Source organism: Peromyscus eremicus, chromosome 6 (assembly GCF_949786415.1).
Source record: "Peromyscus eremicus chromosome 6, PerEre_H2_v1, whole genome shotgun sequence".
In the NCBI taxonomy this organism is placed as follows: Eukaryota; Metazoa; Chordata; class Mammalia; order Rodentia; family Cricetidae; genus Peromyscus; species Peromyscus eremicus.
The window spans coordinates 18,261,685-18,405,863 of NC_081421.1; the positions used below are offsets into that span (position 1 = coordinate 18,261,685).

General features: G+C 39.6%; 3 protein-coding genes and 2 long non-coding RNA genes across 8 annotated transcripts; 3 read left to right on the forward strand and 2 right to left on the reverse strand.

Moving 5' to 3' along the window:
* Nucleotides 1–4,656: 4,656 nt before the first annotated feature.
* On the reverse strand, nt 4,657–5,121 carry LOC131912372 (large ribosomal subunit protein eL21-like). Its single transcript, XM_059264678.1, has one exon. It carries the CDS (start codon nt 5,119–5,121, stop codon nt 4,657–4,659), a length of 465 nt encoding a protein of 154 aa, XP_059120661.1.
* An 11,696-nt stretch (nt 5,122–16,817) lies between these two features.
* Cp (ceruloplasmin) lies at nt 16,818–49,672 on the forward strand. Its single transcript, XM_059265080.1, has 18 exons — nt 16,818–16,963; nt 23,167–23,414; nt 25,201–25,410; nt 26,135–26,308; nt 28,253–28,507; nt 29,308–29,479; nt 32,938–33,077; nt 34,164–34,316; nt 35,284–35,501; nt 37,524–37,674; nt 39,126–39,338; nt 40,552–40,759; nt 41,961–42,100; nt 43,476–43,604; nt 46,083–46,189; nt 47,620–47,836; nt 48,207–48,346; nt 49,472–49,672. Exons 1-18 carry the CDS (start codon nt 16,818–16,820, stop codon nt 49,670–49,672), a joined length of 3,222 nt encoding a protein of 1,073 aa, XP_059121063.1.
* Nucleotides 49,673–55,721: 6,049 nt separating this feature from the next.
* On the reverse strand, nt 55,722–102,968 carry Hps3 (HPS3 biogenesis of lysosomal organelles complex 2 subunit 1). Of its 4 annotated transcripts, none has more exons than XM_059265267.1 (17): nt 102,728–102,968; nt 96,877–97,368; nt 95,828–95,999; nt 95,643–95,728; nt 91,170–91,359; nt 85,398–85,479; nt 75,882–76,036; nt 74,341–74,449; nt 72,315–72,496; nt 71,121–71,301; nt 70,086–70,319; nt 68,547–68,732; nt 68,117–68,203; nt 66,350–66,457; nt 60,774–60,980; nt 60,075–60,165; nt 55,722–56,046 (listed from the first exon to the last, which is right to left on the reverse strand). In XM_059265267.1, exons 1-17 carry the CDS (start codon nt 102,942–102,944, stop codon nt 55,919–55,921), a joined length of 2,907 nt encoding a protein of 968 aa, XP_059121250.1. In that variant the 5' UTR covers nt 102,945–102,968; the 3' UTR covers nt 55,722–55,918. The 4 variants fall into 4 exon arrangements, 2 of the variants coding, with proteins under 2 accessions (XP_059121250.1, XP_059121249.1); XM_059265266.1 differs by having other exon boundaries at nt 68,015–68,203; XR_009379768.1 differs by having other exon boundaries at nt 55,936–56,046; nt 60,075–60,169; nt 68,015–68,203.
* Nucleotides 89,351–105,280, forward strand: LOC131912962 (uncharacterized). Its single transcript, XR_009379770.1, has 3 exons — nt 89,351–90,437; nt 94,019–94,243; nt 102,485–105,280. It is a non-coding gene; the product is annotated as an uncharacterized LOC131912962 (long non-coding RNA).
* Nucleotides 105,281–113,902: 8,622 nt separating this feature from the next.
* Nucleotides 113,903–122,696, forward strand: LOC131912963 (uncharacterized). Its single transcript, XR_009379771.1, has 3 exons — nt 113,903–114,604; nt 115,230–115,316; nt 122,257–122,696. It is a non-coding gene; the product is annotated as an uncharacterized LOC131912963 (long non-coding RNA).
* The last annotated feature ends 21,483 nt before the right edge of the window (nt 122,697–144,179 follow it).

Here is a 144,179-nt window from a genome sequence, read left to right on the forward strand (position 1 = left end):
ATTTCTTTTCTGAGTCTTTATGTGGTTTGGATATCAGGGCAACTGTGACCTCATAAAATAATTTGGGTAGTGTTACTCCTGTTTTTTACTTTGTAGAATAATTTGAGAGTTGAGAGTTATTGGCATTAACTGTTTTCTGAAAGTATGGTAGAATTATGCCCTAAAACCATCTGGCCCTGGACTACTATTGATTAGGATATTTTAACAATTGCTTTTATTTCACTATGGAATCTAAGTCTATTTAAATTGCATATCTGATCTTAATTTAACTTTCACAAGTGGTATCTATTGAGAAAATTATCCATTTCTTTTTGATTTTCCCATTTGGTGGAGTACAGGTTTTTAAAAAATATATCTTTATGATTCTCTGAATTTCCTCAGTGTCTTTTATATCCCACTTTTAGTTTCCAATTTTGTTAATTTGGAAATTATATCTCCCTTTTAATTTGGATAACAGTTTGTCTTGTTAATTTTCTTAAAGAATCAACTCTTTTTTCATTTTTTTTTGTATTGTTCTCTTTGTTTCTATTTTATTGATTTTATCCCTGAGTTTGATTACTTCTTGCTGTATATGTCCTTTTGGGTGTGATTACTTCTTTTTGTTCTAGAGCTTTCAAGTGTCCTGTTAAATTGCTAGCATGGAGCTTAAGCAGACTCAGCCTCCAAACAATTGACCTGGCTTTGAGCAACAATGGGATATCTAATATGAAGAATGGTTCATTATCTGGATTGGACATCCTTGAAAGACCTCCATTGTCCATGCTATGGCCTACAGCCATGTTGAAGCTCATCATTCATGTGGATGTCTGTGGTCTAGGCCACAGCTAGAGGCCATGCTGATGTCTGAGGCCCATGCTACCACTGAAGGCAAAGTGAACATCTGCAGTTTGTGCTCCTGAAGAAGGTCATGTTAGTGTTCATGGTTTGGGTTGCCACCAGAGGCCATGTTGATGTGCATGGCCTATACTGCCTCCAGAGGCCATGTTGATGCCTGTGGTCTGTGTTGGCACCTAGGGCAATGTTGTGTCCTGTGATCCTGTTGCAGCTGGCAGCTGTGCTGATGTCCATGGCCTGTGTTACCACCCAAGGCCATGTGGAGATCCATGATTTTTGTCACCATATGAAACCATGTAAATGGCCATGAGCAGTGGTCTGTGGTTCTACTGTAGCCAGGAGTGTTCATGGCCTGTGTTACCACTAAAAGCCATACAGATGTCCATCATCTGTGTTCCCACAGAAAGCCATGTTGATATCCATCATCTGTGTTACTACAGAATGCCATGTATATGTCCATGGTCTGTGCTGCCCCCTTGAAGCCATGTTGATATCCATGGGCTGCCGTGCTGCCAGGAACCATATTAGTGCCTGTAGACCATGCCCCAGAGGCATGTTAATATCTGTGGCCTGTGCTGGGCTGAGGGCCAGGATGCTGTTCATGGCCCATGTTGCAGCAGAGGGCTGTTTTGATATCTGTAGTCTGTTCTACTACCAGAGAACATGCTGACATCCATGGCACATGCTGATGCTAGAGACCATGTGGATGTCTGTGGTCTGTGCTGTAGCCAGAAATCATTGGGCAGAAACCACGATCCATGCCCATGGCAAGGAAGCTATTTTTCCAGCGGTATTGATAACTGCAGGCTCACAGTTGAGAGTCATAGAAGGCTCCTGTGATAACCCCTACCCCTACCCAAAAGTTAAAAGCCTAGACTGGAAGCCATCCAAGAAAAATCCTTAAAATTGTGATAAGGATGCTGAAATGGAGCTCTCCACAGCTGATGACTTCTTGCAGGGACGTGGGTGGGAAGGGACTCAGTTTTCTTCAAGGAAGTTGACTATGCTCCAGTGAATACATGAACATTACAAGTTAGACTTGTGTTTTTATTGTTTTGTTTGTTTGTTTTTGGGTTGGGGGAGGAGGTCACAAGGGTGGGATACAGACTAGGGAGGACTGGGAATTGATTGTGATTGGGGTGCATTATGTGAAAATTCCCAAATAACCAATAAAAATATTTTGTTGGAAAATAAAAAAATGCAATGTCCTCTTGGTGTATTTTTCCTTTGATGAGTTTGAAGTGTCTTTCCAGCTATATATTGTTGTATATTAAAATGGTTACACCACCTTACTGTTTAGGTCCATTTGCTTTGAATACCTTTTTCCAACCCTTTACCATGAGGTAATGTCTATTCTTGATGTTGAGTATTTCAACATTATGAAACAGCCAAATCATGAATTCTGTTTTCACATTGATTCTATTAGCCCTTGTCTTTTTCTTGGGGAACTGAGTACGTTTGGTAGTACATTGAGAAATCAATGACCAATGATTGTTAATTCCTGTTATTTTGTTGTTGATGATGGTGGTATGTATATGTTTCCTTTCTTTACATATTGCTGGTGTGAGATTATTTCCTGTGTTTTTATGGGTGTTTTTAGCTTCCTTGGTTTGAAGTTTTCTTTCTGGTATCTTCTGTTGGGCTGGATTTGTAGATAGATACTATTCAAATTTGACTTTATTGTGAATATATTCTCCATATATGATGTATAATAGTTTCACAGGATATAATATTCTGGGCTGGAATCTGTGGTCTCATAGAGTCTGTAGTACATCTGCCCCGGTCCTTCTGGCTTTAAGAGTAGTCAGGTGAGGTTCTAATAAGTTTGTCTTTATATGTTACTTGATATTTTACCCTGCAGCATTTAATATTCTTTCTTTATTCTATATGTTCAGTGTTTTGATTATTATGTGGCAAGGTGACTTTCTTTTTTAGTCAATCTATTTTATGTTCTGTATGTTTCTTGTATCTTTAAAGGAATAATCTCCTTCTTCAGGTTAGGAAATTTTCCTTATATAATTTTGTTCAAAATATTTTCTGGGCCTTTGAGCTGGGATTCTTCTCTTTTGTCTATTCCTATTTTTCTTAGGTCTGGTCTTTTCATAGTGTCCCTGATTTTTTGGATGTTTTGTATCAGGATTTTTCAAATTTAGAATCTTCTTTCACTGATGTGTCTGTTTCTTCTATCATATCTTCAATGCCTGAGATTCTTTCTTTCTTTTCTTGTATTCTGTTGGTGAAGCTTTTCTCTATAGTTCCTGTTTGAATTCCTAAATTTTTCATTTCTAGAATTCCCTCAGTTTGGGTTATTTTTATTGCTTCTATTTTCCATTTTCAGGTCTTAAAAAGTTTTTTTTTAGTGTATACTTTTTTAACTTTAAAAATGATTTTTTATGTGCATTGTTGTTTTGCCTGCATATATGTGTTGTGAGGGTGTCGGATCCCCTGGAGATAGAGTTACAAAAAGGTGTGAGCTGCCATGTGAATGCTGGGAAGTGAACCCAGGTTCTCTGAAAGAACTGCTAGTGTTTTTAATGGCTGAGCCAGCTCTCCAGCCCCCAAGTCTTGAACAGTTTACTTCAAATGTGTGTTTGTTTTTTCTTGGTTTCTTTTAAGGTGTTTATTCATTCCCTATGATTGTTTACTTGTCTTTCGGGATTTTTTTAAGGGGGTAGGGTCTACAGGAACAGAAAGAGAGGAGAATATCTGTAGACAGTGTACCTGCTTTCATAGCAGGAGTAGTCTGTGAGTAAGCAGAGAGCTCAAATGTTTGTCCCTTGGGTGACTTTAGATTTCTTCAAACTGACACTCAGCATTAACCATCACTATGCTCTTCTTAAGCTGTTTAAATGATGAGGATTTAGTCAGTGGGTAGAGTGTCTACCTACCACACCAGAGGCCCTGGGTTTCATCCTCAACACCTTCTAAACCATAGTAGTGGAGCACGTTTAATCCTAGCCTTTGCAGAGGTGGACACTTGGGGATCAGGACTTCAGGCTTATTCTCAGACATAGCCAGATCAAGGCCCACCTGGACATCAGTAAAGTCTTTCAAAACAACTACAGAATCCAAATTTTGTGTTCTGCTAGGCATGTTCTCTGAAGTCCATTTTCCAGAGAGAAACTTAAAAAATGTATAAGACTTAATTTTTTTGAAGCAAAAATAATGTTCTATAAATTAGCAAAGATTTACTTATTGAATCTGTCTTTGTTCTATTCAGCTGAGGGTAAGTAAAAAGATAAGACAATATACATATTTAAGAGGGCAGTGACTCAATTTAAAATAAATAACTCCTTATGCATTCCTTCTTAGGTTACTAGGTTAATCAAAGTTTCTCAATCCTGATCTAATGTTCCAGATTATCTCTAAAAACAAAGACACCAAATCATGTGATTCAGTTCATGTGATAAACTATTCCTCTGTTATTCCAATCCAGCTAAAGTTTGGGAGAAAGAACATTAAGGCTTTGATGCAGTGATGGTGAGCAGGGACTAAAGGAAAGCTAAATAAATCAAGGTTAACATCTAAAAGAAGCCAGTTGTGTTACTCAGTGGTTAAGATCATTAGCTGCTCTTCCAGAAGATGTGAGAGGGAGGTCGACTTCCAGCACCTACATAGAAAGGCTCACAACTATCTATAACTTCATTTCCAAAGGATCCAACATCCTCTTCCGACCTCTATGGATATTGTATGCACATGGTATACAGACATACATGCAGGTAAAACACCCACCCATAAAAAATAAAATTTTTAAATGAATTTTTTTTTTGCCCTTTACAGTCCAGGTCTTTCATTTCTTTTTGTACATTAGGCCATGAATTCCTATGGAATGGGCTCCAGCAGCTCAGGCTCCTTCCCATTAGTCCTCACAAAGTGTGCTTCTCTGGGTGGGGCAGGCTGGCGCTTCAGCTGAACCCAGGTGTCCTCTTTGGCTTCCTTTTGCTTCTGGTCATTTTCCTTCACCCACTTCAGGAAGCTGTCTCGGCTCTTAGAGTGCTTGATGTGCTCAGTCCTCATGTTAATTCTCTTGGCAAGAATCTTGCCCTTAACTTGCTTTTTTACAATGATGCCCACGGCATGCTGGGTGACATTGTAGACTCTTCTGGTTTTGCCATGGTAACACTTACGAGGCATTTCTTTTTGAACAGTGCCCATTCCTTTGATGTCTACAATATCACCTTTCTTGTAGATTCGCATGTAAGTGGCCAAAGGAACAACACCATGTTTCCTAAAAGGCCTGGAGAACATATAGCAGGTGCCCCTCCTCTTTCCCTTTGTGCTCGTCATTTTGGCGAGTTACTGGAAGATGGCTGCCGCGGCCCTTTTTAAATGAATTTTTTTTAAAAAAGAGAAGAAACTAATAGTTAGAAGGATGGAAACCCTTCTCCTTCTGGGCTAGCATAATAAAATAAGGGTGACTGAGAAAAGCCCAGTGCTTTCCCTAACTGACCAACCTACTCCAATTCTCAAAAGTACTTTCCATTTCCTAATAAATTGTCTGTATTTCTATTTCTAACTCATCCAATTCTTTGTCCTGGTACAAAACTCAAGAACTTTAGTTGGTATCCTGGGACATAGGCAATCTTTCTTAAATGTGTTATTGTTCCAGAGGAGTGACCACTGGACTACAAAAATGACCTGGAGAAAGGGTTTGTAAAGAAAATTTACTTCCAAGATGGGGCACTGAATTTGGACAGATGAAGCAGATGGACCAGTACCAAAGTAGAAGTGAGGGTGCCCTAGGAGAGAAAGTATATATGCTGAGGAGCTAGGCTCTGGTTTTGCTTCTGATACTTGTGATGTTTAATATTGATTATCAGTTTGAATGGATCAGTAATCACCTAGTAAACAAGCTTTTAGACATACTGGTTTTTGTTTTGTTTTGTTATTTTTTGTGGAGAGATAGAGGGGTTTCTGAAAACACTGTGGCCAGCAGAGTGCTGATCCAGAGGAGGCAAGAAGGAAGTCTTGTTCAGTACAACTCAGTAGCCAATATTGACTCAAATTATGAAAGTCTGATACAGCGTAGTTTACTTTAGGCATATTTAAGCATAACACAATTTGGAAGAAAGTTTCATGGTGATAACTAACTCAATTCTGTGTGTACAAGGAAGTTAAAGACATGATTACATCAAAATCCTTTAAAGTACAAGTGACAGCTTCCATAAAGATAGTTTCTATGGATTAACTAAGGAAGCAGGTTCAAGGTAAACAATGCTCATGATATGGGTCTAATGTACCTTTACTATTTCTTATAAAAATAGCCATGTGGGAGCAGGTGTCACTGGCTAGATTTGCAGTACCTTGCACAGTTGTGGTATCTCTTTTTCCATATTTTTAGTCACTTTATATATTCAGCATGAACTGCTTCCTCTCACCCCACAGTTCTTTTTCATTAGCATATTCTATTCAAAATTTAAGTGAGTTATTATGAGCATTTGAAATTTTATGCTTCTAGGGTTTCAAATAAGTATAATTTATTTATTTATAAGTCATTTCTTTTTTACCTTAATCTTTTACATAAACATTAATATATAATTTAACATCAATTATAGTCTTTGCCTCAAATGCCTCAGATATTTAATGTGACTACTTGATATTAGTATAGTCTGTCTTTTATAATATTGCTAAAAGTTGAAGCAAACTTTTCCTGAATTCTAGATGTGTTATGCTCATGGTTTACTAATGCACAGGGTCTATTATAGAGATAAATTAAAAGAGCGTGCAAGATTTGATTTGCACAAAGCCTTATTAAGTATGCTATTTTCCTTCCTATCCTTCAGTGAGCAGATTTAACTCCTTTTAAACTTTATTTTCTAGCATAAGAGGTTTCATTGTGTAGAATATTATATAATAAAGTAGGCAGAATAAAATAATAAATTCTCATTATGTCTGACCTAGCTCTACCTCCCATGACCTTCTTCGAATCCTTCTCTGCTGCCCATAGTGATTTGAAGCAAAAAGATAGACACTGGGATTATTAACATGTTCATAACTTTGTATAATGTCCTTAAAACTTGGGACAAATGAGAATACAGTTAAAGTCTGGTTATAGTGTATTTGGACAGCTCAGTTTGGCAAATGCCTCTAATATTCCTAGAATAATATTATGTGCTATAAGGAACTTAAAGGGAAATGGAATATAATATTAACAGGACTAAGTATCTCCCTTAGTTTTTGTAAATGGAAAGTAGCAAAAGTTAGATTTCAACAGTGACCCACTGGCTCTCATTGCAGATTCTATACTCAAGTGCTTTCCACAGACCCCAATTAAGAATGACCTCTGTGTATCACAGAGCTCTCATTGTAGTCACTCATCAGTCTCTTAACCTTGAGGTCTAATTTAACTGCTTTAGTGTGATGTTACCCTGGGCTTTTCTCTCTGCATTTCCTGGATAGAGTGGAACAGTCCTTTGATGTTTCTAACCCAGTTTGGAAGTGAGTCACAGATAATTGCCTAAAGGCACCTTCTCCCAGTGGGGTAAGTATCTCAGTACTTACTGAATGAGCATTTGCTGGTGTCTTGAAAATTGTTGTCAACCTAAGTAACAGGAAAACAGAGATTTTTCAAAGAAGTGAGATTTAATTGGGGAGAGTACAACATTGCAAAAGGAATAAATAGTTATGACAGGAACATATTCAAAGAGGCCAAGGCAAGGGAAGGTTTTCAAAGGAAAAAAATGGGGATTACAAATGATTTTTAACAATATTATTGGGAAAACTATATATCTTCATATAAAAGAATGAAAATTGATCTTTCAGATCACTGAAATTGATCTTTAGAGTTAGACATCCAAGTCTGAAATATTTTAAAGAAACAAGAATAGGGAGTACACTTATGGACATAGTCTCACATAAGAGTTCCTTGATTTCAATTGTCCAGGAAATAAGTCAAACAATAAACAAGTGGGACTTGATGAAATTAAAAATCTTCTGTGTTTCAAAGAAAACTGTTAATCAGCTTGAGAAGAAGGATGGGAGGAAAGGATAAAGAAGAGAGTTGGGGGAGGATAACTTACACTGAGCACTAGTTGTAAAGGTCATATGGAAACTTAAACACACACACACATACACACACACACACACACACACACACACACACACACACACAAACTCACATAAAAATTTAATTGGAATTACCTTACACAAGAAATTATATTCACCCCAGAAGTCAGAAGTTGCCAAATAAAAAGCCCAGTTTCTGGTATGAGATACCTCCTCTCAAGTTGTTATTCAGAGGATTCCTAGACACCTCCAAAATAATAAAGGCTAGCCGGGTGGTGGTGGCGCACGCCTTTAATCCCAGCACTCAGGAGGCAGAGCCAGGCGGATCTCTGTGAGTTCGAGGCCAGTCTGGTCTCCAAAGCGAGTTCCAGGAAAGGCGCAAAGCTACACAGAGAAACCCTGTCTCGAAAAAAAAAAAAAAAAAGCCAAAATAATAAAGGCTACTTTTGCTCTAGGTTACCACCAAAAATTGATAGTGAGACCCTAATCCAAGTAAGATAGTAAGTCTTGGTCATGGGGCATGAAGAAATCAAATCCGTACTCATCAGGAAGTTCCTCTCCTGAAGTTTTCACAGGGAGGTATTATCCAGATTGTTGGGCAAGGGGGAGAAAACACAGTCTTACTCAGCTGTGAATCCCATGAACTTCAATAGTGTATACCATGGAAAGATATGTTTATGGATATTAGTGTACAGTGGCATAAATATTACAGAGGTAACTAGCTACTTTCTGATTGAATTTAATGCCCTCTTCACAGAAGGAACTACTACAATATGATTGTGAAATCAGGGCTTGGGAACTCAAAGAACCCAGGAGTGAACCTATTTCTATTATTCTACTAAATGGACATACTATTCATGTCTGTCTACCTATAGATTAGTGAAGCTTTCAGGCATTATCAGAGAAGTTTCTTTTTGCAGTGGATGGTGGTTAACGAAGAAACTCACAATTGGTCAAAGTGCAGATAATAAGTAACTGTGGTCTGCTCAGCCACAAATGAGACATCTAAACCACTATAACCAAGGCTCAGGGATCATTGCAGAAGAGGAGATGGAAAGGTTTTAAAAGCCAGAGGTCAGGAGGGACCAGAATGAAATGGTGTCTTCTGGATATGACAAGACCACTGCACTCATAAACTTACAACATCTATGGCTGTCTGCACAAGACCAAGTTAGTCAACATTCTATCATGGAGTAGGAAGAATTCATGAACTGCTGAGTATGGTAATTTGAATGTGAATGACCCCCATAGGCTCATAAATTTAAATGCATAGTCCCTAGTTGGTGGGCTGTTTAGGAAGCATTATGAGTTGTAGCTTTGTTGGAGGAGGTGTAGGACTAGGGGTGGATTTTGAGGTTTCAAAAGACCATGCCAGGCCCAGTATCTCTCATTCTCTTTCTCTGCCTGCAAATTATGGGTCAGATGTGAGCTCTCAGCTACTGTTTCAGTACTATACCTGCCTCCCTACCACCATGCTCCCCTCCATGATGGAAATGGACTAGCCCTCTAAATTTATAAGCAAGTCACCAATTAAATTTTTTCTCCAATTAAATTTTTTCTTTTATAAGTTGTCTTGGTTATGGTGTCACTACACAGCAAATAGAACAGTAACTAAGACACTGAGGAACTGTGGATAGTTGATGTCTTCAGAGGAGGAAAAGTAAGTTTTTCTTTAAGGGTATTGCTCCTGTTAGAACAACTACACCTCAGAGGATGGCCCCATGCCCAGAAGTTTAAGGATAGCACAAATTAAAGTTGATGGGTGTCTTAGTTACTCTTTGATTACTGTGATAAGACACCATGGCCATGGCAACTTATAGAAGAAGGGGTTTATTTTGGTCTTATATTTTCAGAGGATTAGAGTTCATGACCACCAAGAAAGTGACAGATTGTCACCATAGCCTCCCAGAAGGTATACAGCCTCCTTGATATATATATTAGCCCAGTGATATATATTTCAGACATATGGAACTATAAGGCAAATTTGTGTCATACTAGACACTAAGTGCATGACAATTTGCCAAAGTAGCCTTAGAAACAATATATTTACCTAATCAGGTGTGTAGGGGTTCAATAAGAGAATTATATGATTCTTGGCACAGAGCTTTACATAGAGTGATCATCCAAGAAATGTGACTGTTACAGTAATTTACATTTGCTTTTTTCTTTCAACTTTGATTAAATTATATGTCTAAAACTCTTTCAAGTAGGATTTAATTTGTGTACTGGGATTTAATACACAACAGGCTTTGCCTAATGAAGGAGATGTCTACATACACATTACTTCTAAGAGGAAGTATATACTGTTTTATAAAATTTCTTCATATTTCATGGTGCCATAACATTTGGGAGGGAAACTTCTCTGGCTAGAGAAAGACCTTCTAAAGCAAGTTAATTCACAAAGGTAGTAAAGAACTTCTTGGTGAATAGATCTTTCACGTACTCCCCAAAACCTGCTTTATTTGATTCTCATGTACCAAGCCACTGTTTTTTCCATCCAAACTCAGCACAGGACTAGATACTAGACATAGGAACAGCACTTCTGCCCTTGCGGGGCATTTACTCACCAACCCCACAGTTCCTCAGAGTTTTCTTGAGTGCAAGCAGCAGGAAATATTAGATAGAAGGATTTAGATTATGGAGATAATCAGATAGAAAATAAAGGTTAGCCTCGAGAAGGCCTGAAACCTATTCCAATGAGCCCTGTCTCTGCCCCAGGGGTGAAGCAAAAAAACTTCCCCCTAGCACAGCCAAGTGCAGACTATCTCAGACACCTGTACTCAGGCCCATGGTCCTAATCATCCTCTCTATTCGGACCTGCTGGGTAAAACCACAAGGAAGCTGAAAACGGGCTCCCACATGCTCTTAAACAAACTGGGCTTTTTTCAAATTAGTCAATCTGAAACTCTTTACCCTGCACTCTCAGTGAAGGCCAGTCCAGTTTTCTATGTTTCTCTTTACCTCTGCTGCTTTCCCCTGATCAGCTTCAGGGTTTTCCTTGCATGTCCCTATGTAGCATGCTGCTCTCTTGCTTCAAGAGGAACTGTGAGCATCAATAAAATTCTTAAAACTTGAGGTGCACTGGTTTATGTCATCATTCAATTGCTTTGTAAAAAGTAAGTCCTGGCACAAAACAATATTTAAGAACTTTGCAGTGTCTATCACCTCATCATAGAGCAGAAGCAAAAAGTCAGATATGTTAAGAGCTACAGTATTTCAACAGTTGCCCTTTGAAGTTTGAGGTAATCAAGTCTAAAGGGTATGTTTCTATTATTATAAAGTAATTCTATTAGTTAGTGGTGCCTCCTGCCTGTAATCCCATCAATTGGAAGACAGAGGAAGAGACAAGCAGAACTCTGTGAGTTTGAGGCCAACCTAGCCTATACAGCAAGTTTCAGGCCAACCAAGGATACATAGTGAGACCTTGCCTCACCTTCCCTAACCCCAAGAAAAAAAGTCTTTAGTTAGACATGGTTTCTCCTGCCTATAATCCCAGCACTTGGGAGGCTGATATAGAAGGCTCAACATGAGTTCAAGTCTAGTGAGTTGCAGATCATCCTGAATTATAGAGTAAGACCTTGTCTCAAAACCAAACAAACAAAGATACAAAAAATAACCCAATAACAAAACAGAAACAGAAACCAAACAAAGATCCAAATTAACCCACCTCAGTCTTTAAGGTTTTGTTCACTGTTGATAAGCCACATGCTTTGTGTCTATATCACTCAAGGCAGTAAGTGCATAAAAATGAAAAATTAATTTAAAACTTTCTACCATTTAAAAATTAAAAGGATCCTTTTGTTTTAAAGTAAGCTGTCAGTTTTGACAGCAACAAGGCTTTCTTGAAGCAGCAAGCCTGGGCTTTCCTTCTCTTGCCTGTGAGTGCTTTGTGTGCCAGAACAGATGAGCTGGGTCATGACCTATGACTGGGCAGCCAAAGGAGCATGAAGCAATCAGTCTTCTGAGAACTCCATCCCTAAGCAGCCATGAAATAATCAATAGTACAGAAAACCTTGGCAGCATTCACATTGTGTGTGGCTAAGTCAGTGTACACATAATGAAAGTCCTGTAGGTGTCCACACCACTGATAAAGTTCCAGAGTTGCACAACTTCCTCTGTAAAAGCAAGCAAGGTGGTGGTCTGACTGCTCTATTTTATACTAAATCTCCTCCTGTCAGGATAAAAGGCAACCCTTAGTGGTGACTTATTTTAGTAATTCCATTAGCATACAGATTAACAGTTCTCATTGGACCCATAAAAAATATGAACAGGAATACTAGAGGTTCAGAGAGATTTCATCCTGGCTGACAGAAATAAACCAAAGTGGGATTAGTAGGAGGGCCTGCCCCCTTGATTTCAGTTATCATCAACTTCAGAATCTTGATGCTAAATGTAGAAGAGACTCCCTCAGTCCATAAATCATGAAGACAATGAAAAAGAAGCTGTGGAAAATGATTGAAACATGTGTTGTATAACTTCACTGACATCACCAAACAGTTAGCTTAGACACATGATGCTTGTTTATAACAGCAAAAGCATACCCTGAGGTTCTAAAGTGAAGACCTTCTGACAGGCACAGTTAAGAGACATGCTGCTTGAAGCTTGGGAGGCATCTCTTGTTTTGCTCTACATTTGCTGAGTTTCTTCTTTTACTCCTGCTCACATTTCTTGTCAACTCAATTTGTATTGTTGTGTTGTACTTTTTGAGTGCAGAGAATCCTCAACTACACAATTATCCAAAGTTTCCTTGTACATATCAACTCTGGGGAGAGATGTGTGGTGTTTCATGCCTCTGCACACATCTGGTTGCTTAGAACTTCTCCCTCTTATGTAAGTAGTCCCCACTTCTTGCCACACAGCAGCCACATGCTTGTCAATGGGAAAAATAACCTGCACACTCAATGATTCCTCTTATACTGTATATAAAGGATTCACTGATACCAGCTGGGGTTAATGTTTAACCATTTAATTCCACCATCACTGTGAAGGGTCCTATAGGTATACCTCTGGAGCCCTTAATTATTTGATCCTGTTTACTTACTGGTTGGTAGAATTTTTGGGAAGAAGTCACTCTAGAGATGGCTGCTCTGGCCATCTTAATCCCACAGTAAATTTAAACATTGAGACAAATAAGATATCTGCAGGATCATGCAGTGGCTTCTTGCCAATTAAAAGCACACCCCTTGGCTGGGTGGTGGTGGTAGTGCATGTCTTTAATCCCAGTACTTAGGAAGCAGAGCCAGGCGAGTCTCTGTGAGTTCAAGGCCAATCTGGCCTACAGAGTAACTTCCAGGACAGGCTCCAAAGCTACACAAAGAAACCCTGTCTCAAAAAAACAAACAAAAAAATAAAATAAAACACACTTCCGCTAGAGAATGAACTGCTAAGAGATGCCCCCATATGGCCCATCTATGGGGAAAAGAGCCTTTGAGAAGAAGTTTCATATAAGGCATAGAGCTTGACCAGTGAATTCTGCACGTGATTTGAGACCTTCTCCTGTCTGCTCTGTGAATGTGAGAGGAGAATTGTTCAAGGAAAGCCTAGAAGGCTTAGGACACCCTAGGTTCTATGACTCAGTTTTCTGTATCAAGTCATTTATCCAAGATTATTACTAGCTAGTGGCAGAGCACTTGCCTGATATGCATAAAGATGCCTAAAGCCCTGTGTTCAACCCCATTAATACACACACACACACACACACACACACACACACACACACACACACGTGCGCGCACACACACACACACATGTAGCTAGAGTTTTCCTGCTTGGCCCACAGTCAGGACAAATCTCTCTCACCTGCCAGTCCCACAGCTGCTCAGACCCAACCATGTAAACACAGAGACTTATATTGGTTACAAACTGTATGGCCATGCCAGGATTTTTGCTAACTGTTCTTACAGTTTAAATTAATCCATTTCTATAAATCTATACCTTGCCACATGGCTCGTGGCTTACCGGCATCTTCACATGCTGTTTGTCATCGTGGTGGCTAGCAGTGTCTCTGACTCAGCCTTCCGCTTCCCAGCTTTATTCTCCTCCTTGTCCCGCCTATACTTCCTGACTGGCCACTGGCCAATCAGTGATTTATTTATTGACCAATCAGCAACACACTTGACATACAGACCATCCCACAGCACTTCCCCTTTTCTTTTTTTTTTCTCCAAAAAGGAAGGTTTTAACCTTAACAAAGTAAAATTACATATAATTTGGGAATTTGGGCATAGCTTCTCTTACTATTTCCTGCTAGAGGTGGGTGCTGTATCTTATGGAGACACAAAGAAAATTTTAGGATTATGGAATAGTCCATGAGGCTGTATTGTCTGAGCCAGTTGCCTTCAAACCATTCTGGATGTTGGTTCATCTGGGCCATGGTGTCATCAGAGACCATTCAGGGGGTCTTGGTTGGTCAAACCTAATGTATCTTAATCTGGAACAAATCCATAGCCTTTGGCTTTCTGTGGGAACAAAAGCAGAGTCTCCTTTCCAAAGCAACACATCCTTACATCCAAATTTTGAAGTCAAGGTACCTTTAAAATATACATATTGGTTTAACTCAATATCTTTTACGGTCAAATGTTTTTCTGCAGTTAAAAATCCCAAAGACAACACAATCCAGATTCTCTGTGTAATATTCATCTTTACATGGCTTATTTTTATATTAATTTTACTGTCTCTTTAAAGAATTTATTTTTTAAAACTATGTATTTGTTTATATAACTGTATATATCACCTTTTTGCCTCTTTCAAGCCTATGTATATTTTACACACATGGTAAACTATTACATCTGAATCTGTCTTATTGTGAATCTATTGCTTTAAACTGCAGCAGCTGTGGCTGCTGGCTCTGCCCACCTCAGCTTCCCAACATGGCAGTGGTACGTTTACCGCCAGCTCTGGGAGCTATCTTGGGTCTATGCTTTTTTCCAAGCAGCATGTAGCCTAGAAACCTCTTTTTTTGTTTTGTACTAGCAAAGGCTAAATCCACCACGCAGCTTAATGTGCCACTTGCAGAGGCCTCATTCCTGCCATACAGCAGGTCGAGCATGCACGCTAGGAACCCACCAGTAGCTCAAACAGGCAGCTGCCGCTCATTTGAGAGAGACAATTAGGAAGCTGTTTTTAGCTCCGTTTTAGAATCTTTTCTCAGGTTTTAGGTGGAAACTCTTGCCAACACGTTGGGCGCCATTTGTAGCTAGGGTTTTCCTACCTGGCCCACAGTCAGGACAAATCTCTCTCACCTGCCAGTCCCACAGCTGCTCAGACCCAACCAGGTAAACACAGAGACTTATATTAGTTACAAACTGTATGCTGTTTGTCATTGTGGTGGCTGGCAGTGTCTCTGACTCAGCCTTCCACTTCCCAGCTTTATTCTCCTCCTTGTCCCACCTATACTTCCTGCCTGGCCACTGGCCAATCAGTGATTTACTTATTGACCAATCAGCAACACACTTGACATACAGACTATCCCACAGCACACACATGCTGTTATTACCAGCTTACAAGGTCACTTAAATTAATCTGGATGATTTCCCTTTGAGGAGGAAATGGAAGCTGAGGGTAAGACTCTTGACAGCATCAGATTTTTAACTTTATCCCAAAATTTTCCCTGGTACTCATTATTTTTTCTCCCTGATTTATTTCTCTCCATAACCCTTCTTACTCACATTGTGTTCTTCATTTTTATGTGTTTATTGTTAGTTCCTCCTTAATGGAATGTAAGCTCGGTGGAGTTTTATCCACTGCTATGTGCATACAATGGAACTCACTCAATATTTACTAAGTGAATGATATGGGAACAGGTAACCTTCCATGTTATTTCAGTCTATTTCAGCAAATAGTCTTTAATGCTAAACAGTATCCAATAAGAAAATAACAATAACAATAACAGCTGTATTAACACAAAACGTTAACTGCTATCATCAGGATTGTCTTTGGCTTTAAAAAGTATTTTATACATTTAGATACATGCCACAAGTAAAGGCCGGGTTTTTATCAAACATCTTTTATCTTGAAGCTCACACATAGTACAAGAAGAGAAATTCTAGGCTAATAACTAAGGTTTTCTTTTTGTTTGTTTGTTTTTTTCAATTGAGTAAAGTCATTCTTTGCCTTTAAAAACAGGCTTATTTGTGGCTGGTTTCTTCTTTTCCTTTCTTTCTCTTTCCTACCTTTTCCCCTTCCTTGCTGCTGCTACTATTGCTTCTACTTTTTCTTCTCTTCTCCCTTTACCCCATTCTCTCTCTCTCTCTCTCTCTCTCTCTCTCTCTCTCTCTCTCTCTCTCTCACACACACACACACACACACACACACACACACACACACACACACACACACATATATGGTATATGGTATGTTATGCTATTAATTTCTACATGGAAATCCAGGACAATTTGCTAAAGTTTCTACATAGAAGTGACCAGATCTCACAGAGTAGATAAAATTTCAAAATGAAATTCTCATTGGCTTCTTTTATGACATGCTAAATATCATGTTTCATATCTTTAGAACTACAAGTAAGGTTTTGTTAGTCTTCTAGAATAGTTAACAGGTGCATGTTTTGATTCATTTTATCTTGACTTGTTAAGAACTGGCTTTGGGCAGGATGCTGTAGTGCCTGGAATTGCTAGAAGAACAAAGGGAGCATTAAGAGATGTTCTCTGCCTTCCTGGAATTCACACAATGAATGGAAGAAAGCTCAGAGTTAAGAACACTCAGTGAGTCCAACACTAACTGATGACATTCCATTTGTATTTAGAGAAGCCTGGCAACTGAGAACTGTTTTTTTTTTTTTTCCCTTCCTGGTTTACCAGAGGCAAACTGAGTTGGAAAATGTTATTTGCTTTAATGAAATTATTTACTCTTGTGCAACATTAAGTTGTGTCAATCAAGCAAGTAAAGAAAGAAAGCCTTATTTATAAAATTGCTTGCTTCCGTTTTCACTGTATTGCATCTCAGTGTCCAAGACAGGCAAAAAAATGAACCTTTTGCTGCTTGGTACTTTTCTGTTCTTGTATACTCCTGTAGCCTGGACAAGAGATAGGCATTATTATATTGGAATTATTGAAGCAGTTTGGAACTATGCCTCTGACAATGGAGAAAAGAAACTTATTTCAGTTGACACGTAAGTCACTACTTCTTTGTTGTTTATGGGCCAAATTTGTAAGTTATCAACTTAAAAAATGAAGCCAACAAGAAAAGTATTTCTTACTTTGTTAAACATAGAAAATGCAAAATGTTAACTTGAAAACCAATACTTTTACTGGTTTCCTTTATATTCCCAAAATTTGTTCCTATGCAGTTGTCGTGCTCCTTTCCTGTTACTCCAAGGGAGCTGTGCTGTTTTTTCACTCCTGCCTGTGGTTAGTCATTCCTTTTTCTATATTCCAAATGTGCTCTCCCTCCAGATGCAGAAGTTCTTTACTTTAAAAAAATCACTATAGAGAATGTCCCTAATGGTGAAAGTACAGTATTTTTAATCCTTCAAAATATCAAACATAAAAATGAATACAACTTAAAGAAATATGATGCTGCTTAATTCTTATTCGGTGATTCAGGACAGTGATTGAGTGATACTAATCTCTCTCACAGTTTCTCACAGTCCTTATCTATAACATGAGATAGCTAGCACACCTCACAAGGCTATTTTTAAAGTGCCTGCAAAGCACTTAGCACAGCTCCACACATAACATGTGCAAGAAATGTTATCTTCTTATTGTGAGGTCTTGATAAAATGCCATGTAACTTAAAAGTCTTTATGTTTCAGTTACTTTATATCAAGCACTATTCTCTATACAGAAGAATAGTAGAGTCTCTTTGAAGTTTGACACCATCACTTTTAATATTATCTAAACATTTACTACCAAATAAAAACTTGGGATTCAAACTTTTTTTTTTTTTTGCCATTAGAATGGCAAGAGAGCTCAAATACGCCAAATGAGCAGCAGCAACTAAGATTAGCATTTAATTTTATGTATGGTTGAATTTTTCATGGTAAGAAAAAAATGCATGCTAATGATGATATCAAATTGTTATTTTATTAACCTAGTAATGTTTAGTAAGAAAAAGTTCCAAGTCGATAACTGGCTAAAAAGACAATAAATAGAACTTGCGTCTTTTTAAACCTGGTTTTGAGATAGTATTCTCTTTTCAAGAGTCGGACATATTTTTCCAGTTTCACTAGAAGCCTAGTTTTGTGTGGTTCATTGTTTTCCTGACTAAGTGCAATGTAAATTATCTAGTGTTTATTTCCAAGGAAAGGGGTCAGACACACAAAAGAACTGGACTGCGAGTATACCTCAGTGGTAGAGTACTTACCTAGCAAAGCCATGGGTTCATTTATCAGCAACACACACACACACACACACACACACACACACACACACACACACACACAAATTAATTAATTAAAACAAAGAAAAATACCGTTCTACTCAATAGTCCACTAACCCGTTTCCCTGTTTGTAATCATTCAGCTTTCTATTTATCATTGTTCTACAAAGAGAAACCTTGTCTCAAAAAACAAGAACAAAATAAGCAAACAAACAAAAAACACACATTTACATTTTAACAAGTTTACCTGACCATTCTGTCAATCATGGATTGAGCTACCTCACACCTAAGCAGTTCACTGTTTACCAAAGTCTTTTATGTTTTCGGAAGCAACGTTAAGAGAATACATTTGATTAATTAAAGTGGAAAATTTCTAGTAGATATTACTTAGCAGTTTCTGATTGGTTAGGTCCATGATTTACTGTTAGGTATGTTTAACTTGCACACCACAGGCCACATACACCTTTACAGAACAGCTATGAAAGTGGTCCAACACATTTGTAGATGGCAATGTCATATTGTAATGTCAAGAGCTTGGATACTCCTTTTACATTAAATTATTTTTTGATTGGCTTATATAGGCACCCAAGTTGCTAGGCCTGCCTTAACTGAATGGCTTCCCAATTAATTATGTTAACACTCCCTCAAAAAATAATTTAAAAATATTAAAAGACTATATGGTGAGTATTAGGTCCCAAAAAAATCACAAAAACCTGGGGCAAATTGCTAACTCTGCCGCCTATTAGCATACCAAAGCACACAGCTGGCCTACAGCTCTCTCAGTACCACGGTTTCTCTCTTTTCTTCTCATCTCTGCCTCCTACCCTAAACTTCTCCAGCCTAGAGACTTCCCTTCCCTTCCCCTAACTTCTATTTCATATAAAAGCCTGCCCTTTTAGCTATGTCTGTTGGTTCTCTTGGCTCACTCTTGGACTCTGCCTTCTTAGCTCTCTTCCTCTGTCGCCTTCCCTCTCCCATGGCCAGGTTCAGTCTGGACTCTTTCAGATGCCTCTGGTTGTACTCTCTCTCATATCTGCACTAAAACTCTTCTCACCACTACCTAGGAGTATTCATGTCATCAAGTTCATTCAGTGAGTTTGAGTCTAACCTGAGGTATGTGAGACTCTGCCTCAAATTTTTCTTTTTAAATTTTCCAAAGAGGTAAAGCATTTGGCTAACATTATTGGGTAAATCCACTTATAATGTCCCACTCTCTGAAGCTGCTAAATAAAAATAACAAACAGTGGTTTGTAAGGGACAACACCTCATACAGGACAGCCTCTCTGGACACACTTAACCTTAACATTTCATGCTTTCCACACTTTGCTATAACCATTACCATTTCTCCTGACTAAGAAGGTTGATTAGCATTGTATTCCTGCTATACTTGCAAAACTTAGCTATTTTTGATTTATAATTCACTGAGACTTGTGCTATATACCCCTGGTGTGTATGGGGGGGGGTGAGCTGCCTGTAACTAGACCATTTTTCTGTGATTTCTGTATGTTAAAGGTAATATTTCTGAAATGTCCTGCAAAAGGTTTTCTGTCCTAGTCTCTAGAATCTGTGGGTAGGATGAGACATCATCTACAAAAACAGTGTTTTAGTCATCAACATAGCTAGCCTGGGTGGGGTTGGAGAAGACTAGTTGATGTGAGGTTGGGGGAACAAAGAGTCCTCCCATGGCTGGAGAGAACATTGGAAGCTGCAGAGATTAAGGGAAATTCTGTGTAGTGTTGCTGATTGGAAGTTAGAAAGATTACTTGATAAACATATGGGCAGCCTTAAAGACCTGAGAGAGGGCTCCAGCCATCAGCCACAAGCAAACAGTAATTTGAATCCTACAGACTAAAGACACTGAATTGTGCCTACAATCTGACTGATTCAGGAAGTGGATTTTTCCACAAGTCTTCAGGGGAAGTGCATCCATTTGATTACAGTGCTGTGGTGCCCAGGACAGGAAACACAGTCATGAGGTGTCAGGCTTATGACTCATCCAACTGTGAGTTATAAGCTGGTATTACTTCATGCTGCTATGTGGAACAGTATTATTAACTAATTAGAGTAGCATTTATGACAAATTATCTACCATTAAAAACTCAGTTCTGATTCTGAATTTACTAGAAATAATAGGAATAGGCTTTTACTTTTCTTTAAAAATAAAAATGGGGCCTAAAATAGGAATTGTGATTGCTGGGAAGAACACCCATTTTCTGTACTGAGTAGAAAGAATTACAGTTGCCAACAGGAAGGACTGAAAATAAATGTGGATAATTTGTTTGGTTCAAAGACCAAGTATAATAGATTCTTGTGGCTGAATATGTGACTGGAAAAGTTCCGAGAAGCTTCCAGTAGATGACTGACCCTTTGTCCCCAAGCCATGAGTGGCCCCCGATGTTCCTTTGCAGGACAGTGTCATAAGCAAACAGACCTCCCAAAGTTAGATATTTCTCAATTTGGTAAGGGAAATTTGTCACAATGACCAGGTCAAATGGAAGAACCAGTTTGAGATGTGTGTGTGTGTGTGTGTGTGTGTGTGTGTGTGTGTGTGTGTGTGTGTAAAATACATTCATATATACATATATATGTAAAATCCTTTAGTATATTTTAGCTTCAGATCAACTTTTATTTTAAAGGTCATTTTCATGAATACTTCATCCCCTCAAAAACTTTGTTTAGAAAAAATAAGTCACAAAACTAAGACAGAGTACACCTTATTTTAAAAAATAATAAAACACCAGAACAGTAGAAACATTTTGACAAATGGACATCTATTACAGTATATGTGATGGCATGGATTCCTGGGTGCTGTAGAGTCACCTTACAGAAATCAGATGCACACAGTGTCACAGTGTTTCAATAAAGCCTTAGTGACTAGAGGGCTGCCGTAAAACCTGATTCTCCATAAGATGTCTATCAAAGGGCATGGTAGATTAGGATCTCTGCTAAATATTATCAGGCAAGACTCCTAGAAATAGTGTCAAACCCCGAAGACAATTTTATTCTGGGGTTTAGACAAATATGTTTGAGAACTAGAGTTCTTTTGGCTTGATAGGAAAGCCAGACAGCTGGCTCTGACTGACCTTGTTCCTGTTCCCTGTGGGGCCCTCTTAACACAGTCAACTGTATGCCTTTGACCTCAGGGGTTTTCAGTGCTGCACAGCCTAGCTGCTGTTTGAGCACATATTTATTAAGATTCCTCCTGTCTACACTAATTCTGTGGGTTTATGGCAGAGTTCACCCCAGTGCTCTGATCTTTATTCATGGATTTCTTGAACTCTCCAAGCCATCTCCATTTTCTTCTGCTTTGCTTTGACACAAAGGGAAGCACATAACAATTATAAGGTAACACAGGCAGGACACCCCATGGCAAGTATTTTCAGTAGGATTTTGCTGTTCCACAATTAGTGTGTTTTTAGCTGCTTTATTTTTCTTACTTCCAGTGTGACCATCACACCAGAACGGGTTTGAAGGAGCAAGAAATACCATCTCCATCATTTTCAGTGTACAATTCTGCTTCCTTTGAGTCCTGGTGTTTATACAATCAGTTGTCAGTATATGGTTGTCTCTGAGACTGTCACCCTAGAAGTCCTTAGTCAATCCAGAGAAATGTGGCTCTTTTACTACCTATTTCTTGCTCCTTCTGCCCAAATCTAGCCCCAGGATCACTGCCAAGTGGTGGTGCTCTCTAACCACAAGTACCCAGGTTTCATCTATACAGCTACCAAATGCAGAGATCTGGCACCACCATGGTATCAGCTAAAAACAGAATTTTCCATATTTCTGTCTCATAATATCAAGGAACCCCACTGCCTCTGCACTTTACCTTCAACACATCACCTTCAACTTTACAGAGCCCAAAGTGGCTGCCTGCACCAGAATATATTAGCCTGCTGGTTAAAAACTGAAGGTGCCTGTGCTGCACTCCCCTCTTCCCCCAGTCAAAATCATCAAACTGAAGCCAGGAATTTATTTGCACATCACCTAGTGCATTAGTAGATAATTATGCAGGTTAACATTTAGAAAACATGAGGTTAGAGCCCTAGACTTTTGAAAATCACATCTTCAACTTCTGTAGCAACTCCAGAGCTCCTAACTAACCCCATTTTTTGACTTGAAACATGAAAAGAAAAATGTCTCTGAGCCTTGCTGAGGAGCTCTCAGCCCAGGAAACATGACAAAGTTTACTTTCCAGTCAGGTTAATCTGTTCTGTGGTGGTTACGTGGAACACAATAAGGTATTGAAAACTGATGGGCTATAAGAGACAACACCTGTACACAGTACAAATGCAAGGCCTTGGATATGGAGGACCTGACCAAAACCAGGATTTAGCCTTCTAAATGAAAATGATAAACTTTGGCTGTGGGGAAAGTTCAATGGGTAATGTACTTGCTGTACTAGCCTTCTGATCCCCAGCATCAGGAAAAGCAGGGCAGAGCTGGGTAAAACGAATCACATCACTGAAGACAGACATCCTCTGGAAGTGGGCATGGGGAAGCTCACTGGCCAACTGAAATGGGGAGCTCCACTTCAGGGAGAGAATTTGTCCCAGAAACTAAAGTGGAAAGTGATAAAGGAAGGTCCTACTATGGCCTCCACATCCACAGGTGAGTGTGCACTCACACACATACACCTGTGCACATGCACGGGGGCGTGTGCGTGCATGTACGTGTACACACACACACACACACACACACACACACACAAATGAATAATCTAAAAGATAGAATTAATTTAGTTCCATTCATTTTTATTTTGTTTCATTTTTGGCACCATGGTGTTGGGAGATCCTCACAGGTGGTTCTCTACCATGTGTCTGATACAAAACACCTCATATATTAAAATAACAGCCAATTGACAGCTCTCCCCTTCATCTTTGAAGCTGTTTATACAACAGGCAAATACTGAATGTTGATGTGATCATTGATTCTTCTAAATTCTAATGATATTTCCATAAGTGATGGCTTCTGATGAAAGTGTCTTTTTCTTTGCAGGAAACAGTCTAATCTCTATCTTCAAAATGGCCCAGATCGTATTGGAAGAACATACAAGAAGGCCCTTTATGTTCAGTATACAGATGGCACCTTTAGGATGACTATAGACAAACCAGTGTGGCTAGGGTTTTTAGGCCCTATCATCAAAGCAGAAGTGGGAGATAAAGTTTATGTTCACTTAAAGAACTTTGCCTCTAGGCCCTATACTTTTCATTCACATGGGGTAACTTACTACAAGGAGCATGAGGGTAAGTTCAGTGTGTATTGTGATTGCAATTTCATCTTCAGTAGGAAAACCTTTTAACTTCTAAATTGATGCCTTTAGATAGAACCTGTAACCACACCCTTTAACACCTATCTATTTTATAATGGAATTTGAACTCATCACAATAAGTGCTTTGTTTCTTCAAATTATGTGACTTCCTGTAGTGGGAATGCCATATATCCCTAAATGGACTAGGTGCTGATAGTGAGAGCCACAGCTGGACCATGAGTACTTAATTCCTTATCTAATAGAGGAAGAATATGAGAAGTGGATAATGTGCCTGACAGCTTAGAAGAGGCATGAAGCCAGAGGGAAGAGAAGGATTCAGGGTGGAGGCTGTCTTACCTTTGGAATTCTTCCAGTGATGATATTGTAGCTGCTACCACCCTCCATCCTGGCTTCTCATAAACTCCAGCCCAGCTAAGGTGGCCTGAATAATCTCATACACCAGCCACACGGCTTGAGGACTTGTGTTCAGTCCCTGGAACTCACATGGTGAAAGGAGAACAATGATTCCCCCAAGTTGTCAACTTACCTCCACACATGCACCACAACATGTACCTGCATACACACATACAAACACATACACATGGTAAATGAATAAATGTAAAATAAATTTAAAAGAGCTAATTTTTTAGAAAGTGAATTTTTTATGTTGTGTGTCTTTACTGAAGAGACATGGACTTTTGAGTATCTACCACAGATAAGGCACTAAAGAAATAATGCTACATAAGCCTTGAATGATGAACCAGTGAGTTGAATTGGGTTTACTTGCAGGAGCATGGCAACACACAGGCAGTGATACTAAAGAAGAGTATCATGCATGTCCTAGAGGAAGGCAGGGCTGCCATGGAGCACTTCTTCCTGAGGCACCTCATAAGCCTTCACTCTCTGGACCCAATTTTGTGAGAGTCTCCTGTGGGTAATCACAGCTGCTGTGATTGCAAAACTATAATGGCCATGTCATGATCAGAGGACAGAGTTCCACATTACACCATCTCGTTTCTCTTTTTCTTAGCCAAGTTCTACTAATAATATAACAATTGGCTATCATGCTTTTTCTTTTTTTTTACAGCACCATGGTATAATATGGTTAATATTAATTTTCAAGAGACAACAGTAGGCTTGTGATTTTGTTAAAAGGAAAAGTTCTTATTTTTTAAAGATACATGCTCAGATATTTATAAATTAAATATGCCTAGAATTTTCTTTAAAATAATTTCATATGGCTGAAGACAAAGTTGAGTGGGGTTATGTAAAAAACAAAAATAGCTTTCAGTTTACTATTGTTAAAGCTGCATTAATAGGTACACTGGAAATCCACTAACACTCAGAGGAAGATAGAAGTTCATTTCAACTTCTGCATGTTTGAAAATTTTTTAAATTAAACGTAAATATTTTTTAGTTCTGTAATTACTACACATACACACACAAATCAGAAATTATATAAGAAGTTTTAAATTATTTGAGAGGGTGGTTATTTTGCTTATTCTTTAAACCATGACCCCCAGGTGAAAGCTTTCCCTTACATTAAAATAGTTATAATCATCCTGAAATATCTATACTCAATCAATTACCAAATTAATAATAATCATTTCTGTGAGGCTTATGGACTCCCAAATATTAGCTTTGTGTTTGTTTTTCTGTGTGTTCAAATAGGACATTAGTGAATGTCCAAAGGGCACATGTTGAGTTGATGAGAACTGATTATTCCTTCAACTATATTCATATGTACTCACTTTCTAACTCTATTACATGCTGTTTTCCAGGGGCTATCTATCCTGACAACACCACTGATTTTCAAAAAGCAGATGATAAAGTGTTTCCTGGAGAGCAATATTTGTATGTGCTGCATACCAGTGAGCAAAGTCCTGTTGATGGAGACAGCAATTGTGTGACTAGGATTTACCATTCCCATGTTGATGCACCTAAAGATATTGCATCAGGACTCATAGGACCTTTGATACTCTGTAAAAAAGGTATATTTTCTCATTGCTCACAATATGGGAGACAGGTACAAGGCAGTTTGTTTTTTTTTTTTTTCAATTAGTTTTTTAAACTATAAGTTATTCTGTGATTCAGTTGAATAGATAAATGGTAAGAGTAAAAACAAGGAAGTAAAGTACAGGAAAGGCCTCAATGACATGAAAAAAATGGAACAAACCTTTAGAGGAAAATGCCAGTGAAGCTAAGATGCTTGAAATCAGTCCTCTGTGGGATAGGTTTGCTGGGTGTAACTTCCAACAATGGTATTATACGGAGATGCATGACTTTACTATGTGTGACTACCTCAGTGGCATTCCCTAGCAATGGCTATAGTTACCTGTATTATGTTAGTAGTTAGTACATTTATTCCTCACCTTATGAAGACAGCATAACTCAAAAGATTGAAATGTAATGTTTATTGGACCAATAGTTACCTGCAAAGTCTTTTTGTGGTGGCTTGTGGCCCATATGTGTGTACTAGATGATATGGACACACTTGAATTATAACTTTTCAGTTACCAAAAAAACATTTAATGGTTTTGTCAGTAGATATATGGATACATACATATGCAGTGCACAGGACATGAACAAAGTGGAGTAGCTGGTCCAGATCTGTGGTTTACTAAGAAGATGAACACTAAATCTAAAAAATATTCTAATCACCTAAAATGACATAATAAAAATTCAGATCTACTAAATCATAAATTTCTACTTCAGATTCTTTAGATAAGGAAAAAGAAAAAAATATTGACCGAGAATTTGTAGTAATGTTCTCTGTGGTGGATGAAAATCTCAGCTGGTATCTAGAAGATAACATCAACACCTTCTGCTCTGAACCAAAGAAAGTTGACAAAGACAATGAAGATTTTCAGGAGAGCAACAGGATGTACTGTAAGATTAAAAAAAGATATATCATTTTTGTTTTAATAATTATGCTAAGATTATTCTCTCACATGAGTAATCCTAACCTGAGGTTGTAATAACAAAAGCATTGGACACATAATTTGATATTTGTCTGTCCTAGTTAGAGTTACTATTGCTGTGATAAAACACCATGACCAAAGGCAAAAGTTTGAGAAGACAGAGTTTATTTTGCTTACACTTTCACATAATAGTCCACCACTGAAGAAAGTCAAGGCAGGAACTCAAACAGGACAGGAACCCAGAGGCAGGAGCTGATGCAGAGGCCATGGAGGGTGCTGCTTACTGACTTGCTCCTCATGGCTTCCTCAGCCAGCTTTCTTACAGTACTTGGGACCACCAGCTCAGAGGTAGTACCAACCACAATGGGCTGGGCCCTCCCACATTAATTGCAAACTAAGAAAATGACCGACAGGATTGCCTACGGCCCTAGCTTATGGAGGCAATATCTTAATTGAGGATCCCTCATCTCAGATGACTCTAGCTTGTGCTAAGTTGACACAAAACTAGTCAGCACACTGTTTAAATACTAGGGAAGGTAAAAGGCAGAAACACCAAACATGTTCCTTAATTTACAAGAATCATCAGTTGAAATTTAATGCACACATGTTATACATACATCTTTATTTATCCTCCAAGTTCATTTTAGAAGTTATTTGAAGGAGCCAATTAGGACTATTGAAGTACATGTTTAAAATTAGATTTACACTATAAATCACCCACCTATGTTTAATAAAATAATTCAGACAACTAATTCTAAAAATTATCCCTTTTATATACTACATTGTCCTCATCAGGTCCCCCATTCGGTATTAATTAAATATTTTAGTTTACTTTGTGTCTCCTAGAAATGCCAAAATGCCTTCCTGAGAACCCAAGCTTTCCCTTAATTCCCAGGGACAAAAATAATGAAATTAAGTTATCTATCCCTCAGAATTTACATGGTAAATTAAGTACCTTAACATTAATTAGACCAAAAAGTATAGATTTATTTTTCATTTAGCTTCTTTAAAATGATCTTCACTTAAAAACTGAGAAAATAATAACTACAATTCTAAATTAGAAAATGAAATTATTTCCAGAATTCTATCTGAAAGGTTTTGTTTTGTTTTCATCTAAACATGAGTATCTCCTTCCTATACATTTCACCTTCTCTCTGTTATCCTGCTAACAAAAACAGACATTTGAAAAATATCCTCAGATTTCTAGTCTGGACGAACAGAGTTTGGTAACACTGTCACATCTGTTATATTAATGGTCCTTTACATTAATGTTTCTACACATGAATTTCCTAGGACTGCACAATTTGAACAATGACCCTCAGTTTCTTCCAAGGTTACTGGGCCTGACTGCTTTTGAACTTTCAGATCTTCCTGGCTTTGGTCCCTGCTGCCCTTTCCTGAATTTTTTTTTTCTTCAAATCTCTTTGAAGTGTGTCTTTCAATCTCAGAAACATTTCTACTTGATATTATTATTACAAAAGAAATTCATGTAAGTCCAAAAAGTCCTAAGCAAAAAGAATAAATTTAAATCATATGCCTTTTGCCTACAAGCACAGTTAATAATTGATTATTAAATAACCTTCAATATTTTATCTTTAGCTGAGTACTCTCTCTATATGTATATGGATACATTTATATTTATACACACACAATCAATGTAAATAGTTTATAAACATCAGAGACCAAATAAGTTTTACTTCTAATATTACATTCATCTTCAGTATTGTATAGCAATGAGCCTTAGCCTGAATGGAAGAGTATGTGATTGATTAGCAATGTCTGGCATAAATAAGGGGTTGGGCAACTGCAAGTGTGGCATATATTTTCTATACCAAATTGATTCCGTTTCTGTAGAGGTAATTATCACTATTCCAAGCACCAATGTCTATAAAGCAAAAACTCTGTCTTGCAGCTTTGAATGGATACACATTTGGAAGCCTTCCAGGACTCTCCATGTGTGCAGAAGACAGAGTGAAATGGTACCTTTTTGGTATGGGTAATGAAATTGATGTGCATGCAGCTTTCTTTCATGGTCAAGCACTGACCAGCAAGAACTACCGTACTGATACAATCAACCTGTTCCCTGCCTCCCTATTTGATGCTTTTATGGTGGCCCAGAATCCTGGAGTCTGGATGCTCAGTTGCCAGAACCTAAACCACTTGAAAGGTAAGCATCTTCACCTTTAGTCATCTGTCAGTTGTAAAAAGAGCTGTGTATTAGTTACTCTAGTAGGAGATGTTTGAAGAGAAGCAGAACCAAACAGCCAAATAAGTAATCTAAATATTGAATTATTAGTTTAGTTCTATCTCCATATCCATGAAAACTAATAGAGCTAGCCTTTTGCTTTGAGGAGGTTGGCTGTTTTAAAATAATAGTCTTTAGGGGAATTACTGATCAGGAGGTAAGTTTTCCAAAGTCTAATTTCCTTGGGAGATAAACTTCACAAATAGGTTTTAAGAACTAAAACTTTCTTATATCTTGTGTCACAGAGACAAAAATGACATTTGCAAGTTAAGACAAAGAACAGATACATCACAGATCAATAAAAAAGTTGGTTATACTTGACACAAGTAAAAAAACAAGCTACTTTCCAGCATAATGTATAAATCTGTTTTTACAGTCTTCTATTTTTACATTGAGAAACTACAAGTGATACTGTATTTTCATGGCAGAAGTCATTGCTATATTTTAGAAATTAGTATTTTTTCAGATCTCACTGGATTCTCAAGAGTAATCCCACAAAGCCTGGTATCTTACTTTGAAAACTCATATGCTCAATGTCTCTTTCTGTCATGAATACTTTAAAAGATACATGTCTGTTTAAAAACTTGAATTCTTCATCAGTAGTCAGTTCACAGCTGTTTACCATGTTTTATTGTATTATCTCTGTCATTGGATTCAATTTCCATCTGTCATCTCATCAGCAATTGTCACTACTCATCAGACACTTTTCTGTGATGTTTCAGCCGGTTTGCAGGCCTTTTTCCAAGTTCGAAACTGTAACAAGCTTTCACCAGAGGCTGATACCCAGGAGAGACATGTGAGACACTATTACATTGCTGCTGAAGAGATCATCTGGGATTACGCTCCTTCTGGGACAGATGTCTTCACTGGAGACAATTTAACAGCCCTGGAAAGGTAGCTGCCCATTTCCTTTGTGAGTAATGATATTAAGTGTCCATGCAGGGCTTACCGGCCATATATATATTTTTTTCTTCAGGGAAATGGCCATCCATGTCCTTTGCCCAGTTTTGACTTGGGGAATTTGTTTCTGTTGGTATTTTTTTTTTAGGAGTGCTTTATATAGCCTGAATATTAGTCCTTCATCAGATACTCAACAGAGCTTTTCTTCTATTATGTAGTCTTTCACCTTCTGAATGTGTCTCTGATGCACACAGGTTACTCTTTGTATGTGTGTGGCTGACTTTCGTAAGCTGATGCATTCTTCCTTTCTTGGCCTTCCTTTCCTGTCTGCAACTTTTCACAAAGCAGAGAAGGTGATATCTTAAAAGTCACAGGCACCATGGCAATGACTCAGTGGGGAACAGAGCTTGCTGCCAAGCCTGATAAACTGAGTTCCATCCTGAGGACTCACAAGGATGGAAAGAGACAACTGACTCTTGAAAGTTGTTCTTTGACCTTTACACTTTACATACACACCACGGCATTCATGGACACACACACACACACACACACACACACACACGTGTGTGTGTGTGTGTGTGTGTGTGTGTGTGTGTGTATGTGTGCGTGTTAATTTTTTAATGTCTACAAGATTATTCCACTAATCCACATCTACACATGTGACAACATTGTTTCACAGAATGTCTGTCTGTGACTTATCTTTTAAAAAATCCCCTTTTAGAAAGTTTAAGAAATTTATTCTGTGTTAATTTTGGAGAGTTGGGCCTGGCTGTGCCCAGGTCTGTGACTCCTAAAGCACAGACTTAAGTCCCAGGCTATACTAACATTCACATGACAACTCCTAAAACTGCATCTCCAACCTACAAGAGACTTACAAATTTCAGATTTGTATTTTTGTTTTCTTAACAACACCTCCACTTGGATGAGGCATGTCCAACCTGAATTCACTGTCTCCTGTGCAAAACACTTTCCTCTTCACTCAATGAACAGCTTCACCATCTGACCCCATAATGTGCTGAAGTCCAGAACCTGAGAACTGTCCTATCTCCCTTTCCTTCACTAATGCCTCCTACTCTCCTCATCAGGTACAGTTCTCTGAAAGCTGCTTTCTTCTCTTCATCTTCTTTGCCAATACTACTAAACTCCTCACTATCTTTCACTGAAATTATAAAAGCTGTTTCTATCTGGCCTTCCTCCTATAGTATTTTATTTCCTAACTTTTTCTCTAAGCAGCTATTGGAGGGATCCTCCTAAAACACTCATCCTGAAGTCTTAAATCCTTCATTATTGCCATGGAATGGAGTACCCAAACCTTAGCCAAGTCCTGTTGCCCAATTCTGTCTCTCCAGGCCTTATTCCTTATTCTTCTGCCTAAATTCTCTGCCTCTGCTGTGATTTCTGGGCACAATTCTTCAACTGTGGACTGCTATCCCATATGGGACTGTATAAATGAGTGTGAGAATCACAAACATTTCATCAACAGTAGAAGGTTTTGAATGCACAACAACCAAAAATTAATTTAAAACCTAGTATATCATGAATACGAGGTGTTCTGGGCAGTGTTTTCCTGTATTCTACCACATGATTTCTCTGCAGCCTTGGGCCTGAATGCACAACATGCACACTTTGCATTCTGCATGCTACTATGCCACACACAGTCATCTTACCTGCCCGAAACACCTCAGCTCAGATTCAAGGATACATCCAGTATGTTATAAATTACAGTGCTGTTATTGTATGTACAGAATTCTCTATTATACAAACATCATGGTTTACTTACAGCAAACAAAAGCTAACTGTTTTCCTGTCACCCAGCAAGCAAGGACAAACTGGCATATCTTTGGACTGTATTTGTTACAATGTTTGATTTTAAAAATTGTTGTTTGAGCTAGGTGGTGGTGGCACAGCATTTATTCCCAGCACTCGGGAGGCAGAGGCAGGTAGACCTCTGTGAGTTTGAGTTCAAGGACAGTCTGGTCTACAAAGGGTGTTCCCGAGAAACCTCGTCTCAAAAAACAAACAAAACAAAACAAGTTGCTATTTGAGTTGCTAACTTGACTTTCATACACACACACACACACACACACACACACACACACACACACAATTGTTAAATGAGTTCTTGCTTGGGATTAAAGCAGAATGTCCAACAATTCCTGAAATGACCTTAAACATATTTGTACCATGTTGTACTATATACTTTCCATACTAACAATTATAAAACCAAAATATTAATCTGCTCTGAAAAATGTTGGCCAGGCGGTGGTGGCGCACGCCTTTAATCCCAGCACTCGGGAGGCAGAGCCAGGTGGATCTCTTTGAGTTCAAGGCCAGCCTGGGCTACAGAGTGAGTTCCAGGAAAGGCGCAAAGCTACACAGAGAAACCCTGTCTCGAAAAAAAAAATGTTGAAGATGCTATGTTCAGCCAATACTTCACTCTTTTTGTAAGGATAAACAAGCACATGCATGTCACAAGTATGCAAATTTTCTTTCATTTTAAATAAATGGCAAAATTATATACATCAAAAATTGTCTTAAAATAAATTTACGGTTTCTTATTTGCAATATTTGATTTGTAAACCTATTTTATATATCTCTGTACCCAGGGTCTTGTAAAAATGTCTCAGGCAAAAGGTAGCTTAGAGTGGGAAGGCTTAAGGAGCCTTGCTGTGGAGCATGGCATACTCATGACATACTTGCTTGCTCCTTTGTACCTCCCACAGGTTGTTGCTTGTTTGCAGTCTTCTGGACCATTCTCCCCACTATCCACACATCACATTTAGAACATCATTTCTAACAGCTTCTGTCGAGAGACCAAAGCTGCTTTTCTTAGGAGAAATGTACCACAACATACTTCTTGGACTGTATGCAATCAGCTTGTGTAATTGGAGCTTGGTCTCCTCTGATAGATGTGTGATCCATGTGGATGAGGAGTTCTGCTTGCCTGTTACTGTCAAACCAACATAGTACAAGGGTCTTGGCAAAACTTTGGTGCTAACCCATTTGTCAAAAAAAGAAGAGATAAATAGGGCAGCTTTGTAAAAATCATATCACTTTCTGAAACTGAATTTCTTTGTAAATGAGAGAAAACTAGCAACCCCACTGCGTTATCATGTGACTTCTAGCAAGTAAAGGCAAGCACTAAGCTGATGCTCATACCCAACAAAGGACAGCTTCTGTACAATGGGGTAGAAAGATTCTACTATAGAACAGGGGTGACATAGCTATATTGAAATTTGTTTTCACTTCACTTTAAAATGCAACTTCCTCCTTGATTTTCTATTCCTTCATCAAACCTCAAGAGTGGCCTAGGTCTGTGTGCCTCTTCAGCAAAAATCATGGGTGTAATGCAGCACTAAGCACTAGACAGACTCCCTCAGTTAGGATCCTATGTAAATAGCCACCTTGTTCTACCTCCAAACCAGAATTAACCCCTTTTTTCTTTCTGGCAGTGATTCAAGGCTATTTTTTGAACAAGGTGCTATGAGAATTGGTGGCTCTTATAAAAAAATGGTTTATCGTGAGTACACAGATGACTCCTTCACAAACCAAAAACAGAGAGGCCCTGATGAGGAACATCTTGGAATCCTTGGTGAGTCCAAGCAGAGTACTCATGGTTGGAACGTTTCCTTCTTGATTCTCCCAACCTCAGGAAGAAAAGTGTCAAGACCTGCAGCATGAATTCTAGTTAGAAGCCAGGCACACAGAAGATCGGGTACCACTTGACACATAGCAGCTGGCTACTTTCCCAAAAACAAATTATCAGCCATAAATCTTCACTATATCATGAAGAGATAAAGGAAAGTGTGTGACAGTTTAAATAACTGACTTAGCCAAAAGTGTACTTTCTCAGAAACCAAATGTGGGCTTACTGATGACCCAGGCTCCATCTGTCCTAGAGGCTGCTCCCAGTGAGCTCTGAGTGCTCTCATAAATGGTAAACACAGTCTAGACTCATGAGACAGTCTTCCTCTTTATCTATATAAGCTGGGTGACTTTTGAAAGTGACTTAATTTTCTGGGCCTGCTCTTTTCTATAGAGTGGAGATGAAAATGGTTATAACTACATCAAACTTTAGTAAGGGTTAGATAAGATATTAGACATAAATAAACACTTAGAAGTAGGGATAAGATGCCCTCAATAAATGTCATTACGGATATTACATAAAACATTTGTATACTATATAGCTATATCTTTACTCTATAATTGGCAACAATACTAATTTTAGAGTTTTACATTCTAAAAAACTCATACCCAAAACAATGCATCTTAAATTTACCTTAACTGGGGATGAAAGTCACACAGCCCAGACTAGGTTAAAAATGTATAGATGCTCCAGATGTTTTTTTTTTTTTTTTTTTTTTTTTTTTGTAGATGTGTAGACACTCTGGGTTAGTTTTTTGTGATGCACAAAATTTACTGACTTGAAGAAATATAATAAACAAGTTAATTTCCCTCAAGTTGTAGTAAAAAGAATTCTTGCATTTCTCCAAATTTGCCACATTGTAGCAATAATGGACTTTTTAAATACCAAGCTTTCCAACTTGCTACACATATGTAGCTTGATCCTGGGATGCTTGTCAGGGGACACAGCTAAAGCCAGTAACTGTTTTGCACATTCTGTATGTCACACAAAAACAACAACAAAAAAGGTAACAAATGCTCTTTTTTTTCCTAGGTCCTGTCATTTGGGCAGAAGTAGGAGACATCATTAAAGTCACCTTTCATAACAAAGGACCATATCCTCTCAGCATTCAGCCAACGGGGGTGAGATTCACTGTTGAAAATGAGGGAACATACTATGCCCCACCTGCCCACTCCCTGAAGGGAGGTGAGTAAAAAATTCAGTCCTGAGAAAGCTGAATGTCAATAGAATCTTGCTTTGCCTGAATTGGATAACTACTGACAATTCAATAAGAATTTAGTTGGGCTGTATCAATTATACATTTCTGAAATACTATTGGATGGATCTCTTTTTCAAGTTCCTAAAATGTTTAGCTTAGAGGCTCATTTTTTCGATATTTGAAAAGTACAGGAAACTATAACCAAAAATATTAGTAATCTATAATTCCATAGACAAACACACATATGTGATTACATAATCCTCCTGCTTTTATCTGTGTATATATAACATACTTTAAATATGGTTGAGTTCATAGTATAATAAATATACTGGCATTATAGTTTTGTGATGTTTACACTCTTAACATTATAAACACTTATTAATATGATTTTAGTGATATAAAATATTCAATAATGTGGATATATTCTAATACTTTGTTGAGGCTTACCAATGAAATCTCCTGATTTCGCCACTAATTACAATGTGACTATAGGCAGCTTATTGAAATTTTCTGGCTTCAGTTTCAAGTGAAAATCTAGATAATTTGCAAGGTATCACAGGCTAAGTTCGTTTCAATTCTGCAATTGCCTTCTGATCAGTTTGGTCAACAGAAAATGGACTGATTACCTCCTACTGCCAGGCAGTGTTCTAGCTGGTAGGAGAGAGGAGACAATATTTGCCTTCAACATTAGTCCTTCTTTGGGGAAAATGCACATATTTGTTCTTTGAGCACAAAAAGGGGTATCAACCCTAAATAGAGGTTTGGGGCAGGGTTGGGGGCTTCCTGAGTTTATCACACCAGTCTGTCAACCCTGACAGGGCAGCACAAGGGGAATTCTATTCTAATTGGGATCAAGTAACTTAGAAGTATATTACTAAACTTAACCTACTCTGTGGCTCAATAATCACATTAGAAAACACAAATGTAACCTCTCTGCTGTGACCTTTCTTGTAGGTGTGCCTCATCCTCAAGCAGCTTCCCATGTGGCACCCAAAGAAACCTTTACATATGAATGGACTGTTCCCAAAGAAATGGGACCCACTTACGCAGATCCTGTGTGCTTATCTAGGATGTATTATTCTGGTGTAGATCCCACCAAAGATATATTCACTGGGCTTATTGGGCCAATGAAAATATGCAAGAAAGGCAGCTTACTTGCAAATGGAAGACAGGTAAGCCCAGGCAGGGGAGAGTGAAAATGACTCCCAATCTGTTTTGAATTATCACTGTAAAGAGAATTCTTGTCTTTAAGGCACTGAAGATTTTACATATGTCTTATTTTAAATTTTCCTCAGATTTATAAAATTTATATTATGGTTGGCCATAGTGGTACATACTTGTAAAAAACACTAGGCCAAGATGAGGCAGGAGTATCAAAAGTATGAAACTATCCTGGGTTTTGCAGTAAGATCATGCACTAAAAATGTATTATGCATTTTTTTCTGGTAGAAATAATTCAAGTTGATCTGAAATTGTATTATAAATGTACCTACCTCTGACAATAAGGGACCCTGCCATGTGATCCTACAAACCTGTAATCCCAGCCTTTGGGAAGTAGAGGCAGGAAAATAAAGAGCTTAAGACTATCCTCAGATACTTAGAGTATGAGGCAATTCTGAGCTACATGAGACCCTGTTTCCAATAAACAAACAAAATTATAAAGATAGGGTCTCCTAAGCTTGGCATGGAGACACATACCTGAAGTCCCAGTATTTGAGAGAGAAAAGGACCACATTTAGCCAGGTATCATGGCACATGCCTTTAATCCTAGAACTTGGGAAGCAGAGGCAGGTGGATCTCTGTGAGTTCCAGGCCAGCTTGGTCTACAGAATGACTTCCAGGATAGTCAAGGCTACACAAAAATCCTGTCTCAATAAAACAAACAAGCAAATAAACAAGGACCACATGTGAGGGTAGTCTAGGCTACTGTACTATGAACTTTCCCATGGAAATGGGAGCAAGTATTTGTTCATCCCAGATAGGCCATTGATGGACCAAAGAAAAGATCCTACCCAAGTCTAGCTCCGGGAATCAGTACCTTTACTGGTGTTACTTATAGAAGCATGAGTAGCATAAATGTAGTTACATCACCAAGAAACTCACCCTAGACAACCTTCATCACTGATGAAATTTTCTGTAGGATCTAACCTTCAAGTTTGCATCTTAGTTGGCCTTTTTTATTTTAATAAACATATTGTCCACTTGAATGAATCATGAAAGAAAGACAAACAGGACTTCAGTATTCTCTTCCTTGGTGGCTCATTTGCTTTGATTCCATGGACTGATTGTCTTCTGAATGATTAGACCATTCCCAAAACAAATAATATTTCCACTTCCTTATTTGTTTTTGTTTTAATCTACCTGAAGATTGTGTGGATCCTTCTTCCAGCTCATTGCCATGCCATTTCCTCACTAAAGATGATGTGTGTGGGTTATAGCTCTTACTGGTTTCAGGAACATGGAAGGCTTCTTTCCCAATTTCAGCACACAGATATCCCCATATTAGTTTTTATCATTGCAACAAAATACCCAAGATAAATAAATTAAGGGGGGAGATCTATTTTGGCTCTTGATTTTAGAGGGTTCGGTCAGTCAGCTAGTTCCATTCCATTTTGGGCTGTAGAGAAACAGACATGCATATGGTTGAGGAAACCTGTTTTTTCTCAGGATACTCAATATCATGAGACAAGGGAAGGGGGGGAGGGAGAAGGGAAGGGGTGGGGAAGGGAGGGAGGAAAGATATTCTACCATATTCAATGGCACAATCCAAGTGACATTGTCCTTTCAACTGGGCCCAACCTAAAGTCTTCATTACCACCCAATAATGCCATCAGCTGGGAATTAATCCTTTAGGCACATAGCTTTGGGCACATTTCCAATCTAAATCACATCTCTATCTGAATAAATTGTTTTAATGGTTTCAATTTGTATGGACAATGTGGGCATGAAGGAAGAAGGAAATTTGAAATTTTAGATGTAAGAGGCTCAGGTTACCTTACTAAACCCTAAGTTCTCAACAGATACCAGTGAAAACTTTGGTGGCCAAATGGAATACATCATGAACCAAATTTTAAAGGGAAGCAGAAACTTCTGTTGACATTCCTTAAAATGGTTTGTGCACAGATTATTATTTGTATAGAAATCTTTTGCTTTTCTCATTTTTATCTTCACCTCATTGTTATTTTGATTTGCAGAAGGATGTAGACAAGGAGTTCTACTTGTTTCCCACAGTGTTTGATGAGAATGAGAGTTTACTCTTGGATGATAATATCAGGATGTTCACAGCTGCACCTGATCATGTGGATAAGAAAGATGAAGACTTCCAGGAGTCTAATAAGATGCACTGTGAGTACTGCACCTTTTCCACCTGCCCAGGCTACTTCAAATAAACCCAAAGTAAGCAGTTATTTTTTGATTACTTTTCAACAAACAACTTAATAGTGTTCTGAAGGCAAAATCTTAGGTTATAAACAACAAAAAAAAACCCACCTCAAAATAACCAAATGTACCAGACATACCAATGTGATGAAGGTGCCTTTTAAAAAAATATTTATTTAGAGGGGAAGGAGGCAGGGAAAATGAACACATGCCATGGTGCCTGTGAAGGTCACAGGACAACATGTATATCAGTTTTCTCTTCCCAGAATTTGGGTTTTGGTGGGATTCCCAGCAAGTGCCTTTATCAGCTGAGCCATCTTGCTGGCCCCTGAATGTGTCTTTGTGGTCTCTTGATCAGCAGCCTTGGCTTTGCCCAAGAGCTTGTTAGAACTACAAATTCCCTGACCCACTTTTGAGTTACACTGCAACAAGTCCTGGGAATCTGTTTTTCACAAATCCTTTAATGGATTCTGATGGCATGATCAATTTGAGAATAATGGGTTAAATGTTGTTCTCATTTGTAGCACAGTAGTGACAGACTCCTTTATTTTTTCAATTATTCAAAAATATGAATTCTTCCATTATGATTTAAAAATATGAACTCTGCTATCATGATTTCATACTTGATTGCTCATCAGAATCAACTGACAAAATTTAAAACTCAAGGAGCATCAGTTTTTTTATGTTTTAGCTAATTATATATATGTGTTTAGTTTTGAGACATGGTGGGCTAATTGTTCCAAAGACCCACACCATTCAGAGAGAACAGTAAATATTTAGTGTAGTTGGTAGAAGTAAAAATTGTAAAGTTGCAGTACAAATTAATAGTTTTTGTTATTTGGGTTTTGTTTTGGTTTTTTGTTTGTTTGTTTGTTTTAAGCTAGAATGATACTACTCACACTACCCACAATCCTTGTAATATTACTTTAAATTCTAGATTTAACATTTTGGACATGTCAAGAATATCATCTTTTGGAAATAGTAGTGAGAAAAATTTTCCTACACAAGATTGTCCCCATTTTCCAAGACGAGTCAGGAAATTTTTCATGTAAAACAACAAATACATTCCCAGTGTGTGACACCCAGGCTAAGCTGTTATTATTCACAGAAATAGTTGCTGACAAATATGACCTTTGAAAAAAGTGAGAAAAATCGCCTGGGATCTCATTCCAGCTGAAAACACTGAACTCCCCAATGTGGCAGGGACACAGAACTCCATACTCTGCAAACTCTGACCTGCTCCTTGTGGCCAGAGGATGCTCTGGAGACAGTAAAGACATTTCCAACACATAAACAATGGGCAGGCTTGAAATGTGTCTTTACATTAGGAAGTTACATTAGGAATAAATTTTCATTTCATTTAATAGGATATGTTATATTCAACCCTTTTTCTTCTCCCCCTTCTCCAACTTTTGCAGCTATGAATGGATTCATGTATGGCAATCAGCCTGGGCTCAACATGTGTCTAGGAGATTCCATTGTATGGTATTTGTTCAGTGCTGGAAATGAAGCTGATGTACATGGGATATACTTTTCAGGAAACACTTATCTGTCTAAAGGAGAAAGACGAGACACTGCAAACCTCTTCCCTCATACAAGTCTGACCCTTCTCATGCAGCCTGACACAGAAGGTACACTTCTCTTGTTGGTCAATGTCTTAGTTAGGGTTATGATTGCTGTGATGGACTATCATGACCAAAGCAAAGGAAGGGTTTAATTGGTTTACACTTCTGTATCACTGTTCATTATTGAAGGAAGTTGGCACAGGAACTCAAACAGGACAGGAGCTGATGCAGAGGGCATGGAGGAGTGCTGCTTACTAGTTTGCTCCTCATGGCTTGCTCAGCCTGCTTTCTAATAGAACCTAATATCACCAGCCCAGGGGTGACACCACCCACAATGAGCTGGGACCACCCCCATCACTCACTAATTAAGAAAATACCCTATAGCTGGATCTTATGGAGGCAGTTCCTCAATTGAGGTTCCCTCCTTTCAGATGACTCTAGCTTGTGTCAAACTGACACAAAATTAGCCATAATAATAAATTTATGTATATGGTTTTGGTTGAAAATCCTATTGAAAACATATCGAGTGATGAACTCTTTCAATGCCTCCAAGATAGACCTTCTCTTAAGAGGGTGTCTGGGTTACTAATGTTGAAGCACATATCAGGTGGATCTCCTTCCTATTTATGGGTGGAATAAGAGCATATAAGTAAGAAGTCTGTGGTGTGTGTGTGTGTGTGTGTGTGTGTGTGTGTGTGTGTGTGTGTGTGTTTCCTTGTTTCAAACAGCAGAATCTATGAGATGGTTACTTTTCTATCCTTTTAAAGATAACTGATAAAAAACAGGCTAGAATAAATGACTCCTGCATGTGCTCTACATGTAAGCTTTCATCATGTCGCTACAGCTTTCATCATGTCGCTACATTTGTTGTGGAGTTGGCTTACTTACAGACTACTTGCAACTGGGTATTCTATATAAAAACTGTAGCCATGTATGCTTATATGTGGGCCTGGTTCTCAATGGGTAAATCAAATTAAAACAAATAGGAAATAAATTTAATCATATCATGAAAAACTTCTTTCTGGCCTCACTTGATTCACTGTGTGATACTCAAGATCAGGTAACTGTAAGCTCATGAATAAAACCAAAGCAAGAGAAAAAGGTGATGGATATTCTCTTTTGAGACACAATGAAGTAAGAGCATAAAGTATGCACACATCTGCTAAGTTACAGGCAGGGGGAATAGCAGATGCCCTGAGATATATACACCCCTGATAGTTCTTAGAATAGTAAAGAGACTTCTGTTAAAATTGACAAGTTTTCTATTTTGCTACTCCAGGGACTTTTGATGTAGAGTGTCTTACAACAGATCACTACACAGGTGGCATGAAGCAAAAATATACTGTGAACCAATGCAAGCAGCAATCTGAAGAGTCCACTGTCTACCTGGGAGAAAGGACCTACTATGTCGCAGCAGTGGAGGTGGAATGGGACTATTCACCAAGCAGGGACTGGGAAAAGGAACTGCATCATTTGCAAGAACAAAAGTAACTTTCCAGTCTCAGATTCCCAAAGTGTTCAACTGTAATTTTAGGTCTCTCTTTCATTAAAGAGTTATGTTAACCCTTAGAAAAAGCAACAACTGCATTAAGCAATAGCAATGACCACTTCCTGGGAATTTGTGCTCATTCATTTCTATTTCTCTCAGCATCTTTACAGGAGACCTTCCCTTGACCAGTTCTGAGTCTGTGGCATCATTGCTCTTCTGATCAAACTCAATCAAATTGAGAGCAGTCACAGTGCTGCTTACTTACTACTCCTGATTTTATTTCCAGTATAATAATCAGTCGGTCCACATTCCTAATTATGCTGTATACTTCTTAAATGCTTAGCAGTTCTTTTTTTCTAAGAACTTAAAGGAAAATATGTTCAAAGCCATTATGACACACTGTGAAAATTTAAAAAAAAATCAGTAAGAGTATATCAAAGTAAAGAATGGCCACGAGAACATCAAAAGCATGCCTCAGCATCATGGGGCATCACCTGATACTTCTAGGTGTTCATTTTTTAAAAATTTTCCCAGGCACATCTGCTCTATCATGTCATTTCAACATGTGACCTCATGTGCACAAGATCTGAGGGACTAGGGTGAGCTGTGGGACAGGTAGGCCCAAGATGCCCAGGAAAACTAAACAATCTGGCTGGCAGTGGCTAGCTGGACAGTTTGGTTTCAGTCATGAGTGTAGTCTGACATAGAAAGGACTAAAAGGCTGCTTTTGTGATTTGGATAAGGTAGTTAAAAGGAATCATTAGTAAACCAAAACTTTAGAAAAAGAAAATGACTAGAAAAAAAATATGCTACTTCAGTTCCTATTGACTAGAAATACTGCATTAATTCCTAAATAATTGAATCTGGATTTCATAACATGTTAGAGTGAAAAAAATGTGATGCGATAGATGATTTGATCAATGCCTCTCTTTAGGGGCACAGGAACTAAGGCTTCTTCAGACAACATGGATTGAGAGGTCAGCTTAGCTGGACAAGAGTCAGGGCCAGGACTGAAGCAGCTCACTAGACAGTTCTCTTTATATGACACCTCAATATGTTTAAAGTCTATTTTTTCCTACCGGAATGGAAAATAATTTTAAATGAGCATAACTATTCACAAGAATTTTTACTCAAAAATTAAAACAATTTCTTTTCTTTCACGAAAACAAATAGTAACCTGCATCAATTTTCTTTTCTAGTATTTCAAATGCATTTTTGGATAAGGAAGAATTTTACATAGGCTCAAAGTACAAGAAAGTTGTGTATCGGCAATTTACTGACAGCATGTTCAGAGAACAGGTGAAGAGAAAAGCTGAAGATGAGCACTTGGGCATCCTAGGTAAGGTGAACAGCCCCATCCTGCCAGCCTTCGGTTAGCAACAAGAGCTGCCTGTGGCAACATGCATCCACGTATATAGATTGCAATTTTCTAGCTCATGTATCAAAGTTATTTTTTTAAATCATTCAATAAAAAAGAAGTTTGTGCTTGCTGAAGAATACAGATAATATCACTTATTTCTGTCAGGAATAATTTATTATTCCATATACTGATTAAATTACTTATAATGAGCCAGGGTGTGGTGGCGTAAGCCTTTAATTCCAGTAGTCTGGAGGCTGAGGTAGGCAGGCTGAGTTTGAGGCCAACCTAGTCTACAGAGTGAGTTCCAGGACAGCCAATGCTACATAGAGAAACTCTGTCTCAAAAATATTTTTTTAACTTGATGCCTATAGCTTTGGTGAAGTTCTTAGAAATTACTTTCTAATGAAAACCTTAACCAAATTCTCCTTGTTATCACACACTCCCTCCAAAAAGAAGTACAACTCTTTACTTGAAAAATTAAGATATAATTAATCACAAAATAAAGATATATATGGGGGTTGAAAAAATGTGTTTCCTTACAAGTTTTCAGGAACCACACTCAGGTTGAACGTGTAACCTGCAACCCTTGAGATGCTGAACTCCTGAGCCTTTCAGTACTTCCACAGGATCAGAATTTCCCTAGTGAGATACTCTAAAGCAGTTGGTTCTCAACCGTCCTAATGCTGTGACCCTTTCATAAAGTCCCTCATGTTGTGGTGATCCCCAACCATAAAATTATTTCATTGCTACTTCATAACTGTAATCTTGCTACTCTTATGAATCATAATGTAAATATCTGTGTTTTCTGATAGTCTTGTGTGACCCCCATAAAAGGGTCATTTAACCCCTAAAGAGGTTCTGACTCATAGGTTGAGAACTGCTGCTCTAGAGCTAATGACATTGTTGAGAATAACAGAAACACATGTGACAAGAAACAGCTGCAGCTGGCTGAAAGGCAGAAGCTAGAGGGCCAGCTTCGTCATTGCCAGCACAACCCTTTGCCTAGAAGTCCAAACACTGAACCCAAAGAGTAAGCTGTGCACAGTAGCTCCTGGCCTGCCACCAGCTCTCCCTGTTAGATCTCTGACCCTCAGAGGGTTTTCAGGCTATAGTGTCTTCTGGAACTCTGATTAAGAGATACACTATGGTCTCCATATTTAGAGAAGTTCTGTCTAGTGTTGTTATGCACATCCTCAGGAACCAGAAATAAATCACTATAACAGCTCAAAGACATGTGAGAAAAAGAAGACTCCATCCTTCACACTGAAAAGTTACCTGAATTTTGCCTTTATCACTAACACAGAAATTTCAAAACACAAGACAATAAATTGATTTTCTTTTTCACTTTTACCAGGTCCACAAATTCATGCAGATATTGGAGACAAAGTTAAAATTGTCTTTAAAAACATGGCAACCAGGCCATATTCAATACATGCCCATGGGGTGAAAACAGAGAGTTCTACGGTTGTTCCAACACTGCCAGGTATTGTGAGCAAAGGGATGCTTCATACAGATTTTGTAGCCACTCCACAAATGCCAGCTGCTGTAAAGAATAGTCTTTCTAAACGACTCTGTTGTAAGGAACTGCAAAGGTGGGACAGAGGATGCAGGGGTGATGGAGTATAAGCATGTTTGCACTGAAACAGTTTACAGAAGGGCTGTAAAAACAAACATGGAAGTACCAGACACTTACAAAGGTAGAAGAGTGAATTAGAAAAATTCTTCCTCCACTCAACTAGAACATATTTGAAGTGGCATCTGCTACACTGTGGGGTAGAATGTTCATGTGCCAGCCTGTCAAACAATGTCTGCGGTTTGGAATTTAAAGCCTGGGTATTTGCTTTAGTATCTGGCATGTCCCAAGAGCTTAACAGATGTTCAATTAAGATAAAAATTGAGAGAAATTATGTACACTCAAATAGAAATTAAAATTTTACAGGAAAAAGGATTTGTTTTAAAAACTTAGCAGTTTCCAAACATACCAAACAAAAAAAAGATAGTGTTCTGTAGAATTACTTTTATAAATTTAAGAGAAAATAGAGCAAAAACTTCTCTCTTGATCTTCTAAGAGAGAAAAACATAGATAATACTGAGTCATAAACAAGGCTATGAAAAAGACTCATCAGAGAGTAAATGGTTTATTTTAGGTAGGAGAGTCAGTAGGGCTGGACATTGGTGAAGACAAATGATAAGGGAGGTGCAGCTCAGGCTAATTGTGGGATAAGATTCTAGGGCTTCATGTGGGAACATGCTTTGTGTCTCTTATAAATGGTAAGGAGTCCAGACAGAGTGAAGAGGGAACAGAATGTTAACAGATGGGAAGCAGGGAGAGAAGGAACTGGATGGAGTAAGGGCCTGGCAGGCTATGATTAGGACTCAAGGTTTTAAACTGAACACTCACCTGAGGGTCTGAGCTGAATGGGATTTATCTGATTGTCAATCAGAGGCTCTTCTGGATGACATATGAGTAAGGGAGAAAAACGGCAACATTAAAGAGCAGTTAGGGAAATTCTGCACTAAACAGGTGAAACAAAATTACCAGAATTAGAATTAACAAGATTTAACATGGGACTAAGCAGAGGAAGAAATTCTCATACTACAATTCTACTTTAACATGCTACCAAAAGGGCCTGCTGAAAATTGAGCACTGGAGTCTTATGGAAGGAGTCAAGGGTGACTCTAAAGCTTTGGGAATCAATCCCTGGTGACAGAGCAGGCTGGAAGAACAGCTTATGGAAATAAGAGTGGTTGGCAGAAGTGAGACAATGAGGTGCTGCATTTACATTTTATATTCTTGGTGAAAATGTCTGCTTAGTTAAGGTATGAGGACATTGGGACTAAAAGTGATGACTTGAGAAAAGGGGGGAAAGCCCACACTTCCCTTAAGACCAGACCTCAATTCTTGCTTGATTCCCCAGTAAAGGATTCCAGACTCCAGAGTATTAATTTGATAGCACTATCTTTGCAGGAAATGGCAAGGTGAATCTAAACAAATTGGACAGAGGGTTGTCAGGATCAGTAAGTCAAGGTCTGTGGATAGATATACAGGAAGTGCTGAGGCAAATGGAAAAGGTTAGATTGGAGAAGAGCCAGGAGCTCATGGGAAGAGAGTACATGACAAAGAGGATATAGTAACCATCTTCAAAGCATCAAGGACGAGTATGTCTTGCATGTGACAGAAGCGTAACAAAGAAGCACATGGTGTGACAGAATCAGATAACAACAGAAGAAGTTGACAGATGAGAGAAATCAGGGATCTTTAAGATCAAGTGCTCTCATGGCTCCTTGCAGGAATCATCAGCTCACTGAGGAGGATAGTGAGAAGGAAGTAGGAAAGAAAGGGAAAGTGAAGCTGATTCTACAGGGCAACATCAGTACAGAAACACCATGAGCAAAGTGCTGAGGTATCTGTAAAAAAAAAAAAAAAATACTAATAAAACCTACTTTAGAGTAAGAAAAGATGGATCCACTCAGTTTCTTCAAAATATGGCATTAGAATGACAATTCTCTGGCTTTGTTATGGCAAGTGAATGAGAGCTGCTTAATTCATAGTAAATATATGATGACATAAAAATACCTTAGTGTGTCTTAGAACTTAAACTCCAGGGTCATCAGTGTGGTTCAGTGTGTAAAGATGCTTAGCCTGATAACTCAAGCTCCATCTCCATAACCCACTGTCACAAACTATCCCAACTTTCATGTTATGGTGTATGTGCTCCCTTGCATGCACATACATGCCCACACATACACATACACTCACTATAAAATCAAAAAACTAAATTCATGGAAGAATTTTGAGTACTATTATTTTTTAACATGTTAATATTTTTACTTTTTGATCACTAGTTATCAAGGATTAACATATTATATGTGTATACAAAATGTATATGCACATGAAACACATAATGTGTGTCAGATATAAGCCAAATATAACCAGACATGTAGCCCTTGCTTAATTTAGGTGAAATTCGCATTTATATATGGCAAATCCCAGAGAGATCTGGCGCTGGAGCAGAGGATGCCCCTTGTATACCATGGGCTTACTACTCAACTGTGGATCGAGTTAAGGTAAATTTTAACCATTTGTTCTGTAAGAATTCTCCAGATAGAGAGACAATTGAAAGAACATAGAGTTTTCCTGTCCTCCAACCTATGTCAAAATACCAGGAAAATAAGTTGCTCTGTAATCTATTTCATTATACATTTTCAGTTTATTTGCTTTTAAACATATAGTTATAATTATCTTATTCCTGCTGATTACTGATAATACTTAATAAAAATTGCAAGCCAGTGTATTTTATTTTTCTTTTGATATGAAAACATATTAAATGCGAAAACTAAGATGTGTGGCTTCAGAGTTCTTAGTTGTCTGAGCAATCCCAACAGGCAATCAGAACAGTAGGTATTGTCTGATAAAATATCACAAAGCCAAAAATCCCCCAACAGCCTCTCAAGTGAGATGGTAAATCATTCTGCAGAACAAAATCTTCACCAGAATCCCTTCTGAGTTCCCAATATGTCAATGCAGCTGCATGTTGGGCTGCTCTACCAGAAATTCCCAGACTTAAAACCTAGCACCTTCTAAAAGGGACACTTCTAAAGAGGTCTTCTTCCTCCTTCATTTCCTGTTATAAAAACAAACAAACAAACAACAACAACAACAACAACAAAACCCAGCAGCGTAAGTGCTGCTCTATCCATTCACTCAAGCAGGCACTTTGAACCACTCTTCTTACACAGATTATGTGCCCCTACAATTACTCAGCCCACTCCTCTCCGTTTTCACACTTCAGTATTTGTAATTTGTCTCAACTGCTGCCTCCCAGGCCCCAGACTTCTCCCTCTAAGTCTTCTTTCAATCAACCAATATAACTGGACTAAGATGTAGATTTGCTGTTGTTCTCTGTCCAATGTTTCAGAGGTTACTTATGACACTGCCTGAATTTCACTAATATGATATAAGACAAAATCTGCCATCACTAGCACCTGGCCACACCAAACTTCTCAGATGTTTAAGAGTTGTTAATTGTGGTCTTTCACATGGGTATTCATTAGCATTCTGTTTCTTCATGACAATGGACAATTTCCTTAGCTTCTACTCATTTCTTTTATTCCTATATGAGCTCCTACAGCAAAAGGTTTTGTTTCATTCAGTCATGGATTTATAGTGACTGGCATAATGCTTGGCTCATCCTGATAAGTCCACAAGCTTATACAATTAACAACCAATACTGTTCACTCAGGCAGCTCATGAGTTAAGCCATTTTTTTTTAATCTCTCTAAGTTCCACATCAGCCACATAACCTACTTACTATTTGTCATTGCTTCCACTTAACCATGTCAAATATGAGGATACTACAGTGGTGGCTTCCCTTTGGCTTAGGTATCCCATTAAAACCAGTCCCTCCAAAACTGCTGGGATTGTGAGTGATAAGGTCCCAGCTCTCGAAATCCTGACCAACACTTCCAAGATAACTGTACTTTCTGCTTGTTTTCAGGATCTCTATAGTGGACTAATAGGCCCACTGGTTGTTTGTCGGAAATCTTACATGAAAGTATTCAATCCTATAAAGAAAATGGAGTTTTTCCTTTTGTTTCTAATATTTGATGAGAATGAATCTTGGTACTTAGATGACAACATCAAAATATACTCTGATCATCCTGAGAAAGTAAACAAAGATGACGAGGAATTCATAGAAAGCAATAAAATGCATGGTATGAGAAACTATTCTAAACCACTTTCTTTTTTTATCCCTGTCTTCTAAGAAAATCATGTTGTAGGGCTGTTTTATTTAAAAAATATTGTAATGTAAAACTCTGCTCAAAACCAAAATAGGACTATGTTTAAAATCTTTACTAATTCCTCTCCCAATTCTAAACCCTCATTCCCTTTTAAATAAGTTCACAATTAAGATTAAGGCTCTTCATATAAAGTAACTTGAGAAATAGCAGTGATATTGGTGAACTTGAAAGATCTATTTTCCCCATCTATAGTGAAGTAAGCTCTGTTATATGGACCTAGTAATAATTCCTATGAAGCCATTATAAGTTTAAACTATTCTGAAATGTATCAAATTTTCCTCAGCTATTAATGGAAAAATGTTTGGAAACCTACAAGGCCTCACAATGCACGTAGGAGATGAAGTCAATTGGTATGTGATGGGAATGGGCAATGAAATAGACTTGCACACCGTACACTTTCATGGCCACAGCTTCCAATACAAGGTAAGAGCCACACACAGCAGTCATTCTTGCTCTGCTTAAACCTTTTAATTAAGCCAAGAATACATTTCATCAGAGATACCTATGAAAAAGAAACTCAAACAACATGGCAGTCTCACCACTACACCAGCCTCCTCACATCTTGAGCTCATCCTTACACTTGCAGGTTTTTTCTGTCTTTCTTAGTTCTGCTCACACAATTCTAAGGCATCTGAATGGAATGGCTGACAGTCAGAGCTGGCAAGAGTGTTCACATAAGGGTGGGCCAGGCAGCAGAGATCAGAACAAGACTTCACTGTAACCCTGATCATTCCAAGTTCACTCTTAAACTGTGTGAGGTGAATTAACACTTAGGTGTCAAGCAACTAATATCCCTAGAACTACTACCCTTTATCTAGTGAAAACAATGGTCCTCTTGAAGATGCATTTTTTCCATTTTTAAACTAATGTAGAAAATGCACAGGCGGCCGGCGGTGGTGGTGCACACCTTTAATCACAGAACTTGGGAAGCAGAGGCAGGTGGATCTCTGTGAGTTCAAGGCCAGCGTGGTCTACAAAGCAAGTTCCAGGACAGCCAGGACTGTTACACAGAGAACTCCTGTCTCAACAAACCAAAAAAAAAAAAAAAAAAAAAAAAAAAAGACACATTGCAGAATGTCCATTGTATAATCTGTACTGTTTTCTGCACATATATCATTAATGAGCTTTCAGTATTATTTTCATAGAAATATGCCAGTGATGGGAGTCAAGAATACTTGAATTGTCAATATTATTTAAATTCTCTATCAGCATCCTTTTCTGACAGTTTCACAAGCAAGAGAGATTATAATTGATCCAAGCACCAGTGAAACCACAGCTTGGTTGTTTTGTGTAGCTCAAGTCTCCGAAAAAGAGGCAAGCCAGAATCGCGGTATAGACATAGTCGTCCTGACTAATAAATGCCTCCTTCACATCTTCCTTGATGGCCCAGAGTGCTGAGGCTTTAGACGAGGATTACAGGTTTCACTAAATAAAATATAGAGGGATTCATTTCTTAAAAAAAAAAAAAAATGTTTCTGCTTTTTCATTGGAGCTGGCCAGTGAAAGGCTACTGAATAAACTCTAATATTTGTCATTTTTCTAATAAAGCACAGGGGAATTTACAGTTCCGATGTCTTTGACCTTTTCCCTGGAACATACCAAACCCTAGAAATGTTTCCCCAAACACCTGGAACCTGGTTACTCCACTGCCACGTGACTGACCATGTTCATGCTGGAATGGAAACTACCTACACTGTCTTACCAAATCAAGGTGAATATACAGGTAGTACCTCTAGGTATATATTATGAGTGCAACTAAGATTCCTGTCTTGTCTAAGTATATCTTCCAGTATGAAGTACTTGTGAACTGGCAGCCCTGGTATCTTCCTTCTCTACCTCCAAATAGAATGTTTTAGTGCTAGGCCAGTGGGATATCACTTACTTGGTGACAGCTAGGATGGAATTGATTGTCTAAGTGTACAAATGGACACTAACTTTGCAGTGTAATCACATCAAAAACTAGTGTAAGGGAACAATCACATTAGGGTTTTTTTTTTGTTTGTTTTAACAAGAAACAACCATGACTTATAAATGAACATTTAGGATTTAATTTCTTTCTTAAGAGAAAGTATTAGCATTTTTTCTCTGTAGTACCTCCCACATAAGAGAAGCATGAACCAGCCTAGTTGTTTTAACAAGAAACAACCATGACTTATAAATGAACATTTAGGATTTAATTTCTTTCTTAAGAGAAAGTATTAGCATTTTTTCTCTGTAGTACCTCCCACATAAGAGAAGCATGAACCAGCCTAGTATAATTTCATTCGCCACCCAGAACAGTTCTTTATGTGCTGCCAGAGAAGGACAGTTTCTAAAGGAACTGGGAAAAACTAAAATTTATATTCCTTATTCAACTCTTACATGTATAAGTACACACAGACACCTAGATATACACACACATTTGCACATACACAGAGCACAGGAAAATAATCTTTTTGTGACTACATACCAACAACAAAATGTACAAAAAGTAAAATTCCAGCACTGTAGTTGAGAACTGTAGGAATAGAAATAGCAAATGTAACTGAAGGAAGTTACATACAGAATATGCTTCTTCCTTAAAAATAATAGAAAGGAATAGGCATGTGAGTGCATGTTTGTATGAGTGTGCATGTGCATGCATATATGCATTTGTATGAGTGTCCATGCATGAGTATGCATGGTGTGTGTGTGTGTGTGTGTGTGTGTGTGTGTGTGTGTGTGTGTTGTGGTCCTAGCAACAGAGCCCATGGTTTTGCAAATGTTAGGAAAGCATTTTACTACTGAGCTATGTTCCTAGTCCAAGTCAATGTATTACAAATCTAAAAGTCACTCAAGATTACATCTTATTGTAAATAAACTTTTCATTTTTGCTCTAACACCATCTTTTTTGACAAAAAAAAAACCCAAAACTTTCACTAAAGTAAAAAATGTAGTTACTGGTAATGCACAACCACAACAGTATCAAAGTTACAGTTATGAAATAGCAATGAAATAATTTTAAGGTTGGGAGGTCATCACAACATGAGGAACTGTGTAAAAAGTGTTGCAGCATTTGGAAAGTTGAAAACCACTGCTCTAAATAAACAAGTTTGCAGGGCTAGTGAGATGGATCAGCAGTTAGCAGCACTGGCTACTCCTCCAGAAGACCAGAGTTCAATTCCCAGCACCCACATGCCCATAACCCTCTGTAACTCCAGTTGTGCAACTGTAACTACAGTTCTAAGGAATCTAGTTCCCTTTAGCCTCTGTGGGTACAAGGCACACAAGTCATATACAGATGTACATGTCATGCAGGCAAAATACCCATACGAAAAAAGAAAGAAAGAAAGAAAGAAAGAAAGAAAGAAAGAAAGAAAGAAAGAAAGAAAGAAAGAAAGGAAGGAAGGAAGGAAGGAAGGAAGGAAGGAAGAAAGAAAGAAAGAAAGAAAAATAGATAGATAGATAGATAGATAGATAGATAGATAGATAGATAGATAGATAGAAGGGGGAAGGGATGAAGGGAGGGAGGGAGGGAGGGAGGGAGGGAGGGAGGGAAGGAGGGAGGGAAACGTTTACTTACATATAAACCATGCAAAAAGTAATGGAGAGGAAGGAACACTGGGGGACTTGAAAACTTATGTAAACAAATGTTTGGCACAGAGGATGCTGCCACAGGCTGGTCCTATACATAGAAACACTAGAGACTTCTGTGTCTAAAAAACCTGGGAGAAGAGGGAGTGGTAACTGCTATTAAAGAAGAGAGTGTTTTTAAAATAGCAGAGGAAATTAGAGAACAAATACCAATATGAAAGAAGAACCAATACAAAAGAAGTACATGGAAAATATTTTAGAGAAATTTGACTTTTACAAAAAGAAAAGATATTATATAGGACTGGAAGAAAGAGTGACAGAAAAAAGTCTGAATTAAACACAGAACAATAGGGAGCCATGCTTATCAGTTTATATTATCTATAAATAAGTTTGATAAAGCTTTGGGGAAATCTACATCAATTCTACATCTCAGAAAATGACTGCCTTTCATTATACAGACAAGAGCATATAGAAATAAAAACAAATCTTCTGATATCACGTATCAGGTGACAGTTGTCTCTTCAAGAAAAAAGTTAATTAAAAATGGTGACTTTCTTACCACTGTCATTTCCATGTTCGTTTTTCCCTATTAGAAGAAACACATAAAGACCTCCTTTGACATATGTAAAAAGTGCTTTTGTTGAACTATGACTACTCTGTCAGATAATATTTAGGATACAGACTATAGTGGGAAAGCTGGCTTAACTTTAAATTCCTCAAAGTTGGATTATACATACCTGCAATTCTAGCTAAATAGGCAAATCTATTATAATACTCTGATGAATATCTAAAAACTTTCACTTGATAAAGTAGAATTTTTGAAACTTTCTTTGATCATAATCCAAAACATAGTTTTAAAAAAGGCTGCAAAAGAATTACCACAGACCTTCCTTCCATATTTAAAAAGTTACAGCTGCCTTCTTGTTCTCTCCTCATCTCCCCATCTTGCGCTTGAACATGTCTATGTGTGCATATATATTTTTATTTCCTAATTATATTCTTATGTATAACCTAATACCATCATCAATGTCAAGAATGGTTTAAAAAATGATAAAAAAAAAAACTATAGCTCTTTTTCAGCTTTCAACGACTAGCCCCTAATATTCTTTACGCAAAAAGAAAATCCCAGCTCATACAAAGATCCTGAGGGACAACTTCTCACTTTTTTCTTTGACATCGCTGAATTCTTTTTGTTTTAAAGTTAATTCTATGTGCAAGGATGTTTTGCCTGCATGTATATCTGTGGACCTGGTGCCCACAGAGTACCGAAAAGGGCATCAGATCCCCTGGAACTGGAGTTACAGATGGTTGTGAGTCAACATGAAGGTGCTGGGAATCAAACCCAGGTCCAGTCCCCCCAGCGACATTCTGTAATACAGAGCAGTTGTCACCTTGTAGACTCTGCCATGTAAGTTCAGTCTGTTGTTTCCTCATCTGACTCAGGCTACATACACACTGGCATCCCTTCTAGTACCTACATCCTAATGGGCCTATCATTGCTGAACTTTGAGCTTTGGGTGAACGTGGTATCTGCCAAGATTTTCCATGGTAAATTTACTACTTTTCTCCATTATGATTGATTAGGATCTTTTGCAACGAAGAAATCAAATTTTCCTTAATTAAAGCAGTACTAGAATGAGATATTTTTAAACATATGAAAAATAAGTGAATTAAGAATTAATTGAAGTTAACTAGTATTTTAAAAATAGAAAAATGTAAAACATCCATGTACAGACTTTTTAACCATAGAAAACACACTATTTTAAGTAACCATCTTAAAATTTCTTTTTCTATAGAGACTAAGTCTGGCTGAAAGAAATAGATCGGTGATAAAATGGAAAAAAGAGAGCAATGATTCATAACAATGTATGTGTCACTGAATAGAACACTTACGCTGGATTGGTTATCAACAGTTTAAAAAATCGAAGCCACACAACTGTTCATTTGTGTGGGAACCGGTATTACTTCAGATGGACAGATCAACAGATTATATCATGACATGTATTTGTTCATTGGGTAACAGAATTGCTTCACATAGTCCACTTATACCTGCATTGTTAGGACTTTGTAAAAAAGTACCAAATAAACAAAAACATATGACCAGATACTGTCCTTGAGAGTCCTCACAGGATCACTACAAAGTTCACTGAACTGTCTCCAACTCTTGCCTTCCCATCAATCGTTCTAACAAGCCATAGGGTATAGTGGTGGGGCTAAGAGCAAGAAAAGAAAGGAAACATGAAGACAGCAAGCTGTGTTTTATAGAAACCTGAAAAGATAGTCAAAAGATGCTATCTGGAACTAGAGAAAGGTAGAGTCCAAGAGTATTAAATTTAAAAAATTAAAATTCAGTTGGTGACCCCTCAGCCATTGGTTCATATTTCATGTGTTTCCGTTTGTTTGGCTATTTGTCTCTGTGCTTTATCCGACCTTGGTCTCAACAATTCTCGCTCATATAAACCCTCCTCATTCTCGCTAATTGGACTCCCAGAGATCCACCTGGGGCCTAGTCATAGATCTCTGCATCCAGATCTCTCAGTAGTTGGATGAGGTTTCTAGCACGACAATTAGGGTGTTTGGCCATCCCATCACCAGAGTAGGTCAGTTCGGACTGTCTCTCGACCATTGCCAGCAGTCTGTTGTGGGGGTATCTTTGTGGATTTCTGTGGGCCTCTCTAGCACTTTGTTTCTTCCTATTCTCATGTGGTCTTCATTTACCATGGTCTCCTATTCCTTGTTCTCCCTCTCTGTTGTTGATCCAGCTGGATCAGGCCCTTTGAGTGGGTGAGACAGTTGATTGGCCTGATCTGTTTGGGAGGCATCCAGGCAGTGGCACCGGGTCCTGTGCTCATTGCATGAGTCGGCTGTTTGAAACCTGGGGCCTATGCAGGGTCCCTTGGCTCGGCCTGGGAGGAAGGGACTGGACCTACCTGGACTGAGTCCACCAGGTTGATCTCAGTCTGTGGGGAAGGCTTTGCCCTGGAGGAGATTGGAATGGGGGGCGGGAGGGGGGAGAACAAGGGAATCTGTGGCTGATATGTAGAACTGAATTGTATTGCAAAATAAAAATTAAAAAAAAAAATTAAAATTCAGATAATAAAATAAATAAGAAATTGCCAGTAAGAGGACTAAGTCAGGGTTCCAAAGAAATGATTGAGTAGACGTTTTGCAAAGCCTTACTAGGTTTATGCGCTCTAGCAATGAGCTGGACTTGAACACTAGGTTATTAAAAGGGCTCAATGGCTAAGAGTACTTGCTGCTCTTGTAGCAGACCCAGGTTCAGGTCCCAGCACCCACAATGAATGGCTCCAGTTCTAGAGGACACAATGCCATCTTCTGGCCTCTTCGGGTACCTAGATGCACACAGTACACATATACATACTCAGACATACACATTTATACATAAAAAAAAATAATAACATTTTGAAACAAACCAAATAAGTCTAATGCCAGCACTCAGGAGGCAGAGGCAGGTGGATCTCTGTGAGTTAGAGGTCAGCCTGGTCTACACAGCTAGTTCCAGAATAGCCAAGGCTGTTATACAGTAAAACCTTGTCTCAAAAAACCAATCAACCAACCAACCAACCAACAAGGAAGTTATTAAAAAGACAGATATGAACATCATGATAGTTTTTTTTTAATTTTCTCATATACTGTGTTTGAAAGAATAAGAGTATATACATATAAAGAATAGAAACAAGACTTTGGCTGAAAATATGTGAACTCAACAAGTCATGTTAACAGCCAGATGAGTACATTCATCTAATTCTGAGAGAAGTACACCATGAGTTTCAAAAGTAGCTCAAAAGCTAAGTATTCAGTCTTTCACTGGAGACAAACATTACATCTTTCTCATACTTACATGAAAAAACAAAATAGTAACCCAAATAGAAAAATCTGTAACAATGAAGATATTGTTTGACCAGCAACAGGGGCATTTGTGCATACTTGCAATGTAGTTTCTTCCAATGACTCTGGGGTGGATAGGATTGTCATGCCCCCAGAACTGAATCCATGATATTTCTCACAACAGAAGTCTGTGTCCAGTTTTGAAAATACCTGCATGACATTTCACACCTGTAAGGCTTGGGAGGTTTGCATAGATTGAGGTCAGAACAAGATTCATAATGAGTTCCAGGCCCACATAGGACAGAGAGTAAAAAAAATAAAAAATAAAAAATAAAAAATAAAAAACCAATAAATAAAAGGAAATACATGTGAAGAGATCTTACATCTTGAAGGTTTTTGTTTTTTGTTTTTTTTTACATTCTGGATAATAAATGGGTCCAGGTTATAGATTAAGCGAACAGCCATCATTACATGGTAAGGTAAACAAGCACCATAAAGCAGCTGCAATACACATTAACACAGAACCCTTTGGGCTCATTTTATCTGGGACTTAACATTTAAAGTGCAGTTGCTTATGCATTGCAAAGGATAAGTTCAAGTCAGTGATTTCTTCCTGCTGCAGAAAAGGAGGTAGGGCAGGAAAAATGCTGCAGCACCATCTTCTGGGAGAACATTTAAGAAATCCTTCAGGTCCAATCCCATAGCAGTAACTGACAAGGCTTCTGTTAGTGGAAAAGAAGAATGCATGAGTTACAGCTACAAATATATTTTTTACAAATTTGCTCTTAATGATTCAAAGTTCCTTCAAGTAACAAAGTGCTAGAATTATAAATAAAACTCTTTAATCCACATAACATAAGTTCATACTTTTTAATTTATCCCTTCTAGAGCCCTTCAAATTTTATTTTGTAGTTAGCCCCTGGAATGAGTTACTAATTCACTGGTGGACTGCTACATTGCCTTTTAATCAACTCCTACCATTTTCTAATGAAAAATATAATCACGTGGCTGCTGCTTTAATGTTAGGAATGCTGCTACTGTACAAAGATTGTTTGCTAGGACATGAATACCATTATCTACTAGAAAACATTTTTCTAAATAGGTTCCTCTCTATAATGAGATTTTTCATGTTGTTAATAAGCATAAGTCTTGTCATGACCACATACCTTTTCTTCTAAATAGTAAAGTACTCTAGTAAACATTTTCAATATTAAGGAATTTAATGGGGTTGGGGATACACTCAGCTATAGAGCCCTTGCCTAGTGTATACAATTTCCTAGATTCACCTCAGTACCAATAAAAGAGCATGTGCAGGCAGGGAGAGGGGGTTGCCAAACATTTTTAAAAAGATAATTATGCAAATTTTGTTTCTATTCTTAGTTGGTGCTGCCCTACCCTACTAAAAAAGACTTCAGAGTGCTGAGTAGATAGCTCAGTTGGTGTAGTGCTTGTCACACAAGCCTGAGGACTTAAATTCAACTCCCAGTACCCAGGTAAAAGAAAACCAGGCATTGTTGCATGCCTACAATCCTAGACCTGGGAAGTCAAAGATAGGTAGATCCTTGCAGCTCACTGGCCAGCCAGCTCAGCCTGATTGGTTAGGCTCAGGTTCCAGTGAGAAACCCTGTCTCAAAAAAAAGCTGATGGCTCTTGAGGAACGATGACCAAAACTGACCTCTGACATGTACACATAGATGCACACATTCCCTCACTCCACAAAAATGAATAAATAACAACAACGTCTTCAAGACCTTGTTCTCCTAAGAATAGTGTTCCTGGGAAAACATTGTTTTTTCCATTTTTACCCATACTTCAGCATCATCTCCTGTGTGCTCCTTACCCATCTGCAGGGCTACTGTACAACCCACTCACTCATCTGTCAATCTAAACCATCCTTCACACAATGGGGATGGGCCTGCCCCATCACTAAAAAGTTAAAGAACTCTGCAGCAGTGACACAGGGGAAGGACTTTTACCTTTCCAATCAGATACATCTGAGAATGGATGGATACTCTTCAACCTACATGCTGTATGAGTTTAAGAATGGTACTTGGGGCTTGAACTATGATTCAGTGGCTAAGAGCAACTGCTGTTCTTCCAGAGGACCTTAGTTTGGGTTGCCAGCACCCATGTCAGGTGTCACAACATCCTGTAACCCCAATTCCAGATTTGACACCTCTGGTATTTGAGGTCACCATGTGCACACATACATACACACACACACATACACACACACACATACACACACACACATACACACACACACACACACCCCTTCTGAGGTCACCTGCACTCATGTGCACACACCCACATGCAGACACACACATCCACACCTTCTGAAGTCACCTACATTCATGTGCATACATACACATGCAGACACACACAAAACTACATATGATTTAAAATAATAAAAATAAATCTTACAAAAAGTTACTGAGCCTTGCAAGTGGGTTTCCTCATCTACAATATCCTGGGTACCAATTGCTAGCTTTAGTTCTCTGAGAATTACAATAGGATACTTCTCTAACATATACGATGATCTCAATAAATAGCAACCACTAACTAGTTTGCAAATCTCATATGAAACACATATATTATTAATGTTTTCCTATCAAACACACTTACTTACCTAAATGTGGAGCCTATAAGTAGTAGCCTATAAGTAGTAGCTCCCAATTGTCTGTAACTCCAGGTCCAGGGGATCTGATACACTTTTATTGGTCTCTGAGGGCAGCAGACATACACATGATGCCCATACATACACTCAGACAAAACACTCATATACCTAAGTAAAGAACTTTTACTTGGGGTGAGTACTGAGCAGTTACAAAGTCAGTAAAATTATCACCACTGTTCAATTCTCTTCTCCCACTAGAAGGCCTTAATATAAATGATAACTCTAAGAAATAAAGTCAATATCTTAAATCTGTACAGTATTTTAAAAGCTCCTCCTAACATCTCATTTGGTTTCCTTCCTGAATCCCTTAATATTTTTATTTATTTAATCTAGGCCTCATTCCAAAGAGAATAGGTATGATTTGTAGTTCAGTTGGAGAAACTGAAGACAAGAAAAGATTAAAATAGGGGACAGAAGGGTGCAGTGAGATGTCTCAGCAGGTGAAGGTATGTGCCACACAAACTTGATGACCTGGGTTCAATCCCCAGAACCAAAAAAAGTAGAAAGAGAGAACCAACTGCAAAGTTGTTTTCTGGCAACCACATGTTCATCATAACACATGCATATATGTATGACCACCCACAATGAATTAAATAAATAAATGAATGAATAAATAAAATGTAAAAATGTGTGCTGTTAATAGTTAACTCCACTGTTAAGATTTTAAATGACTTTTAAAACTTTATTTTTATAATATATTACAATATTAGATTTTTTTAAAAAACGAAAGTAGTGAGCTGGAGAAATGGCTTAGTGGTTAAAAGTGCTGTCTGATCTTACAGAGGACCTGGGTTTGGCTCTCAGTACCCACATGGTAGCTCCCAATTGTCTGTAACTCCAGGTCCAGGGGATCTGATACACTTTTATTGGTCTCTGAGGGCAGCAGACATACACATGATGCCCATACATACACTCAGACAAAACACTCATATACCTAAAAGTACATAAATAAAAATAATAGTTCATTACTTCAAAATCAGTAACAAATTCTTCCTTAAATAAGCCACCTATTCACCTTCATTTCAATAGCTCTGCATTAATGAACTGGTTCTCACTAGAATAATTCTGTCCTTGGTGATACCTGGAAACATCTGGAGACACTTGTATTTGTTATAACTAGGGTGGTGGTGCTACAAGTAGAAGCCAAAGATACTGACTAACACCCTTAATAGGATGGGGAGAAAGCCTTCCCAACACAGATAGTTTTCCAAAGCAAAGTGACAGGTTGGAGTAGAAAGATAAGAAATCTTCAGGTTCCTAAATGTGTCATGTAGTTCCCTGTCCACCATCTTCAACCTGATCTTCTTATAAGTTTACTCAGAGTCAGCTAAGAACTTCTCATTAATCTGACATACTAAAAGAACTGGATTGTAGTGGCAGACCCAGAACTCAGTTCCAATTCCTAAGATCTACTCCTGAGTTCTTCTCAGTGTGCTGTAGCTGCCAAGAGAAAGACCTCAAATAAATGAGACTCCATAAAAAAACAGCCACAGGCCTTCCCTACAGGAGCTCAATGCTGATAAGGAGTGTACCACAAAAATGAATAAAACTCTATGCCAGCCCTTCAGCTACTGTGGTCTAAAACTGAAAATCACCAGAGCACTCCGTATTCTAACAGTTTATGAGTTACAAAAACACTAATAATTCCAAAACTGCAGAAAACTGGAATTTACATGTTCAAGATGTAAGTCCTTGAAGAACTTATTGTTCTTCAATACTTACAATTATGTTTGCTAATGTCAATTTCCTACATGAAGTAATTTAAAAAGCTAGAGTGCTTTAAACTTTCATAATTTTTTAAATATTAGAATTATGACGGTTTCCATGGCAATAATCTGCTAAGAGTCTGGAAATACTAACTTCTAAGAACATCAGCTCTGTGAATACAGATGCTGGATGAGAACCAAGTATGAGGGGGCAGGCAACATGACAGCTGAAAACACTCCAGATGACTCCTATAATTTCTGCACCTCACTTGACATCATGGAGACAAACACCACCAGAGAAATCAAGAACTTGTCCAACTTAAAACTGAGAGTGAAATTAACAATCATCCAAAAAAGAGAATTTTACCTTTTAACGATGACAGATAAAGTTGATGTTTCTCTCCACCACACTTGACTTTCTGACAAAGTTCAGGCAGCAGTTTTTTCCACCACAGAATCTATCTTAGGAAAAACGGATACATTGTAGTTTGATGCATCTTATCCTCAGATTTCTAATGAGAGTAAGAAGGCCGTGCAGAAGAGAGCAAACAGAAAAATGTGTGCTTTGGCTAAGGCATCCATCACCTCTGTTGCAAAAAAAACATTTTATCAGCAGCTAGGCTTCTGCTGAAACTCAAACAGAAGGGAAGGCCTGTAACTAGAGGTTCTTGTACACATTTATTTTCAAGGAGAAACAGAGATATGTTCTTTTATCTTGGTTGGCAAGAAGAAAAGAAAAAAGAAATGCTAAAGCTAACTCTTGTAATTTCTAAATCAAAGACCAAATACAGGGAAGGTATTTCCTCCACCACACATATATTACTCAGACTTTCAAGTAATCACAGATCTCATCTGAAAACAAGAGCCCTTTAAAAATGAGATATATGATCCCCATGCATTTTAATAGCATCTAAAAGTACTCAAAATGTCTAACATTAAACATACATGTTCTTTGGTCACACAGCCCTGCAAAGCATAAATAGTCCCCATTCTGCCAATAAGCCAACAAAATTACCAAATCTTATCACCAGTGATCAAGACTAGAAGCACAATCTGAAATGCATACCCAGTGTTCTTCTTTCAGTTCCTGATTAGCATATGCAATGACTGCCTCCGGACATCTCTCTAGCAATGTGTCTATGCACTGTTCATACTCTTGTAATCGTGTACGACACAGAACATGAGCACTGAGGCCAGCAACAGTGTCTTCTGAGAGTGGCTCCAGAAATGGAATAATGGAAGCTACGTCAAATGAAGGGCCACATATGAGAGACTATGAACAGAAAAGTGAAATGTTATGGAATGGAGCATCCCAAATTAAAACACAATGTATAGCATAATTTTTCAAAATGATAAAATCCCACTTTGCCAAAAACGGAAAGAAAATGCAACTTTAGAGAACATGAATTTGGCCCTGAAATACTTGTACTGAAGTACTAAATAATCTTAAATTCAGCTCTCATTTAAAGAAATCTGTTTAATACAAAGCAATCGTCTTTAATTAGGACTCTAACCTGAGGATACGTCCAACATGTTGTCAGAGATTTATGCCCCATAATGTTTAACATGAGTATTCATAACACTGAAAGACCATGGGTGGTTGCAAGTCCAACAAGAAGTATAGTCAAGTTTTCTCTGGTCCTGCCTGGCCCCCGGTCCTGCAGCCACATATAAAATAATCACTTAGAGGCTTAATATTATTTACAAACCGTATGGCCTATGACAGGCCTCTTGCTAGCTAGCTCTTATATCTTAAATTAACCCATTTCTATTAATCTATGTTTTGCCACGTGTTCCATGGCTTTACCACTCTGCTGGCATGTTGTTCATTGGGCAGCAGGCTGGCATCCCTCCACACTCCACATTTCTCTTTCCTGTCTTTCTCCTTGGATTTCCTGCCAGCCTCTAAGCTGCCTTGCCATAGGCCAAAGAAGCTTATTTATTAATCAATGGGAACAACATATATTCACAGTGTACAGAAAGACATCCCCCAACAAAGAAGGAACAAGATCAATAAACTATGACACATATTTCACGGAACATGATAGAATTGCCAAAATTATATTTCCAGAAGACAGTTAAGGAGAAAAATAATTATGACCAAACTGAGCCAAAATGTCTTAAGGTAAAATTGTACACAGAGCATGACCAATGTTGTAAAATCCACACAGTGTACAAAACTTTATAGGAAGATCTCTGGAAGAGTACTGCAGTTTGAAGCAGAGATTAGCTCACAAATGAGGGGATGGGACAAAGCCCTGTTTGTTTTGTTTTCTTTTAACACTTCCTTGTCTTTTCTAAAATTTCAATGACGAGCATGTAAAATGTATGGGGGTAGAGAGGTGGGGATGTAACTGTCCTTTTTAGCATTAACTGTCACCTGTCACTGTACCACACACAAGACAAGTCTCAATGGATTAACTGCTTTTACTAGTTTGGTCTGTAGCATGCCTATGAGGTAATGTCTTTATTGTTAATTGATGGGGAAGGTTCTAGTTCACTGTGAGCAACACTATTCCCTAGGCAATTGATCCTGGGCTGTATAAGAAAGCCAGCTAAACACTGACAGTGTAGGATAAATTAGTGAGCAAAATCCATCGTGGTTTCTGCTATGCTTCCTTGGCTGTGAGTATCCTGGTTGGAGGTAATGCTGCATAGAACAGCAGGCGATCCTGCCTTCAGGCTCCTGCTGAGCTCCTGCATAGTGATACACTATGACCTGGAAGTATAAACCAAATAAACCCTCTCCTCTCCTAAGTTGCTTTTGGCCATGATGTTTGTCACAGCAACAGGATCAAACTAGAACAGTAACCACAAAGAAAATTGAATATATTTTTTAAAAGTGATTGCAGGATGGGGAGAAGGCTCTACAGGTAAGCAGATATGCCACCAAAGCTTGATGAACTGAGTTTATTCCCTGGGAACCAGATGATAGAAGGAGAGAAGTGAGTACCCCAAGTTTTCTTCTGAGTTACACATATACTGTGGCAGTGATCTCACTGCTCCCCCAAATAAATAGTAATTTTTCCTTTTAAAGTGACTGTTTAGAACCTAGTCATTTGTATATACCACCTGCCACATACTGAATGACAGGCATAGGCATTACTTTAATATTCATAAATTTACTAGTATTTCCTTTTAAGCAACTTTACTAGTTTTTACTTTTAAACTCTATAGCATTTTTTATTCTACCATCAAAAATTTCCCTTTTCCTATTAAGAGATATACTTATGGCTTAATTTCTTTCACTGTATCTTCTTTTGCTACAGCATATTCTCAGAGTTACAGGATGACCTGGAACATCCACTATACACTCTTAATCAGTATGATTATTTTATTCCACATATCTACCATGGACTGGCCAGGAAAATAAGGTTGGTATCTTTTCTTACCAAGCTAAATAATTTATCTGAATAATTTCCTGGCAGTAAGATAGCAAAGATGAAACAAAGTGAGACTTTCCCACACACACTATCTTCCAACACAGAAGGAGGCACAGATTACTTCTCTACTGACCCCTGACTAAATAGTATAATGAGTGTGGCAGGAAAAGGCAAAAGCATGGATACCAAACCAGAGATGAAATGAAACTAGTCAAAACAGCAAAAAATGGATTATTTGTAAAATTTTGCTTCATTTTAGCTATATTGCTAAGAATTTAAAAGTCAGTATAATAAGACACACAAAACAACACTTATCCAGATATCGCATCATACCCTATAAAACCAGCACTGAGAGATGAAGTCTTGAGGAGCCCAGAATTTGGTGGCAATGTGGGCCACACAGTGAATTCCAGGTCAGCCAGGCTATAGAATGAGATACTGTCTCAAATAAATAGATAAATACTCAACAAAACTTCTATCACTGGACTGAAAATGGCCCAAAGATTACTGTTAGTCTGTAAAAGACTGTTGAGGATGGTTTCTTAGACATCTCCATTTTTTTTTAAGTACTAGAAATCAATTCTTTCCACCCTTAGCACATACTATTTATTCCTTTCTCCTACCAAGATCCCTCTGCCTCAGCTCTGATTTGACAAATTTCTGATTCTCTATTTTTACAGGCAAGGACACAGAGAGCACAGTGTTCTCTCAAATAATAGCCTTCTAACCTATAGATTTTATACTAACTTTTACACAAATATGCCCCTATAGTAACTGAGGACAACAGATCAACATACCAACCCACCAAGGGACGGGGAGCGAGCCACAATTTTGGAAACACTCTTAGGTGACTCTGAACCTCCTACTTCTAAATGAGAGAAAAAAAAAAAAAAAAAAAAAAAAAAAAAAAAAAAAAAAACCCCTTTGTGAGCTCCAATGGTCCTTTTTCTTAGTTACTGAGATTAACTGATCTATGGATAATCTAGAAAGAAGATCTAGGAGAAAGATTTAGAAATGTTTAGTCAGTTTATTTTCCATTTTTAACAACAAAAATTTCCAAAAAGGGGTAAAAGGAATGTGCAGAAACTGAAGGGCATCATGAGAAGACCAAATCTATGAAGCACAGGTATAGATAAGAGAGAAGAATCCTATGTTAATGGCACAGAACAGATTTTCAACAGAATTATAAAAAATTCCCCAAACCAAGGAAAGACACAACCATACAGATATAAGAAGCACAAAGAACACAAACTAGGACCAGAAAAAAAATTCCCCATGGAACATCAAATTAAAACACTAAATATACAGAACAAAGAGGACACTGAAAGCTGTAAGAGAAAAAAGCACATGTCACATATAAAGGCAAAAATAATTGCTGATGGGGACTTTGAAAGCCAGAAGAGCCTGGTGCAATGTTCTCCAAATACCATAGTTGCCAAACCAGACTACTTTACCCCACAAAACTATCTGCCATAATGAAGGAGAAAGAAAAACCTTTTGTGATATAAATAGGTGAAGAAATTATTACCCACCAAGCCTGACCCACAAGGAATACTGGAAGCAATACTTTGGACTGAAGAGAGAATAGGCAAATACAAGAAGCCACATAAAGAAAACAAACGAAGCCATTACTACAGAAACACCAAATAGGACAAAAAACACAAATGAAACAAAAACACAACAAAATGACAGCACTCACCAAATCCTTTTCAATACTAACTTTAAGTACTGGCTTCAATTTGTCAATCAAAAGATAGAGGTTAATTGAATGGATTAAGTAACAAAAACTATCTTTTGTTGCTTACAGGGATTTTAAATGATCACTGAATTATACTGTTTGATTGTGATTACGAATGTGTTTTGAAGCTTTATCAGTAGAAATTTCATAGCATATTACAATTACAATTTTAATTATATCACTATTCTGTGTGCTCTGGGAGGACAAGACCCAGTGCTATCTACCACATTTACAACTCATTGTCAGAGAATAGCTATAAAATGAACAAATAAGCACCCAACCCAGGAGTTTCAGTGTCACACAGATACTAGAGATAAGAGGCAGTGAAAGACTCTTCTTTGGTGATGTATTGTTGTGTGGTTAACTACTAAATAACTGAGGCTGGACTTGAATTCATGATCCTTCTGCTTCAACCTCCTAAGTGCTAGGATTACAGGCATGTACCACCATGCCCAACTCTGGGGATTTTAATATAAGAATGTAGGCCACACAGTCTGAAGTCTGAGTCTAACAATCTAGCCTCTTGGCTTTCCTTCCCTAGCCCATCCCCAACTCACCAGCAGGCTCTATAATCGATAATAACCACATTTACACCAATTCCCAAAGTTTATATCAGAAATTTCACACCCAAAAGCTTAAAGGGATCAAGCAGAACAAAAATGCATAAAGGCCATTGGGTTTAAGAAAACACACAATGAGGCCCTCAGTATCTAGATGGGAAGCCATGGAGATGAGGGTGGTGCAGACTGGACAGGCTGTGCACTGCTCAGACAGGAGCTACTTGCATCTGTCAGGACAGGCCTCAGGAGTAGTGAAGGGCACAGGTGGTCAATATTCCTGCATTTTTCAAGAGTATCTGTAAACTCAGAATTCCTAATATGAAATATTGATTTTTATATGTGGCCAGCTACAGCAAGTAAATTGAATAAAAGAAAGGCAAAAATTGTATTCCGTCTTTGGACCAAGAAAACAATATTAAAAGATATGCACATTTAGCCCAGCCTGACCTACCACAGCACATGCAGAAATAGTTATAGAATGAATTCCTATACTATAAATTGTGTCCCACAATTCTTTTGAAATATTCTCTTCTGAGGTCAGATAAACTGGCTACTTTGACACAGTTTTCATAAGACAGATGGTAGTGGTGGCTCGGGTAAGAAGTCTAAATTGTGTTAAGCCATTATTAAACAAAATTCATGCTTACAAAACATCTCTGTATATTTGTACACTTTTATTTCTCACAGCTGTTTTCAAGCACACCCTAAACATGAGGACAGTTGCACAGCTTACCCATTTACCTGCAATGAGACCAGCTTCTCAGCTCAGATGCCCCATCCAGCAGCAGCTCCAAACAGAAGCCAGGATTCCAAAGCTCCTGAATGTGATCAACTATAGATTTTTGCCACCAAAAGCTATATTCTAAATTAGCAAGCCATGTGATATCGCATCATATTTAAATTGTATATTATATTGTAATATATTACATATTTAAAGAATAAAGAAGACATTTTTATTTACCTGTAGTTTCAAAAGGTCTTCTGTGTAATTTTTATCAGCTAAGGAATCGGATGATATTAAGACATGAACCCATGGATAGACGAAGCCATAATGACTGCAGGCATTTATCTGAAACATTACAGAAATGCATCACAAGTCAAACATAACAGCAAAACAAACAAATAATTTCTTCACACATTCATTAATCCTCTGCTACATCTCAGACTCAGTTACAAACTCTCCTAGGAAAAGGAAGATTTTTAGAATGTATTTCCCTGGAAAAGGCTGCAGTCTCGTTGCTTCCATACCAAAAATCTGCAATAAATATTTTCTAATATTTTGAAATTTAAAAATATTCTACAGAAGTGCTTTCTAGAAAAAAAGAATAACACTGTTCTTAAGATAATTATATTCAATAAAAGTTAAAGGTAAGAGTGGAAATAATTTTTATTTATATCATTTTGGGGGTGGTAAAACATCCCTGTAAGTTCTCAAGATGATCCCCAGATATCCTTTATCCAAGAAATTACAGTGGTGACCTTTTCAGTCACTGCACAGTAGCCACAGCAGTCATGACAGCTGGGCTGAAAAAGGGAAGCAGAGCAAGATAGGAAGCAAGGACTGCTACGGCTGCCTTCAACACACTGAAACCAAGTGTGCTCTGACAGGAAATGGAAGCACAGTGCTACTGCTCCTGGTCTCAGGCCTTCCAAAATTCCTCAGAGGCCCCTTCTTACTCAGTCCTCCACTGACGAGTACAGAGGTGGCAGTGTTCTGAGAAAAGCCCTTCACATGCTGTGACACTGCAAGGGGAACAGGAGTATTCTTTATTTTCAGGGTATAGAATCTGAGACAGGTAGGGTCTCATGTGTAGCCCTGGCTGGCCTGGAAATCCCTTTGTACACCAGGCTGGCCAGAAACTCAGAGATTCACCTGCATCTGCCTCCCAAATGGTAGGACTAAAGGCATGAACCATGACACCTGGCTTCTAGGTAGTAGTCTTTAAATTTTTATTTATTTACGTGTGTGTATGTTTGTGTGTGCCATGAAGCACATGTAGTGTTCAGAAAACAACTTTCAAGAGTCAGTTATCTCCTTCCACTGTGAATCTCAGGGATGGAACTTAGGTCCTAAGACTTGGCAGAAACAGCCTTTACCTGATAAGCCATCTTAGCAGCCCCAGGTGGTATTCTTTAGAATGGGAAAATATATAAGATATGGGTAACTTCAGGTACGTTCTATGCATTCAACATTAAGGTAGGGGCTGGAAAGAGAGTATGTAATGTGTTTACCTCACAAGAATAAAAACCTGAATTTGATTTCCAGAACCTAGAAAAATGTCAGGTATGGCTGTACATATTTGTAAACTCAATGTTGAGGAGGCAGAACAGAAGATACCTGGGGCTCTCTGGCTAGCTAGTACAACCTAACTGATATCCTGCAGGCCAATTAGAGACCCTGCTGCAAAAGAAATGGACTGAGTTCCTGAGAATAACACCCGCGAGTGACCTTTAGGATCTGCACACAGAGTATCTACATCTGTGCATATGCATAGCTTGCTTGCTCTCTCTCTCTCTCTCTCTCTGTCTCTCTCTGTCTCTCTCTCTCTCAAAAATAAAACAAAACTAAGAACAGATTATTGCAGCATGTAATGTATGCATTTAAGGTACTATTTCATTATCTTACCAAATCCTCTGCTGTTCTCAATGGTATGGTATCAGGACACTGCCTCTTAGATAACCTCCAGATATACTGAGATATAAGCTTGAAGAAGAGTTCCTGAAGTACCTTGTTTGGGAGACAAGCTACCAGCTGAGCTTCCCAGAAGTCTACCAAAAGCTGAGGAATTGTGTCTTCATCTTTTCCACACAGCACCTTGAAAACAGGGTACCCCACATAAATGCTGAGCCAGATGTGACAACAGAGCTATCGCTCCACCATGTGGTCATGTAGTTTATGTGGTCATGTGGTCATGGCTTGACAGCCATGGCAAGAGCAAAGTTACATATTTTTTTTAAAAATAAGGAACAGATTCTAGGTTGTGTGCATGAAGTTTCTGCAGAAATATTCTTTTTAATCTGTATATTTACATTATACACTGATTATACAGAAGTCTGTCTTTTCAATAATGAATGAAAATTCACTTCAGTTCTATTTCCTCCTCTCCTTTGTTTTCTATCAGGTTGATCAGAAAAATTATATTTTCAACTGGACAAACCTTAAAGAAAGAATCTGCTTCTTCAATTCCAATTTTACCATTTTTCTGTAAGCCCAGGACTGAAGCCACAAGCAATCCAGGCTGAGTTTCCTTCAAGTGAATTGCAAGTTCAGTAGGAGCAATCTTGCCTTTCCACTGTTGAATTAACAGCCGAGGTTCCAGAATGAAGCCATATACCAGCTTCATCTTCAGATTAAAAAAGAAATGTTAGAATGCAGTGTATATTACAAATCAACTTTACTCATCTCATACATACATCCTAATACATTCATGATTTAGGGGAAGTTATTAACATTTTATTTCTATTTTTTAGCCACAAAAACTAACTCTTATCCCAAGAAGGATACCATTAGCTGTATTATATAAATTACTAATAGATAACTAAACTTAGAGATGTTCCATTTTTGTAAAGAGTTTTAGATTCGGAATATATGTCCTAAGTCTTCTCAAAATTATGGAAAAAAAACTCTGATTTTCAGAACTCTGCTCTTTTAAGCAGATGCCCTAATGCTGACTTCTTCTCATAGCAAATTGTCTCCTGTTATAATCTTTCTTGTTTTAGAAAACATGTTTATACTGTGAGCAAATATTTGACCAAGCAGGCAACAATAAGAAGGCCCAGGCTCTAAAGTCACCTTGCCTGTTCAAGCTGACCAACTGTGCGATCATAGACAAGTTATTTTGGCTCTGTGTCTTAGGGGTCTCATGTGTGTAATAGTTATGACAACACTGACCTCAGCACTAAACAAGAATGAAATGAAATAATACATGAAAGCGATTTAGAATAGGCCTGGGACATAAGCACACAAATAATCCCCTTACCCCCACCTTAAATGATTAGCATCTTTGGCCTCTGTTTCCTCCTTTGGTGTACCATTTAAATATCCACTACTCCATGGTGTCACTTGTGGTTTTTCCTGAGTGGACAGCATTTTTTCACCTATTAGACTCATATGGTTTACAGTTAATATCCTTCTTTCTATACTTGAAAAAACTCATTACCCTATTATGCTTCCAGGGAACACACTGTCTCTTATACCTACTCTAATCGCCAACTCTGGGCACAGCTTTTATATTCTTCTGTATCAAATATAATATTCTGAATATATGTGGTACTAAGATGATGAAAGATCTTTGAATAGCCACTTCTGGTATTTATCAATCTTATTTTTTTGTTCCACTTGCCAGATCTAAAGTCCCACTTAGATTAGTTCCCATCTAATACTGTCTGTTACTGTTACTAGGAAACCATGAGCTAGGCCAGGAGGTGGTGGCACACACCTTTAATCCCAGCACTCGGGAGGCAGAGGCATGTAACTCTCTGAGTTCAAGCCCAACCTGGTATACAGCTCATGTTCCAAGACAGCCAGGGCAGTTACACAGAGAAACCTTATCTCAGAAAAAAAAAAAAAAAAAAAAAAAAAAAAAAGGAAAAAAAAGTAGAGGCCATGAGGTACAAAGCCAGAAGAAAGCCAAATGCCTCGGGACAACCTCCAATCCTCTTTCAGACTGTGCTCAACACCAGGCATGGTACTATACCTCTGAATAGCTCTTCATTTCATTTTTGCACATGTCAAGATCTCCCATTTTCAAGGCCATTGCTGCCTTGGTCAAGGTCACTAAGACTGGTGAAAATTCACAAGTATCCAGATTCTTTAAATAATGCAAGGCAGTTAAAGGACTGATATTCTTCATAGAAGGACTACAGAGGACATGAGGCAGTTGCTTCGGCTCAGCCACATGAAATATCTGAGCCACTTTTGCTGCTAATTCCTTTGATAAATATGAACAAAGTACAAGAGGTTAGCCAATAGGAAGAATATAATCAGAACAAAAGGAATGTATGCATGTAAAGCCAGTATATAAACAATATAATGTTATGATTGAGAAACAGTGTTCATAAGAATATTTGGGAGACTAGAAATGAGATGGCATGATCTGTCTACAGAGGTGCAATAAGAAAAAGAAATCAGTGAAAAATATATGCCAATTTGTGACCAACATTTCTAATTTTAATCATGTAGGAGAAAATATTATTATACTTAAAAGTCTACAATTTAAAAACTACAACTTAGTTCAAATTATATACAATAATATAACTCAAGAGAAAATTTACTTCCCATAAAATCTCCAAGTATTGCAATTTCCAACTGTGCTTAAAACACAAAATACAAAAATAAACTTTAATAATGTCTTAACAGGTCACTGGCTCATTTGACGTTTGGACACTTGAAAAGTAAGTCAAATGGAGTTGTGAAAAAAATCATACTGCAAAGGAAGGCAGGAACCTGATTCTGTCCTTCACTTCAAGAATAGATGTCACTATGATTGGGCAGGTCCCTCAACCACAACAGATAATATCTCCATGATGAATATTGAGAAAATATGAGGAGACCCCTAAACTATTTCCCAGCTATAATCCTAAAATCATTAAAGGAGAAAAGAGCACACTGATTTCTTTTTAGTGTAAAAAAAAGAAGAAAATATTTGGAACTTAAGTTCTAAATACTATTTACTAAAAAATTATTAAAATGAAAAGTTAAAAACAGAAACTGTATAGGAAATTATATTCACTTCACTTAATTCTTCATCCAGGTTTTCATAAAGCGAATGATTAATATAAAATATTAATCCTCTCTCATATTTCTGTGATTCACTCTCTCCTGTCCAGTCCACACGGGCCAAAACTTCAGCCAGAGACAAACCAGACATCTTATAGTATGGTAAGGCGAGGTGGGATTGCTCAGTGTCAAGCCTAAAGAGAGAGAAATTTTAAAGGGCTTCAAATGTTCATTTCTAAACCAGCTACTTAAAATAGTTAATAATAAAACAGATAATGCTTTCAAAGAAATAAGCCTCACAGTGCTTTTCTCCTGCCACTAGTAATCATATAGTTTTATATGATTTTATAATTTCACTCCAATTTACAGTTTCTTTTTTCCTGAACACAATAAAGGTGGAATAGCAATCATTCATTAAGTGAATTTAAGTTTTTCATTTTTGGTTTTTTAAGACAGGGTTTCTCTGTGTATCCCCGGCTGTCCTGTAACTCACTCGGTAGACCAGGTTGGCCTCAAACTCAGAGATTCACCTGCCTCTGCCTCCTGAGTCCTGGGATTAAAGGTGTGCACCATGACCACACAGCATGAATTTTAATATTTAATATGCCTCTAAAATAATGGCATTTATGGTTCAGCATAGTCTATTTATAATCATTTACACCAGCTAAGTAAGCCTGTAAAACAACTGTCTACAAAAACTTTTATAAACTTGGTTCTCAGAAATAAAAATCTCTATTGACCTTAGTATTTCTTTGTGACATCAAGAAAGCACTGATTACTAATATTAAGATCTCAGACTGTTCCAGTGACACCCCTCCCTCAAGCTAACAGACAAGAAACAAGTATCAAAGCTATCTCAGGTCTTTTTTCCTGGTCATATGCCCCTCAAATCCTGAAAACAAAAATAAAGTAAAAAAATAAATAAAAAGTAAATAAATAAATAAAACCACCCTCCCATATTCAAAAGTTTAGTAGTGGATTTACTATTTCTCTAACAAACTATGACACTTTCAAGACACTGGGTAGGTCATATTCATTTTGTATCTCTAAGCCTACCACAGTACCTGACCCATAGCATACATTCAACAAATGCTTATAAAATAAATGAAAAAAGTGAACCAACTCCAAGAGATTAAAAAAAAAAAAAAAAAAAAAAATGGTAAGTACATGTAAAATTCTGTAACAAAGCTTAAGAGGTCTCACCAACCTGCTGTAACAGTCTCCGAGGTGCCCACAGCTTTCTTTAAATGCTTCTAAGAGCTCTGCTTTCTCTGCAGGCTCCAACTGACTGCCCTCCATCAGGGCAGCTCTCACTAGCAGATGAGCCTCACTGAGCAAGTGGATACAGCTCTGGGTTTTCACAGTCTTGTAGGTGTTACTGTAGTCTACCTGAAACAAAAAGACAAACAGCTAGTGTTGCTGAAGAAAGATCACCAGTTCCCTACCCCGTCTCCACTCTGAAGAACTTCATTACATTTTGTTAATAAAATTAATATATAAGAGCTGGGCGGTGGTGGCGCACTCCTTTAATCCCAGCACTCGGGAGGCAGAGCCAGGCGGATCTCTGTGAGTTCGAGGCCAGCCTGGGCTACCAAGTGAGTTCCAGGAAAGGCGCAAAGCTACACAGAGAAACCCTGTCTCGAAAAACCAAAAAAAAAAAAAAAAAAAAAATTAATATATAAGTATATAGAACACTAAAAGTAAGTAAATAAGTGGTTGCATATTGTCTTAGTTTGCTTTTTATTGCTGTGATAAAACACCACCATCAAAGGCAACTTGGGGAAGAAAGGGTTTATTTGGCTTACAGGTCACAGTTCACTAATAAAAGCCAAGGAAGGAACCTGGAGGAAGGAACCAGGAGGCAGGAACAGAAACAGGGACCAGAAAAGATCACTGCTTAGGCTTGCTCAGCCTGCATTCTTCTCCTTCTCCTCCTCCTGATTAAAGTAAGCTAAGGAGACACAATAATTAAGCATATTGCCCAATCCTAGAATGGATTGGTGGGAAAGCCATCAAGCCATGGCTGACTCCACTGACTAAACTGGGTGGAATATGAACTACGGGCTAGATATTGTGTCAAGATTAAATTTATTGAAGCATATGGATTACCGTGGTTATATAGGTGTATCTTGTTATTTAAAGTTAAAAGCTGTGATGTATGCAGTTACTTTTCAATGGACCAAGGAAAATAACCGTGTTGGGAAAGCACAGGAGTACATAAGGGCAAACTGGGAGGAATACAGGCTACAATCTGTGTGTCAGCTGTAAGGTTTTCTTTGTATATTTCTCATTCCTTCAATTTATCAAAGCTTGGCATCATTTAAAAGAAAAGTGTTTTAAGTGCCAGAGATGAGTAAGGAGCTGTGAATCTTGAAACAGGACAGGAATTCCACTCTAGGCCCCTCACCAGGCTGCTACTGGAGCTACTGTACCTGGACAACCTATTATACTTGGAAGAAAGAGTGTGACAGAAAATAATTACCTGAGATTTTTGTTTTTTCACCCCCATTTCCTGGTTCTCTTTGTTAGGTGCTTTAGTTTGGCTTCTGTTGCTATGATGAAACACTAATCAAAAACAACTTGGGAGGAGGAAAGGGTTTATTTGGCATAAAGCTTATAATCTATATTGAGGGAAGCCAAGGCGTGGAAACAGGAATTGGAGCAGAAGCCATGGGGAAACACTGTTTCTGGGCTTGCTCCCATGGCTTGCTCAACCTGTTTACTTGTATCACCCTGGACCACCTGGCTAGAAAGTGGCATTAACAGTGAGATTGGCCCTCTTAACTCAATGATTAATTAAGACAGAGCTATAAGGAAATCTGATGAAGGAATCAATTAAGATTTCCTCTTCCCAGATTATGTATAGGTTTGTGATATGTTGACAAAAAACACCCAGCACACTAGGACTCAAAGTCAATGGATTAAAACAGTTCAGTAGTCCTCTCTGGAGGGTGAGTATAAGTGGCCTCTCAATTGCCAGAAGCTGTGAAAACAAGGTGAAGAAATATACATGCTTGACTGTCGTGATGGAGCCTGGAAGCTGTTTGGATACAGCAAACTGATATGTATAATTGATTTAATCCATTTTGTTTTTCTCTTTTGAGGTTTCCTTAGTGAAATACAAGGGACAGAGGCTGGGTAATAACAAGAGCAACATCCGTCTAGAACCACTCTTTCACATTCAATTTCACTCTAAATTTCTATAAAGAAGAATCAGATGTCTGAAAAAGTACCATTTCTTTGTATAGCTGAACTGGTGCAATGGTATTCACAACATACAGATTCCATCCGGCCTCGGCTGTGGGAGGGATTCTGCTCCTAACACTGGCATCTTTTCTAGAACTGAAAGGGATCAGAATTACAAGACATGTTATTAATAAATTATCATTCTCACCTGTAAATATTGAGTACTGTAAAAATAATACAAGTATTACATCACTTTCATTTAATTTTTCCTTGGTAATTAGCTATACACATTGTCAGTTTCCAAAGTTCACATCACTTCACAAGTATATAGCATTTACTATTCTGTCATATACTGGTAAGTCAACTTGCCTCCAATTCTCTAAGACTAAGGTCCCCAAATAGGCATGTAGACCTATTAGTTTTGAAAATCCTCATGTCCAGGCCCTCTTCATTGTGGCTTCCTTGAGTCCAGCATGCCATGGACCACAAAATCTTAACAGAAACAACATGTAAAATGTTCACATCACTGGAAAAATGTTGAAGATACATAAGCCTGTGAGTTGGCTTAAAGAGTTATCTCTTTTACTGTGATGTATTTTCTTTAATATAAAATGGATCATTCTTTAATATAAAAATATAATAAGCTCTTTTATAACATAGAAATGACCTTTGGATAAAAAGTGTAGTACTGGCCGGGCGGTGGTGGTGCACGCCTTTAATCCCAGCACTCGGGAGGCAGAGCCAGGCGGATCTCTGTGAGTTCGAGGCCAGACTGGGCTACCAAGTGAGTTCCAGGAGAGGCGCAAAGCTACACAGAGAAACCCTGTCTCGAAAAACCAAAAAAAAAAAAAAAAGTGTAGTACTGAGGGCTGGAGAGATGGCTCAAAGGTTAAGAACACTGGTTGTTCTTCCAGAGGTCCTGAGTTCAATTCCCAGGAACCACATGGTAGCTCACAGCCATCTGTAATGATATCTGATGCCCTCTCCTGACCTGCAGGCATACATGTAGGCAGAACACTGTATACATAATAAAATAAATCTAAAAAAAAAAAAAAAGTGTAGTACTGAAATGCCAAAGAGGAGAAACAGGAAAAAAGTTTTGTGGCCAGGATTAACATTATGGGTTCTGTCTATGCCCATAATCCCACAGAGAAGGCACATCTTTTATATTCTTATCCACAGTACAGGCGATAGCTACTGAAACTATTTTATAATTCATTTCTTGTAAAAGTTCCATGGTCAGCCGGGCGGTAGTGGCGCACGCCTTTAATCCCAGCACTCGGGAGGCAGAGCCAGGTGGATCTCTGTGAGTTCGAGGCCAGCCTGGACTACCAAGTGAGTTCCCGGAAAGGCACAAAGCTACACAGAGAAACCCTGTCTCGAAAAACCAAAAAAAAAAAGTTCCATGGTCAATTACAAACAATATTATAGAGATCATTACACTTTCCTTATTTTCTCTGGAAAAGCCACCTATCTGATCATTCTGAGTTTTAATTAAAAAAAATAAAAGTAAGACACATATACAATATACCAGTTACACTTCATTCCAGAAACTGGCAGAAATGTGTGGGGCTCAGGGAATACTTACAGAAGCCTCTTGGGTGACTCTTTTTTCTCTGGAATGGATTCAGGGTCTGCCTTGGTCAGAAGTATGATGTGGTTTTTAAAATGACAGATGGCTTTCAAGCCTATGAAAAGCTGTATTCTTAGAGCACACACATCCATAGTGACAGGTGGGCAAGCCTAATAAAGAAAAAAAATTACAAATTTAACCAAGGAATGAAGGTATGTGAATCTCATCTTCAAAGATCAGGGCTGGGGATGTAGCTCAGCTAGCAGAGTACATGAAGCCCTGGGTTCAATCACCAGCATGGCACAGTACCAGGGATAGTAGCTCACACCTCACTCAAGAGGTAGATACAGGATGATCAGAAATTCAAGGTTAAAGTCAGGTACAAAGTGACTTAGAGGCCAACCTGAGATACATGAAACCCTGTGTTTAAAAACAAACCCACAAAGTCAGTCTGTTCATTTGATAAAAATTCTCCACCCAGTTCTTGTTCTTTACAATACTAATCTATACATGTCACCCACCACCTACTTTATAGATCCTTTTTGAACTGCTAACTATAAATACAGAGAGAGGGTCTGAGAGCTGGGGGAACTATTGCAGAATAGTCTTTGAAGACCTTGTCCTTTCTGTACTTTCTTTTCCACCAAAGCCAATTCTCTCTCAGCTTCACCTGATAATTCTCTTGGACTATTTAAGTCCTTGTCACCCTCTAAGAATTTGACCAAATTACTCAGTTCATCTTTTTACTCCAACAGTGGTCTGTAGATAGGAAATGTCTCTGAATAATCTTTGAAAGTCATTAAGAGTCTGTAATCGATCTCTCCTAATTTGTATGTAAAGATTGTCTTTCTATATTAGCATAATCGTCTTCTCCAAGAATTCGATCTTGTAACATTTCTATACCTCTAACGCTACATTGTTGTTCTATAGTCTTAGCCTCCTCTTTCCATCATGTCTTCCATTGTAACCAGGTTCCAGTCTCTAAATCAGCTGTATCCATTTTTCCAGTCTTGAGGGCTATTACAAGTTGATCATGATTTTAACATCTGCTTTACAAATGGAGAATGCATAACATATGAGACTATAGTTTCCTTGAAAATTCTCAAATCTAACTTTTGCACAGCAGTGTAATCAGCTCATACACAGCCTTGAGCATTTGGCAGTTCCTGTATGGTTACTGGATAGATTAAGGTTGGCTGTTTGAAAGCCTTAGGCTGTTTCTCTGTAACCATATAATGCAATGCTGAGATAGGTTCACCTTTAAATTCTTCTGTCTGGGTCTGAATATGTCTATGATCTATTTTAAGAAGGTTTTCTAAAACTTTTATCTTGGCACTCAAATAACCAACCTTTCTAATGATAAAAAAAAATGATCAAACAAATAATATTCATAATTGACATTATACAAAAACCATCAACATTAATTATCCTTCCATTTCATTGCTCTATTTCCACAACACCTAATATGTTATCAGACAGAGAACAAATTCCCTCCATCAGAAAAACGTTTCCTACATTTTCAATGTGGGAGAAAAAATTCTCTTTTAACTAATTTCTCCTTTTAAGATATCTTAATTGACTCACCAAGTCTGCCGACCACATAGAACAGGAGAAGCCTGAGGGAGTTTCAAGGCAGGTACCTAGTGTGGTAGCAGTCTGAGATGGGGATTCATAGAGAGCCCATAAGCCACTAAGAGAGAAGAAGCCAAAGAGACTCCGGCCCACGTGGGGTGGAGCCTCCGTCCACTTGCAGCTCGGGCCTGAGCCCTAGGCAAGAGGCTTTTTTGTGAATTTGTGCCACAAACGTTGGTTCACCAGATGTAACACGAACTGCTAAGCAGTCTTATTAATTAAAAAAACCTGGAACCAGATATTGGGGTGAAAGCTGAAAGGAATATAACAAGCCATTCACAAGTTCTTACAGCTAGGAAATCCTCAGCCCATGAAAGCTACTTCCTGTATACTCACGCCTTATATACTTTTCTATACCCTGCCATCTTACATCCTCTGTCCACCTACCTACATCACTTCCTCTTTCTGCCCAGCTCTATCACCTCTCTCCCAGTTCAGCCACAAAATCTGTTTGCTTTTCCCTTCCCAGGGAGATCCTTATGTCCCCCCTTGAGCCCTCTTTGCTTCATAGCCTCTCTGGGTCTGTGTCTGTAGCTTGATTATATTTTACTTTATAGCTAATATCTACTTGTGAGTACATACCATATTTGTCTTTCTAGGTCTTTTCAGTTTCATGAAGTCTCATTTATTTATTGTTTATGTTGGTGCCTGCACTATTGGTATTCTGTTCATGAAATTGTCTCCCATGGCAATGTGTTCAAGGCTATTCCCCACTTTCTCTTCTATTAGGGTCAGTGTATCTGGATTTATTTTGAGGTCTTTGATCCACTTGGACTTGAGTTTGTGCAAGGTGATAGATATGGATCTATTTGCATTCTTCTACATACCAGCATCCAGCTAGATCAGTATCATTTGATGAAGATGCTTTTTTTTTTCCCATTGTATGTTTCTGGCAGCAGCCCAGGCTGGCCTCCAACATGGATCAGTCCTCCTGTGTCAGTCTTCCAAGTGCTGGGTTCACAGGTGTGAACTACCACTCCTGGTTCTATAGTTTTGCTTTTAACAGACATATTTGTAACAATTGTAAAGAACTATTAAAACGGTATTGTGCAATTTGTTCAGTTGAAGGTAGTGCATGAAAGTGATTTCTTTTACTATCATCAGAATACAATACTTTATTTTCCAAGGCTTGGATAATTTTCTACACTTTAAAGCTTCTCAATATGCGAGATCAATAATTTCATTTTTGCTTTTAGTGAGAATATCCTTAATATCAGAAAATCGTTGAATACAACTGAATGTAGGCAAGTTTTTGATGATCATCTGACCTTGAATTTCTTTTCTCTGTAATGTAGTTATCATCTGCATAACAGTATGTGCTATTTCACTTCTAAGGTATAAGCTAATTGAATGAATATTCATAACAATTATGCTTGCTGCAAGTAGCCCCCAAATTATTCTGCCCTGGTTTTCACAGGTTCCTTTATGTCTACCTTGAGTGTCTTTTTTTTTGGTGGTTGTGGTGGTGCTGTTGCTTAGTGATGGTTATATTAGTTAGTAACTAGCTGTTTTGTCCTGCCTAGTGAGCCTGAGGTATGGGTACCACAGTACTATCAACAGGTATTGGAGAGTGACTGTGTCCAATAGAGTGGGTTCATTTTTTAACTGCTTGACTGTAGTGCTGTAGTTTTCTGTTGCTGTCTTGGCTTACTTTTTGCTTTCAGCTGCTGGGAAAACTAAGATTTGTAGATTTTTCTGTACTTTTTTGTGATGTGCACAGCATCAGTGGAGGTATGAGAGGGAAGGCAGTAGTTCACACCTTCTGGCTCCCTTTCCCCACTGCCTCACTCATTCGGAAACCCTAGATGCTACTGAGTAAGCATGCAATCAATTCACCCACTTGCTAACTGTGGTGATACTTTTTGTTCTAATGAATAAAGCTGCGTGAAAATTAGAAGGAGGAGCTAGCCACTAGTTAACCATAGAGGCCTGGAGGTCTGTACAGACAGACAGGAAGTGATAGAGCTGGGTGGAGAGAGGAAGTGATAAGGCAGGGCAGAGGGAGGAGCTCACTCTCTTTTGGTGGAGGATTTTCTAGGGGTAAGAACTAGTGGCTTGCTGCTCTGCCTCTCTTATCTTTCAGCTTTTACCCCAATATCTGGCTATGGGGTTTTTTTTTATTTATAAGACTGTTTAGCAATTTGTGTTACATCTGGTGGTGACCCAATGTTTGTGGCATGAATTCACTAAAAAGCTGCTTGCCTGTAGTCTTGCAGGCCTCTGGCTCAGGCCCAAGCTGCATGTGGCTGGAGTCTCCACTCACGTGGGCTGGAGTCTCCTTGGCTTCTTTTCTCCTGGTGAGTTTTAGGCTCTCTCTGGATCCCCACCTTGGGCTGCTACCACACTAGGTAGCTGCCTTGAAACTTGCTCGGGCCACTACTGCTCTACACAGAAACAATCAGCCTCACATCTGAAGGCTCGTTGTCGGCAAATTTGGTGAATCAATTACCAGGAATAGACCCAGCAGAAATTGTAGTACCTGTAACTACACTGTAACAAAATGATGAAATTGACAAATTATGGGCAGAAAGTGAACTTTGGCAAAGAGCTTGCAGTAATTTTTTGGGAGAGATTAACAACAAATATCCCAAAAAGATAGAAATAAATATAAAGAGAGCTAACTGGATCCTGTCTCACATTGCATGGGAAACACCAATATCTGGAGCCTCTACATTTTATACAGACACAAACAAACAAGGAAAGGCAGGTTACAAATCAGAAAATTTAAGTAAAGTGGTTCAAAGTCCTTATAATTCTGTCCAAAAATCAGAATTATAAGCCACTCTGATGGTATTAATGAATTTTTGGGAACCTCTCAACATAGATACTGACTCTCAGTATGCTGAAAGATTGGCCTTACATATTGAGACTGCAGAATTTATCCCTGATGAGTCAGAATTAACTTTGTTATTTATTCAGTTACAAGAAATAATCAGGAATAGGAATCATCCCTTATATATAACTCACATCTGATCCCATACGGGTCTACCAGGACCTCTAGCACAAGACAATGATGAGATCGATAAACTATTGATAGGAAATGTGCTGGAGGTCTCAGAATTTCATTAAAAATGTCATGTCAATAGTAAGGGTTTTAAAATGGATTTTTCTGTAACCTTGCAACAAGCCAAGGAAATTACAAGGAAATGTCCTACTTGTTCTTTTACAATCAAACTCCACTACCAGCAGGATGCAACCCAAAGGGTACTCAGAGAAATGAAATCTGGCAGATGGATGTGTTTCACTTTGTAGAATTTGGAAAATTGAAATATGTACACCCCACTATTGATAACTATTCAGGATTTCAATGGGCAACTGCTCTAAGTTCCAAAAAGGTTGATTCTATAATCACACATTTACTAGAAGTTATGGCCATCATGGGTATACCTGCAAAAATCAAAACTGATAATGTTCCAACATATGTCTCTGCTTATTTTTTGTAATAAGTTTTTTGCTTATTACAATATAAAACATATTACAGGTATACCACACAATCCTATGGACCAAGCAGTCATAGAAAGATCAACTGAACTCTAAAGGATATGCTAAATAAACAGAAAGGGTTAGCAAAAGCCCCCAGAAATAGATTACATAATGTTCTATTAACTCTGAATTTTCTCAATGCTAATGAGAAAGGAACAACAGCTGCAGAGAGACATTGGATGAGGTCTGCTTTTGTTTCTACAGGAGAAGAAAAGCTATGGATACCATCAAAATTGATAAAGGTTTGATTTGAACAAGAGAGGCCTCTTAATTAGAGGAGGTGATAGTTCATCAACCATCATTAAATTTAAACTAACTTATAGCACTAACAAATGCTTTCCATTTAATCAGATACAACTTGCCAAAAGTGAAACTCCCCAAAGTCAGTGTTGGGGAAGGGTTTTTGTTTTTGTCTTTCAGGAGAACGAAGGCTAAAGAATCTGAAGAACACGGGACAAATGAGACATCTGAAGGAAAAGGACAAATCATCCAGGAAAAAAAAATGTCCCAAGAAAAAGAGTTAATTGTCCTATTGGTATATCACATATCTAACTGGATAAAATTTCATAAGTCTTCCTAAAGGTTTGTTTCAGCTTTTCTCTACAGACACAGAATGCAAATGGTCTTTATGTAGTCCCAGTTCAATTAAAAAATTAAAGCTGGATTTGGAGTTGGACTGTGGCTTGCTCCTTCTCTAAATCCAACCACACTTATTTAAAAAATCCAAAATCTCTGTATCCTGTCCAAAGAGCCATCTTATTTGGGACAGAAGAAAAACCAAAATTAAGGGACTATTCTATTGCGACTAATCTCACAATTTTTGGTTCTATTTTGACTCTTTAAAACTTTTAAACTTTTGTCATGATAATAATGGTCACATAGAGTAATAACTAATCCTAGAAAAAAGGCTTTATCTAGCTTCCTATACATGGTTTGAGTTTCTATCAGTTTTCTGAAGGGAACCACAATTGCATCTAACTGTGACTTTGAAGTCACCAAAAAGATAATGGGGCCCCACAAGAGTGATTCCATCAGGATGATGATAATACCACTAAGCTGACAAACACCACCCAATGATTGGTTTTGGACTACAAACTGGTCAGGACAAATTTAAGATGGCTAGCTGAGATGATCCAGCCTCACAGACTACTCGAGCAAGGACTTGAGACAAGCCCTGCATTTTCTCATTATTCAGAGACTGGACAAATGATACAGCTAACTCTCTCAGAACTTGACAATTAGCCCAAAATTTTTTTTCTTTTCAGAATCCCCTAAAGATATTGTCGCCCCTAGACAGCAGGAAGTAATTTTAGGAAAATGATGCCCACATTCCCAAAAGGTGGGGTGGTGGTTTTTGGTCTTTCAATGGGTTATGGATAACTGTCATTGTTTAGGATGGTTGGTTACATGTTGTTAATTGATAATAGTCAGGAGAAAAATGCTAAACAAGGAGATTAGATTCAGGGTTCTTATTTGAGAAAAAAAAAGTGATATAGAAATAAGAGGATAAAGGAGTAGATTATTGAATCTACTCTGAAAAGAAAAGGGAAGATATAGATATAAGATTAAAAAGGTAGTTTATTGAATCCACTTTAAAAAAGCAACTATTAGTTTTATATATTTTACATTGGATTGGATTTCTGTATAATGTATACAAAATATGTATATTGATACAAATTTGAGATTGATTTTGTTGGAAAATACTATACATATATTTCTAATCTTATTCAAGGTGTTGTACCTATACAGTTCATTTAACAATGTAATGTAATTTGCTAGTCCTTGAAAGATATTACCAGCTATTTAGGATAATAAAAAAATGCAGGTTAGTAGTTAGTCATTACAATTGAACCTGTAGTCATATTAGATATATTTTCAATCAAATAGAGATATATTTTAGATAGACAGGTCATCTTCAAACACTTCAGAGATCTGCACAATATGGCATTTAAGATGTTTTAATAACGTAAGATTTTTTTTTTCTTTTTTTTATACAATGAGACGTGTCTGCTCCTGGCAGCACCAATCTACTTCCGAGAAGATGATGGGCATTGAAGAAACTCCTTTGGAGATTACTTTCATTGTGGCAAAAGTTAGCCACTGGCCAAAAAACTGCCATTGCCTGGACTGCAGGCAAAATGGACAAGCAGAACACAAAAGAAATTACTGCTGATCCTTGCCAAAACAAGGTATGAAGGCTCTTTAGAAAATCCTGCTTCACAGATGATTCTGTCATATATACTAGGGTCTATAGGCTGAAAATGGATGCCCCAATGTTGCAGAGAAACCTCAGGTGACTGTCCAGGCAGCCAGCTGTTTCTGTCATTCTTCACATTTTTTGGAAGTCACTTGTTTGGACTTGGTGTTTAACTAGGTAACATTATTTCCTTCTCGGATCTTGGAGAGAGTTAAAGATTAGATAGTTATGGTTTTTCTTATTAACAAATTCGAAGAGAAACTCACTAAAGAGTGTAAAGTGTGTAAGTTTGAAAGACACCAAAAGACAGTTTTCGGTTGGTAATACAAGTTAGGATAGAAAGTGAATAGATACATGTTGTACTCACCAAAATAGCATAGATAATGGAATATTTTCACTGAATTTGTCAAATTCAGGCAAATGGACTACACTTTGTTGATGTATTTATTTCCTGTATATATTGTATATAGTTATTGTATTTATTGTATATAGTTTTTCTTACATTAGTTATAATTTTTTTTATTTTAGACAAAAATGGGGAAAATGGGTGGTATTTTATTTGTGCTCTACCAAATAAAGCTTGTCTGGGGATCAGAAGACAAAGCCAGCCACTATATTAAACACAGAGGTCAGGCAGTGATAGCACATGCCTTTAATCTTAGCATTCAAGAGGCAGAGATTCAGCCAGATCTCTATGAGTTCAAGCCCACACTGGGAACAGAGCCAGGCATGGTGGCACAGACCTTTAATCCTAGCACTAATTAACCATAGAGGTCTGGGGGTGTGTACAGATAGGAAGTGATAGAGCTGGGTGGAAAGAGGAAGTAATGTAGCTGGGCAGAAAGAAGAAGTAAGATGGCAGAACACACCTTTAATCCCAGCACTCAGGAGGCAAAACCAGGTGGGTCTCTGTGAGTGTGAGGCCAGCCTGGTCTACAGAGCGAGTTCCAGGACAGGCTACAAAGCTACACAGAGAAACCCTGTCTCAAAACAAACAAACAAACAAACAAAAAAATACAACAACAACGAAAAAGATGGCAGGGCACAGAAAGGTATATAAGGCGTAGGCATACATGAAGTAGCTCTCTTGGGCTGAATATTTCCTAGCAATAAGAACTTGTGGCTGGCTTGTTCTATTTCTCTGATCTCTCAGCTTTTACCCTAATATCTGGCTCTGGGTTTTTATTAATAAGACCATTTTAGCAATTGGTGTTAAAAAAAAGAGAGGAGATGAAGGGGAGGGGCTGGGAGAAGTAGATGGAGGGGAAACTGTGGTTGAGATATAATATATGAGATAATAAAAGACTAAAAACAAAAGACAAAAAATATGTTATAGTTACAAACTTGCCTCTAAAGCAGTGGTTCTCAACCTTCCTAATGCTGCCATCCTTTAATACAATTCATCATGTTATGGTGACCCCTCAACCACAAAATTATTTTTGTTGCTACTTCATAACTGTAATTTTTCTACTGTTATGAATCATAATGTAAATATTTTTGGAGATAGAAGTTTGTCAAAGGGGTTGCGACTCATAGGTTGAGAAACTACTCTAAAGGTACACTGTATCTATCACTCAGAACATTTTAAAACACTTTGAAACAATCTTAAAAACTGTCAAATCACACATCTGAAATGCTTACTAACTAGTGTCTACCCAGAACTTCTACTTTAATAAATGTATTAATTAGGGCTACTATTGCTAAAATGAAACATCATGATCAAAAGCAAGATGGGGAGAAAAGAGTTTATTTGGCTTACACTTCCACATTTTTCATCACTGAAGGAAGCCCGGACAGGAACTCAAGCGGGGCAGGAACCTGCAGGCAGGAGTTGATGCAGAGACCATGGAGGAGTGCTGCTTACTGGATTGCTCCTACGGCTTCATTAGTAGCCTGCTTTCTTAGAGAACCCAGGACCACCAGCACAGGGATACCCTCCACCACCATGATGGGCTGGGTCTTCCTATACCAATCACTAACTAAGAAAATACTCTACAGGCTTGCCTATACCCTGATTTTATGGAGACATTCTCAATTGTGTTTCCTTCCTCTCAGATGACTCTAGTCTGTGTCAAGTTGACATAAAATTAGCAGGCACAATGAATAAGGCCTTTTTGGGCCTATAGTCTTTTCCAAGCTTAGGTCTAAGAACAAGTTTGCAAGCATTCATGCCCTCTCTTGAGCTCAGTGTCTTACTGTCATCAGAAGCCAGCTCTAACCTTCAACGTAGTATCCATGCACAGGTCCTCTTCATGAGCCACTGCTGCACTGCACCGCACCGTGAAACACTGCAGGCTTTGGCTAAGGAAGAAGAGAGATTCCACTAAGCAAAGAGGGGGTCAAGAACCAATGTACCCACCATGGCGGAAAGGGCTTCACCAGCAAACAGCAATAGCAGAGGGCAGAAAACAATGCTAGTATCTGTTACACGATAGTTAGTCTGGTTCTTAGAAAGGATAGTGTTGTGGAATCCCTGAAGCATGTTTGTAGACTACCTCATTCCCATGGAATCGAAATCTCAAGCACTGACTGTGATGTATACCCACATTTAAGAGTCAGGCTATCCAGGCTGGAACCAACATCCTCACTTAACCAATAGCAAAATGCCCCTAACAGTAGCTCACAGTATGAATGGTTGACTACTAGAACCCAGAATTAGAATCTGCTTCCTGATGCTGCCTACTGTTCAGTTGGAAGCTCTGCCTCAACCTCCCTCCTCCCTCTCCAAACCCTGCCCCTCTCCTCCCCTGGAACTGCTCAAGAGCATACCTACAGGTTATTTAATCTTCCTTCCCCTAGACGTGCCTCATGATTTCTCCTTCCCCTCCACTGCCTCACTTCTAGAGGGCTTGAGAGTGCTTAGCTCATTAAATGTGGACTTTTAATTCGGCTTGATCTGGCTTATTGCATCAGTAGAGAAACCCACTATAGGGGATTCAAATACCTATTACCTATCATACCATCTCAGAATAAAATTCAGCCTTGATTATGAAGTATGACCAACTCAGACTACACAAACATATGAATGGTAAAATGAAAATGAGACAAGACTCTTCAGAATGCCTTGTCTACCATCTTGCTTGAAAACTGGAAAAGTTCATATTGGCTGGCACCTTTCTAGAGAGTAAAACCAACTAGACACAAGGCTCCTGACTCTTCTATCTCCTACAACCCAAGGGTCATTGGGCAGGGTAAAGGACAGATTGAGAGCACACAGACACCTGGCTGTTATCTGCTGTTATCTAAGTCAATAGCAATATTGATTAAAAAGCTATTTACTGAGAAATTACTACCAAATTCACCTTATAAAGGATTTACAAGAATGACATTGGAAACAAACTAGAAACTTGGAGAAGTAAACATGAGCTCTTAAAAATAAGGAAAAAAGGCTAGGTGTGGTGGATGATGCATACCTTTTGGCACTCAGGAGACAGAGACAGATCTCTGTGAGTTTGAGGCCAGCCTGGTCTACATGGTGAGTTCTGGGATAGCCAGAGCTACATGATAAGAAAAACCCTGTCTAAAAAAAAAAAAAAAAAAAAAAAATACCTAAACCAAACCAAACAGTAGCCAGCATTAAACTGGAAGTGGTGGCACCTTTTCAGCCATGCTCTGTACCTCATATGGCAAGGCATGCAGCCAGGCCTCTGCCCAGTTCTCAATGCTACCATTTTCATCTCACACCACTGTTAAGTGTTATTCTCACAGTTACAGGAAATAATCTCTGATGCTACCACATAAACTAGGATACCAGCACTAGCATTTACTAATGTACACCAGAGAAAGCAACCTTGTGATGTGAAGAGAGCCTGACGGAATGAGGCACAAACCAACATCTGCATGGGTCTAGAATGGCAGTGGACAACTCTGACACAAAGGTCAATGATTGTTAGGTTCTGGAGACAAAAGGCAAGGGTCTCTGACTTGTTTCCACCTACCATAATCCTGTTTATTTGCTACTATTAGGTTACTGAGCAGAAGTACAAAAGGAATAAAAGATAAATATTCAAAATGTCTACCTTAGTTATTTTCTATTTCTGTGAGAAAACACCATGACCAAGGCAATTGATAAAAGAGTTTAGTTGGGCACACACCTTTAATCCCAGTACTTGGGGGTCAGAGGCAGGCGAATCTCTGTGAGTTCCAGGCCAGCCTGATCTATAAAGCAAGTTCCAGTACAGCCATGGCTGCACAAAGAGACCCTGTCTTGAAAAACTAAAATTTTAATTAATTAATTAATTAATTAATGCATTTATTTTGGCTTATGATTTCAGAGCACTGGAGTCCATGATGACAAAGAGAAGGAACACCTGGGAGCTCTTAATTCACAACCATAAGGCATAGAGTTAGTACTGGGAATCACCTGTATCTTTTGAAACCTCAAAGCTCACATGAGCATCACTGTCCATCCTTTGGAATAGTGGCCCAGAGAAAATAAAAGGGGGAAGTGAGAAAGCCAGCTGAACACCAGCAGTTCTCTTTCTGATTCCCATCAGCTATGATGCAAAAGGCTCTTCTCTGCTACATACTCCTCACCAAATTCACTGACATCTATAAAACCAAGAGCCTAATCAATTCTTCAAGATATTTCTGTCGAGCATTCTGTCACAATGACATGAGAAGTAACATAGGGTACAAATTTAGTAGGTAAACTAATTTCTATTGTACTGTCCATTTACATAATCAGGTGGAGAAAAAATGAAAAGTCTTTTTGCACTTGGGGACAGAGATGGGTATTTCTATTCCTCCCTTCTCTCTTTCTTCAATTCCTTGGTTTCTGAGATACTACAGTATATCCTTAAAGAGCTTTTTCTTGGGACTGTAGAGATATCTCAGTGGTTAAAAGCACTTGCTGTTCTTGTGGAGGACTGGGGTTTGGTTCCCAGCACCTACACAGTGGCTCAAAACCATCCCTAATTTCAGTTCCAGGGGATCTGACATCTTCTTCTGGTTTCTGTAAGCAGCTGGCACACACATGTTGTACATACATTCATACGGTACACATACATACATGCCAGCAAAACACTCAAAATAAAATTTAAAATAAATCTTTGTCTTCCTTTTTTTGCTTTTAAAACATAATCTTCATTAGAGCAGAGGATCCCCAGTGACTTTTCTCTTCTATAAACTCTTGACTACTTTGAGAATCAGCTTTTGCTTCCTGGCCATACACACCTGAACTTTCTTCTCTATTCTTATCTAAAGTCCCACTTAGGATGCTCTCTTGATAGTCTATAAGCACCTCAGACTCAATGGTCTAAACCAGACTGCCCTTGTGCTCTACATTACAGTAGGCAGCACTATTTCATAAAATCAGGCTTAAGCCAGGCACAGTGGCACAAACTGGTAATTCTAACACTCAAAAGCCTGAAGCAAGAAGACTGTTAGAACTTTCAAGTAGTCTGGTCTACCTAGTGAGTACCAAGCCAATCAGGACTACATAGCAAAATGCCACATTAACAAATTAATAAACAAATAAAATCAGGCTCAAAGCCCTAGTGGGTTTTTTAAAAACTCTCTCTCTCTCTCTCAATTAGCTTATCAGATACAAAGGAACTCTTGACAGAGCTGCTCCTAGCCATCCTTAATTCTCTCCCTGCCACTCACCTATATACAATCCCTTAATACCCTATGAACCACTCCCACAGCCTATTTATAGATGATGAATTCTTTGTGCATAATGGCTGCTATCAGTGTTCAAGAAGAAAAAGCCTTCCTCAGCTTGACTTTCAAAACCTGACACTAGCTCTATAGCATGATTCCCACATGTTTATTTTTAGCTTCTTCATATTCAAAGACTATTCACTACACACAAATTTGAAACACTCCTGTCACCACTCTAGAGAACCTGGGAGAATAGAGCCAAAAAATGAAGTGGACTAAAGTCTCATGCAATCGCCAACTTTATTTACATCATCAGACAATCTATATTCTGAGGGTTAAACAAGGTCATATTAGTTCAGGCTATAAACATTTTGAATAAGAATAGCAAGATAATGGGTAATCTGAAGTAAACACATTCCTATTTACTATACCTGTGAAAGCACATTCCAAGAACAAACCCATATTTAGAAGGAACTGAGGTCACAAGACTCTTGTCTTGTGTTCTTGGAGTTTTCTCACAAGCATTCAGAATTCTACTCACATGGCTCCATTCTTAGACTGTGTTCTGACAATCCCACTGATGGCATTTTTCCTTATACCATGGAGAAGTCTGTTTAAAAATGTACATCAGAATCCCAAGGTGGTTTCTGTACTGTTTAAAAATATACTCTTAACACCCTCTGGAAATTCTGATATATTCACCAAATTAAAACAAAAATCAAGGTTGTGGGCAGTTAACTATTGGACATTTCTGAAAACCTGGATTACAGCCTTTATCATCTTCCTTCTATCAGTTTTAAGCCTCTGAGCCACATGAGTGGCTAGGCCCTCCCCCAAAGACCTCCAACTGCCAGATTCCACCCACAGGACATTCTAACTGCCCTAACTGCTGGAACCAGGCCCGCACCCTACAGAGTAGGGCCCATGGTCCTACATCAGTCAGGGTCTGAGTTGATGTCCACGGCTCCTGTTACCACTGAGGGCTGATTAAGATGCCTGGGGTCTGACCAGTCATCCAAGTTACTGGCATCCGAGGGCCATGATGCTGTCAGGGCCAAAATGATCTGGGTATTGAAATCAGGAGCTATGCAGGGCCAGCCCCATCCTTTGCTGGCCCTGGGAGAGCTGGCCTGCTCCCCACTGGATACTGAAGCAGGAGAGCTGCCCCTCCCTCTCTCTGCACTCAGGAGAGATGGCCCTACCCCTCATCATGGGCATGGGAGATCTGGCCCATTCGGCATGGGCCTAGAAGAGCTGGCTCCACACCTTGCCTGAGGGGAAGAGGCCCAGAGGCCGAGGCTGATCAGCTCAGCTACCAATCAGACCCACACCCTGGGCCTTGGGTTGGCCCACCCTAACCTCTACCCCATCTATGACCTGCTAGAGCACATGAAGGGATTGGTCCTGCAGAATGACAGACCCAGGACTCCATCATGACTTGGGTCAATAGCAGGATATCTGGGAGGAGTTCCGTGAGGGTCCAGAGATGACGTGTGTGCCAGAGGCCTTGAACCAGATCAATGACTCTTTGCAAGGAACATTTACGGGTGTGGCTGACTGGACAAAAGGTATAATGTGTGACACACTGCAGCTCCCAATGTCACTAGGTCAAATGAAGAGGTGTTGGAGAGAAGGGAAAAAAATGGAAGAGCAAGGTGCGTTTTTTGTTTTTTGTGTTTTTTTTAAATTAATTTTGGGAGGAATTCCTTTTGGGGGAGGGATGCTGCAGTGGTAAGGAACAGATATGGAGGGATGGGGAGGTAAGCAGGATTGGGGTGCATGATGTGAAATTCCCAAAGAATCTATAAAGAATTATGCTATTTAAAAAAAAAAGAAAGAAAAAAAGATGAGAGAGAGAGAGAGAGAGAGAGAGAGAGAGAGAGAGAGAGAGAGAGAGAGAGAGAGAGAGAGATATCAATTTATATTCTAGTATGTAAGGCCAGGACTACCCTGAAAATAACTGCTACCCACTAGTCACATGATGATAAATCTCCACCTCCCTATGAATGCTTCTCCAGATTTATTAATTGAGGAACAGAATCAGATCATTTCTGGCTGTTCTGAGTTCTAAACCATTATGAAATGACTCAGTTCACAATGAGAGGAGATAGTGGCCATGAGATGAGGCATAGAAAGGGAATCTAAAGAGATACTCAACTGTCCCCCACTCTTCATAATTCTCTGAAAGGCTTCATTGAGAACTTTAGATTTTACAAGGCCACCCATCCAACCTAAGGGAGCACCACGATGGCAAAGCCAGAGCCTAAACCTTTAACATTAACAAGACCACTATAACTGGCTTAAAATTCTTAAAGATTTCAGCAGCAGCTTGAAAATGTACTGAAAACAAGTGAGCCAGAGAACAAGAAGCAACAATGGACCCATACCTTGTGATGACATGCAAAAACTGTGGTGTGAGCACTGCTTGCTGAGACTTCTCAGGATACCAATAGACTGACATTAACTCAACAGATTTCACAACCATGTACAGATAGCCCACGTGAGGTAATGAGAAGAAACAGAAGAGACCCAGCAGCTCTTTTTCTTGAGACAAATCTTTTCCATCAGGAGGAAAACCTGCATTGGAAAAATGCAAGAGAGACATGCCATGAAGCCAGAAAATAAAAGGAGAGAATCAATATCATGATTTTCCTATGCAGACTAGACAGACTAAACTGTATCAGACTAGGCTGTATCAGAGACAACAGAGATGATAAGGGGAAATAGATAGTAAGAAATGTAAAAGGGAGGAGATAATTAGGAAAACACCATCTTACAACAATGTAAGTCACAACACTCATCGATGGCTATTAATATTGCATTGTCCACCAGGAACCACAGCCTTTCTAAAAGACAACAGAACTACTTGCACAACAAATAATAATATCCTGATCAAGCCTGAGTCTACATCAACACAGCCAATAAAAACATAATTATTCCATATCTGGAACTTAAATTTTCTAGTATTTCCAAAAAGTAGAACAGGAAACAGTTTTTAGTAATATTGTCCAGTAATCTATCATGTCTAAAACATTGCTATTTCAACAAGCAATAAACAAAAAACAAGTGTTTTATATTTTAGTATTAAACATTCAAAACCTAGTCTGTGGTTTATATTTACAGTATATATCAGTTTCTATTAGCTACATTTGAAATGTTTGAGGGCAACTTATAGCTAATAATGTACTAAAAAGTACAGACTGAGACATAATGACTAACTCACACAAGAATACAGTGGGTACAACAGAAACCTGATGAATGACTCAGTCAATTGTGAGGACTCAATCAGCAAAACTCAGATTATAGGAAGCTTTACAGTAAATGTCCAATTTCTTGCTACAGAAATTGCAAAAAGAAAAAGAGAAGGCTGATCCCATATAAGACACAGAAATCAACCAAGATGTATAAATCTAACTTGTTTATGTACCTCATTCAAACAAATGAATTGTAGGGGGAAAAAAATCTTTAGAGGATCAAGAAAATGGGAACCCTGAAAATATATCTGATGACATCTTGGAATTTTTACATGAGAAGTACTTTGAATTCATTTAAAATAAAACATCCTGATTCTGTTTAGAGAAATATTGACAGAGAAAAGGTATAGATGTTAAAACAGTCATCAAAATAACTAGGAATGGATCAGGATATTGTCATGTGTAAGCTGTTGATGGGGATATGGGGGGTTGTTTTACTATTTTCTCACTATCTAAATAAGTTTCAAATTTTCATAACCAGAGGTTTTTTTTTTAAAGTTTTCTTCCTCCTTCTATGATACTCATTGATACTGAAAGTCCAATTCTGCACTTTCCACAACTAGCCCAAAATCATTTCCATTTCTTCTTTCTGGTACACATCTGAGCTCTAGCTAAACAGACCTGATCTCTAAGCACATGACAATGTTACAGCTTACATATGTTGGTTCCTCTTATAAAATACCTAACCAAATTCTTCAGCTTCTAAAACAACCACTCAACCTTTGACACAGCTCAAATATAGACCACACATCTATAGTCATTTGTCTATTCAATAAATATTCCCTATGGCCTGCTGCAGTATTGCTGTTCAAGGTTCTAGGGAGATAGCAATACACAAAACAAGGTGACTTCTTTCACAGAGCCTTTGCATTCTGGTGATGGGAATTGGGACAGGGAACAAACAAGTAAATTCTAAAGTGAAGAGAGATTATTGAATGGAAAGAGCCAGGGGCCTGTGTGACAGCTCAGCAGTTAACTGATGCTCTAGCAGAGGGCCTGAGTTCAGCTCCCAGCAACGAAGTTGGATGGCTTATAACCACCTGTAACATCTTCGTTGGCCTCTGTCAGAACCACATTCACATGCATAAATCCACATTCAGATACACACATACCCACATAATTAAAAATAAAAGTATGTCAAACTGAGAGAACCAGGGAAGACCCCTGTGATAAGGTAAGATTTGAGCTGTGCAATAAACGATATGAATAAACCACTCACGAGGGATCTGAAGAAAGCACATTCTAGGTCTACGTAGAAAAAGTAATAGCTTTTACAGAAAAGACTACTTGGCATATCTGAGGGAGGCAGAAAGGCTACTGTGGATGGAAAAAAGTAAGCAAGTCAAGCTGAGACAAAATGAACCCAGAGTTAGGTCACATTGGCCATGAAACGATTGAGACTTTTTATTTCAACTGTTATGGGAAGTTCATTGAATGAAAAGAGCTGCCCCTCTGACTGGCTAATTGGCCCTGTCTGGTCTCCAGTCTTGTATCACATCCCCCTTTCCTTTATTCCACTCAGTTCTTTCGGTTCCTCAAATACAGATTCTCTGCTCAGCTTTAGGGCTTCCTCTACTTAGAACACTCTCTTCTCCTCCCTTTGCTGAACCCATCTAAATCCCAGAGTCATCCATTCTCAGGAAGCAGCCTTCCTAGACCCCAGAGAAAGTCAGGGTCTTTTGCTACCAGGGTTTTTTTCCTATAGAGCACTATTTCAGTGTCTAATTTTGCCTATGACCTGCTTCAGAGGGTTGGGAGGTTCAGGTCCCAAAGAGGATGAGTAGAGTTAGCAGAGAAAGGGAGGAGGGAGACATGATCTGAGGGTAAATCGGGATGGCTGCCAGAAGCGTCTATTAGAAAAGGAATACATACACTTTTTGTACTTAATAGTTTAGTCACAAGCAAGATGGAAAGCAGACTCAATGATTCAGTGACAGAAAATTCAGTGAGTATCTAAATGTCTATTGTTCTCATATGTTCAGTAACTCTACCAGGAAGCTTCTTACATCAAGGAAAGGCTACAAGTTCCTCCTGCCAGAGATAAGGAGAATGACTGCTATTAGCAAGCAGGAACTTGCCTCAAGGCCTAGAGGGAATGGAGACCCTTATCCAAATGCCTGACCTTGGGAAAAGGACTTCCTCTGGGGACCAGACACTCCAGTACAATTTAAGAGCAATTCTCATTCCTCAAGGAGATAACCACTGAGGTATTCCCTAATTGTGTCCCTTTGTGTCTTAGTCTTACTACATGGGCCTGTTACCCCCATAGCTCCAAAAAAGGAAGGTCCTGATATCTTACTCTTTTCCCATTATACCTTATAAACTGAACTCTTGCCCTTAATGACCTCAGGCTCTGAATTTGGATTGTAGGTGTTTCATGCTTGGGATCAGGTGTATCTAGTAAATGTTCTTGGTGTAATTAGGAGGGCATAATGGAATTCCTGGTTCCTCGATGACAGGGATTTTTCCCAAAGAATTATTTTGTTTAAAGGGCCTGCCATTTTATGCATTTTCATCCTTCAAAGTCCATGCAAAATTTCCCAAAAAAAAAAGGGAACTCTCATAACACATAGTGAGAATCATTAAAAATGAAAGTAAAAAGGTGCTGGAGAATTATGGTCTGCAATGTCGAAATGCTGGAAGTTTGTCAAGCAGCAATGGTTGCCATGCTGTCCACATCACAATTTTGTCAGTATTTAATGAGTATCTGTTTTTACCATCAGATAATTAAGTTCATAGGTGCAAGCATGTTGCCTACTTTTGTTCTATACTCAGCACAATGATCAACAACAGTAGCTACTGAATGTTTACTTAAAAAAAAAAAATAACGTTATAAAGACATTGGATTACAGCAACATTTATATCTTCCCAGAAACCATCTGAAGATGCTGAACAGGCCACGAGTGAGTGCAGAGCCTACCGGTCTCCATCTTGGTGCTCATTAGATTTCTGGTGCCAGATGAGAGTGCCAGAGTCCAAAACAGTCCAATAAGTCAGAATCAGAATCACTAGCATTTTTTTAATAGAGGGTCTCATGTAGCCCATACTGGCCTAGAACTCATTAGTTAGGCGATGACCTTGAACTTCTGACCCTACCTGCCTCTATCTCCCAAGTGATGAGATTACATGTGCACATCACCACATCCTGTTTATTCAGTGCTAGGAATCAAACTCAGACTTTATTCATGTTAGAAAAGTACCTGACCAACTGAGCTAAATCTCCCTTAACAGTATTTTTAAGTATCCAGGTGAATGTAATGTGCAGCACTGTTGAAAAGTAGTACTCAAATGAATTTCCACTCAGACCAAGTTTTCCCACCTCGCTTACAAGTCCATCCTAAAAAACTTTGTCACTTACTCAGCTCCAACAGTGCTCACAAATTTCTTTTACTGGGCCTACAGACTACTTCAAAAACAATAACAACAAAAGATTTGAGTTTTTTCTGGTCACATTCTCCTAGTGGCTTCACTTCTCCTAGCCAATATGACTTTCCTTTCCTCAGAAGACTGAGTAGGAGAACCAAATCTAATGTCTGTCTACATACAGGTCTTCCCTCCAGTCCAGGGCCTTGTCACCTCTCTGCAAGGCAGCTCAGTCATACTTACCTGTTTGGTGAATAGGTAGCAGCTGAAGGGAATGTAACTTGATGTTATCAGACAAGACATAGAATGAAATATCAGGAGCAAAACGTCTGTGGGTTTAAGAAGAGAAAGAGGACATATCTAATTTCCATACACTTTAAGCAGGTACATAAATATTAAATCCTGGTGAATAAAAGGTGCTCTCATACCTATATAGCAGGTGCTGAACACTTAAATATTTTACTTTTTCATCGGCTAATCCTGTGGACTCCAGTTTAACAGATATTCCCGACTGTTCACACTTCTCACCAAGAAGCTCCATGGGTTTTAGGCAGATAACAAAATCCTCTGATTCAAGCCGTGAAGTGTCATTACTGACATCTTAAAACATAACATTTTAGAGTTTAGCAACTATAAGTACTACCATCTGCCTGAATGAACATTAGGCATGGCTTGTAACTTACGTTTCTGTTGTGATAAAACATCATAACCAAAAGCAACTTGGTCAGAAAAGGGTTTTATTTCAGTTTACAACTCTCAGATCTCACTCCATCACTGCAGGAGTCAGGGCAGGAACTCTGGGTAGCAGCTGATTCAGAGACCATGGAGGAATGCTGTTTACTGGCTTGTTCCCCATAGCTTGCTCAGCCTGCTTTCTTATACACCCCAGGACCGCCTGCTCAGGGGTGGCACCACCCACAATGGGCTGGGCCCTCTCACATCAATAATTAAGAAAATGCCCCCCCCCCACAGGACTGCCTACAGGTCAGCCTTATGGAGACATTATTTCCATTAAAGTTCACTCTTTAAAAACTCTAGCCTGCAGCAAGTTGGGGAACAAAAAAAGGCAACCAGGACAATGTTATCCAATGTCATTAAACATCAAATTTAATGACAATAAAAATTAGAAAGTCATGTAGGCCAGGCATAGGGACTCACAACTATAATGCCTACACTCAGGAGCCTGTGACAGGAAGACGACAAGTTTGAGGCAAGCCTCAGCCAAGTGAGTTCCAGGTCAGCCAGGGACATATTGAAACCCTATCTCAACAAAAGAACACCAACTGTTTTCTCTTTAGAAACCCCTCATCTAATAGCAGTTGCTCCATTACTCACATACTGACAAATATATGTAGAAACAGAATAGGCTATGGATAGTTATAAACCCAAACCAATGTGATAGGAACATCTAAACCTATAAGAATAGTGGCAAACCATAGATACTAGGGTTCTTTAGAAAGTCAAATTCATCATTTACCTTCCATCTGTTTCAACTGGTTGTTGGTTTTTTGTGGGTGGTGTTTAACTCCCTCTCCCTTTGAAGGATCTGACTCCAGTTTTAGGATTAAGACTTCTAAATCAGACATGACAGCGACATACCCAACACAAAAAGAAATTTCAACAGGAGTGATATTATCTATGTGTATAATTAATGAACGTTCAAAGTCCAACACTGAGAATTCTTCATTAATGATCCAGTACTTCAAAGTAAATAGGACTAACTGATTTGTGCAGCCAACAAGTAGATCTCCTTTCACAGGACAACATGAAATGCATAAAGGAGTCTCAGACAATGGCATTTCAATTATAGACATCTGGTCTTTAAAGCTTTCACAGAAGGGTGCCTCCACATTGTGCCCAACCATTCGAATGCACACACGGGAATTTTCAGTCCTCTTACTTCTCCAGTTCATGTAAGCACGCAAGAATATAGTTTTGTTTTTCTCTTCAATTGCTACCAGATAGTCTCCTAGAAAAGGAAGCAAGATTGCATTTAGAATTTGGAATTAGAAATTCAACCACTTACTGTGCTGCCTGAAAATGACTCAAATGCATAACTGACTCAAAGGAACAAAGCTGCCATCTATGTGACAGAGGTGTGTGTTAAGTCACATCAGTCACAGAAGTTCTGAAATACAGTCTCTTCCCATTTCAGTGTCTTACAACAACTCCTTTACTATTCATATAACAAAAAAACTTTTCATTTTCCTCTGTTAACTCTTATCACAGTTGAAAGGTCTACTAACTAAGCGGCAGCAACATTAGCGTAACTTACAAAATTCAGTTAAGAACTAAGGGAGTCTGAGTTTAACAGAATTTATATTTGACATTTCCTTCTCTTGCTACATAAGTCACAACTCTGAAAAGTAAGATAAAACTAGAGATACCAATTAAAATATAAATTCAAGTTAATATTCTTTTAACTAGTGATTATATTGGATTGTTTTAACTATAAAAGTAACATTTGTTGTAGAAACCAAAACGGTTAAGCACAAAAGGAAAGCATAATGACCTCCTCCTTCAGTCTCATCCTTAAGGACTAATGTTCACACAGTCTGGTGTTGACCTTCCAAACACTTTCTCTCATATAAACCTGCGTCACAGAAAGGCTTTTTGTCTTCTTTTTATATCACACTAACTCTATTTAACAATCTGTAACTTTTAAATTCATGTCTAACTTAATAATCACATTTTGTTGTAATAATACCTGTTTTATGAATTAAAAACCTCAAGTATACAGGTTAGCAACTTTCTTGGGGGGAAGAAAATCCAAGTAACTACACAGCATAAACATGCAATAGAAGCCACTCGCAATTATTTGAACAATGAATAAATCTTTTCCTCCAAGCTGATACATGGCTATCCACCATCCACCATCCCAACAGAGCATACAGATATGTTAATATCTATAAAATATCCTATATACACATGTGCCATAGCTATTTAATAATTCTCCTATTAATGTAGGGAGTTAACCTACTATACTTTATTCTGTAACAAATAAACCTATACCTATATAATTTGTTTTATGTTGGAAATTTATGTTGGGCTATAGATCAAGAGTATTTTAAACTTTATTAGAAACTGGAAAGTTACCACCATAATTAGATAACAGAAATTCAGACTGCCAGCAAAACTATTTATACATGCCTGTTTCCTACCATCTCAGAGGTCATGCATGCTATATATCCTTGTCTCACCTTGAACTCATGACATAGCCCAGGATGTCCTCAAACTTGCCAAGATCCTCCTGCCTTGGCCTCTTGAGTGCTTATAATTATTCCATCACGTCCAGCTACTTTATGATAATCTTAAAATAAGAACTGTACTATGGGTTTTGAGTATATCACTGTGAGTTTAATTTGCATTTCCCTGAGGATTAGTGATGTGGAGCCTCTTTTCGTGTGCTTTTGGACATTTGCATGTCTTCTTCAGAGAAATATCTATCCAAGTCCTTTGCTATGTATGTACTGCCGAAGATCAAACCCAGTACCTCACATGTGCACTTGGTTGTACACCCCAGTTCCAGTTCCACTTATTCATTAAAATAAAATTAATTAATGTGTTTTTCTATCACCAAATCAATTTATTATATATTTTAGACACCATTCCTTTATCAAATATATGATTTATAAATATTTTTTCAAATCCTTTGAATAGCCCCTTCCATCTATTGGTAGAATATATACACAAAAATCTTTAATTTTGGTGATGTCCGATTCATCTACTATTCTTTTGTTGCCATATTCTTTTGGTATCATATTTAAGTTGACATTTTAAAATAAGAATATCTCTTTAGTTACAATAAAAGCTTTTAATTCATATATATATATATATATATATATATATATATATATATAATGTCCACACATGAAATGATGTGTCTGCAAGTTAAAGGTAATATCCACATTGTATTGCATGATTTCAGATTGATGACTTGTTCTGTAAATGCTGTAATAGCACTTGCTAAGCATGCCTACTTAGCAAGCCTCATGAGCCCACTTTTAAAGTTCTTTGTAAATCCTTATAAGAGCCCTTCAGAAAAATATCTTCCTTCCAATTTTATAGTTCAGCACTCTGAGGCTCAGAGTGTTATTAACAGCAACTTGCCTAAGGCAACAGTCAACAAATGATGGATCTAACTAGTCCAAAGGCTTATGCTCATTCTGCAAACTGTTGGAAAGGAAATAAAATTCTATAGAGTTCCGTATAACCTTTTAAGAGAGCACCTAACTTTAAAAAGAAAGTATGTGCCTGATGCATCATTAAATATAGGCGTGGAGGTGGGGGCAGATGGGATGGGTGGACAACGGTCAATGGTTCAATATACTTGTGCTAAAGTGCTAAAGAATGACTTGTGCTGGTTTAGTACATACAAGGAGAGCTGTGTGGTCTTCACTTTCCTGCCCCGCCACCCTCACAAACACATGTCCAGCAACAGGGCCTTCAACACTGCACTGGCCACTGGGTCTCTCTCTGTCTGTTGGTTATCCCTCCTTTTCACATCACATATGCAGCCTAAATTCAATTTCCATTATCCCTGATGACGTTAAAAGCTCAAAACTTACATTGTATATTGTTACCTACTTTCTCCCTAATGTTCTTATAATAGTTCAACATTTCAACTTGATTAAACTAAGAAAGACCTTAGAGCACACCTCTGATTGTTTCTTGTGAGAACATTTCCAAAAATGACTAGATCATGAGCTCTGACCTAATCAATGCATCAGTCCACTGGTAAATTTAAATTCTGGAAACTTTAGTGTGCTGGGGGTAGAACTATAGAAGGGAGTCTGGCTAGAAGAAGGAGACATCTGGGAGGAATATCACTGTTGGAGAGGGGACATCTGAGAACTCTATCTTGCCCTAGTCCCTTCCTGTTACTGCTTACTTTACCTTCTGGTCACCATGACATAAGCCCTCCATAACATGGTGAACTGAGTCCTCTCAAACTATAAACAACATAAATCTATATTCTTTCAAGTTGTTTATGTCAGAAATTTGGACACAGGGAGCCCAAGGCTGACTTATATACTGTCCACATTTTACAAAAGGAGAACAGCATTTGACTGGTTAGTAAGTGTATGTGAGGGTTTTAACACCTTATGTACACTGGCAAGGCAGGCAGGCGCTGAAGGAAAACTGCCAACATGACATGACCACTCAGTAATAGTATGGTTAAGAGGAAGGTTTTATTGAGTAAGAGAGAAAGAACAGCCAGAAGATCTGGCAGAGTCCAGAGCAGAAAGAGAAAGAAGCACACTCAACATGCACAGCTGACTGGACATGGCCAGGGCTATCTGCAAGAGAGAAAACAGCAGTGGGTAGAAAACAGAGACCAGCAAGAGCAGAGAACAGCCAGGTTATAAGTGGATTAAGTAGCTGCGGCAAGGGAAGCCCACAAGCTGGAAGGAGTTTAGGGTAGAGAAGAAGGTAAGGACCTAAAATACTAGCATGAACTTTGAAATATGTAACAGGTAAGGAGGCTAGCCTGGACCTTGGTATGCTGATAGGTACCACAGGTTAACTGGAGAACCACAGATCCCTTTTGCTGGAGGTAAGGAAAATGACTCACTTGGAACCAGCTTCACAAGTTCCTGAGGAATGCTGGCTTTTATCTAACTGCCAGAAACCTCCCCTTCCTCCCCCAAAGTACTGGATGAGCTAATTTCTGGATATATGGACTGCCTTTTGGAGTTTGAGAATTAGTGTTTCCGTTAGATCTGACAGTAAGTAAAAGAAAATGCTTTCTGCTTGGTAGAAGACCTAGAAAACATTTATAGTAAATATAAATACACGAATTATCCTGTTTTTTTTTACAAGGGGAGATTTGCTACAGAGGAGGATACTGGGTACTGAGAACACAAATCCCCAGGTCCACATACTGAGAATATGAAAAAGAGGCCAAAGGGAAAGTCAAAGACAGGTTTTCTGGACATAGGCAAAACCAGGAGTCAGTGTATTAATGTTTGGTCACGCATGAATTAAAAGAAGTTACAATCAGAGGTTAAAGTTCAACTGTGGACTGAAAGCTACCTTTGAGCTATATGGTTCATGATGCTTGACTCCTCAAGTTTTTTAAGGCAGCCAGTTTGATTATAAAAGCATGTTTGAGCCGGGCAGTGGTGGCGCATGCCTTTAATCCCAGCACTCGGGAGGCAGAGCCAGGCGGATCTCCGTGAGTTCGAGGCCAGCCTGGGCTACAGAGTGAGTTCCAGGAAAGGCGCAAAGCTACACAGAGAAACCCTGTCTCGAAAAACCAAAAATAAATAAATAAATAAATAAATAAAAGCATGTTTGTTCTTCAAGGTTTCATTAACGAGGTTATCACAGTTTAGTGTTTGCCTCCTGCAATCCTTGTAGCTCAAGTCATTAGTATCCAACCCAGACAAGCATTTAATACACTGCAAAGTCAGCCTCACTCCAAGGAAACTTAACAGTGTTTCCGAACGTGTGGCCCAGGAATGGGGGCTTTTTTTTTTTAATGCTTTCTAAGTGATTCTTAGACACAAGTAGTAGCCATGCAAGGATCCCAGGAATCAACACCAATGACAGCAAGAAAACCGCCTTCTATGATGCCTGCTGCTGCCTCAAATTTTGGAATAAATGTCCCTTAGGAACATTTTATACAGCCTGTGTCTTTGTCTTACACACACACACACGCACAGACACAATGTAGTTAAGAATTTTTAAAAATCAGACCAGAATGTAAGAATTTTAAACCACACAGAAGTAATAGTGACTTATAGGGCTGGCTATGATTTGGAATACCTTTTGAGGTCTGTGAACTTCAGGCTATCATTCTCTCTCCCTCTTTCTTTTGTGCGAGGTTTGAGATTTCTTCTTACATTTTTGTTTGTTTGTTTGTTTGTTTGTTTGTTTTATGGGTCTGGCATAAGTGGAACCCAGCCACAAGCCTTTAATTCAAGACATGGAGGGGTAAGTCAGTGTTCCCTTCCCACTGAAGGCCCATGCCTGTGTCGGGTGTTTGTTTTGCTTTGCTTAGAGACAAGATTACCTGTAGCCTAGGCTACTCCGGAACTCACTAAATAACAGAGGTTGACCTTAAATTTCTGATCCTCCAGCCTCCACCTCCGAGGTGCTGGATTACTACTTGAACAACGTCGGTGCGGAAGATCAGACCGAAAGCTTCCGGCAAACTAGTCAAGCACTCCAACAAGACGCTCCACAAGATCTGTGGTTGCTATGACAACTGCACAAAGCGCCTTCAGCGCTTAATTGCCGGAACCGACAGATTGTCAGCAGCATGTATGTAGAAGCACCCGCCCCTTCCCCACCCAGAAACCCGCCCCAAAGCCTCTCCTCACCGGCTTCACTGTAGGCCATGCGCAGCACTCTGCCTAACGTGGAGAAGGCACAACGTGGCTGGCACAGACCTGTTCCCTGGACGGCGAAAGCCTCCACCTTGCAGCCCGAAGCCACAAACAACGCGTCCCGCCCGCCGCAGCAGAACTGCTCTGGCTCCCGCTGGCAGGGGACCACCTGCTGCGACCCGAACGGGTGCAGGTTGTACAGCTGCACCATCCCGACAACTGGACTGTAGAGCGGCTTCCGCAAACTAGCAAGCTGCTCCGGATCACGTGAGCGCTGTGCCCCCGCCCTGCGCTCGGCTTCTTAAAGAGGCCTTGCGGGTGGAGTGACTGGCTCTGCACTAGGTGGGTGCGGGGACCTCGGATCTTTTCCTTGGGACTTCACTTTACTGCTTCTGGACAGAAGGGTAATTCTCGACCCTTGAATGTGTTTGACTCGATCATGTGCTGGTTTATGCCTGGATTGACTTCAGGGCGTCTGTCTTGTCTTCCCGTAGCCTTTGAGCTTCTGAAGGATGGAGCTGCAAACCTGATATATATACCGCTCAACTTGGATTAAACATGCCAGAGTTGTTTTGAAATAGAAATACTGTGGATTGTACAATGGATTTTTTTTTTTGAAAAGGCATATCCTTGAAGATGCTTAGCAAAAAGATAATGTATTGCATGAAAGAATCTGTGAACATTTTGTAGGCATTTGGCAAAGATAATAGAAAGAAAGGAGGGAAATCCCCCTGATGATCAGTGCAGTGTTCCTAAATATACCCTTTATAAGAGAAACTTGCCGTCTGAATTCTACTTTTGGAAATTTAATACAACAGATATTATAATATTTTTAACAATTCTAGGAAATGTGTATGCATGCATGCACGTATGTATTGACTGAGGAATGCTCTTTGACACCGGGACAAAACTGAAAAGAGCAAACTTCAATTCCCATGTCGATCACCATCATAAGTCCTTTGTTCCAAGAATTTATAAAATGGGAGCAGTTGGACTGAAGTTAAACCTGCTTCCATTTCCCATACCTTCCAAATGAAGATGAATTATGTGATAGCCTTCCTCACCCACTGCTAGGAACACTTTGGGAGACAACAGGTTTATCAAATTCAATAAGCAGAGAAAAGCATAGAAATCTGGCCCGCAGAAGTGGTAGAGGGAATCAAGCAGACTGCAACGCATGTTCTAGATTCGACACCCATGAATACTTCTTTTCCCTTTCACAAGTATCTGTCCTTTTAATTAATTTTCCTCTTCAAGACTGGTCTGGATATTATTTTAATGCAATTTGACTTACATGAGATTCATTCTGTCGTAGAATTGCACCATCTTCTCTAGAAAGCCTCTTCTCCTTGGTATAGGCCCTGAAACTGGCTCACCCAAGGGCCTTTAGGAGGAGATGTTTTATCTTTAATAACCACTTTGTTCACTGCTATCAACATCAGCTTAAGAGAGAAAATATTTGTTTTAGGTCAGTGTTTGGGAGATAGGGTCCAACATGGAGTAAACTGGTTCCATCCGGGCTGATCAGAAAGCAGAGAAAGGAGAATGGCTTTCTCCTTATTTTTTTTTCCCTCAGTCAAGGACCTCACAACACTGAATGGCACTACCCACATTCAAGTTGTGTCTTCCTTCTCCCACTAAACCCTCCTGGAAATACTACCACAGACACATTCAGAAGTAGGTCACCAGGTGATTCTAAGTCCAGTAAAATTGATAAAAGTAATTATTGCATGAAGATAAGGTGAAGTGTGTGTGTGTCTAGATTCCATGTTTGTGAGGATCTGTGAATAGAAGCCACTCACTTGTCTCCTGTTACAAAAGCGGGGACCAGGGTGGCTTGCCATCATTTCCTAGTGGGAGAGGCCATTTGTTCTTCAGTGCTACCATGACAAATACAGCACACTGGTTGGTTTCAGCAACAGACTTCTTAAATTTTTTCTCAGTTCTGGAGTTTAGAAGTCTGAGATCAAGATGTCAGAGACCTGGTGTCTTCTGAGGCCTCTTTACTTGACTTGTAGATGGCCATCTTCTCACTGTCTTCACAGTCTTGCCTCTATAAACTTCATTCTTGGTGTCTCTTCCTCCTCTTATAAAGATGTCATCTCTGCTAAGGCCTTCACGTAAGACCTCTATTAAACTCAATAACCCCATAAAGTGTTGTCTGCAACATTGAGGTACTAGGGTTTAGGACTTCAATGGGAATTTTCAATAGAATTTAGCCTATAACAGAGATTTCTAAGAGTGACATTCTAGTTGAAGAAACCTCACTTTGGGACTTCTTAACACTGCATTTGCTGGAGAAGCTTAGGTGAATTATACAGTTATAAATAGTATCCCAGGCTGATACTGGTGTTAGCCCTTCTGGAGATTACTACAACGCTGGAGCTCCAAAATCAGGGACATATTTCCTCAGCCACCTATGGAGGGCAGGCTCTGTGGACAAGTTGTTCAGGGAAGGCAGGTTCTGTTGAGAGAGCAGGCTCTATGGGGAGAGCAGGCTCTGTAGGGGAGCAGGCTTTGTAGGGCAGGCAGGCTCTGTGGGAAGAGCAGGCTTTGTAGGGCAGGCAGGCTCTGTGGGAAGAGCAGGCTCTGGATCTTGGATCTCCTGTTTCCATTCCTCTCTGTGAGCTAAACTCCAGGATAGCTAAGCTGCATAATGTGTTGAGAAAGTATAGCACAAAATGACATTTATTTATAATTTTTTTTTAATTACTACCTATCCTCAAAGAAGTTTCTGGAAAGTAGCAAAGGCAGGTGTGGTGGTACATACACCATCTATATAACCCCAGCATTCAGGAAGCTGAGTCGAGTGGATCACCAACCCAAGGCTAACCTGGGATACTGGGCAAGACCCTAAAAACAAAAACGAAATACTAAGTTGATGGCATAAGCATCTTCCTAAAGAATTTCTCAAAGTGATAGACAGTTTCCACAACTCTGATCAATACCATCAGGGATATGAGAAGGGCCCAAGGTGCCTGGGAAAATTCAAGTCCCCACACTGAGGTTTTCAGTCTCCTATATTCATGGATATGGAAATTGATGGTGTGTAACTACTGCTTCAAAAGGCTCCTCTCTTTTCCTTTCTATGCTCTCTTCTCCCACTTTCTTGGTTTTTCTCTGCTAATTGGCACAGGAAGGGCACTCTTCTAGTTTTATTGTCCTGATGGATTTAGATGCTATCTGGTCCCAAAATAAAAACAAACAGAAAATTTGGACAAATAGCTAACTGTGGTACTTATTAGTATACCAAAGCACATGCTGGCCTCCAGGCTCCCTTAGCATTGTGAATACCTGTTACAGAGTTCTTGCTGGCATCCTAGCTCTTTTCACCCCATATCACACACTAAACTTCTCCAGCTCATGGTCTTCCCTTCCTCCAGCTTCTGATTCCAATATAACCCTGACATTTCTGCTAAGCACTTTTTGTGCTCTGTCTCTCTCTCTGTCTCTCTGCCTCCCTCCCCCTCCCTCCCTCTCCCTCTCCCTCCCTCTCCCTCTCCCTCTCCCCCTCTCCCTCTCCCTCTCCCTCTCCCCCTCCCTCCCTCCCTCCCTCTCTCTCTCTCTCTCTCTCTCTCTCTCTCTCTCTCTCTCTCTCTCTCTCTCTCATCTTCCTCCTCTCCACCCCCTTGGCCAAGTCTATTCTGCTGGTTGTGTTCAGTGTATGACTTTCTCTCCCTTCTCTTGACTTTTATCTACAATATAAACTTTTCTTTCAAACATACATTGGAGCAATTGCATCTTCACTTTATGCATCTGGCACTGAAATCTGGGATGGTGCATAAATGGTCCTCTTTCTAAGGGACCCAGCGTCTGATCTGACTCTTCTATGGTGTGTATGGAGCATTTGTTTCTACTGGCTTCTGCCACCCTTTATATTTGAGTACAAATTCTAGCGTACATGCCATCAGCCACTTCTCCCCTCCACCTACTATGTTTCACCACTGATTCTGGACATCTGAGTCTCTCTGGCTTCTGGAGTCTGCTAAACCCTCCTGGGTGCCTGTTACAGGAAAAGGCTGTCTCTCCCTACACTTGTTTTCTCCTCTTCTGCTGGGTCAGTGTCACCCCAGAGCTTTCTGCTTTGTCTATTACTATAAAAGCCACACCAGTATGCTAGGATGCTCCTCTCACCGTACTGGCCTCCATAATATGGAAAGGGACACCTCTCCTCTGTGATTGTGGGACATTGCTCTCTGATGGGTCTCTCAGTCTACTTGGGGATGCCCTGGATTGAAAAATCTTTTCACCAGGACCTTATCCTTCTCTCTCCTACTCTTTCCATCCTTTTCTCCTCCCCACATGTTTTCAACTCCTTCCTAAAGCTTCTTTGCCTCCCCATAGGAGCTACTCACTCTGTCTCTTCTTTACACTCTCTGCTTATCATTGTATCTTCTTTTTAGACTGAGGTCTTCAAAATATTTTGGATTAGGATGGGTTTTTGTATGATGATAAATTCCTAAGATTATAAAGATATACTCAGATTAACAGAAACTGACTTAGACATGTGTGCCTAACCACTTACATCTCAGCACACTGTGTTCAACACCAGTCTTCTAGAAAATTTTGATAAGAAACAATATATATTTGGTGAATTCCTAAGGTCTACTCAGCTTTACAGAAACTGACTTCACGATATATGTCTAGCTTCTTTGTCTTTGCTAACTTTGTTAAGCTTTAGATATTCAATAAACTGAGTCATATAAGAAACTGTGATGTTCTATAAAGACACATTATAAAAGTATCAGAAAGGTAAAGTTGCAAGTCTCTCAGTAGACTGTATTTATGGTTTGAAGTTTTATTTTGGTGTTAAAGGATCTTTAATTGAAATCATTTTTTTAATTGAAAATAAATTCTCCTCTCATAAAATACATCTCATACAAAACATCTCAGTTTCACCTTCCTCACTCCTCCCATCTCCCCCTCCTTACTTCCGCTTTACCCCTATCTACTCCCCTCCATCTCCCTTCAGAAAAGAGCAGGTCTCTGAAAGAAAACAACCAAACACAGCAAAACAAAATGCAATAAGACAAGGCAAAGGCCCTTATACCAAGGCTGGACAAGGCAACCCAACAGGAGGAAAAGAGTCCCAGGAGCAGGCAAAAGAGTCCAAAGACACACCTGCTTCCACTGTTAGGAGTCCCACAAAAACACCAAGTTAACAGCTGCAACATATACACAGAGGACCTTGAGCCGACCCCTGGTAGGGCCCTTGCTTGCCCCTTTAGTCTCTGTGAGCCCATATGCACCCTACTTAGTTGATTCAGCTGGCCGTGTTCTCCTGGTGTCCTCTATCCTCTCTGACTCCTACCATCTGTTCACTCCCTCTTGCATGTGATTCTCTGAGCTCCAAGAGGAGGGACCTGATGGTAACCTCTAACTTAGACTCTCTCTTTGCTTAATGTCTATGGGTTTCTGTGTTTGCTCCCATCTGCTGCCAGAGGAAGCTTCTCTGATGACTAGACAAGGAACTGATCTGGGAGTATAGCAGAATATCATTAGGAATAATTTCATTGATATATATGTATAGGGGTGTGTCTGTGTGTGTGTGTGTGTGTGTGTGTGTGTGTGTGTGTGTATTTAGACCAGTCATATTTGGTTCTACTCTAGGTCTCTGTGCTATCTAGTCTCCAGTTCATCCAAGCAATGTCGGATATGGACTGCCTCTCATGGAGTAGGCTTCAAGTTAAAATAGGTATTGGTTGGCCACTCCCATAAGTTCTGCACTAACATTGCCCCAGCATATCATGCAGTTTGTAGGAGTCAGAGGGGTGTGGGTCTGGCAGAGATCATGTCTTGGCAACTTACTTGGCAGCTGAAGGAGGGAAGTTGCTTCACCGAGTAAGCAGTTTGAAATAAGCAGTTTTAACAGAAGCTAAGTTAGCTAGGACATCCTGACCTTTGGTTCCTAAGATAGAGTTAGATAGATTTCCATTGGATTATCCATCCAGTAAATCAGATTCTAGTTAAACCTGGAATGACCTCAGCAAGAATGCAAGATGGAGGAAACTGTGCACTGCTTTGTCCCTAGCACAATCTAAGGAAATGATTTAAAGTGTGTAAAAAAAATGAAAAATGTTTCAAATTTCCTTTCACTATTGAAATTGCTATTGTTATATTAAGACTTCAAAAGTCAGTTTCAATATTAATCAGTGAAGTTCTGATAAGCTAGTATCCTAGTTCTGGTAAAGCACTGACTACTATTATCATGGTCACAAGCTCAAAATTTTAAATTCCTTCCAAGTATGGGCTTAAAAATGCTTCTCGCACCGAGAGGTGGTGGCGCACGCCTTTAATCCCAGCACTCGGGAGGCAGAGGCAGGCGGATCTCTGTGAGTTCGAGGCCAGCCTGGGCTACCAAGTGAGTTCCAGGAAAGGCGCAAAGCTACACAGAGAAACCCTGTCTCAAAAAACAAAAACAAAACAAAACAAAAAAAAAATGCTTCTCGCTGTGCTGAAAAATCTCTGTCCATTCTACATATCCATCCCTATGAACAGAGGGAAGAGGGTTCATGCTCTTAACCCCAAACCATAGCTTTTGCTCTGACTCAAATGCATGAGTTTACTGCAGTTGTTTACAAGCACTTAACTGCTTTTTTAACAACGAGGATTTCTGTATAGAGTACAAACAGTAGTAATATTAATATATATTAAACCTTTATCTCTTTTTGTAAACTTAAAAAACTCAGGTACACTTTAGGGAGTCCTGACTTGAATCCACCTGTCATAGGTCAAATGGCCTCCAGAGCAATACTGCTGTCAATCAACAGCTTAAGCTTCCATGACTGAAGGTGAGCTCTCTCTCCCATTTCCCTTGATTGTGGGACTTCTCTTCTCCCCCTAACCACTAGGACCACAGGCATGGAAGTTTCAAGTATACACCCAAGATAAAGATTTTCTTAGCCAGGTATGGTGATGCATGCCTTTAATCCCAGCACTTGGGAGGCAGAGGCCAGCCTGGTCTACAAACCAAGTTCCAGGAAAGCTAGGGCTACACAGAGAAATCCTGTCTCAAAAAGCAAAAGAAAATAGATCTTCCCCTAAGCTCCTTAACTTTACCTTCCATCTTTAGTCTAAATCTTTAGTAACAGACTTCCAATCAGTTGTAGGCTGCAAGCTGCTCTAAAACTGTCCACAACATGCCAGCCCCAGGTGGTCCTTTGGAATAAGGGAGCTAAACAGATTGCCAACCTTTGGCTGGCATTCTAGCCTTTCTGGGCCCTGACAATGTCCTGTTTTTCAGCTATGAAAGAGTTAAAGAAGAGATTACACCACCATTATCATCACACAAAGGCTGGAATATCAGGTCCAAAGAAAACATGGAAAAATGGCTAGCTGTGGTGTCTGTCAGTATTCCAAAGCTCATGCTGGCCTCCAGAATCTCTCAACATTGCAAACACCTGTTACAAAGTGCATGCTGGCATCCTGGCTCTTTTCATCCCATCTTCTACCCTAAGTTTCTCCAGTATGAGACCATGCAAGCTGCCCTTCCCCCAGCTTCTCATTCCAATATAATCCTGCTCTTTTTGCTTTCTCTGTCTTTTCTCTTAGTCTTCTCTCTTCAGCTCTTGTTCACTCCTCATCTTGGCCAAGTTCACTGTTCTCTCTCCATGATATAGACTCTTGCAGATGCCTCTGACTGTATCTATTCTTCCTCATATTTACAACAAAAACCCTTCCCTAAACAATGCCTTATAGAGTCATGTCCTTACTTTGTACAGAGACGAACACATTTGCCTTTACTTACTGCTTTTATCTTGACCCCTCAGCAGCATTTTATCATTCTTTGCTGTGGGATAGTCTGTATGTCAAATGCGTTGCTCTGATTGGTCAATAAATAAAACACTGATTGGCCAGTAGCCAGGCAGGAAGTATAGGCAGGACTAACAGAGAGGAGAATTGAGAGAACAGGAAGGCAGAGGGAGACACTGCCAGCCGTGCCATGACAAGCAGCATGTGAAGATGCCGGTAAGCCACGAGCCACGTGGCAAGTTATAGATTTATAGAAATGGGTTAATTTAAGATGTAAGAACTAGATAGCTAGAAGCCTGAGCCATTAGGCCAAACAGTTTAAATAATATAAGCATCTGTGTGTTTATTTTATAAGTGAGCTGTCGGACTGCCAAGGCTTGGTGGACCCGAAATGAAAACTCTCCAGCTGCAAGTCTTATTTGGTTTTGCTTTTATATTTTGAAATAGTGTCTCTTTGTTAGTGCTAACAGGGAGCTAAAGCCCAGAACTGCTTCTAGCAGCCTGAGAAAATCTACTGACTAAGTCCCCAAGTCCTGTACTCAGATAGTACAAGATCCTTAACTTTACTGCCGGAAAAAAAAATGGTAAGTTTATTTGTTTAGACAAAGGAAAAAGAGAAGGATATTACACACTGAAGGCATGGATGTGCACTATTTATGAAATTTTGTGCATTTCTAAGTTACATTACTCAAAGAATATAATTTATCATGATGTTTAAGGATAGAGAAAAGCTTAGAATTGAAGCAAAATTTTAAAATTAAATAAAAATAGGAGCTGGCTTACTTCCCTTGAAGAATTTCATTGTGTGAGTGAGATTTAAAAGTACTTTCATGAGTTACATAATTTATATTTAGGTAAAAATAAATGAGTGCTAACACATTTAAACTCAAATGCACAAATGTTCTGGCTGTAAGTAAGCACAGTATATTGCTTGTAATATTTTTGTTTGAGGTGTCTTTAGGAAGGCAAGTACTCCCTTTGTGGATAATTTTTATTTTATCAGCTATGTTAAAGTTTTGGACAGTGTATTACTTACTATTGCTGTGATTAAAACAAACATCAAAGGAAAGAAAGAAAGAGATAGGAAGAAAGAAAGAAAGAAAGAAAGAAAGAAAGAAAGAAAGAAAGAAAAAAAGAAAAAGAAAGAAAGAGAATTAGGGATAAAGGGTTTACTTTAGCTTGCAGTTCAAGATGAAGAGTATTTCATCATGTTAGAGAAGGCATGGCAACAGGAGCAGGAAACTAGTGATCGCATTTCATCCACACACAGGGAGCAAAGAGAGAGAGAAAAAAAAAACAGGAAGTGGGGTAAACTGGGACTCTTTGAGTGGAAGCTCTACCTGAACCCCTGGCACCCAGGCATACCTATACCCAGAGTCTGGAATGTTCTCATGGAAGATCCACCTCAACTCACCTCCCCCATCTCTTTCCCTAAACCCGTCCCTTCCAGTCCCGCCAAACACAGCTCCTCCCCCAGAGAGGCTCAAGGCCACTCCCACAAGGTATATAAGCTGCATCCCAGAAAACAGACACGTGATTTTCCGGTCTCTCATCCCCATCTCCTCTCTGGGGGGCTGGAGAATCACCTGGGAACACTTTACCCATTAAACTGGGGCCTTTCTAATTCAGTGTGATTTGGTTTGATTGTATTGATGCATCGGTGGAGAGGCTTTTTGGGGTGCAAAAAAACTTATTAAGGGCCACATGTTAGACTATATGTACCTAAATGGGAGTATTTTATAATGAAACCATAACAGACTCCTACTCAGGTTCTAGAGTTAGAGGGTTTCTTCTCAATCCTATCTTATCACATGATAGCCCAAGCTACCCTAGAAATTACTACATTCCTCCTGCCTCACTTTACTGGGTGATCAGATTACAGGGGCCAGCCACTACACCTGGCTTCCCATTCTCTTCTTAAACCACTGTTTTTCCTCAGTTCCAGATATTCTGTTCTCACATTTTCCTCCTCACAGCCTCTTCTGCTGGATTCTACCTTTATATTTTTCTGGCTCTAAAGTTAAATTCCCCCTGGACATTCTATCTATGCTCACTCTTTCAATATAATCAACCAACTCTATGGCTTTACCAAGTAGCTGCATGTTATCCCTACCTGCCTCAATGCACATCTCCCATCTATTAGTTTACCGCTTGAAATTTCACCTTGAATATATAACTGCCAGTTTAACTTTTCCACCACCTATCATTTTTAGACATTAGAAATTGAAAAGTAGCTACTATGTGCTGGGTAAAATATGGTATAGACGAAGTCTTCATATGGCCAGGCATGGAGAAGAGTCTGTATAAAAGAGAATAGATTCCTTTCCAAAGAGAAGAAGAGGAAACTTACTAGGAATTCATGAAGACAGTAACAGAACAGTTGAAAAGTAAAAACAAAGAAAACTGGTGATACACTGAAAAGAAATCCAGATGAACGTAATTCCAGATGGAAGGGTCTTCACTGAGTGGAGGGCATGTGCAGAACCCCATCCATAAATGGAACCAGGAATCCCTAGTAAAAAGAGAGACAAATATTCTCAATTTTGGGAAAAGGCCACAGCCCATGCATACCTCAAATAAAGTTGCAAGTTTTTGGTGAAATAATAAGATAGGCCAGCAATGGAAAGGAATCTTACTCTGTTTTTCTATGTGACTGGGAGAGCAGTGGCCTAGAACCATCTTGAGAGAGAAACGATTGTTGAAAACTGGGCTACTCTAAAAGTGTGAGGACAAAAAACAACTACAAATCAGGGAGCCTGCTAGTGAGCTACTGTGAAAAATGACAGGCCTTGATGCTGATGAACTAAAAAGAGTAGGCTACAGGAGCTCAGAACAAGTAGTGATGTACATAACACACTACTGGTGGCAAGAAACAGATCTTACCAGCTCAGAGTAATACTGGTGTTTGATAGCCCTGAGTCTGGGGTCAACAGATGGACCAACCTCTAGAACCATCCATGTCTTGTTTAGTTACAGAGCACCAAAATTGCAATGCTCCAGCAGTCTCCTTGATAGCCACAGCTACATCACTCCAGTAGTTTGATTAATACTTAGGAGATCTTGAAAGTCATAAGATAGGTCCTCTATGTGAACAGTTATTTGTGCTATGGGTGCTTCTCACACTCCTAATGTGTTCATGAAACATTCTCTACTAGAGCATTAGCCACCTCAGAAGTATAATCTTGGTTGTCTCAAGAAGACAACAGAAAGTCCCCATCTCACAGACAGCAAGGCTAAGTGTGAGAAGCTACTACATACAGCAAAAACTGCTCTGGCATACATCCAATCCATTTTCAGCACCAGCATAAATTACAGAAAACACAAGTACCCACAGACTCAACCGACCTTCACTCTACCCCATGTACAACCAAAAGTCTCCAAATTTCAAGGACCAAAAGAGAAGCTACTTCATCTTCCTTGCTTTATCTTTCTCCTTTTTAGCCATCCTTTTCCTTCTGGCAGCATTACTACTTTATCCCAATTAATTTTTGTTTAATTCTCCTTAATGCAATTATCCAATTTTGCTCATTATCAAGCATGATTTTTTCTCATTTTTTTCAATTTAGCCCTATTTCTCCATTTTGTTCTATTATATATTTCAACATATTTTGATATTATCTTCTTGGTTTTGCCTTTAAAATCTTTCTCATTGTTGGAAAAGCTTTTCTTTTTCTTATCTCTTGCTCTTTTTCTCTCTGTGGCATCATCTTCACAACTCTTCTTTTTCTTTTTATTCTTATCCATGCTTCTCCTCCATGTTGCCCTTTTATCTCACTATTTACTGTTTCCACACTTAATCTAAGTCATTTTTAACTTCATAGTACTTTATACACTAGTCTTGAGGTTTTTCTACTTTAAGATCATTAGTGATATATTAGTTGTATTTGTCAACTTTAAGTGTTTCTTATGTGGTTTGATTGTGTTACTGTTATAGCAGTTTTTTCTCCTCTCTGAGAGGGATTGTGCATTAGGTTCTCAAGAGTAAGCCATTTCAATGAGAAGATTAACCAGAAAAAAAATCAGAAGAGATGTTCACACCAACAGATGCACAAGTCTCAACAGAAAGAAACTCAACATGATTCTTTAATAATCCTTCAACTACTGAGTCCAAAGATACAGGTAAAATTTTAAATTTCAAAAGTTTACTAATAAAAATAATCAGTGACCTCCAAAAGGATACAAATTAGCAGATCAATTCAACCTAGGTCTACATAGTGAGGTCCAAGCCAGCAAAAATTACAGAGTTAAACTATGTCCTGAAAAACAAATAACAACAAACAATAAGGTCTACAAAACAAAACAAAAAATAAACAACAACCAAAACAAACCACTAGATAATAAAGCCAGAAATGTGGCTCAGATCTCTGAGCATTTGGGAAGTGGAGGCCAGTTTAAGAGTTCAAGGCCAGCCTCATCCATATAGTAATTCAAGGCCAGGCTGGCTATCTGACTGCTGCATAAGTAGGTGAGAGGGAGAAGGAGAGAAAACACAGGAGAGAAGGAGGTGGTGGAGAAAAGGGAACAAATGAATGAATAAAAATAGATGATTGAGAACCATTCTCTTCACCAAAAAGATGGTCAATTTAAAAATATCCTGTCATATAAAATCTTTCAAACAAGTCTTTTCATAATAGTTACTTGGAAAAAAAAAGACATTTCCCCATAAACTTGTAGTTCAGAAGCCTAAGCATGTATCAGAATCCCCCAAGGACTTGCTAAAGTTTTCCTATACCTTTATCTAGAGGTTTTGATTCAGTAATCTTAGAAAGAGTTACAGAGACTGCAACTGTTCCTTGAGACAGAGCCTGCCAGCACCTGACTGGATTAAGAGGTGAGTCTTTATCCTCATATCCAAACACCCCAGCCCCTAGGCTTTGGGCCCAGGGGCACAAACCTGCACCCCTAAACCTCAACCCATTGCAGTTCCAGTTCCAGGCCAATTGGCAGGCAGACCTCCTGCACACATGTCTGCTGTGGGATGGTCTGTATGTCAAAACTGTTGCTCTGATTGGTCAATAAATAAAACACTGATTAGCCAGTGGCCAGGCAGGAAGTATAGGCGGGACTAACAGAGAGGAGAATTGAGAGAACAGGAAGGTGGGAGGAGACACTGCCAGCCGCCGCCATGACAAGCAGCATGTGAAGACGCCGGTAAGCCACGAGCTATGTGGCAAGGTATAGATTTATAAAAATGGATTAATTTAAGATGTAAGAACTAGATAGCTAGAAGCCTGGCACGGCCATACAGTTTGTAAGCAATATAAGTCTCTATGTTTACTTGGTTGCGTCTGAGCGGCTGTGGGACTGGCAAGTGGCAGAGATTTGTCCTGACTGTGAGCCAGGCCAGAAAACTCTAGCTACACAGGTCAGACTACTCCCATGCCCCATCAGACCCTGTAACCCAAGCCCCACCCCTCCCAAATCCCACCCACCCTCCAAGACTGCAACTGTTCCCTGAGACAGGGCCTGCCAGCACCCAAATGGACTAAGAGGCCAGTTGACAGGCAGACATCCTGCAGACAGGTCAGACTACCACCACCTACCACATGGTAAGACTGCAGCTACTCCCTGAGACAGAGCCCACTAGTACCAGGTGGACTAAGAGCTGATCCTGAGACAAAAAGTCCATCAGCATCGACTAGATCAAGAGCTGCCACTGGATCAAGAGTATCAATTAGACCAAGAGAGGCTCCCCTGACACAGACACCACTTTCACCAAGTGGAGAAAGAGATGGGTAGACACCAGTGCAAAAATGCAATCAACAATATGAAAACCAATATGGCTCCATCAGAACCTACATCAGCAAGACCTGAACATCACAACACAGAAGAACAGAAGATATCTACCATAAAAATGACTTTAAGAAGATATTAGAGATCTTAAAAGAGGAAATGAAAAATATCCTTAAAGAAATCAAGGAAAAGTCAAACAAAAAAATGGGAAGAAACCAGTAAATCCCTTGAAAAACAAGAGAAAGCAATTAAACAAATGAGGGAAACAGTTTAAGATTTCAAAACTGAAATGGAGTCAATAAAGAAGACACAAATTGAGGTAATGCTGGAAGTGGAAAATCTGAGTAAATGAACAGGAACTACAGATGCAAGTATAACCAACAGAATGCAAGAGATGGAAGAGCAGATCTCTGGCATTGAAGATATAGTAGAAGAAATAGATTCATCAGTCAAAGAAAACACTAAAACCAACAAAGTCATGACCCAAAATGTCCAGGAAATTTGGGACACCATGAAAAGACCAAACCTAAGAATAAAAGGGATCGAAGAAGGAAAAGAATACCAACTCAAAGGCACAGAAAATATATTCAACAAAATCATAGAAGAAAAATTTCCCAACCTAAAGAAGGAAATGCCTACAAAAATACAAGAAGGTAACAGAACACCAAATAGACAGGATCAAAAAAAAAGTCCCCTCGCCACATAATAATCAAACCACTAAACATACAGAATAAAGAAAAAATATTAAGAGCTTAAAAGGAAAAGGCCAAGTAACATGTAAAGGCAGACCCATAAGAATAACACTTGACTTCTCAATGGAGACTCTAAAAGCCAGAAGGTCCTGGACAGATGTTATGCAGATACTAAGAGACCATGGATGGCAAACCAGACTATTATACCCAGCAAAACTCTCAATCAACATAGACAGAGTAAACAAAATATTCCATAATAAAAACAGATTTAAACAATATCTCTCCACAAATCCAGCCCTACAGAAAGCACTTGAAGGAAAAATCCAACATAAAGAAGTTAGATACACCCATGAGAACACAGGCAATAGATAGTCCCATACCAACAAATACCAAAGAAGGGAAACATACAACATTACCACCAAAAAATAACAGGAACTAACAATAAATGGCCATTAATATCTATCAATATCAATGGACTCAATTCACCTATAAAAAGACACCGGCTAACAGAATGGATACAAAACAAAATCCAACCATTTGTCACATACAAGAAACACAACTTCAAAGACAGACACCATCTCAGAATAAAAGGCTGGGAAAAGACATTCCAATGAAATGGATTTAAGAAGCAAGCTGGTGTAGCTATCCTAATATCTAATAAAATAGACTTCAAACTAAAATCAATTGAAAGAGATCAGGAAGGACACTATATATTTATCACAGGGAAAATCCAACAAGATGAAGTCTCAATTCTGAATATTTATGCCCAAATACAAGGGCACCGACATTTGTAAAAGAAACATTACTAAAGCCTAAATTGCACATCAAACCCCATACACTAGAAGTGGGAGACTTCAACACCCCACTCTCACCAATGGACAGGTCTGCCAGACAAAAACTTAACAGAGAAATAAGGGAACTAACAGACATTATGACTCAAATAGACTTAATAGATATTTACAGAATATTCCACCCTAACACAAAAGAATATACCTTCTTTTCAGCTCCCCATGGAACCTTCTCCAAAATTAGCCACATGCTTGGTCACAAAGCAAGTCTAAACAGATACAAAAAAATTGAAATAACCTACTGTGTCTTATCAGACCACCATGACATAAAGTTAGACTTCAACAACAACAAAAATTACAGAAAGCATACAATCTCATGGAAACTGAATAATGTCCAATTGAATCACCAATGGGTCAAGAAAAAAATAAAGAAAGAAATTAAAGATTTCTTAGAATTCAATGAAAATGAATGTACAACATTCCCAAACTTTTGGGCCACCATGAAAGCAGTGCTAAGAAGAAAATTCATAGCTCTAAATGCCACATAAAGAAGTTGGAGAAAGCCGGGCGGTGGTGGCGCACGCCTTTAATCCCAGCACTCGGGAGGCAGAGCCAGGCGGATCTCTGTGAGTTCGAGGCCAGCCTGGGCTACCAAGTGAGTTCCAGGAAAGGCGCAAAGCTACACAGAGAAACCTTGTCTCGAAAAACCAAAAAAAAAAAAAAAAAAAAAGAAGTTGGAGAAATCTCACACTAGTGACTGAACAGCACAACTGAAAGCTCTAGAATAAGAAGAAGCAAACTCACCCAGGAGAAACAGATGCCAGGAAATAATCAAATTGAGGGCTGAAATAAATAAAATAGAAACAAAGAGAACAATACAAAGAATCAATGAAACAAAGAGTTGATTCTTTGAGAAAATCAACAAGATAGATAAGCCCTTATCCAAATTAACCAAAAAGTAGAGAGAGAACATCCAAATTAACAAAATCAGAAACGAAAAGGGGGACATAACAACAGACAACGAGGCAATCCAGAGAATCATCAGGTCATACTTCAAAAACCTCTGCTCCACAAAATTGGAAAATCTAAAAGAAATGGACGATTTTCTGGATAGGTACCCCATACCAAAGTTAAATCAAGACTAGATAAACTATTTAAATAAACCAATAACCCCTAAGGAAATAGAAACTATCATTAAAAGTCTCCCAACCAAAAATGCCCAGGACCAGATGGTTTCAGCTCAGAATTCTACCAGATTTTCAAAGAAGAGCTAATACCAATACTCTTCAAATTGTTCCACACCATAGAAACAGAAGAAACATGACCAAATTCTATTTATGAGGCTACAGTTACCCTGATACCCAAACCACACAAAGATGCAACAAAGAAAGAGAACTGCAGACCCATCTCCCTCATGAACATTGATGCAAAAATACGCAATAAAATACTGGCTAACCAAATCCAGGAACACATCAAAACAATTATCCACCTGGCTTCATCCCAGGGATGCAAGGATGGTTCAACATACGAAAATCTGTCAATGTAATACACCATATAAAAAAACTGAAAGAAAAAAACCACATGATCATTTCATTAGATGCTGAAAAAGCCTTTGACAAAACCCAACACCCCTTCATGAAAAAGGTCTTGGAGAGATCAGGAATACAAGGGACATATCTAAACATAACAAAGGCAATTTACAGCAAGCCCACAGCCAACATCAAAGTAAATGGAGAGAAACTCAAAGTGATTCCACTAAAATCAGGAACAAGACAAGGCTGTCCACTCTCCCCATACTTATTCAATATAGTACTTGAAGTTCTAGCTAGAGCAATAAGACAACAAAAGGAGATCAAGGGGATACAAATTGGAAAGGAAGAAGTCAAACTTTCATTATTTGCAGACAATATGATAGTATATATAAATGACCCCAAAAATTCTACCAGGGAACTCCTACAGCTGATAAACTCCTTCAGCAAAGTGGCAGGATACAAAATTAACTCAAAAAAATCAGTAGCCCTCCTATATACAAATGAAAAGGGGCTGAGAAAGAAATCAGAGAAACATTATTCTTTACAATAGCAAAAAATAATATAAAATACCTTGGGGTAACTCTAGCTAAGCAAGTGAAAGACCTGTATGATAAGAACTTTAAGCCTCTGAAGAAAGAAATTGAAGAAGATGTGGGGCATACATGAGCTGCAAAGAGGGTGCCGAAAGAAATTTAGATAAATAGAGCTTAAGCTTTAAGCTGTTTGTGCAGACAGTGGATATAAATGGTACCAGAGGAAGTTAGTTAAAGCTGCTTGTACAGAGAATAGATACAAAGGATGGCTAAAAGGAAGTTAGCTTGGGTTGTTTGTATGGAGATTAAAGACAAATAGTGAGAAAGGAAGTTGGCTCAAGTTATTTATGCTAAAAACAGGAGATGATGTCAAGACATAAACAACTTGTAAATAGGGTGATCTTTAAAATGATTGGTTGGTTCCTTCACCCCCTCCTAGGGTTCTGAGGTTTTCTGGTATAAAAGAGGCTTACTGCCCATCAATAAACAAGTTCTTGCTTGACTTGACTCCCCGCTGCGTCTGATTGTCTGTGGGTAAGAGGGAGGCCGGCGAATGGGCAAGTGGTGCGCACTTGCCTTTCCTTGGTTCCAGGCCACCTCTTCACAGGTGACCTAAGTTCCCAGTGGGGCAGGTCCCCACAAGAAGATATCAGAAAATGGAAAGATCTCCCATGCTCATGGATAGGTAGAATCAACATAGTAAAAATGGCAATCTTACCAAAAGCAATCTACAGATTCAGTGCAATCCCCATCAAAATCCCAACACAATTCTTCACAGACTTGGAAAGAATAATACTTAACTTTATATGGAAAAACAAAAAAACCTAGGATAGCTAAAAGAATTCTGTATAATAAAGCAAGCTCTGGAGGCATCACGATCCCTGACCTCAAGCTCTACTATAGAGCTATAGTAATAAAAACAGCTTGGTACTGGCATAAAAACTGACATATGTACCAATGGAATTGAACTGAAAACCCTGACATTAATCAGCACACCTATGAACATAAGATTTTTGACAAAGAAGCCAAAAGTGTACCATGGAAAAAAGAAAGCATCTTCAACAAATGGTGCCAGCATAACTGGATGTCAACATGCAGAAGACTGCAAATAGATCCATATCTGTCCCCATGCATAAAACTTAAGTCCAAGTGGATCAAAGACCTCAACATAAGTCCACTTACACTGAACTTGATAGCAGAGAAAGTAGGAAGTAGTCTGGAACGAATTGGCACAGGAGACCACTTCCTGAATATAACACCAGTAGCACAGACACTGAGAGCGATAATTAATAAATGGGACCTCCTGAAACTGAGAAGCTTTTGTAGAGCAAAGGACATGGTCAATAAGATCAAATGACAGCCTACAGAATGGGAAAAGATCTTCACCAACCCCACATCTGACAGAGGGCTGATCTCCAAAATATATAAAGAACTCAAAAAGCTAGACATCAAAATATTGAACAATCCATTTAAAAAATGGGCTACAGAGCTTAACAGAGAATTCTCAGCAGAAGAATCTCAAATGGCTGAAACACATTTAAGGAATTGCTCAACATCCTTAGTCATCAGGGAAATGCAAATCAAAACAACTCGGAAATAACCATCTTACACCTGTCAGAATGGCTAAGATCAAAAACACTGAAGACAGCTTATGTTGGAGAGGCTGTGGAGCAAGGGGAACACTCCTCCACTGTTGGTGGGAATGCAAACTTATACAGCCACTCTGGAAATCAGTACGGCGGTTTCTCAGAAAGTTGGGAATAATTCTTCCTCAAGACCCAGTTATACCGCTCTTGGGCATATACCCAAGGAACGCTCAATCTTACCACAAGAACACATGCTCAACTATGTTCATATCAGCATTATTCATAATAGCAAGAACCTGGAAACAACCTAGATGCTCTTCAACTGAAGAATGGATAAAGAAAATGTGGCACATATAGACAATGGAGTACTACTCAGTGGTAAAAAAAACAATGATATCATGAAATTTGCAGGCAAATGGATGGATCTAGAAAATGTCATCTTGAGTGAGGTAACCCAGACTCAGAAGGACAAACATAGTATGTACTCACTCATAAATGGATACTAAGTGGAGGGAAGGGATGGCCAGACTGCAACCCACAACTCCAGAGAGGCTTGCTAACGGGAAGGGACCCTGGGAGGGACACATGGTTGGCCCCGTGAAGGTGGGGTGGATGGGATCTGCATGAGTGGACTGGGTGTGAGGGGGTAGCAGAGGACAAGGAGTGGGGGATGAGAATGTGGGGAGATGGGAGGGTTGAGCTCGAATGGGGACAGAGTGGGAAGGCAGAGAGGAAGATACCATGATGGATGAGGACATCATGGGAATGGGAAGAGGCAGGGTGCTGGCAAGGCTCTCAAGAATCCACAAGGTTGACTCCACCTTGGTCTGCTGGCAGTGGTCCAGAGGGTGCCTGGACCAGTCTACCCTGGTGACCAGCCTAGCAAGTAACCTAGCTGTCATTATAGAGCCTTTGTCCAGTGACAGATGGAGGCAAATACAGAGATCCATGGCCAGGCACCAGGCTGAGTTCCAGGAATCTAATTGATGAGAGAGAGGAGAGATACTGCAGGCAAGCAACACTGAGATCATGATGGGAGGACATGCAGAGATGATGGACCACGCTGATGGAAACCCATGAACTGTGGACTTGTGGCTAAGGAGCCCCCATGGGACTGGACTAGGGCCTCTGGACATGGAAAACGGTTGTTTGGCTCGAACTGTTTGGGTGGCACACAGGTAGAGGGATCGGGATCTGTCCCTGGTACACAGTCTTCTGGGAATCCAGTGCCTGTGGAGTGACACCTTGCACAGCCTTGGTGCAGTGGGAGGGGGATTGTACCTGCCTGGGCTCAGTGAGCAGGGCTCTGCTGACTCCCCATGGAAGACCTCGATTTGGGGGATGTGGGGATGCAGGGTGGCTTGGGAGGGAGAGGCGGGGTGGGAGGAGGGAAGGGGGGTCTGTGGATGGCATGGGGAGTGAGTGGAGAATTTCTTATTAAAGAAAAATAAAATAAAATTTAAAAAAAAGAGTTAGAGAAAGTACATATCAAGCAGATACCAATGGACCAGTCTGACTCCATCTTAAGTTTGGAAGTCATCTTATTACAAGATCAAAATAAGTTCATGACTGTTTTCTGTAAAACTTGTTTGATCATGTCTTAACCCATTTTCTGCAATTTGATATGTTTTAGACCCTATGGAATTTGACTAACTCCCTGACCATATCTACTCTGATAAGATGTTCCACCAAATAATGTTGAGGTGTTCTATGAAGTTCTTACATAACCAAAATTCCTCTGGAAATCCCCTAACCTTTGGAAATCTCCTAGTCTCACAGGTTTGAGTCTATAAACAAAACCCCACATTTCCGATGACTGAGACTGACCTATCAAATCCCACATTTAGGGAGAGGCAGTCACTGGACAAACTATATTGCACACATATAATAAAGCTGGCTATACATTTGGCTAATTTGAGTAATACTCTTTACTCTTGTTCAGTGGGATTAACTATACCAGATGTGCTTAAGGTTGCTATGCTTTCTTTTTATTATATAAATTTTCCTTTAAAATTTATATATATAGGTTGTATTCCTTTTCCTTTCTCCAACTTCTCCCAGCCCATCCCCCAAATTCTTTCTCTTTCTAAACAATTGAAAAAAAAAAACACCAAACAAAATAAAACACCCGTAAAGTACAATGAAACAAAAACATAGAAAAATATTCATTTTGTGTTGGCCAGCTTCTCCTACACATGTGGCCTGCCCTGGCACATTGTGTAGGGTAAAAAGGGCCAAGAAAAAACACTCTAACCTTGACTTGACCCCAGGACTAGGCCTTGAAATCCCACCAATCCCTGAGCTTGCCCCAGAGTCAAGCTGCAGAATCCTACTAATCCCTGAGCTTGCCCCAGAACAAGTCTACAAAAACCCACCAATCCCAAGCCATCCTGAAAAAGCTTCACCCCCCCCCCCAAAAAAAAACCTATATTAGCTCTGTATTCTGTTCAGTTTGCTGCTGCTTCTCACCCTAGAGGCAGTCATCCTCCTGGACTTTTTTTTCCCAATAAATCTCTTGAGTGAGGTTTGGTGTACAGTGTGACACTTTTGCTGGAGTGGAGTCCAGCTATAACAGCTTTCTGTGGAGCCGGAGTGAAACAGAACTGTTACACTTTTGCTGGGGAAATTTTCCCCTAGCTGAAGAGAGTTGTTATACTTCTGGAGACCTGGGTAAAGCTGTGACACTTCCCTGGACCCAAGCAGAACTGTAACACTTCTCAGGACCTAAGCAGAGCAAAACTGTAACACTTTCACTGGGAAAAACTCTCCCCTAGTGGAGCAGAGTTGTTACACTTGCATTGAGGAAACCGTTCTCTGGAGCAGAGCTGCTGTACTTACAGTTACTTTGTGGATTCCTTGGCTCTCAACTGCCAGGATACCTTTCCATCCAAGCTACAATGTAGTGTTATTCTATTGAAAAGTATTGATTTTTTCCTTTCCCATCAGGTATCAATATAAAATAACATCTTGGTTAGGGGACTTTGCATCCACTTCTCCTCCTCCATGCTGGGATTTGGTCTGGCTTGAATTTGTGCAGGTATCTTAGTTATTGTTCTACTGTTGTAATGAGATACTATGATCTAGGCATCTTATAAAAGAAATAATTTAATTGGGGGCTTGATTACAATTTTAGATTAGTACATTATCATCATGGTGGGAAGTATAGTGGCAGGCAAGTATGGTACTGGAGAAGGAACTGAGAACTCACATCTGTTCTGAAAGTTGTAGGCAGAAGCAGTGAGACTTTGCATGGGCTTTTGAAACATGAAAGCCTACTCCTAATGACACACTTCCTCCAACAAGGCCATACATCTTAATCCTTATAAAAAAAAGTTCCACTAACTGGTGACTAAGCATTCAAATATATGAGCATATAGGGGGCATTCTCGTTCAATCAACCACAGCAGGTCTTTTGTGTGCTGTCACAGTTTCTGTGAATTCATGTGCAACAGTGCAAGGAAAATGCTATTTCCTTGGAGTCATCCCATAACTCTATCTCTATAATCTTTCTGACTCCTTGTCTGAGTAAGTTCCCAAGCCTTGAGGGGCGGAGTTTGATAAAGACATCCATTTAGGGCTGAGTGCTACAAGGACTCTCATTCTCTGCACATTGTTCAGTTGTGGCTCTCTGTGTTAATTCCCATCTACTATAAGAGGAAGCTTATCTGATGAGAATTGAACAAAGCATTGATCTATATGTAGACATCAGTAGATTGAAAGAAAAGACTGAGATGACTGCTAAGGTGTCTTCCATCTCTAAAGCTACTTGGTGATTCTTTGATACTATACTATATACTCTGACCTTTTTTAAGGAAACAAGGAAGATCTTCAAGTTCTAAACAAATATTGTTAGGCAATAATGACCTCTGTTGGTTAGATGAGATCCTATACTAATAATAATCAAATTTTCTTGGTACAAGACCCTTATCCTAGGAAAGAGATATTAGTGGCCACTCTGTTCACCCAGACATACCTCCTTCACATAGACATATTATCTAGGGTGGGAAACTGAAACTTGAAATGTCAACTATCTAAATCCAAAGAATCACTCATAACTGAAGAACCTGAGGGGACCAGTCACCTTTTCTTCCTTTCTAGGGCATTCCTGCCACAAATGGCCTCATCTTTCCAAGTATGAGTGACACCCATGACTGTCAATAGATTATTGTTTCTTTTTCTGGATCACTAGCATGAAATTTATTCCTGAATGCCATACACAGCAAGTACCTGACCTGAGCCAGAAGTGTTGGACCTATTGATACCTTCTCTGTGCCTGGTGATTTTGAGTTCCATTGTTTGGTAGAAAGTGAAGTTGTACTGTTAATTTGATAGATTCTGCTAAGAGGTATAATATCAGTAAATCTAATGCATTCCTGCTGAGGTCCTGACCTGGTTCCAGAGAGTAGCACCTAGCTTAATCCTTCCTTTGTTTAACCACACCTTTTGTTCTCTTACCTTTTGTTTCTCATATTGCCCTATGTGAATCTTGTTGGAAAGTCAAGGATCAGAGAGTCTCCCAAGGATCAAAGGCCTATGCAAAACTTGGTTCAGGAAACCCAGAAAACCATGGTACCTGAGAAATCAAGTAATTTGCACTTGGCATTTTGTCTCTGGGAACTCCTTTTAGGTTGCTTTGAAGGTATGGAAATTAACTGTGATTAGAGAGAAATAAAAATGCCCTAGGTGAAGGGATAGTGCTTCAGTCCTTCTAGGCTGGACCCCCCTGCAGCCATGACAGGCTATAGTCATTCTTAAGATGCCTGTGGGTCTTCATTCCATGGACTTGTGTGTACCCACACACTCGTGTCATGACACACAGTGACAAGTTAAGGATATCTGTCTCCATTTTACAAACCAGGGAATTGAGGCCAAAGGAAGATAATTACCTAGATTGTCCATCTTGACACACTTCTTCACTCTCTCCTGAATTCAAGGGGCTTCATGTCAAGTAGAAAAACAAAGGACCAAGTATAAAACAAAATTGTCCAAATATGTCTGATTGGCCTGTAGGTTCAACACCAGAACACTAGTGTTGTGACATTCTCAAGATCTAGTTAAAATTGATTGGGTGATGCCAGAGGCTGAATCAAAAATTTGGAACTGTGGCCTTTGACAGAAGGTAGGGTACCTCAGTGGAAAAATAATAAAGAAAGACCTAGGGTATTTATGTTGGGACAGATAAAAGAATCCTTACTTCTTATCTGGTAGAGTTGAGTCTTTGTAGTAGAGACTAACTGGAATTATAAAGGAGAGTTTGGGAAGTGATAGGGAAACTAAGAAGCCATTTTTTTTTTTTTCAGAACTCTGCTATAGGCAAGATTGGGCCATTAACCAATGCCTGGAAGAGTCAGCATGTTGTTGGTTTGCTGACAAGGGTTTTTGTTAAGGTCTCCAGCAAATGTCCTTGGCAAGTAGAGATTTGGAAGCACATCATTTTCCCTGCAGAAAAAGAAAAGTGAAAACTAGGCTGTCTTCTCTCTATGTGAAAGCCCCCCAGAATGGAACTAATAATTCACACAACCATGCCAGTGACTTTATTCTAATCAAAAGTGTTGGGGACTATAGGAACTCCTAAATTGGGGAGACACCAAATTCAAGAGAAAAAAAAAAGGACCTCCATTTCAGAAGAAGTCCCAAGTTTGTAGTAACACATTCCCTCTAGGATAGCTCTTAGGTATGGGAGTAGCCTTAGGGAGCCTATGGTAAGGAAAAGTTCAGCATCTTGCCTTGGAGCAGAAATAATAATGGGATGTTCTTCTTTTGGGACTGTTTGAGTTTCAAGATTTCCAAGGATTTCAACATCTGGAATAAATATTCCTAAATAGGGAATGCCTTTGTTGTGGGTAACTTCTTATAGACATCTTGAAAGGATCCAAGCTGCATCCTTCCAAGTATGAAGGATATAAGAGACAGAGTCTGCATTGAATATTGGAAGAAAGGAAGCCAACTCTTAGCAGATGCCTACCACTAAGCCACCCCATGAAGCCAAAACATGAAAATCTCTTATGGCTCTGCAACATCTATTCTCCTGAAATGGCTCATTAATAGGGTGATAGAACCTATTTTTCAGTACTAGGCAGATAAGACCTGGATTTGTCTGATTCACAGATAGTCTAGATTGCCAGCTATATGTCACTGCTGTATGTCCAATATACAGTAGGAGGTACTGTCACTTAGGAGACAACTGATAGTTTTCAAATAACAAAATTTAAAAAATGAATAGAAAACATTCTTGGCTATCTGTGATAAAATAAAAAAAAACTAAAAGAAAAAAATTTGTATAACAGAAAAGAAACAAATTAAGAGACTTAGTAGTAGGATGTGGGCTATGATATTTAAAATGTTGTCTGTTGTAGAAGTCCTCCTCTGTTCCCTGATATCATTGTTTTTATCAAAGTTGTCAGACTTGTGTGGCTTTATTTTTTTAAAGTAAAAATGTAGGATTGTGTGATATCTCACATCTGAAATTCTAGCACATAGGAGGCTCAGGTAGTATGATTGCCAGGAGTTCAAGGCTAGCCTAGACTAGAGAGAGAGAGAAAGAGAGAGAGAAAGAGAGAGGGAGAGAGAGGAGGGGGCTATTTCTAAAAGTAAGTAAGTAATAATTAAATATTTAGATGTGTTTTATGTAACATACAATTCAACATCAGATTGCAGGAGAGATTTAGAGTAAATGTTTGAGCTATCAAATATCAAAATTTGCATAAGAAATTTTCTCCTAAGAAACCTATTGATGGAGAAGGAAATCTATGATTTTCATTCAATTATAATAATGTAAGAATCTATAAAAGAAAGCAACATTCTTGGTAGACTAGAATTGGATTTTAGACTAGATTTTAAATGATTATTTTCCTAGATTATTACTCTTATGTCAGCAAATGTGATTTACTTCATTTATTTAATCAACAAATATTTACTGGGCTCACAGACTTGTAGACATTAATGAATGAGCCTGGAGCAAGGTAAGAACATTGTTTTGGAGGTGTTTATCTAGGGAAGGAGACAGGTGGTAATCAAGAAAACAGTAAGATTTCTTTTAAAATGTATGAAGATGATATAGAAGGGAATGTCACAGAGATGGGTAGGCAAAGGATGTCATACTATCTGTTTTGTGGATGCAGTCTTATCGAAACACAGCTACTCCCATTAACTACTGTCTGTAGTTGTTGCTTTTGTGATACTACTCTAGTTGGATCTTCCTTGTCTAAAATGTGTGAGAGCAGAGTATTTTGGATCTCGGAATACTTGGGTATGCCAGAATAAGCTACCTAGGGATTGTGATCCAAATTTAAATAGAAAATACATGTATGTTTCATGTATGACTACCTTGACATAATTTTATACACTATTTTTAAAAATGTGTGTGAAAATTTCATGTTCTGGAATTTTTGATGAGTGGCATCATCTTAATAATCAAAAGGTTTCAGAATTTTGGAACATTCCAAATTAAAGATAGTTTACACATATAGTTTGAGAAGGTGCTACAGAGAGACTTTATGGCCCACAAGGCAGAACATGTTTATTCTAAGGTTCTTTGTTGAAGAAAAGCAATCACTATGGATTGCTTGAATAGAATGTAACTAGGAAATGAACTTTTCAGATCAGGGAGGGAGGGAGGGACCTTCTGAAGAAGTGATTTTGGAACTCAAATATGCTCCAAATCTGAAGCATGATAAAGAAGCCAGGTGCAGAAAGATCTGTGGGCCCACTCAAATGAAGGAGATATTTCAGAAAGCTTAGAGATCTTAACAAGCTTGGTGGTATCTGTGCAATAACTAACAAAGACCATCATGGCTGGAACACACAGTCATGAGACTCACAGTGTGAACTAAGATGAAGGAGATACACATAATGTGCTATGGAAGTTTGGATGTCACTTTAAGTCAACGGTCACTCATTGGAACATCTGAGGTGATGGCATGATATTTAATTAGAGAAAAGAAACACCAGCTGCTGGATTAAGTTTAGACAAGAGATTGTTAATAAAATAGTTCAGGTGAGGAATGGTGGCTTGGATTGTGTCATAACAGTAAGGATGGGGATAATTAGGAAAATTTGTGGGAGAACTAATAGAAGGGATAAGATATATGTGTAATAACGGAAAGAGAATGAAGGACAACTGACTGAAATTTTAAAAACACACTCTTTATTGAAATGGGAAAAACTAGGATAAGTATGTTGAGAAGGGGAGAGATGCAACTGTGAGACTTGGGTTAAATTTTTAAAGTTATAATGTCTACCAAATATTATAATATCTGGAGATACTGTAGAATCTCCAGATTCCTATAGCTCAGGAAAATCAATTAAATAATTAAATAAAATGATCAACAGAGATGATATTCAAAGTTATATGTGAATGAGATCAATTATGACAGGGATTCTTAATTCACCTGAACAATTTTATTAACAATCTTTTGTCTAAACTCTTTCAACATTCACCTAAATATTAGTCAGAGTTCTCTAGAAGAACAGAACTTACAGAATGAATGTATAATATATAACTGTATACACACGTGTGTGTGTGTGTGTGTGTGTGTGTGTGTGTGTGTGTTTTATTAGAATGGCTTACAGGTTGTGTTACAGCTAGTCCAACAATGGCTATCTTCCAGTGAGAGGTCCAAGAATTCAGTAGTTGTTTAGTCAATGAGACTTGATGTTTCAACTGGTCTTCAGTATGTACCAGGATCCTAAAGGTGTAGGGTCTAATGCCAGTGAAGAAATGGACTTGCCAGCAAGACAAGAGCAAGCAGGCAAAGAAGGAAAGCTTCCTTCTTTCATGCCCTTCATATAGGCTGACACCAGGTATGACCCAGATTAAAAATGAATCCTCCCACTTCTAAAGATCCAGATTAAAAGAAGGTCTTTCCACATCAAATGATTTAATTTAGAAAAAAATTCCTCCACAGATGTACCCAGCCACTTGGGATTTAATTAATTTCATATGTAGTCAACTTGGCAACCAAGAATAGCCATCAAGTTAACGGATAGTAATGTCCAGTTCATGGGACATTTGACAATGTCCATAGACATTTTTGGCTATCAGGAGGAGAGAGCTGCTAGTATCTAGAGAGTAGAGGCCAGAGATGCTGATAAACCTCCAACAATACAAATAATGTAATTGGGTCCTTTTACAATGCATAAGCACAGACACATCCCATTTAAAATGTCAAAAGTGCCAGGAAACCCTGATGTGTCATTTTAGAGAAACACAGACCATTTATAGATGACATTTTAGTGAGTCATCCCTTCTTCTATTTCTTCTAAAAATGAGTGACTGCATGAGCTGATTTGCTGCTTTAGAAGATGTGAATTATGACTAAGTCTGATGAAAAAATTATAAAGCAGGGAAGACAGAAAAAATTACAAGCATTTATGTCTTTTTTTTTACCTTTTTAGAGCTTTATTGGGGGGAGAGAGAGAGGGAGAGAGGGGGAGAGATAGAGAGAGAGAGAGAGAGAGAGAGAGAGAGAGAGAGAGAGAGAGAGGAAAGGGGAGGGGGAGACAGAGAGAAGAAGACAGACAGAAGGAAGGAGTGGAAAGGAAAGAGAAGGACGCACGGAGGGTCCACCCGCTTTTTAGGCTGGGATGCCATCGCAGGCTGATGACATAATTAAGGACAGAATCCTTACATCCCAGACTTTCACTTATTATAAAAAAGCAGGTAGATGGGAATAGGGCATTGTTCCTCTCAAAAACTGCTTCCAGCTGACAATTGGACATCGGTTGGCTCTTGGGGGAATCTTCCAAGGTAGACAGGCATTGTGGGATGCTGTCTGTCATCCGTTTGCTCTGGAGACATGTATCCCTCTTAGCTGTGGCTGGGAACTTTCTGTTTGACAAGATGTTGATGATCTCTGGACTCCAGTTCTGTGGTGGTCCTGTTGTTAGTTATTTAGCAGCACTTTTACCCTGTGAGGAAATGTCACGAAACATGACAGAATCCACTAACAAGAGTTTTATTAAGATGAAAGAGACAGACAAGTGCTCAGGCCTGCAGAGAGACACGTGTTTGGAGAAGAAGAAGGAGGAAGCCAGGAATATGGCACTGGCTTATAAAGGCAGTGTGGCGCACATGTACACAGGTCGATATGGCTACTCCATGCATGCACAGATCACATGGATGCATTATGCACTCTTACACAACCATGCAAAGCCATGGGGTCCTGGTTACACGAGACGACTTGGCCTAGAAATGGCTATTTTTGACCCAGAACTTGCTAGGCAGAAGTATCTAGGTCCGCCAGACATGCACAACCATGGGGGTGTGTTGTGGGTCTATCATCCCTGACTCTTCATTTTTAAAAAAGAAAAAAATTGTGGTTCAGTGGGTATGGGGTGACGTTTCTCTCAAAGACTGCTTCTGACTGAATAGCAGTCATCAGTTGGCTCTTGGGGGAAATCGGGAGGGTAGCTCGTGAAGTCCTAGGATGATGGTGGGGGTGTCCTGGAATGACGTTCTGCCATCTCCTTGTTCTGCAGCTGTTCATCTGTGCTGTGGCTGGGAACCTTTTGTTTGACAAGACACTGTTGACATAGAAAAAGCTTAGAGAAAAAAGAATCATTATTATTTTATTTTTGGAGTTGGCATTTATCTGAGGTAGATCTGGCCTTAGTACTCTGCTTAATTTTTATCTGAGACTAGCCTTATTAGAGGTAGTTTATTTAAGGCACCTGTTTCCTTTATGAGTTTAGCATTTAGGAAACACAGGTGACCAGTTGCTGAGTATTGAACAATGATAGACTGTTGTATTATATTTTTCCTTACCACCTGGATATTTTTGATGGTCCTTTTTGCCTCCAGCTCTGTGTGGCCCTAGTTGGGAAAGGAAGGGGTGATACCTTATCCCTCTGGAATTGGTGACAAGGCAGTGGATCCTGATGTCCTCTGGAGCTTGAGAGTACAAGGCCCTGTTTGTTTCACTGTATATGAAGAGAGATTTTTCTGGGATGGAGATGAGATAAAAGGTGTTAGATGAGACAGGTAGACCCAGTGAGGAAAGTCCTCGAGTTCAGCAGCTCTAGGAGTCACAAGAATTACCTTGAAGGGTCCCTGCAACTTAGGGGAGGGCTGAAGGGCACTGGCCTGGAGGGAAGAAAAGAACCTGATCCCTAATGTGGATTGGCGGTGGACAATTATTGTCACACGGCTGAGGTAATGAACAGTCTGCATAGCTCCATAGAATAGACCTTAAGTGACATAAAGGGGGAGTTAACAGGCTATCTGGAACAGTTGGAGGGTTGGATAAAAGACCTGGTGGTAGAACTGGCCTTCCATACATTAGTTCAAATGGAGAAATTGAAGGAGGCCTGAGAAGAGCTAGAGGCAATAATCTTACCCAGTCGAGATGAAGTTCTGTGACATCTTAGTAAGAATAGTTTTTAAAGACTGGTTGGTACGCTCCACCTTTCCTGAGGATTGAGGATGGTATGGGATAAGAAAATGCCAAGGAATGTTAAGAGCCTTAGTTAGTGTCTGAGAAATCTGAGAGGTGAACTCTGGGCCATTGTCAGACTGAAGAGAAGCAGGTACCCCAAACAGAGCAATAATTTTTCGGAGAAAGAGGTCTGCAACTGACTGAGCCCGCTTATTAGAAACTGGATATGCCTCCACCCAATTTGAAAATGAGTCTACCATCATGAAGAGATATTTAACTTTCCTGATGGTGAGCATATGGGTAAAATCGAGCTGCCAGTCAGTCCGTGGAGGGAACCTCTAGCCTGGTGGGTGGGAAAAGGCTGACTCCTGTACTTGGTATTGGGATCTGTTTTTTGGCAAATCTCACAAGAGGCAGTAATAGTTCTTAAGAACTTTAAATCCTCAGAGGTGGGCTGCAGGTGAGCTTTTATGAATTGAGACAGAGCAAGATCATTAGGATGAAAGAGCTGGTGTAGATAGGAAAGAATTTGTCTAGTGTCTGGAGTTCCCTGTGAGGGTGTAGGCTGTACTGTGTGGATTCCCTGTGCTGGGTGAGGTGAGACTTGGCCCTGGAAGGTTGCTGTCCTGGCTGCCTGGTCAGCCTGGTTGTTTCCCCTAGAGATAATGGAGCTATCGGTCTGATGAGACTGGCAGTGGACAATTCCTATAGCCTTGGGGAGGTGGGAAGCCTCCAGCATGGCCATTATTTGGCCTGAGTTAGATATGGATCCCCCTTTCGCTGTGAGAAGGCCATGCTCCCTCCAAATAGCAGCATGAGACAGGAGGATATGAAAAGCATATTTGGAGTCTGTGTAAATATTTAGAGATTATCCCTGTGCCAATTGGAAGGCACGGGTGAGAGCTATCAGCTCAGCCTGTTGGTTAGTGGTGTGTGGGTAATGCCTGTGCCTCTATTATCTCAGTATCTGACACTATGGCATAACCTGCTTTATGGGTCCCTTCATGTAAAAAGGAGCTGCCATCTGTGTACCAGGTATAGTCTGAGGCAATGTGCCCTCCTGTATGTGTAAAGGGTGAGGTAACAGTTCCTGTAAGGTTTCAGTGCAGGAATGAGAAGGAGAATAGTCAGCATTAGGTTGAGGGAGGAGGCTTGAAATATTAAGAGGTGGACAAGTCCGGAAAGTAAGTGTGGCATCCTCTAGTAATGCCACCTAGAGAGAAAGAACCTGGGAAGGAGGTAAAGTTTGTAAGCCTTTATAAGTTAAAAGATGGGACAGATTATGATGAGAAAACACAATAATGGGTGACCCAAAGCTTAGCTTTTTTGATTCCCGAATAAGGAGCTCTGCAGCTGCTAAGGCATGGATGCAAGGTGCTGAGCCCTGACTGGTAAGGTCTAACTTCTTTGACAGATAGGCTACAGGTGCAAAGGAGGGTCCCAGCGGATGCCCTAGAGTTCCCAGGGCAAATCCCTCTTTCTCTGCTACATAGAGGGAGAATGGACGGGTTAAGTCTGGGAGATGAAGCGCTGGGGCCTGAAGAAGGGCCTGTTGGAGCTTTTGGAAAGGTTTAGTGACAGGACGGAGGAGGGGCTCATGCAGCGAGCCCTGAGCTTCCTCGTATAAGGGGCGAGCAAGGAGAGAAAAGGATGAAACCCAAGACTGTAGGAAGCCAGCTATTCCTAGGAAAGACAGAATCTCCTGTTTAGTAGAAGGGACTGTGAGGGACTGGATTAGACGCTTTCTGTCTACAGTAATAGCCTTGTGAGTTGGAGTAATGGATAGACACAAATAGGTGACCTGGGGAGTTGACAGCTGAACTTTAGAAGGAGATACCCTGTAGCCTTGACTGGATAAGAAATTTAGGAGAGCAGAGGTGTTAGTTTGGCTAACCTGTAAGGATGGGCTACAGAATAAAATATCATCTACAAACTGTATTAGTGTACAGCCAGGGAGAGACAGAGAAAGCAGGTCAGAGGCCAGAGTCTGACCAAATAGGTGTGGACTGTCTCTGAATCCCTGAGGCAGAACAGTCCAGGTCAGCTGTGTGGACCAATGAGTGTCAGGGTCAGTCCAGGTGAAAGCAAAGTTATTTTGAGACTGAGGACTGAGAGGAATAAAAAAGAAGACGTCTTTGAGATCTAGAACTGAGAAGTGAGAGGTTCCCGAAGGGAGAGTGGACAGGATAGTATAAGAGTTAGGCACTACAGGATGGAGGGGGACCACTGCAGAGATAATGAGCTGGAGGTCTTCAACTAGGCTGTAGGTTCCATTAGACTTTTTAACTGCAAGTATGGGGGTGTTAAAAGATGAAGAGGTTAGGTGGAGCAGCTTTTTCCTGAGAAGGTCAGAAATGATAGGCTTAAGTTGTCTTAGGCTCTGGAGTGAGAGAGGGTACTGAGCTTGGGCGATATATCTGGCAGGATCTTGTACCTGGATAATAATAGGCTGATGTGTCTAGCAATAGAATTTTTCGGTATCTCAGACTTTTGGGTCTACCTGGCAAGGGAAAAGAATTGTTAGAGTCAGTAGAGTGAGTGGCTAGGAGAAGGAGGAGGGGAGCTGCTGGCATGTCTGCGATGAGGCGAATGTGTGGAGCGAAAGAAATGGATGCTCCTACCTTAGCTAGAAGATCCCTTCCCATTAAAGGTACAGGGCAGCTTGGCACCACTAAGAATGTGTGTGTGAGAGGGATGCCCCTGAAAATGCAATTAAGTGGTGGTGTCTGATGAGGTAGGTAAGGCTGTCCCCCAACCCAGACAATAGGGAGATGAAAAGGAGAGGTGGGCCCCCAAAACTCTCTCAGGACAGAGTAGGTAGCTCCGGTGTCCAAAAGGAATGAGATGGGGTGACCATTTACTTTTATTACTACCCTTGGTTCCCTATGTGAGATGGGAGTGGCTGGGGCAGGAATTGGGCAGCATCAGTCCTCACTGTAGGCCAAACCCAGAAAGTCAGCCAAAAGGTGGTCTTCGTCTGGCATTCCTATGTCACTTGGGACATTAGGACAGTCAGCTGACCAGTGACCCTTTTGGCAACATTTTGGACAAGGCCTTGTTGGTGCCCTTTGTGGGGTGGTGGTGCAAGCCCGGGCCCAATGGCCTTCTCTCCCACACTTGAAACAGGGACCAGATGGCTTTTGGGGAGCCGGTCGGATGGTGCTTGCCAGCATCTGGCAGTTCCTTTTTTGGGCCTTTTCATCTCTCCCATGGTACACCTTAAATGCTATCGCCAGCACATCTGCCTGTGGAGTCAGAGGGCTGTTCTCCAAACATTTAAGTTTATCCCTAATGTCAGAGAAGTTCTGTGAGACAAAGTGGGTCATCAGGAGCTGCCTGCCCTCAGGGCTCTCCGGGGCTAAGCTAGTGAACTGAAGTAGAGCCTTGGTGAGCCGCTCTAAGAAGTGAGATGAATTTTCATCCTTATCCTGAATTACCATTTTTAGTTTTTTATAGTTTACTGGTTTTAGGGCAGCCTTCCAGAGGCCTGTCAGGAGACAGATAATAAACCTATCTCTGGCTAGACAGCCACCCTGGATGTTATAGTCCCAGTGTGGTTCTTGGTCAGGAACCGCTTCAGGTCCTGGGGGGTATGAAAGGTTAGTCTGGTGAATTTCATCTGCATGGGTCCTAGCCTGTTCCCATACCCGCCTGCGCTCCTCAGGAAGTAAATTATTAGAAAGTATCATGTATATATTATGAAAGGTGAGATTATAAGATTGAGTTATATATTGAAACCATTTAATAAAGGAAGCAGAATTAGAAGTATAAGAACCCAGCTTTTACTTCTAATATCTGAGAGAGTTCTGCAAGAAAGAATGGAACATGAACCTTAATCAGTCCATCCACACCAGCCACCTCTCACAAAGGGAGAACAGTGGAAGGATTTGGTTGGCTGGAATCAGTCACTTTAGCAGTTCGAGAATGGGTGGTGGAGGAGTGAAGGTTGGAGCCAGGGCAGGGCCTTTGGAAACGACCACCACCCCACAAAGGGCACCACTGGGAGGAGCAGCTGCTGCCGAAGGAGGATCAGCTTTAGAAGGAGAAGAATCCAGAAGAGGAGCTGAAGGAACAGTCACCCTAGGAGTAGGGGTGGGAGTCGGAGGTCGAATAGGTGGAAGTTAGCAGGATCTAGAGTCAGAGATTCTGGAGTCAGAGAATCCTCTGGTTTAGCCATAGCTAGGAGCAAATGAGCAGGAGAGAAGGAATCCAGAAGAGATGGTTTAGCACTCAGAAGAATGCTATGATGTTGGGCAACTCTTTCCATTTGCATGCTCGCTGACAGAAATTAGATAACTCCCGTAAAATATCGGGATCTAAGGAGCAGCTCGGCAGCCATTTCTTGTTATTTTCTAAAGCATATTTTGGCCATTTCTTAGTACAGAGATGGAATCAGCTTAGAAATCTTTAAGTAAGGCATTAAGCTGAGAGGTTTTAAAGCTTCAAGAAGACAGCTAAGGGAGAGAAAGGACTAATAGGGTTGGAAGCCTTGTTTCCCATGTCTGCAGCAGAGAGGCAGAAAAATAAAAAAAAATAAATAAAAAAAACCCATGATCCAGAGCCAAGGCTGCAGTCATCCCCAAGGCCAAGGACAGATACTGGGCACAGACCACTACTTGGCTTGTCAGCCGAGAAGCGGGAGGGGGGGGGGCTGCCGCATTAGGCAAGGATTCCCTGGGAATCTGGACAGCGTCTACTGCTTCATCAAGCTGGAAGAACGTCACACAGCCCCCAGGATGCACCCAACAGTGGTGGTCCAACTGCGAGGAATATCTCAGACTGTGGATGTGGGAGATGGCTAGAAACTTAGGCCTGTGATAGGGGCCAACCATAGCCAATAAAGACCGTGGCCAGGGGTTCCCCCAGTTCCAAGAATACTTAGTGAGGCACCGGATGCTCAATGGTTGTTCTCACAGTTTACGCTGGCCGAAAAGTGGGGGACTCACCAATTGGAGAAGCCATGTTGGACAGAGTTTAGTGCAGCCAGGCAAATGGAGAGTGTTCTGTCACGTACGGAGCAGAGTCCCTAGTTTGTGTGGAGCAGTCCCCAGTGTATGGGTTTCCAGGTGCAGGGTGCCCGGAAGTGCCCACTTGGTCTTGGCACCAGATGTTAGTTATTTAGCAGCGCTCTTACCCTGCGAGGAAATGTCTCTCGAAACACAACAGAATTCACTAACAAAAGTTTTATTAAGATGAAAGAGACAAGTGCTCAGGCCTTTGGAAAGACACGTGTGTGGAGAAGAAGAAGAAGGAGGAAGCTAAGAATATGGCACCAGCTTATGAAGGCTGGGTGGTGCACATGTACACAGGTCGATGTGGCTACTCCATACATGCGCAGATCACATGATTGCATTGTGCGCTCTTACACAACCATGCAAAGCCATGGGGTCCTGGTCACGCGAGACGCCTTGGCCCAGAAATGGCTATTTTGACCCAGAACTGGCTAGGCGGAAGTGTCTAGGTCCACCAGACATGCACAATCATGGGTGTGTGTTGTGGGTCTATCACCTGTATCATTGGCTGAACAGTGAGTTAGAACAGGGAACTGGGAAGAGAAAAGCTTGTGGTGCATGAGAACTTTTTTTTAGAATTAGGGACAAGGGCCCTGTCTGTATGCATGTGAGAATGAATGGGTGGAGTTAAGGTGAGTTAGGGTGAATCGTAGAAACTGCCCAAGCCCGCCCATTTGAGCCCACCCACTGCCGGAGGAAGTCAGACAGAAAAGGTTGCACATGACAGGCAGAAGTGGGGAAGGAGAAGGGTTTAGAACTTTAGCAGAAAGCTTGGAGATAAAGTAACTCTTATTTGTCCGTTCGCTGGCAGAAGTTCCCGCAGTGCTGTTATGAGGCCAGGTTTACCAGTGCCCACCCCTATCGGCCAGTGTAGGTGGTAAATGTGTTTGCCCTTTTGTCTCATGTCTGTAGCTGAGAGAAAAATAAAAAATTAAAATAACAAACCGGTATCAGACTACAGTCTTGGGCATCCCCAAAGAGTGGAGAGAGATCTATGAATCAGCTCAAGTCATGAGTCCTCCTTGTCAAGGGATCTCCTCTTTGTCAAGGGATCGTGAGGGCTGCGACTGTACTGTAGTTGGTCCACCGTTGAACCCTAGACACCATTTACCTCCTTGTCAGGAGTGAAAATGTGCCTGCCATTGTCAGTACAGCCCAAGGACAACCCCCGGAGTGTCTGTCACAAAGAATATAGCTCAGACTACAGCCACGAGAATGGCAGACTCACTGTGGTGAAGAATCATGGCGGTATTAGTAGTGGTAGCTGTATAGGGGTCCAGCAGAGGTGAGGGACACGTGCATGCTCACGGTCTCACGGTCTCGCTGTCTTACTGGATGGGGGAGGAGGTGGCAGGCCGCAGTGGTCACAGCAGGTCCTCAGTGTTCAGTGGTGTATCTGAGTCTGAACGGCACCAATGTTGGCTTAACAGCACTGCTGCTCGTGGCTGGCCACCACCTGCGACGGCCATGCTGACAGAGAAGAGTGCTGGAGGAGGTATAACAGGCCATGGTTACCTTTTTAGAGCTTTGTTGGGAGGGGGGAGAGAGAGGGAGGGGGGAGAGAGGAGAGAGAGAGAGAGAGAGAGAGAGAGAGAGAGAGAGAGGAAAGGGAAGGGGGAGAGAGAGAAGGAGAGAAGAAGACAGACAGAAGGAAGGAGTGGAAAGGAAAGAGAGGCTGCTGCAAGTTGTATGCTCTAGATACTGGCCATTCAATATAGGAGCCAGTAGCTACATGTGGTAAGTAATATTTAAACTTAAAATTTTTGTTACTGGGGGCTGGAGAGACAGCTCAGTGGTTAAGAATGCTTACTGCTCTTGCAGTCAACCAGAGTTAACATTCCCAGAACCCACATTGGGTGGCTTAAAAATCCACATTGGGTGGCTCTAGCTCCAGGCAATTAGAAACACTATTCTGGACTCTGTAGATACTGGCACTCATGTACACATACACAAAACCAAAAATAACATAAACCTAAAGTCTTTTGTTCACAAGTAACATTTCAAATTCTAGGTAGCAACACATGGCTTGTAATTACCTATTAAGACAAGACATACAATGTATGTGCATGGTTATTATACAATGTTCTAGATATTAGGATAATAGTTTGTATCAGTTAGGGATCTCTAAGGAAACAGAACTAATGGTTGAAAACATATGTATATATATTCTATTATTATATCTATATTATACATATAAATATGAAAGAATTTATTAAATCAGCTTTAAAGTATTAACCAGCATAATTACACCTGACAGCTGAAAACCCTCCAGTTATTCAGTCCTTGAGAGGTTGGGTACTGTCCATCTGACCAACAGGTAGGGTGGAGGCAGGACTGGTCCAGCCAGTCTCTCCTGGGGCTAAGCGGGATGGTGTCGATGGCCCAGACCTCCCCTGTCCACTGGAGAGAAGCACACTGAGCCGGGAGTCTTCTCAAAGCAGGAACTCGGTTTTATTGCATCAGGAGTGGACTTATATAAGTTAGGGTGACGGGGCGGGGGATGGGGTGAGGATAGCAGGACAATGAGATGATGCTATCTGAGCAGTTACTAGACAGAGGTGATTCTAGATCAGGTTGAGCTGAGTCACTCGTATATGGAAGTCATATCCAAAGACAGGTTGCCAAACTCGAGCTAGGTTTGGGAAGTTACACCGGGCCTCATGTCCAGGCCTTATGGGGCCTGCAGGAGCCTGTTTTCAGGTTCCTCGTGGCTTTACCCAGCAGGTCCGCATAGATAGGATTATTAGGACCATGGGCCTGAGTGCAGGTGTCTGAGATGGTCTGCACTTGACTGTGCTAAGGGGAGGTCTTTTGCTTCACCCCCTTGGTGTCTCTATAAATACCCTGGGGCAGAAACAATCAGGACTCATTGGAATAGGTTCTAGGCCCTCTCAAGGATATCTTTTATTTTCTATCTGTTTATCTCCACAATATAAATCCTTCTAACTAATATTTTCTGCTGCTTGCACTCAAGAAAATTCTGGGGAACTGTGAGGTTGGTGGGTACATGCCCCGAAGAGGCCCAATAGGGTACCTCAGCAGTCAAAGCAGTCCCCCAATAGTTGTCGCTCACAGGGGTGGGTGAGTGGGGCAAGGGTCAGAGTTGACAACCACTAGTTGCTCAGCCCACAAGGCTGTGTACCTCAGCATTCAATGTCCCAATCTGACTGTGGAAGCCCTGAAGGTTCCTGGAGAGTAGCTGTTCCCTAGTCCCTGACAAAAGCTTGAAAACAATTTTGGAAATGGTTCTGATATCAGTGATGGAATCAGCAGCAGCTGCTATGGGGCAGATGAACTTGTTGGCAAGAGGGAAGGCCAAAGGCTAGATAATCTTCCTTTTGCCACACCTTTTCTACCTGGACTGCTACCAGAAGGTGATGCTCATATTTGGAGCAGGTCTTCCTATATTTATCAATGGAATTAGGATACTTTTAGAGGTGAGATTCCCTACTTAGGTAATTCTAATTTGTGGTGAGATAACATTAAAACCAACCATAACACAGCTGGAATTGAATTCTATTATTTCCTTCCTTCCTTCTTTTCTTTCTTTCTTCCTTTCTTTTTTTTTCTGAAACAGGGTTTCTCTGTGTAGGTCTGTGTGGCTGTCCTAGAACTCATTCTGTAGACAAGACTGGCCTTGAACTCACAGAAATCCACCTGCCTCTGCCTCCAGAGCGCTGGGATTAAAGGTGTACTCCACTACCGCCAGGCTGAATTCTAGTCTTTTTTTTCTTTTTTTCTCTTTTATTCTTCTTCTCTGATAGGTTACATCCTGTCCCTCCTCTCTTCTGAATCCCTCCCCTCAACCACCCCTCTCTGCCAGATCCATTCCTCCTCTGTTTTTCTTCAAAAAAAAGAGCAGGTCTCCCAGGAATATCAATAAAACATGGCATAACAAGTTACAATAAGACTAGGCACATACCCTCATATCAAGGCTGGATGAAACAACCCAGTAAGAGGAATAGGGTCCCAAAAGCAGGCAAAAGAGTCAAAGACAGCCCCTGCTCCCACTGTTAAGAATTCTATAGAAACACCTAGCTATACAATCATAACATATATGCAGAGGACTTAGATCAGACCTATTTAGGCTCCCTGATTGTTGGTTCAGTCTCTGTGAGCCCCTATGATCCCTGGTTAGTTGATTATGTGAACTGTGTTCTTGTGGTGTCCTTGACACATTAATTCTTCCTTCTTTTCTTCAGCTCTTCAGCAGTATTCCACAAGCTCTGCCTAATGTTTGTCTGTAGGTCTCTGCATCTGCTCCTTTTTTTTTTTTTACTGGAAGAAGCCTCTCTGATGACGATTATGCTAGGTAGGTGCCTATCTATGAGTATAGTAGTATATAATTTGGAATCATTTCATTGACAACTTTTTTTTAAGCCAGTTTTACTTGGTTCTATCCTAGGTCTCTGGAATATCTAGCCTCTGGTTCCTGGCCCTCCAGGCAGTATCAGGTATGGGCTCCTTCTGGTGGATTGGATCAAAAGTTGGACCAATCATTATTGGCTGGTCACTCCCACAAGTTCTGTACCACCTTTAACCAAGCACATCTTGCAGGGCAGACAAATTGTAGGTGAAAAGTTTTGTGGCTGGGTTGGTTTCCCAATCCTTTGCTTTGTGTCTTAGTTTGGGTTTCTATTACTGTGAAGAGACATCATGACCACAGCAACTCTTATAGAGGAAAACATTTAGTTGGATGACAGTTCAGAGGTTCAGTCCATTATCTTCATGGTGGAACATGGCAGTGTGCATGCAGACTTGGTGCTGGTAAAGTAGCTGAGAAGTCTACATCTTTGATTGACAAGAAATAGGAAGTATACTGAGATACTGGACATGAGTATATATGAGACCTCAAAGCCTGCCTCCACTGTGACACACTTCCTCTTCCTCCAAGGCCATATCCCCTCCAACAAAGCCATACCTCCCAATAGCAACATTCACTGTGGGCTTATGAGGGCCAATTAATTTCAAACTACTACACCTGGTTACAGAAGGTGGCAGGTTCAGGCCCTATATCCCCATTACTAGGAGTCTTCCCTAGGGACAACTTCATAGACTCCAGGAAGTTTTTATTGCACTAGGTTTCTACCTTGTTCCCCAAAAGCCCTCCAATTCCAGTCGTCTCTCCTAGTACTCTCTCACTCTGTCCCCTACACCTGATCCTTCCTGTTCCCATCCCTAACTACCCTTAGTCCATCGATAAAATCTATTCTATTTTCCCTTCCCAGGGAGATCCATGTGTTGTGCCTTGAGCTGCCTTGTCACTTAGCCTCTCTGAATCTGTGGGTTGTAGCATGATTATCCTTTACTTTACAGCTAATATCCACCTATAAGTAAGTACATACCATGTTTGTCTTTCTGGGTCTGTGTTACCTCACTCAGGATGATATTTTTCTAGTCTATCCATTTGCCTGAAAATTTCATGATTTTAATTTTTTTAAACAGCTGAGTAATACTCCAGTGTGTAAATGTACTACATTTTCTTTATTCATTTTTCAGTTGAGGTTGTTTTCAGTTTCTAACTATTATGGATAAAGCTGCTATGAACATAGTTGAGCAAATGTTCTTGTGGTAGGATAGAACATCCTTTTGGTATATGCCCAGGTGTGGCAGCATTCCTGCTGAGCTCCTGGCTTGGCTCCAAAGAGCAGCACCTAGCCCTAATCCTTCCTTTGTTTAACCACACCTTTTGTTTCTTTTACCTTATGTTTCTTTTATTGCCCTATGTGAATCCTGTTTGAGAGTCAAGGATCAGAGAGTCCCCCAAGGAACAAAGGCCTATGCAAAACTTGGTCCAGGAAACCCAGAAAACTGAGGTACCTGATAATTCAAGTAATTTGCACCTGGCATTTTGGTCTTTGGGAGCTCCTTTTGGGTTGCTTTGAAGGTACAGAAATTAACTATCTAAATTGTAAAAAAGAGTAAATAAATATGCCCTAGATGAAGGAAAAAGGGCTTCAGTCCTTCAAGGTTGGACGCCCCCTGCAGCCATGAAAGGCTATATTCATTCTCAAGATGCCTCTGTGTCTTCATTCCATGGACCCGTGTGAACCCACACACCCATGTAGCAATTCACATAGCTACACCCAAGAGTGGTATAGATGGGTCTTGAGGTAGTTTAATTCTCAATTTTCTGAGGAACCACCATATTGATTTCCAGAGTGGCTGCACAAGTTTGCGCTTCCACCAGCAGTGGAGGAGTATTCCTCTTACTGTATATCCTTACCAGCATGAGCTATCACTTGTGTTTTTGTGTTTTCATTTACTTTAGTTTCTCATTTTTCTTTTGGTGTATATGTGTGGGACATGCATGTGAGGGCCCAAAGTTAGCATTGGGTATCTTCTTCCAGCACTCTCACTTTTATTTACTGAATCAATATCTCCTGTTGAATACTCATCATGTTTGAATGCTCATCAATATACCCTGGTCTAGCTCGCCAGAT

Coding starts and splice junctions, on each gene's coding strand:
- LOC131912372 (XM_059264678.1), bottom strand. CDS start 5,121: ATGACGAGCACAAAGGGAAAGAGGAGGGGCACCTGCTATATGTTCTCC.
- Cp (XM_059265080.1), top strand. CDS start 16,818: ATGAACCTTTTGCTGCTTGGTACTTTTCTGTTCTTGTATACTCCTGTA. Junction 28,508..29,307: donor GAACCTAAACCACTTGAAAG/GTAAGCATCTTC, acceptor GTGATGTTTCAG/CCGGTTTGCAGGCCTTTTTC. Junction 34,317..35,283: donor TGCCCACTCCCTGAAGGGAG/GTGAGTAAAAAA, acceptor CCTTTCTTGTAG/GTGTGCCTCATCCTCAAGCA.
- Hps3 (XM_059265266.1), bottom strand. CDS start 102,944: ATGGTGCAGCTGTACAACCTGCACCCGTTCGGGTCGCAGCAGGTGGTC. Junction 95,729..95,827: donor GTTCAGCACCTGCTATATAG/GTATGAGAGCAC, acceptor TTAAACCCACAG/ACGTTTTGCTCCTGATATTT. Junction 85,480..91,169: donor TTTTTGCATGTCATCACAAG/GTATGGGTCCAT, acceptor CTTCTTCCTTAG/CCAAAGCCTGCAGTGTTTCA.